The following is a 121,896-nucleotide window of genomic DNA, read 5'->3' on the forward strand; positions in this document are numbered from 1 at the left end:
TGAAGAGATATGAACACTGTTAGCTAAGATAAACTTCTTGCCATTTAGTAGTCAACGGCGATTCTCCAGATCGTTTACAGTCATGATCGAAAAAAAATTTTAGAACAGCGTACTTTTCTAAATAATATTTCTGTGTCAGATTCTAAATATAACTTATGAAACGGATTGAAAAAAACTTGAAACGAAACGTTAGGCCATACTTATACTTTTTAAAGCGAAAAATATGGATACTGTGGTGCAAATGAGTGATAAGTTATTATTTCATTACAATACCTTTAGACCGACGCATCGACGAGCAGAAACCTCTGTATTGCTCTCGAGTCGCACGATAACCGAAAGCTGAACACAGGTAATCAAGAGGTACGAGGCCTCCCAGGTGTAGCTACCCAGAATCTTCGGCACTGTACTTATGATACAATGTCATTTCACAAAACTGTCAGCAGTATAATCGATCGTAATTTCAAAAAACAAAAGCATGGTAAGGTATGTTGTATTTATTTTCATTTTATGTACGTCAAAGTCTTTATATGATGTCTAAAAATGTATGATTATCGCATAAAGCTGAAACATATAGGATGAAGCATAGACACAATTTTGCCAGTAAAAGAGACTAGATTTCACAACGATATTGACAATTATTTTCTTCATTACCAAACCACAAATAAGTTTTGGAAGAGTTGTGAATGTATTTCAATTATATTAATGTGATATGAAAAAATTTTCTTTACTATTTTATAAGAACAAGATGTTTAATTCCTTAAAATTATCCTAATCTGGATCATTAGTTCATAATTACTTATAATATATATGTGTGTGTGTGTCTTGTAGTAAATGGTAATTAAAGTAATGTAGTGTGACATATTTGTTTTCTTTTGTTTATTGTGGTAAGTATATCTATCTTTAAAACAAAAGTCATTTAATCGAGTTTTATTCCATAACATCTAAACTGTTTTCCTTGTTTTCATGAGGGAATCTAACGTTAAGCATAGCCATATAGACAGACAATGGCTTGTAAGTTATGAACATTTGAGCAATTATTTTTTGCTGCAATTTGACTTCTTCTTAACTCGCCTAGAACAAAATACACGTTCAAAATATGGATTATATGTGGACTCAGCAGTGATAAAATATAGTGACAATTAAAAGTGGTATCAAATATTTTGCAAAGAAAATGCTTATTTGAGGCACTAATGTCATCATACTATATATGTCAACCAAATTTGAATTATTTTCAAATGAAATTAAAAAGATGAAATAGAAAATCTATTAAGATAAGCTAAGTTTGACTTCTTCTTAAGCAAATTTGAATTATTTTCAAATGAAATTAAAAAGATGAAGTAGAAGATCTATTAAGATAAGCTAAAGTAAATGGACCACAAGATTGACCATTTTAACCAAGCATATATGTAATTCAGCTGCAGACAGTTTCGCCTATGGAGGTGATTTTTTCAACTGCTTAAGGTCTTAGGAAAATATTGTACAATGTAATTTCAGCCCTCAGTGGGCTTATGATTTACAATCTCTGTTTATCACAGGCAAGGAGAACCCCGTATTTAATTCGAGGGGTTGAGATAAGAAGTGTCTGTTGTTTACGGACCGACGACGAACAAAGACCAAGTATGAATTGTCACCAAAAGGAGGTTTGATAAACTGCATATATATATGATTATGAATAAAAATAAATACATAAACACGCACAGCATTAGCACATCTTTAATGATCTTCAATAATAATAATAATATCACATAACTTTTATAAATGTATATATCCACATGTTTAGTTTCAATTGTACCTCGACTTATTTCATTTCAAAATTTTTGCTTGCTTACCCACTGAATATAATCGTCCATTTGCATATATAAATACTTACTTTACATTAGCTCGATACATCGCTGTTTAAAACCATAATATTCTTGTTCAAATTGTGGTTCGAAATAAGCTTCTATTCTTTGTTTGAGTTAGCTTAACTTGCTTAATCATCACAGTAACCTTTCGTCGCTTAACATTTAAATGTATATTATATCACATCGTTCATGGTGATCTCGCACAGTCTCCAGGCATCACTGTTAGTACTCTGCATGATTATATGGACATCCGAACACTTTGATTGTGTTTCACATTCACAGAGTACGTTACATTGCGTTATGGTAGCAGCTGTGCTGCTTGACAGAAGCTTACAAAACGCAATATTTGAATCAATACTGCATTGGCCATTGGTAGCAGATCCAGAAGTCCCAACCTTAATGAAAATAAGAAAAAATATCCATCATGCGAACAAAATCTAAAAATATAATTTCAACACTCAAAAAGAGGAAAAGAGAGAAAATATTAATAAAAGAACGATTTACATTTGAAAATGTGAAATGTGAAAAAAAATCAGTGTCGTTTTCTGTTTCATCGGTGACAACATCCACCATGATATTCTTGGTCAGCTCGGAAAAGACAACAATTCAATAAACTTACAGAAATTACCAACATGGTAAAATAATCATAATTCAAACCCAAATTCCATAAAATGAGGACAAAATATTAACAAAAGAAAGATTTACACGGAGACATCTGAAAAAGTACAAGAAGTATAAGGAATGAGACCATATGTTCCGGAAGAGTAAACATATTCTGCTTTATCGACGACACTCGCCATGTCAACTTTTATCAATCAAAGTAGCTAATGCCATATTTTCAAATGAGAACATGGTATACAACAACGGAACCAATTGTCAAATAATTTTACTTAGATATATATCAAATACAAGAAAAAGGTTATCAAGATATGTATCGGCAGCAGATATGTAAGGATTCGTTCAAGTATTGTAATCGAGTTGTCAAATGGTTCAGTAAGGTGTCTGCTAGTCATGTTTATATGAAGTGTTGACCTGTTCATGAAATTACCATTGAAATATTTATAAATCAATTGACTGGAATACATTAGTCTTGTTTCAGAGGTAAACCTACTATCTAACAAAAACACGATAAATATTTTATTGGCATGAGAGAGAACAATAATATTTATGTTAGAAATATATGCTTATTTCCACAGTAGTATATATCAATAAAATTCCCTGAATAAAAAAAGGTCACTGGAAATTCGAGAGCAGAACGGAAACTTCAACACAATCGTATTCAATAAGGGAAGAAGTGTTTTATTGAAATTAAGCAAATGTTCCTATATGGGTTAAGTGAGAGAGAACAATAATATTTATGTTAGAAATATATGCTTATTTCCACAGTAGTATATATCAATAAAATTCCCTGAATAAAAAAAGGTCACTGGAAATTCGAGAGCAGAACGGAAACTTCAAGTTTTGTTTTCAACACAATCGTATTCAATAAGGGAAGAAGTGTTTTATTGAAATTAAGCAAATGTTCCTATATGGGTTAAGTAAGTGATATGTGTTTTAAGTCAGACAAAGAGTGAGTTATTTGATATCATATGTGTAATCTGCGTAGGTAAAGTGAGGAGTCATTATTATTACGATGTACATAGTAATAGTTTTAATTGTGCGTTCTTCCATACATTCGTCCTTCAGTACGTCCGTTCATTTATCTAAGGATTTATAAGATTTATAACTAAGTGAGCTGCCTAGTTTGCATTAACAGTGTTAAGGATACATTCACTATGTGAGAGACAATTGATGGAGTGTTAATGCAGCAAATTTCTCAGCTATCCATTTAGAGGTTTCGTTATTTGAAATATTTAAGACATACCATAACAAATGAGCGTGTGCATATGAAGTTAGTGCAACTGTTCCCATAATATTCATGTACATTTTTTTTTCAAATGAAATAAAAAATAATATATAAATAAATGAAAATAGATAAAGAACTAGATAAAGATATAAAATAGATACCTGAAGGCTCTTCAGGCCAACGCGTGCACATTCTATGCCTTCGCCTTTGATGTGAATTTCATATTTCTTTGACGTCACGTCAAAAAGACTCAGCTGTATAAACCTTATCCACAACTTGGAAGGGGAATCCCCCGGCAATGGCATATCAAAGCACGTGTCTAAATCCTGGTCCAAGGCATATGGCAACATCCTCAACAGAATGTTTTTATAGTCTTTTATAATAGTGACATAGTCCGTAACTGAAACAGCAAAATAACCATTGAAGTAAATACACTGTTAAACTATTATGTACTATTTTACATATGCGTTAAAACAAGAAATACAGAGGAGAGAGAAAAACTATCAACATGACAACAGAATCTTAATTCAAACCCTGAATCGATGAAACATAGATTAAACATGAACATAAGATTTAAAGGGATACCTCCAAGATAACATTGGGGGAATAAAACAAGGTGTTTTCAAAGGGTAAGCGTCTTTGGTTTATCGATGACACCTGCCATGTAAACCTTGGTCATTCAGGTTAATGTCACATTCTCTGACTTCTCAGCGTCTGTACATTTGCTGTATAAATATATATAATGTCAAGTTCTCAATATTTCAACATTTTGCACCCAGGGCCGTGGTTGATCTGCTTACAATATCTTGCGCGAACATGAATTACATGACGTCTGTGTACGTTACTATCTTTAAAATAATGTTAAGTAATTCATTTAGCGTTACCATAGATCATCATTAATCAAGTACTTATTAAAGATACTTACATGGTGTCCACACCGTTGTAACGTTACAAATAATTTTACATGGAGTAGTTGTGGCGATATAGAAGTAAGCAATGACTTTAGGGATTTCAAACGAGTACACATTACTACCAGCTCTCCACTGAATGAAAAATAATAAATAACTATTAATATAGATAAACATCAAATAAAAAACGACAATAATCTAGTACTTATCTTACAGCAATATTCCGTTACTCTGTCCTCTACATAAAACAACTTTATATCACTTATATATAATACTTCTTGAAGCAATTTCAACATTTTCAAGTCTAATGCACTTTTTTTTATTCTTCTTTTACACCAATTGATATGCAATTATAACATTTGATCAACATAATTGTTTTATGTCTTTCAAAGTGTCTTAAGATATAATAAATTTCTTTACACTAAAAACTCACATTAATTTCCTCATTGAAATAGTAGGTGCCATTTAGACTGTAGTGGTACCAGAGGTTTGTTGCTGTGACGCCAGATATTTTTTCAATTGCTGTCATAACTATGAAATTAGGATAATATTCCTGAAAATGAAATAAACAATCTATACTTATTTTATTTGTCCTTCATTGATCTTATTTCATTTTAACCGACAATATCTTTAAAAACCTGAATGAGAAATAAGGAAATAAACGTAGGTGAACGTAATGCATAATGTACAATTACAATGAGAAGCCGACCCATCGCTACACTATATTTCGAATTCGAATACAATAGTATTTTTACATGGGGATACTGATTTTTGTAAAAAATATTTGAGGTGTGACTATGAAAATGATGATAATAAAAAAGATTTTCATCGATATCGGATGAAAGAAATATGATGTGCGAAGACGGGTTTAAATCATTGAAATAAAATAGTGTGTAAATATTAGCGTTATTGATGTTAAGAGAGAAAACTTGAAATAAATGTAGGGTGTGACCACGGGCACAATACGTATTAATCTTACGATCGATGGCTTGGTTATCGGTAGGTCTCCCATCCAGATAGTTTTATTGTTGCTAATGAGCCTAGGTTTAAACGATATCGTAGAGGAATCCATTAGAATACTTTGGTTGATAAACGTTATATCCATGTTCATCGTGACGTAGTTAACTGTCAGTCCATCAAACGTAGCAAAAACAATATTGGTCAACGGTGCAATATCTAAAAGTACTTTCTCAATCATACCATGTTCGTCTCTGAATCCAGAAAGAAAAACATATAAGAAAATAAAGTATGACTTCAAAATAACATTAATTGAAATCTACTATTCACTTGAGCGTCTTTTATATAATCTTCAAAATATATGTACATAATGAAATGAATATATACCATCGATCCTTGTTATCTAGAAGACCCCGTTTTATTCGAGGCATTTTACACAACATTCTACCTCACTTAAGTCGAATACTCAGTTATCTCGACGTTTTCCCTAGGTCTTGGTCGCGTCGACTATGAGATAAAGAAGTTCGACTGACGATTCTCAATGGCGCGATAATGTACATTAATAGTGTTTTTCTTACCTTGTGAAAGTTGTAAAGAATCGGCCGTTAATGTTACGTCCTTTTTGTTTTATTCTAAAGTTACATAAGGTAAACGACTGTCCCATAGCACCAGTTGGCATTGGTAATTCCACAAACAGTCGCCCATATCGGGCATGATATGAGGTATGTAGAATAAGGTCTACGTTGCTGCTGTGGGTAATTGATCGACATGTATCATATAGGTACACATTCAGTGGCAAAGGTAGATTCTGTAAATATGAAGTATATTTCATGGTAAAGATTTGTTTCTATTAAGGATAAACATGATGTATACAGACATTACGATATTCGTAGTATGGATACCATGCAACACGTGGTCAAACTTTGCTAGACGTTAAACATAGTTATGAAAATAATAGAAATAGTGAAAATATTTACCTCCTTGTAAGTGTTATTAGAAAAAATTAACACATTGCCAAATACTGAAAAAGATAAATACCTTTCCATTGATATTCGAAGGACATTCATATATTTTGCATATCCGTTGACGTATAACAAGAGGAGATAACCCGTTCTAACACAAAATTGAGCACTTATAGATGACTAGTCTTTAGCTTATGACAAATAACTCTCTCTACACTGCTACAGAGTACATGCATCATTTCATATGTAAGATAACCAAGGTTACTTACTATAAATATTTCTCCATTTGTGATGTTGAAATAAAATTTAATGGACTGGGGTGATCCAACGCCTGGATAGATTATATTCGTTGTTAGCTCATGGGATGAACCCGCTTCTGCAATGTCGGGCAGCACCATGACATGTACTCTAAAACCAAATATGTTTGCTTCATAGTTTTCAATGTTGCCTGTATTACGAACCGTCATTTTGCCAAAGTAAGATTTCCAATGTGTTGATGGAGCAACACATTTATTATTATCTCCAGTTTTAGCAATCTGAACTCCAGCTATGTACAGCCCATCTCCTCCTGCTCCAGAATGTCGCTTTGAAGAGGATGTGATTTCGTAAAGCCCATTTCTGAGCGGAGGTACGTTCCACGTGAGGGTAACCTGTCCTGTGTCACCTTTTGGTAGTACTGCTTTATACTGTTTTGGGGTAATATCTATGCTCGCTATCTGTAATGGAAAAATATTGTTAAGTTATATTCATTTTAATAATTACTGACAATAACCACAATAAGGACTAAATCTTTCCCTGCCTTCCCCCCTCCTCCATCATTATGTTTTCATACGGCACACTAATAAGAGAAGTGGAGTTAAACCTGAATATATACTGACCACTTAATTTAACAAATACCTTGTAGTGTCTGACCAACATATTCAGAACATGCAATTATATCTTTTATTCATTTTTACAAAACTGCCTTGTTGTGGTGACGTTCTTCTGAATTGGTAACGTTATCTGAAGACACGTCTCAAACAATTCGCTTTTAACCTAGACGGACACTCCGGTTTCCTCCTACCCATTGAGTTCCCATGTCAACAAATGATCAAATAATTAATCAACTGCGACAAAATCTGATTTTTGGCTATGAAAAGGTATTGAATAGAAATGCATATATTTCAAAGCTCACAAAGCAAACTTACTCCTTCCCTGGAAATAGGACAATATGACACATATGACACATATGGTTCGTGCCTATACAAAGAACTTATGTATCTAAACTATTAGACAACTAGGACTAATGTTTGAAATATTCTGGTATATCAGAGTATAATCATGGTTTCAATTCGATTGAATAATGTAGAAAATGCACCTTCACATTCAAATGTATCAAAACATTTCATTTATCCAATTCTTGTTTTGCAGCTTATTCGACATTCAAGAACTTTTTACCAATATCACGATATTTGTTCAAGATGTCTACTGTAGGCCAACATTTTTCGAACGATGCCGGTTGGTGAAAAATTTGGGAAAATGTTATGGTAGTCACAATAATTTTGATACGAAATATTATATTCCCTTGCGCGATATGACTGTGTTTGGTGCACGTGAGTGGCAGCTCTGTTGTAATTAACATCATTCTCATTTGAGAACGTGACATTACTTTTATTGAATTTTACAAGATTTACATGTCATCGCTGAAGCAGAAGATACACCCGCTGCCGGAATACCTGATCTTGTCCTTTTCCATGGGTAATGATTCTTGTTCATGTTTTGCCTCTGCTTCATCGTATTGTTTCTGTTCGATTTTGTTGCTATTATACCGCAGCTGATTCGATTTTCAAAAGCTTGTTCCTAATATGGAAGGTGTCGATAGCTGACGAATACATTTTCAGCAAAGGGTTTCGAGGGATGCAGGTTCATGAAGATTAATGGGACATCTTGTAGTCGTCATTACAATGATTTTATTGAGGTCTAATCTACTATATGAAGATGGACGTGTCTAATGTTACACTACTTGTTAATGTCATTCATGACATTTGGCATTATTCTTCTGGTATTTTTGGGTTTTTTTTTTCATATTTTACGGACGTTTCATCGAATTTCAGTGTGACTTACCATTCAGGTGACGTTTCAGTATTTTCTGTACTGTTTAAGGCAATTGCCTAAGACATATAACATGCGTGTTGATTATCTAACGATAGGTAATAGGAATATAATATAAATAACGATAAATGGAAGTTGAACTTATTCAAACCACAGTCAAAAAGGATCAAACAAGGCATTACTTGTGCAAATATTAAAATCATAGGAAAAAAACCCCACAAAATAAATATGTGATATAACATAGTTTCATTGTCGTACTTACCGGAATTTCATCACTAACGTTGAAATATATTGTAGAATTTCTTATTACTATAGAGTCTACTTCCAGTTTTATATCAAAGGGATATATCTGCCCAACCGTGGCTTCAGAAATCATTGCAAGAGTAACTTCTACTTCGGCGGTATAGTCCAGATATGAATAGGTGGAATTGTAAGCTCCTAAAAGATGGAGAAACAAGATGATTAAACTTACTGAGAAAAAAAGATCTGACAAAGGTGATTGTGGGTGTCAGTGGATGTGGGAGGGTTTGTGCGTGTGTGAGAGATATATACCGTATACATACTTAATTAAGAAAACTGTTACACTTTTCAGTTACGGTTGATGTATATAAAACAATATATAGAAGTCACAGTTGGTGCAATCGAATTTTATAGAAGGCACTAAAACATTATAAGCGCTGAAATATGTACTTCAACATGAAATGTTGTAACAATAAAATAAACATGATAAAGAGAATAACCTTTGTTTGGCATATAACCGAAGTCAAATACATGCGTTTCTTCACCTCCAGAACACGTCCAATCTTCTTGTATTGGTTCCAACAAGTCTTCGTAGATTTTTCCAACGTTTTTTATCATTAGAGTAGCAATTAATGGGTATGTCTCCCCTGCTAGTAACGTCAATTTATATGAAGATAAGGGATTTTGAAAAGCCACTATTATTTGTACTTTTTTATAAGTATTATATTGGAATTCCTCACGGTCTGGAATATCTATAGAGTAGTTTGACGTCGTTGAGGCGTTCTGTAATAAATAATGATCACATAAAAATTTAATTTATGCTAAAGATTTCTTTTAAAGATCAACGATTATTTTATAAGACAAAAAATATAAAAAAAATATGTCATCATAATCATAATCTCAACTCGAAGTCAATAAACCTAGGGTAAAATATGAACAAAGGAAAAATGAACACGAAAACTCCTGAAAAGTACTTGGAGAATAAGACCAGGTGTTCCGGAAGAGTGAGTATCTTATGCTTCATCGACATCCGCCATGCAACCTTGGGCAACCAAGTAAGTAATGCCAGGTTCTTAAATGAGAACAAGTATACAACAACGGAACCAAAAGATAAACTAAAGAGGCAAACTGTCAAGGTAATTCATTTGGTGTTTTCTAATTTTGGTAAAATCAATTTTTCAATGAGGCGAATTGCTAAATGTGTACGCTTACTGAACATAAAATACATATTTAAATTATCAACATTATAGATATATTTGCATTTTCCACATAAATGTGTTAATAAACAGGTTCTTAAATAGAAATTGTATTTTTAACATGGGCCTGTTATCTACAAATCTACAAACCAGCCGCAGAAACGAAGAAGTAAACACAAACACCATATATCCATAAAACAGTCAACCGACAGTATTCTCATGATGTTATTCTTAGACTTACGACGAAAATGATTGGGGTTGGTATACTGAAATCATCCTACCTGTTTGTCTGTCTGGTTGTCGCTCTCGTCAGTAAATGTTCGAAAAATTTCTAATATTTTGTTTAAATGAAACTACATAGGAATGTTAGAGACCATGTGTAGATGTGTATACATGATAGTTGAAACAGGGCCACCAGGTCATTATAAACAGGCTTTTTGTATAAAGACCCATAGCTAATCAGGCATTGGATCTATTTGGATAAAACAAGTGGTGCTAATTAAATTCATCAATTTTATACAGAAGTTCTTTTTTAAACCCTTACTTTGTGTTTGTTCTGAAATAGCACGTAATGCGCATTCGCGATGTTATTAGTTATCAGATTGGCAGTTCTTTCGTTTTGGCATAACACCATATTGACTGTTATCAAAGGTCCTTTATTTCGCTTCATGACATATATACTTGCAACTGCACTGTATATATTTGAAAATTGGACCTTCAGACAAAAACATCATTTTTTTCTGAACAAAATGCAAAAATTCTAAAACCATTAAAACATTTAAAAAACTGAATTAGAATATCATCAAAGATATGTATATCAAATTCTGGGGTCAATGTGGTCCGACTGTTCTAAACTTAGAAACAAGGAGTTCTTTTATATATCGATCTCTACGCTTATTCATTCAGATTAACAGGGAATTTTTACATGTGTACTGTTTCGTAGTATTTGACCGTTGTTTAGAGTTTAGTACGAATTGTACTAAAGTCGGAGAGTCAGCGTTCTTAACGTGGTGTGGTATTTGTATTGTATATGTAAATGGTCTGTCACACCTACACGTCCTAGCATGGCGTTTGTACCACGACAGAGAAAAAAAGAAATATGGTGAGAACGCGTGAGGATTTATTAGTACTTGTTATGAACGTGATAAGGAGCAAAAAAACTTCCATGAACGCCAAGCCGCGACTACTGCTTTTAACTGTTCCAAGCAGCTGTCGTGCGAACGCGCACTCACCAGAACGGGATAAGAACGACTTCTGAACTTAGTACGAACGTAGCTCGAACATCCATGACGTAGTGGCAACGCGAAGGACGGCACAAATGTACATCTATTGGAACTGCGAAAAATGAACTTGGATAATATCATCGTCTGATTCCTGAACTACGAGCAAAAGATCATACATAGTTTGTTAATTCAGTACCATCAGAAATGTTTGACGAGACTTTTTAGCCAAGAATCATAAAACATTTTACAGGAAATTTCCAGACATTTGTTAAGGAGTATACCAAGTAGGTAAGCTATCCAACAACTAACGTTTTGGGTGCTTTAGATGGCACGCATGTTTCTTGCAGATGTCCAAATAACAGTGGCACCATGTATTTAAACTACAAAGTGTTCTATTCTATTGTCTTGATGGCACTGATTGATGGGGATATCAAGTTCGTTTGGGTGGATGAAGAGCCGATAAATCATCCTCTGATGCACAGATATTCAACCATTCTGAACTAAAAGAGACAATAGAGGATGGCAACATTGGTGTCCCCGCACCAGAATCTATTCCTTATGATGATAAGGACATGCCATATTACCTTCTCGGTGATTCTCCTGACGAACTTACACAATGAAACCCTACAGCCTTCAAAACATAACAGTAGAAGAGAGAATCTTTAACTATAGACTCTCCAAAGGTTGTCGCATTGTGGAAAATGCATTTGGCATACTTGCCACCGTTTCCAGATCATGTTGACAACTACACAAGATAATCCTGATAGTCAGACTCATTCTACAGGAATGTGTATATTTCCACAACCTGATGCAAATACGCTACCCTGGTCATCAAAATGCAACACTCGATGTAGAGGATGACATCTAACAAACGATGGATAGTACTTGGATAACTGCACAGGACCTAACTGTGATACCAAGGCAGCCAAGTCTCAGAGCGAGTATCTTATACACTATCTCAACTTACCAGCAGGATCCTTACCATGGCAAAATAACATGATTTCACATTTGAAGTTGTAGCGTGTATACAATGTTCTCGGAAAGACACAAGAAACATTTTAATCATTTGACTTTGATATGTAATAAATATATATTGTTAACTTCACATTAGGATTTATTTTCCGAAACTCGCAACTAGTGCATCGAAAATCGGTATCATTCGACCATCAAAATCACAAAAACAAAACCAATTAAAATCAAATAAACTTATTTATCATACAAATCTTTCCACAACTGCAAATGGAACATATTAATGTTTCGGTTTGTAGAACATACAGTCCAACTCCATTTCCCGAGCCTTAGTTTTCCAGAGAGCAGTCTTAGATTTGGTGTCCTTGTACTGACTCAGTTTTATTGTAGACTGCTGAGTCTCTTGTTGGGATGGTGTTGAAAGTGTTTGAGGGTGAACCATCCCTGGTTTTTCCTCTCCCTTTCCCTTGCCTCTAGTTCCTTGGTTTTTCCTAGCCATACCTATGCTTCTGAAGAAAGTGTGAACACTGAATGTATACAACGCTACGTATTGGGCTATTACGTCACACAGACGTGTTAATGTCGTATTAGAAACGCGATAAGAACTTCAACGTCACGCGAAAGATATCGTGAGGATGTCGAAGAGGTCGAGAGGACGTCGAAGACAGACGTCCTACGGGCTTATTTTTTGACGTAACAGGATCACTCAGAGAACGAGTTAATGGCGATATATATTGTTTGTGAACTGCTTACGAACAGGATAGAACTTCACAAGGACGCAGTATGGGTTACCGGCACCCCAGTTTCCGTATGAAATTCAGCGCTCTTTCCACGTCGTAGTCAATTTTTGAGAACTTCAAGAACGTCGCATGAACGCCATGCGAGGGCGTGTATGTGTGACAGGACCTTAATATGTGTAAATGCATAATAGGAATGTTGATTCGGTGTAATGATAAACATCAGCAATATTATGAACAAGTCTTTATGTAACATAACTACAGATTAAAATATGAAACAAGGAACATACTTACATCTTCCAGTTTAATTACAAACGTTGTCGTCACGTCCATTGTAACGTTTTGTGAAGTTAAGGCCGTATTCACTTCTCGTGTGGAGTTATGGGAGACTCCATCAATATTAGCCATCAGGTACTCAACGGCAAGCTTTAATAAACAATAGGTACAAGGCTCTGTTGTACTTGTATAAGTAGATGTTAAATACGAGGTAGCATTGATGGAGTCGGCAGGGTTTAAAGATTCTGTCGAAGTACTGACATCAGCTGGATCCGTTGGTAAAGAGGTAACAGTATCTGTTGAACTTTCAAAGATGGTTGAATTTGGAGTGACGGACTCGGAAACATCAATAGGCGTGGTGACTGGTTCTGTTACAATATTTATCAATGCACGTGTGCCTTGGCAATTGATATCGCCAAAGTGAAATTTGCCGTGACTGCTCAAACGCATAAGCTAAAATGAGAGAAAAAAAACATCGGATCAGCTGTATATGATAACACTCTTAATTGTGTCCTTGACGAATAGGTTCGTTCAACAATCTGTTGATAGTTTTGCTTCGTTTCAATATATTATGACGGTATTGCCTTAGTTAATAGATAGTATCATGCAGTATAAAAATGCATGACTTTTAAAAATGAATGTTGGGTATACAATCAAGTAATGACCACTATGGTCCACAGGTTTGCAAAATTAATATTAACATTTGACAGGGTTGAAAGGGGACGGGAAATGATCATACTTTAGATGCAAAGCTGATAGGAGAAAGAAAATCATTATTAAGGCGTGATTTTGGCGGACAAAAGATGATCATAACTTGCACGAGAGTTTTACAGGTGATGGCTAATCATAAGTTATGCATGTATACTGATGTTGCTCCCTGAACCCTTTTTCATTGACGTATTCATGCAAAATATACGCGGGAGTTTTCGTAAACGGGTTGACGAGAGTCGCATACCAATATGTCAAATCTTAGTTTCCGCAATTATGGTTTGACTTCAGAATGACAAAAATGAACAAAACTTTCGCATAAATACATATATGCGTTGTGTGTTTAACTTATAACAACAGTAAAACCGTCAGTGATGTGATATCTTACCCGGAACCCCATCGACTCGTCTGCAGTAACGTTCTATTTATGGAAATAGCTATTTTGAGAATAATATTGAGAAACCGTACAACAGATTGTTGTCGTTAACTTTAATTAAGAGTATATGTCTAGTTTCCACACAGCATTTACGTTCTTGGAACGAATTTTGAAGGATTTCTTTAACTGATAGCAACTTTTTATGTGTTGCTACGACCGTTGTCATAGACGCAAGCAAGAATAATACGAGATAGTTCCAATGCGTTTTAATAACATTAATATCGATGGGGTTTTTTTATCAAAAGAGCGACTTTGAAATTTATATGGAAATGAAGCAAAGGTGTTATCAATATACAGAAAACATCCAAGAAATTAAATTTAAGTGTCTAAATGAATAATTTCAAAACTAAAATTACATAATACCTCACTTATTTTTTTACGATGAATTAAGTCGTAATAACGAAATTACTTATTTCGTAATAACGAGATCATTGAAGTTTTAATGATTAGAGAACGTAACTCCTGATAACGAACTAATCGGCTTTCATACCGTTCCTAACCTCATTGCTTTGTAAATTGTTCTTTTTAAATCATATTATGAAAGGTACTCAGTATCACATCAATGTCGTTTAGATATTGCATGTTGCGAAATGCGATGTCGATGTTAACGTTGCATCATATCCCTGTCACGTGACTTAAAGGTACGAAGGAACGCTTAGTGCTAAACTGGCAAGATGTTTTGGATACTGTAAACAGTTTTGTCAGCGTTTGAAGTTACTATTATTCAATGGCAAAAAAAAGGAAAAAGAAAAAAAAAATTAAAATAACCTCTTTCTTTTAAAATAAAATAATGTCCCATTTTCAATTAGTCTGGTTTTGCTACCAACTGGCGGCATTTGTGGTGTCAAGACCAACCCGTAAAACGGCATATGGAGATTTAATAAAATTAACGAATAACGTTAATACATTTTCTCAATTTACATTCTGTATTCAAATTGCACCAATACTTACATCTCCTGGCATAACAGTCATATGTGGTACATAAGTTCCATTCTCCACTATTAGGCCATTGTCTTGATGAGCCAGATATGCATTCGATATGATAACCGACATATCTGAAGGCGCATCAATATGTATAGTCGCCTGCAGTGTCAATCCACTAGGAATATAAAAATCCTGAATCACGGTTTTTATTCTTCCCGGAAAAACATTTTTGTCTTCTTCTTTTTCAGAGCACATTATGTATTGCGAACAATCCGATACTCCTTCTATCAAGCAGCCAGCAGAGCTAAATTCCTCATACCCTGAAAATGTTATTATGATTGTAAGCAAGCAAACAAACAGATATATGAGCTCTAAACATAAAAAGGAAACAGTACAACATGATGCAATCTTCAGCTTATAGGCAATATGAAAAATAATAATTTTGGAACGCTTTATAATATAAGATTCATAATGAAAATAAACGCATATAGCATATATCATATGGTCTTGTGAGTGAGGGAATGAATCAACGTAGGAGATATATATATCAATTTGCATGAGCAGTTTCTATCATTCATTTGCTCGCATAAGTCGGTCAGGAGTGGTTTGCATTCTTGCACATTACATCACTCATTGTCATGCGATATAACCCCAATTCTTACACATTACATCACTCATTGTCCAATGATATAACCCCTATTCTTACACATTACATCACTCATTGTCCAATGATATAACCCCAATTCTTACACATTACATCACTCATTGTCCAATGATATAACCCCTATTCTTACACATTACATCACTCATTGTCCAATGATATAACCCCAATTCTTACACATTACATCACTCATTGTCCAATGATATAACCCCAATTCTTACACATTACATCACTCATTGTCCAATGATATAACCCTGCTCTTTACATATTATTGAAGTACCAGAACTAGAAACATATAACACAATTCATTCTCACACGATATAGCTTAGCTCATTGAATATCATTTCACTTCACTTCACCTTATATGTTTCATTACTCATCTTCTCATGATATATTCAAACATATTACGCCATTGATGTACCAAAACTAGAAACATCATCTAAGGATATCACCACAATGTATATACAACACCTTAGAAACAAGTAAGTACTTGTAAGTATTGACATCACTCCCAGTACTGTTTACCAGTGTTTGATACAACTCACTTCGGATTTGGTAAACCAGCCTGATAAAGAACTAACATGCATGAAATTCAGCTTTGTTTCTAATATACATGTTTTGTTTTGATACTAACGCGATACGCACGCTCTGGTATATTTTATGTGGATAAGTTCTGTTCCTGATATACAACGGTTTTGTTTTGATACTAATGCGACATATACGCCCTCATATATTATATATAGATAAAACAGAGAAAGCTCCTTGCTTTATAAACTGCAACTACCTAGTAGTTTAGCTTTGCTCTCGATATAAAACGGTTTTGTTTTGATACTAATGCGACATATACGCCCTCATATATATAGATAAAACAGAGAAAGCTCCTTGCTTTATAAATTGCAACTACCTAGTAGTTTAGCTTTGCTCTCGATATAAAACGGTCTTGTTTTGATACTAATGCGACATATACGCCCTCATATATTATATATCGATAAAACAGAGAACGCTCCTTGCTTTATAAACTGCAACTACCTAGTAGTTTAGCTTTGCTCTCGATATAAAACGGTTTTGTTTTGATACTAATGCGACATATACGCCCTCATATATTATATATAGATAAAACAGAGAAAGCTCCTTGCTTTATAAACTGCAACTACCTAGTAGTTTAGCTTTGCTCTCGATATAAAACGGTTTTGTTTTGATACTGATGCGACATATACGCTCTCATATATTATATATAGATAAAACAGAGAAAGCTCCTTGCTTTATAAACTGCAACTACCTAGTAGTTTAGCTTTGCTCTCGATATAAAACGGTTTTGTTTGATACTGATGCGAAATATACGCCCTCATATATTATATATAGATAAAACAGAGAAAGCTCCTCGCTTTATAAACTGCAACTACCTAGCAGTTTAGCTTTGCTCTCGATATAAAACGGTTTTGTTTTGATACTGATGCGAAATATACGCTCTCATATATTATATATAATATATCGATAAAACAGAGAACGCTCCTTGCTTTATAAATTGCAATTATCTATAAAGTGCAGCTTTGTTCCTGATACACAACAGTTTTGTTTTGAACCTGATGCGAAATATACATGATTAAATGCACTTCCGTCATATATTCAATTCTTCATTATTTCCACATTTGAGCTTATCTATTACAGTTCGATCCCCTTGCAATTTAACTTTTCACTTTCATCCTTATACATAATCTCCTTCAGGATATCATAGCCTTTACTCTCCAAATCATATAATCTAACGCCTCATAAACTTGATCCCCATACTCCACGAAAACCTCTCTTATACAGTTAACACCGAGATAAAGGCCACCTTTATACAAAGGTCACTTGTTTATAGAACACGTTTTTGGTCCCTGTGTAATTTAATTCATAGTAATTATGTATAAAGACCACTTTTCCTACTCCCTTTAACGATTTCTGAAGATAGGTTTAACTAAATATAATTCTGATACCATTGAATTCAAATGAACTCACAAAATACAGCTTTTTTCTGCATGATGTAGCTTAATCTACTAAGAATGTTATTGACCCAGTTGTAGATGTATAGAATCTGTACACGTGAATAGTTCCAACACATTAAAGAATAATTAGATTACCTTACACAACACGTCCCAAAACACCCTTCAGTTTTACTTTCTCTGACATAATTATAAGTGACAGTTAACTAACCTTTCACACAAAGAATATATCCAAATAGAAACAAATGCACAGTATGTGAATACATGTTGACGATAACACTGGCAACTGCAGAGTCTTGACGTGTTCTGTATATCTCGATTGTGAAGCCTACTGCTTTACTGTCTCAATATTCCACAATTGAATATTTACATGGCAGGGAAAGTATAAAACGTTCACGTGGATTTTCCTAATGTATGCTGTTGATTACTCAAATACCACTTATCCCAAAGATCATTCGTCAACTAGGAGACTGCTGATAGTAATTACTATCAGAATGAAGAGTCTTTCCGTATCAATGACAAAGGGATGAATAATGTATTGACTACGATGTCATCAAAACAAGTTCCTTTATGTACAGATACTAATTCCAATACATTGTCAAATGAACAAGACATTGTAATTACATCCTCCCATTATATATTAAAATACAATTAAGTCAAATGTACACATTATTTATTTTATTTATACCTAAAAGATATTGATGAAAGACGATAACAATGACATACGAAGTAATCATTTCTAAGTATTGGAATTACTGTACTGCTGGTAATATTCACAGGTCAAAATCTTCGCGGTTTTCCTTTTCACCATCGAATTATATTACAACGATGTAAAATGACATCATATGTATTCGTGTATTACTATTTAACAAATTGAATTTTTTTCGACAACACAGCTGTATAATGTAGTTGTATTCATCGTTTGGCACTACAAGCTGCGCTTGATTGTGATTTTTGTACAATCGTTAAGATATCATGTGGTAGACATTGCTGGGGAACTTTTAATGCATGCTACTTTTAATTATTTATTTGAATATCAAGACAGCTCTAAATATATATATGTTGAAAAACTGGATAGAAAATATCATAATTCTAAATATGCAGCACTACATTTATTGTCAAAAGTGTTTGTGCAAATATCTATACCTGCCAAATATAATCAATAAACTTAAAACACCATATAATGTTGAAAATACATTGTTAGAAAATATGACAGGGAAGCTTCATTTACCATAGATTTCAGAGCCTATCATATAGCTTTTAGATAGTTACATATACCTGTACGTTTATTTTAAGTAAGAACAATAAAGGAAAGCAACATCTACTGGTATGCAGATTTTATATAAAATTAATTATAAATACAAGCAAATATGCATAGAAGGGCGGCAATTAAACTATTTTTTTTTCCACTTTCTCTACCGTTTTATATATGATTGAAATTTGTTGTTATAGTGTTTTTTCAACAACTGATATAGTTATACCATCATCCTTTCATAAGAATTCATAGCTTTGGCCGGAAAAGTGTTTTCTCTTTCCTCATTGTTTTCTTTCTTGCACTTTTTCCTTTTGCTCTCTTATCTTTCACTTTCCCAATCAATTTCTGCTTTATAACCAAACTATCCTCCCAATCCCCTTTTCAATTAGTTTCAGTCAATCTAATGTACATTGATTTTTCCATGTATATGTAATACAAGATCTCTTAAACTATTGAATGTTAATTATGACGTTTTATCAAAATTGGAATACATTTTGAACAATTACGTCTTGAGCGTATGCTTGATAAAGAGAGTGTAGATGTAAATGATCGTATCTGACACGTTCCATCCTCAGACGGTTTCTCATTCACCGATTGTCTGGAATTAATAAAACGTCTAAACTGAATATATATACATATGTAATTGAAGTTCTTCTAAACCTACAGACAGATGAAGCTTATAGTTTTATTGGTATTGAATTGTGGAACAAGTGCTCCACCAAGTCTACATTTTCACATTTCTTTCGATCACTTGGGATTATTTATTCGCCTCCTAGACCTTAAAATTGAGGTCTTTGGCATCACTGACTGATTTCTTCATTGCTTGACTCTACTGTATCTAACTCTATATGTGTATATAAAAAATGTCATTTACTTGTGTTACTTTGTACAATAATCAAACAATATATTTTCATTTTAATTTAATGAATTACCATAAATTGATTTTTGGTGTATTTTCTTGTTTTTATAGTAAATACTGGGCAACTCCGTTAAAAAAATAAAGAAAATACCAACATGCAACGTATTCATAATCCAAACTCAACTTCTAGAAAACTAGGGCAAAATATGAACAAAAGAATAAATGAGTCAAGGTAAACGACAACGGAACCAACAGACAAACTAACGAGGACCAAACAAGTCCAGCTTCATATCACACAAAGAAAATAAAACACAGTGCTTACATTAACTACAATTCAAAAACGATTATCGGAAGAGTGTCTTGTAACTCGATGTAATATTTGATTAGTACATTAAGAAAACAAATTAATCTTTAACTTCAGCGTTACGAGTCATTTGATGAAATAATGGTGTTAAAGAAGAAATGAAACGACAAAATACAGTGCTTGAAAAATCATCACATAGACATCATGGGTTACCCTTGAAAATATGCATTTGCTTAAATCCGGACTTAAGTATAATTAATATGAACTAAATATGTATTTATATTAATTAAACAAATTTATAATTTCTAGTTTTGCATTTTGCCTTTTATTGATTTTTTTTATGAAATATGAACTTTGGCGTCGTGTTTTTGCGTAGATGATGTGATATATCATTGATGATCCTGAAACTGATGGATTTGCGATAGGATGAATATTTAATTTTTTCTGATCATGTTTAAGTCGATAACAATGTTTTCGTCTAACGCCACAAACAGTAAAAGGAAAATTGCTAACAGAGTGTATATGCAAGTTTCGAACACTAGGGTTAATACATACAGATCAAGGTCCAAAGTTTGAATCTTAGTTCATAACTTAGTTAAAAACTGGTGAAAAAAAAATGTATTTAAGATGGTACATAAGACACACACATGAATAGTACCTTTTCATAGCTAAGAGTGAGATACAGTAGAGCCAAACAATGAATCAAACTGCATCATACAGCTGTTTCGACTTTCTAGGACTCCTCAGTGATGCTACATCATACAGCTGTTTCGTCCTTGTAGGACTCCTCAGTGATGCTACATCATACAGCTGTTTCGACCTTGTAGGACTCCTCAGTGATGCTACATCATACAGCTGTTTCGACCTTGTAGGACTCCTCAGTGATGCTACATCATACAGCTGTTTCGACCTTCTAGGACTCCTCAGTGATGCTACATCATACAGCTGTTTCGACCTTCTAGGACTCTTCAGTGATGCTATGGACCTACATTTTGAAGCTTAGGAGGCGAATGAGGAAATTCCAAAGTAATAAAAAAAAAAATCAAAATATAAACAGGGAGGTGCAGCAGTCCCATTATAAAACAAATTTCGTAATTTTCTTATATATTAATCAATACTGACAGCAAATGTTGTCATTACTTTCAGACTGCAGTATTCTTAAATGTCAGGAAGACCGAAATTTTAAGCACATCATCAAGAATATGAGGGATCTGTGTCATTTTTGAAAAGTGACATAGAATCCTCTGCCTACACAGAAAGTCTGCCATTCAAATGACCAACACATTCATTTGTCAGGTTAATGTTCAGCACGGTTCACAAGTATTTAATATGACTCAGCAATATATGCTGATACAAAAGCAAAATCTGCTACGTTACTCATTACCTCAGGAGATAAACCATTTGCTAAAGTTTTGTCCTGTAACAGCCATTTTCCTTTGAACTTGATCATAATATGCATGATTTCATTTAATAAAAGTTGACTATTTATATATTCTTGGTACTTATGCTGATCAAAACAGGAACATACTCCTTTTCACCAGACCCAGCCAATCATTTTCAAATGTTTAAGTGTGAGACCCTTTACCATATCGTCACGGTGTGCTTCTTTTGTTCTGAATTGAAACATCAGTCATGCGTGTGAAAATACCAGTACAGATAGACACACAGAGTGCTCGGTTAAAAATGTGTTTGTGGCTATTTTTGTCTTCTTTAAATAATAACGACAAAAAAAAAAAAAAAAAAAAGATTTTTATTAACTTCGTTGATGATGAAATACAAAGTAGAAAGTAGATACGATATCCCGATCTTGACCTCAACTACATCTCTGTCTCCGAAGTAAACGACATCAATGTATGATTCATGTTTGTATGAAAGAAGCATTTTATTTGTATAGGAACTTTTTATTAATTCATGTTTCAGGAAATTGTTGACGCATGTAACGCTTGACAATAGAATATTATTTTTTGATCGCAGACAAAGGTTAATAGGTGCATTTCTATAAAAAAAAATATGTTTTCATATTCTCGAGACCGGCGATTGCTTTCTGTTCGAGTTATGCACAGCATTCGAGGTTTAAAAATGACAGCGAGATAAAGTGGGCTTTGGATACGAAGTTGCCTGGGAAAGTAAATTTACTAAATAAAACACTTTTCAAATCCCTACATATATCACATGCGTGAGGATGCTCTGCATCTGTTTATCGTTTTTACTTGTAAACGCTAATTGAAATTTATATAAACTCACAATAATTAAAAGCAAATTTAACCAATGTATATAAATATATATCATTTTAACCTCATTGTATCGCGTAACCAGTTAGATCACCCTGATATTATCGTTACAGGACAAAAGATATAAAGTATAACGGAATACAATAGGAAACAACAACATGATTACACAACATGCAACTATAAATAAAAAAAACATATCAAAGGGAAAGGTCAGATAAAGATATAAGATATTAAAAAAGAAGATAAAAATTTTGGTTTGAATTTGCAAAAATATATCGATAGGTTTGAATATTCGCTCAGCTGTGCGGGAGTAGTAGACACATTTGATGGATTCACATGTCTTCTCATTACAAACCTAAACGCCTTGATGCGTGTTCTGTGATCGAAAAAGTAATTACATATTGGGAATATAAAACGAAAACGACCTCCATCGCCCTTTATCAGTATTTGTATCATTTATTGTAACAGGAAAATTTTTGGTGATATGACTATATGTATATAGATGGTCAGTGGCACACTCCTTCCATCTCTCCTAACCATCCAGAACTAACATTAAGCAGGTATCGTTTCTTTACCAATAATCAACATGTCCTCGTATGCTTTAGTATGCTGCAACTACTTGTTTATCTGTTAGTTTCACTGACAGCAAAACAAAAAGCAGCTAAGTATGTTTTAGGCCCTCTTTCGAACATCCCACTTAAAAAAAAAAGTTTCAATGAATCGACTTTTCTCATAGAACATAACTCCTTAGGCATAATCACGAATTGTATCACAAAAAATACACTACTAATAACTTGAATATTGACATAACACATACACTGCTATGCCATCACAGTTCTACACCAAAATCCAATATGGTGACAGTTCTAGACGCAAATTCAAAATGGTGTCAGTTCTAGATCCAAATTCAATACGTTGTCAATTCTAGGCGCATATTCTCAATGGTGTCAGTTCTAGGCGCATATTCTAAATGGTGTCAGGTCTAGACGCAAATTCAATATATAGTCAGTTCTAGATGCAAATTCAATATGGTGTCAGTTCTAAACGCAAATTCAAAATGGTGTCAGTTCTAGACCCAAATTCAATATATTGTCAGTTCTAGACGCAAATTCAATATGGTTTCAGTTCTAGACCCAAATCCAATATGGTATTATTTCTAGACGGAAATCCGCTATGTTATCATTAGACGCAAATTCAATATGGTGTCAGTTCTAGATCCATATTCAATATGGTTTTATTTTGTAGTGCTAGATATCGATTAAGCCTCATTGTTGAGTTTTAAATTTCTGCCTTAATGTTGTTTGTAGTTGGATGGCCATCCGCATATGCAAATGACATAATTCGGCGTCCAAGACGTGTAAGAGCATTTGTGTCGTTGACATCGGCATTGACAATACTTATGTCATAAGTTTCACTTCGTGGGTTGGAGGATGACAATTGTTTCAAGTAGCGAAGGACTGTATAAGAACTTTATTGAAGCAGGTTTTGATCAATCTGATGAGTTGCTCCCAAAAGCCTCTTGATCATGGGACTCTTTTCGACACATATTCCATGAATTATTTGGATTAACTCGGGTTCTTTCAGGTGCATCGAATTTATTTGATGAATCGATATTAAATTTTGTCATGGAGATAGAAAATTCAATGTCTTAACAAGAGTTATACTAAATCTGTGAATGAATTATTTTTCATCTCTCTGTTGTCGCTTTGTCCAAACTCTGTTCGTCTCAATCGTTTCCTTTTTCTGTATAACATTATACTATAGTATCTGTATAGTTTCCTTGACACTGTCTGTGTTGTTAAAATATTCTGTATGCGACTTTTCAGCACGAGCAATCGCTGATATATTCCGCTGTATCCGCAGCTACTGGTCCACAGGTACCATGCTTGTTTCTAGGTGATCCTAAGGAAGTTTACTGTTTATTTCTGTATGCGACTTTTCAGCACGAGCAATCGCTGATATATTCCGCTGTATCCGCAGCTACTGGTCCACAGGTACCATGCTTGTTTCTAGGTGATCCTACGGAAGTTTACTGTTTATTTCTGACCATTTGGTTAATCTTCATTGCATCTTGTGGAAGCTCGCAACAATCAAAAGTTTGCAAAGACACTATTCACAACACACCAATAGCGCAGATAAGGTGAAGTCTGGTAGATAAACGTCGACAGTTGACTAATGCATTTTAAGTGCACGGTTCCAAGAGTCGCAGCTTGATAAATACTACAAGGCTGGGATATATTTCCATAATCGTTCGTTACTGTACCTAGTGTTTTCGATGATATAAACCAGGTTCTTTAAAGAATAAGTTACAATACCTATTGACCATTATCTAAAATGCAAGTGACCTTTCCTTTACATATGGTCATATTCTACTTGTAGTGGTTTTGTCATCGTTTGTCCTCAATAAATTGTTGTCTGGAAGAGCTTTTGTTCGCGCGTTATTTATGTACAAATTATAGGTAAGGCAGAAAGATTTATTTTTAATGTTGCTGTACGTCCTTTTAACAGGCATGGTCGTTTAAGGACTTGCCAAGTTTGGTTTGTGGAGGAAAGCCGGAGATGCCGGAAAAAAAACACTGTCTTTTGGCCAGTACCTTACGACTCCCCAACGAAGGTCTCGAACCTACGACCCAGAGGAGGTGGAGGACAAGTGATAAGACGGTCAGACGTCTTAACCACTAAACAGCCGCCGCGCCTAAGTAAAGAGACTGTGGCTAAACATGTAGTGTTTCTGATGTATGGTACTGCTTAATCTAACCAATGTTGCTTCCGTTGAACTATTGGTAAAAATTGAGAAGGCAATTATGTGACTAGAAATTGATCAGTACTACGCAAAATACACTCAATTGAAATATCCTACCTTTTATCAGCAGACCATAGATATTATGATAACTAAATGTATGTTGGATCCCCATCATGTTGGAATAGATTGGTACGTTTCACTTCATGTAAAACATTTCCCCTGAAGCAAGAAGTTGTTATTCGCGTTCAAAGTTTTCGATACCAACGTTTTTAAAAAAAAGGAAATCAAGAGAAGTAATACGCTAGACATAATGATAATATATCTTTAGGTTTGAGCACAACCGTATTTAGTTGGCACACAATTGAATTCCAATAACATCTAGTTGTTCACGCGCAATAACATTTGGTTCCCACGCAATGCTATTTCGTTCCCAAACATTTCATTTGAAAGAAATCATATTTTCATGTTTAAATGTTCGTTCTCAGTCATAGTCCAAATAATTATTGGTACATTGACTTATGTGTCTTCAAAACATAGAACAATCTCCCTAGAGGAAGTTGGTCTCTCGTGATAGCGTGGGGTGTTTCTAATGTATTGGTTTTTTTTGTCATCTAGCCACTGATCTCCGGATATGAAAACAAAAGTGAGAATGTAATTATTAGGAGTATAAGCGTTATTAAGTGTTTTTGTGTTGACCCAGTTATTCGGCCAATATGATTGACCCAGTTTCCGTTATCAATTTGCAAAATTCATTGAATAGAGAAATGGATTTCAGTGACATTTGAATGAATATAAAGACTTTTATGCAATCGAAATATGGCTTAATAGACAAATTTAATAGCAATTTGAAAATACCAATACGTGAACGTAATCATAATCCAAACTCATCTTGGATTAAACGAGGGCAAAATATGAACAAAAGAAAGTTGTACAATGAAATTACAACACGTGTTTCGGAGGACTCTTCTGGTACATCGACAACACCCGCTATGTATGTCTTGTCAATCAGTCGTTTTCTCAAATGAGAACAAGGTATACAAAAACAGAACAAACAGGCAAACTAACGAGCATCAAACACGTCAGCCTTCACATCCGGGGCACAAAAAGATAGAACATCACATCCGGGGCACAAAAAAATAGAACATCACATCCGGGGCACAAAAAAATAGAACATCACATCCGGAGCACAAAAAATAGAACATTTCTTTATGAGAGCTATATGACGTCAAACTTCCCAATAATTTTCATCAACCTGCATCTTTTGATCTCAACTATGTCATCTTTATTATTAAAACAATATGCCGGAAGCGAGACAAATATTTTGACATTAAATGATTTATATATGAAAAAACACCCACAAAAAAAAAAAACATCAAACAGATCTTACAAAAAGTTTTATGATAATGACACTTTTATGAACACATGACAAATACGTTCAACATGATATATCACATATACATAAATGTGTGTTCTTTTCATTACGACAAAAAAGTCATTTATGAAAGTCAACATCCATTTATCGGCTTCGCTTGATGAAAGAAATGATAAAGTGGATAAGTACAGCGGAATCAATGGCTTTGAATGCTTAATTGAGAGTACTATGTCCCCAAGTTTTCTGTATAGGAAATCACATAAGGGCTCCGCTACTTCACGCAATAAATATATTTTCAGTTCAGCCCATCTCTTGAGTTCTTAGAATTTTAAGACATAAGGAATATTTTATGTGTTTCAATTTGACGTAAAATTAATGAAACATGTCGACCTATTCTGTTTTTTTTTTTAATTTAACCGCGCCTCTGGCGTGAAAAAATATTAGTCGCAAACAAAATGGAAATGAATATGAATTCTGTTTATCATTCTTCTACTGAGAGGTATTATGAAATGAAAAAACAAAATCTATTATATCCCAATGGTCGATAGGCCTTCTGCATAATGTAAAATAATTCATTTTCGTTTTTTAACCTTATGGGTTAACTCGGTGTTCGAATTCATCTATCAAAGAAAGGATAACAGTTTCAAAATAACACTATTTCAGTTCATATCGAAAATACTAACAATTTTTCATATTTTGTCAAAAATCAATAGTCTGCCTTTTCGTATGTCTGAAATTGTCCATGTTTAAGTCTATATTGTAAATACTTGATGGTGTGACTTTGGGATTTGCAGGTTGATGGTAACATGTGTTAACGTTTTGTTGTCAGTACTATGATATGTATCTTTTTAACCACATTTGCTAAGGAACAACACCAGGAAATATGGAGCTCTGATTATTTTTTAATTTCTGGAACTACGCCTCTATGGAGCTGAGGAACAGGACCCAGTTGATCAAAATGGGCCATCTTTTAAAATCTTCTGTACTTTACATGTAGCAAAGAGTAATAGTATATCTAAAATACAATTAATTTTAGGCCTCTTTTGAATTGATGATATTTTTTGCTCTGGGATCACGTGGAAAGGCGGGGTCAACATTGTATGTTGTGTACATCATTATATCTTAGAAACAGTTGCGATCCCCACCCAGTCAACATACAGACACTTCAAGGCATCATGAGGTTAATATTATCACGAAGAAATATTTGAATCAGTAGTCTTGAATTTATTATATCTGTGGGAATGTGTCAACAGGAACCTGAGTACTGGGACCAAATAGGTAAAAATGGCGTCATATCTAAAATCCTTCTTCTCTACGCCTACGAGAAACTGATTTTTTTCAACAGTTTTATTTCTTTAATTTAAATTTGAAATTTTCAACTTGCACTGTCAGTTTTGAACCAGATAAAGAAGATTTTTGTATGTTGATGAATTATTGTACAAAGAGAGGTAACTTGTACTAACAGCACATCGGTCGATTCCTAATAAATCAATCGATTCAGATAGTTTGAACAATTCATTTGTATGATGAATGTACGTCATAAACAAGAAGGTGACCAAAAAATTAATTTCTGAAATATAAAAATGTTATTGACAGTATTCCTGCTTAGAAATTTGAAAATCAAATTTAAACAAATACGATGGCCAGTCAGCAGGGTAGCTTATGACTGCTGAAAGTTCATGTGGCGAATCATGTGGCGAATAGGTTTCCAGCAAATCAGGCAGCACAAGGACGAGTATTCTAAAACCAGAATTGCCATAACCTGTCTGAATTCAGATTGTGTAGAAAATTATTCTCATATCCATGTGACCAGAGATTGATTTCTTCTATAAAAATATTTGATTTTTCCGCTCTGTACACTACCATACCCCATTCTAAAGTTGAGAGAATCACTTTGATCTCTTTCTGTGAGAGCTTTCCTTCCCAGAAATGTGAACTTGGTGCAACAAATGATTTTGAACGATATCAAAATGCATTTCGTGAAATATGCGTCTAAAGCAAGAAAAAATATATATACTGGAACGAAATCATGTTTGTGGTTGACAAACTCTTCGTCGAGTTAGATCGTTATATCTTCAAACAGACTATCGGCTTACCTATGGGAACTAACTACTAATGATGTCTTGTTTTTTGCAAGTAACAAGAATACGCCATTTACTAAATATAATATAGCCAAACTTCTATAAGAAAACATTATTCACTTAATTTGATATGACCAAACTTTTGTAAGAATACATTATTTGCTAAATTAAATATAGCCAAACAAAAATATCATGCTAAACTTTTATCAAAATTCTTTTCACCAAACATCTAACTACAAATTATGCTATACACATCGAAAGAACAGCATGGTGTTCAACTCTGCGACCCGCTGATGACATGATGATAAATTAGTTCCCAGAGAAAATGATTAAATTGAGACCTATAATTACTTTTTACAAAGACATTAATTATATGTTTCATGTCTCCTAACATTTAAACCACATTTCTGTAAAAATTTATGACTGTATGAAGACAACTGGCATTGACAATCAATATGGGTAATGACAGGTCTCGAGGAAGTACGATAAACTCATGAAGCGTAAATGCATACGATTGTTACGAAGATAATTCAGAAAAAATGGTCCAAATATTGCTGTTATTTAACATTGATTATAATCAACATTTCTTTGTCTTTTATGGTATGTTTTCACAAAATGAAATCGACATAACGCTAATTATATTTTAATATATAATGAAGGAGTACTATTGTACTGCTCGTTTCGATAACACTCAAACCTTTTATAGCTTATATACGGTGAATGTATATCATATTTTTGTCTAATACATCATTTATCACGTTAATGGGTCTACCTTGATAAGCGAGCGGAAAAATATAACCAATAGAATGTGTTCTTAGTTTTCACTCAATATAATTTTAAGTATGTATGAGGATATATTGATATTCCAAGTCTAATTTTCGATAAGCTTTGCGACCAATATCATAGATGTCGTGGAACAGTTTCTAGGATCAGTGCGCCATGTATTCGCTATTTTTTCAGCTGTTAGTGGGATGTAATTTCTATATAAGAGGTATGTAATTATCATAGTACTGTTATAAGGAGAACACATTTCAATGGTGTTTTATAAGTATTTTTTGTCCATGCCTGGTGTGTGCTTACATTGGGATGACTAATTTTTTTTTTCGGTGCGAGTATCCTTATCCGAAAGTCAAAAAAAGTCATTGCACGTATAGAAAATAAGTTACAATACTTTCATTTTCCACTCGATATCCACATAATTTTATTTAAAAGCTAATTTCCTTCAATATATTAACAGTCACCTTAAGTTACCGAAAGTGTAAACCATTACAGCAAAAAATGATTCGTTGAACACATTATTAAATCAATCTATTAATTTTACTGGGTTTTTTTTAAATAAATATATTATGTAAGACTATAACTAGATGTCTAACATGTCTCTTCACATCTTAACCACGTCACAAATCAAACCATATCACAAGATGACAGCAAAGATCCCACTTTTACACCTGCAGTGACAAGATCATAAACTAATGCGTAAGTTTAATTGCCAGGCATCAGTATTGATAAATCCACGCGTTGCGGTTGGCAAACTTCGTTTGGAGACTTCAATATGATAATGCAACACCCATGTAAATATGTATGTATATAGAAGGGAACATGTTAGTAATTGTTAGGTGTGTGTCATGAAACATCACTCGTAATTGTTCACGTTTAGCATCTAAACGAATAGTGACACGGTCAAAAATATATGCATGTTATTGACGTTCTGCTAAGATTTTCAGATGCATAAAAATTATGAAACAAATGGGACTTCAATGGATTTTGATTTCCCTTAGTCTCTCTGTAGAATTCAAAATTTAGGCTTTTAACATCACTACAATCATCTCGGCAGTTCTGCACTGTCACAAATAAGGACTTACTTGTTCATATCGCAGCCTCCAAAAACACATAAACGAAAACGCATGGAATGAAGCAAGCCGTACATTGAACTGTGAACAATAAAAACCAAACAGTGAAAAAAAGGTCTCGTAAGAATCGAACGGATGTATTCCTCAAGTTGAGAATGGAGAATGGTACTTTACATAGTGGAAAAATCAATAGTTTTTAGAAAAGAAACGTTTTCACAAAAGAGCTTCAAAATTTCTCATAAGCAGTTTGAGTATCACACTAAGACCTTAACTCTGATTTTATAAATGCTAGAATGGCAGTAAGATGTTTGATAAAGGTTTGGTTGAATTACTAGAGGAGGCAGCATTTTTATATGGATTTTATTGAAGGTATAATAATCAATGTAAACGGAGGGGAGGGGTGGGGTACTCGGTATTTTTATCATTCATATGCAAATTGAATGGTGTCATAGTAGATCAAAATTAGCCAATATTTCTTCTCTTGAAGGATTAGATTATGTGCTGGTATTGTTCTTTTCTTTTCTCTGTTATCCACACAAGCATCCCATCTGTTCTTATCCTACCATTCCAGTTGCTATTAAAATAAACCAAAACAAACGATTGAACTTATTTGTTATATCTGATGGTACATCTTTGATTGATTTCTCCTTAGAATACTCCCGAACAATTCCGTAAGTGTCAGTTGTTATATACTATTACACAAATTTGTAAAAGACACAGGATCTATATATCAATATTATCATAAATATTTGACATTAACTTTATTGAGCGTTAACTTAAATACTTTATGTTTGATATTAATATTGTATTAAGGTAGTAGTACAAAGTTTCTTTGTGTGGTCATGGGTGATATTTTTGTTCAGTAGATTACCCTATTATAAAGGTTTTAATAAAAATTTAATAAATAAATTCTTGCTAGAATTGGTCTTGTCATATTGAAGTGGACGATGTGGATTATTTTTCAGCATAATATTTCTGCATTATGTTGGAGATTACTATGTGGGAAGTTTCAAATCTGTATCTACACAGCAAAAAGCTAGCTTTACAGGAAGTGAAATTTTCGTAGTGTTTACACGTGGTCATGTTGTGAAGCCGTTCCGAATTGGAATTTGCAGAAATGTATGTCATTTGTTTCCATGACAGTGTTGTTACATTTAAGACATATAAATTGCTCACATAAAGATGTATTGTTTAAGCTGAAATTAGTAGTATTTCTTAATTTTCCACATTTTGTTTTAAAAATTGGTAACCATGCCAACCACATGCCAGAAATCAGGGAATCTTTTTCTATTAATACAATTTTTTATTTCTTTACTATTAATGTAAATGTTATGTTGTTTATAGATATTTACATTTACATGTAAGGTTATATTTTTTTCATAACTGATCTGTTACACTTGTTTATTTATAACATGACCTATATTTTCAGGGAAAATGCAAAATAACTGTTTGATGTTACCTAAGTAAGAAGACGTTTAAGTAACAAACGAGACAACTTTTATTTAAGATTCCTGACAGACAGGAGATATCATCATGTACAATACAACTATGTCAGTCTCTCGTTGCTAACAATTTTTCATATTTTGTCAAAAATCAATAGTCTGCCTTTTCGTGTGTCTGAAATTGTCCATGTTTAAGACTATATTGTAAATACTTGATGGTGTGACTTTGGGATTTGCAGGTTGATGGTAACATGTGTTAACGTTTTGTTGTCAATACTATGATATGTATCTTTTTTAACCACATTTGCTAAAGAACAACACCAGGAAATATGGAGCTCTGATTATTTTTTTTAATTTCTGGAACTACGCCTCTATGGAGCTGAGGGACAGGACCCAGTTGATCAAAATGGGCCATCTTTTAAAATCTTCTGTATTTCTACATGTAGCAAAGAGTAATAGTATATCTAAAATACAATTAGTTTTAGCCCTCTTTTGAACTGATATTTTTTGCTCTGGGATCACGTGGAAAGGCGGGGTCAACATTGTATGTTGTGTACATCATTATATCTTAGAAACAGTTGCGATCCCCACCCAGTCAACATACAGACACTTCAAGGCATCATGAGGTTAATATTATCACGAAGAAATATTTGAATCAGTAGTCTTGAATTTATTATATCTGTGGGAATGTGTCAACAGGAACCTGAGTACTGGGACCAAATAGGTAAAAATGGCGTCATATCTAAAATCCTTCTTCTCTACGCCTACGAGAAACTGATTTTTTTCAACAGTTTTATTTCTTTAATTTAAATTTGAAATTTTCAACTTGCACTGTCAGTTTTGAACCAGATAAAGAAGATTTTTGTATGTTGATGAATTATTGTACAAAGAGAGGTAACTTGTACTAACAGCACATCGGTCGATTCCTAATAAATCAATCGATTCAGATAGTTTGAACAATTCATTTGTATGATGAATGTACGTCATAAACAAGAAGGTGACCAAAAAATTAATTTCTGAAATATAAAAATGTTATTGACAGTGAATATTTCCTGCTTAGAAATTTGAAAATCAAATTTAAACAAATACGATGGCCAGTCAGCAGGGTAGCTTATGACTGCTGAAAGTTCATGTGGCGAATCATGTGGCGAATAGGTTTCCAGCAAATCAGGCAGCGCAAGGACGAGTATTCTAAAACCAGAATTGTCATAACCTGTCTGAATTCAGATTGTGTAGAAAATTATTTTCATATCCATGTGACCAGAGATTGATTTCTTCTATAAAAATATTTGATTTTTCCGCTCTGTACACTACCATACCCCATTCTAAAGTTGATAGAATCACTTTGATCTCTTTCTGTGAGAGCTTTCCTTCCCAGAAATGTGAACTTGGTGCAACAAATGATTTTGAACGATATCAAAATGCGTTTCGTGAAATATGCGTCTAAATCCAAGAAAAAATATATACTGGAACGAAATCAAGTTTGTGGTTGACAAACTCTTCGTCGAGTTAGATCGTCATATCTTTAAACAGACTATCGGTATACCTATGAAAACTAACTACTAATGATGTCTTGTTTTTCGCAAGTAACAAGAATACATTATTTACTAAATTTAATGTAGCCAAACTTCTGTAAGAAAACTTTATTTACTAAATTTAATAAAGCCAAACATCAGTCAGAATACATTATTTACTTAATTAAATATAGCGAAATTTAAATCTAATGCTAAACTTTTGTCAAAATTCTTTTCACCAAACATCTAACTACAAATTACGCTATACACATCGTAAGAACAGCATGGTGTTCGAATGTGCGACCCGCTGATGACATGATGACAAATTAGTTCCCAGAGAAAATGATTAAATTGAGACCTATAATTACTATTTACAAAAACATTAATTATGTGTTTCATGTCCATAACATTTAAACCACATTTCTGTAAAATTTATGGCATTGACAATCAATACGGGTAATAACAAGTCTCGAGGAAGTACGATAAATGATAGAGTTCTGAGCTTTTCAACGCAAGCGTAAATGCATGCTATTGACATGAAGATAATTCAGAAAGAATAATCCAAATGTTGCTGTTATTTAACATTGAATATAATCAACATTTCTTTGTCTTTTATGGTATGTTTTCACAAAATGAAATCGACAATTACGCTAATTATGTTTTAATATATAATGATGGAGTACCATAACACTGCTCGTTTCGATAACACTTAAACCATTTATAGCTTAAGTACGGTGAAAGTATATTACTTTTTTGTCTAATACACCATTTATCACGTTAATGAGTCTACCTTGATAAGCGACCGGAAAAAATATAATCAATAGAATGTGTTCTTAGTTTTCACTCAATATAATTTTAAGTATGTATGAGGATATAATGATATTCCAAGTCTAATTTTCGATAAGGTTTGCGACCAATATCATAGATGTCGTGGGACAGTTTCTAGGATCAGTGCGCCATGTATTCGCTATTTTTTCAGCTGTTAGTGGGATGCCATTTCTATATAAGAGGTATGTAATTATCATAGTACTGTTATAAGGTGAACACATTTCAATGGTGTTTTATAAGTATTTTTTGTCCATGCCTGGTGTGTGCTTACATTGGTATAACTAATATTTTTCGGTGCGAGTATCCTTATCCGAAAGTCATTGCACGTACAGAAAATAAGTTACAATACTTTCATTTTCCACTCGATATCCACATAATTTTATTCAAAAGCTAATTTCCTTCAACATATTAACAGTCACCTTAAGTTACCGAAAGTGTAAACCATTACAGCAAAAAATGATTCGTTGAACACATTATTAAATCAATCTATTAATTTTACTGGGGTTTTTTTTCAAATAAATATATTATGTAAGACTATAACTAGATGTCTAACATGTCTCTTCACATCTTAACCACGTCACAAATCAAACCATATCACAAGATGACAGCAAAGATCCCACTTTTACAGCCGCAGTGACAAGATCATAAACTAATGCGTAAGTTTAATTGCCAGGAATTAGTTTTGATAAATCCACGCGTTGCGGTTGGCAAACTTCGTTTGGAGACTCCAATATGATAATGCAACACCCATGTAAATATGTATGTATATAGAAGGGAATATGTTAGTAATTGTTAGGTGTGTGTCATGAAACATCACCCGTAATTGTTCACGTTTAGCATCTAAACGAATAGTGAAACGGTCAAAAATATATGCATGTTATTGACGTTCTGCTAAGATTTTCAGATACATAAAAATTATGAAACAAATGGGACTTCAATGGATTTTGATTTCCCTTAGTCTCTTTGTAGAATTCAAAATTTAGGCTTTTAACATCACTACAATCATCTCGGCAGTTCTGCACTGTCACAAATAAGGACGTACTTGTTCATATCGCAGCCTCCAAAAACACATAAACGAAAACGCATGGAATGAAGCAAGCCGTACATTGAACTGTGAACAATAAAAACCAAACATTGAAAAAAAGCTCTCGTAAGACTGGAACGGATGTATTCCTCAAGTTGAGAATGGAGAATGGTACTTTACATAGTGGAAAAATCAATAGTTTTTAGAAAAGAAACGTTTTCACAAAAGAGCTTCAAAATTTCTCATAAGCAGTTTGAGTATCACACTAAGACCTTAACTCTGATTTTATAAATGCTAGAATGGCAGTAAGATGTTTGATAAAGGTTTGGTTGAATTACTAGAGGAGGCAGCATTTTTATATGGATTTTATTGAAGGTATAATAATCAATGTAAACGGAGGGGAGGGGTGGGGTACTCGGTATTTTTTATCATTCATATACAAATTGAATGGTGTAATAGTAGATCAAAATTAGCCAATATTTCTTCTCTTGAAGGATTAGATTATGTGCTGGTATTGTTCTTTTCTTTTCTCTGTTATCCACACAAGCATCCCATCTGTTCTTATCCTACCATTCCAGTTGCTATTAAATGAACCAAAACAAACGATTGAACTTATTTGTTATATCTGATGGTACATCTTTGATTGATTTCTCCTTAGAATACTCCCGAACAATTCCGTAAGTGTCAGTTGTTATATACTATTACACAAATTTGTAAAAGACACAGGATCTATATATCAATATTATCATAAATATTTGACATTAACTTTATTGAGCGTTAACTTAAATACTTTATGTTTGATATTAATATTGTATTAAGGTAGTAGTACAAAGTTTCTTTGTGGTCATGGGTGATATTTTTGTTCAGTAGATTACCCTATTATAAAGGTTTTAATAAAAATTTAATAAATAAATTCTTGCTAGAATTGGTCTTGTCATATTGAAGTGGACGATGTGGAGTTTCATATTTTTCAGCATAATATTTCTGCATTATGTTGGAGATTACTATGTGAGAAGTTTCAAATCTGTATCTACACAACAAAAAGCTAGCTTTACAGGAAGTGACATTTTCGTAGTGTTTACACGTGGTCATGTTGTGAAGCCGTTCCGAATTGGAATTTGCAGAAATGTATGTCATTTGTTTCCATGACAGTGTTGTTACATTTAAGACATATAAATTGCTCACATAAAGATGTATTGTTTAAGCTGAAATTAGTAGTATTTCTTAATTTTCCACATTTTGTTTTAAAAATTGGTAACCATGCAAACCACATGCCAGAAATCAGGGAATCTTTTTCTATTAATACAATTTTTTATTTCTTTACTATTAATGTAAATGTTATGTTGTTTATAGATATTTACATTTACATGTAAGGTTATATTTTTTTCATAACTGATCTGTTACACTTGTTTATTTATAACATGACCTATATTTTCAGGGAAAATGCAAAATAACTGTTTGATGTTACCTAAGTAAGAAGACGTTTAAGTAACAAACGAGACAACTTTTATTTAAGATTCCTGACAGAAAGGAGATATCATCATGTACAATACAACTATGTCAGTCTCTCGCTGCTAACAATTTTTCATATTTTGTCAAAAATCAATAGTCTGCCTTTTCGTATGTCTGAAATTGTCCATGTTTAAGACTATATTGTAAATATTTGATGGTGTGACTTTGGGATTTGCAGGTTGATGGTAACATGTGTTAACGTTTTGTTGTCAATACTATGATATGTATCTTTTTAACCACATTTGCTAAGGAACAACACCAGGAAATATGGAGCTCTGATTATTTTTTAATTTCTGGAACTACGCCTCTATGGAGCTGAGGGACAGGACCCAGTTGATCAAAATGGGCCATCTTTTAAAATCTTCTGTACTTCTACATGTAGCAAAGAGTAATAGTATATCTAAAATACAATTAGTTTTTGCCCTCTTTTGAATTGATGATATTTTTTGCTCTGGGATCACGTGGAAAGCCGGGGTCAACATTGTGTGTTGTGTACATCATTATATCTTAGAAACAGTTGCGATCCACACCCAGTCAACATACAGACACTTCAAGGCATCATGAGGTTAATATTATCACGAAGAAATATTTGAATCATTAGTCTTGAATTTATTATATCTGTGGGAATGTGTCAACAGGAACCTGAGTACTGGGACCAAATAGGTAAAAATGGCGTCATATCTAAAATCCTTCTTCTCTACGCCTACGAGAAACTGATTTTTTTCAACAGTTTTATTTCTTTAATTTAAATTTGAAATTTTCAACTTGCACTGTCAGTTTTGAACCAAATAAAGAAGATTTTTGTATGTTGATGAATTATTGTACAAAGAGAGGTAACTTGTACTAACAGCACATCGGTCGATTGCTAATAAATCAATCGATTCAGATAGTTTGAACAATTCATTTGTATGATGAATGTACGTCATAAACAAGAAGGTGACCAAAAAATTAATTTCTGAAATATAAAAATGTTATTGACAGTGAATATTTCCTGCTTAGAAATTTGAAAATCAAATTTAAACAAATACGATGGCCAGTCAGCAGGGTAGCTTATGCCTGCTGAAAGTTCATGTAGCGAATCATGTGGCGAATAGGTTTCCAGCAAATCAGGCAGCACAAGGACGAGTATTCTAAAACCAGAATTGCCATAACCTGTCTGAATTCAGATTGTGTAGAAAATTATTCTTATATCCATGTGACCAGAGATTGATTTCTTCTATAAAAATATTTGATTTTTCCGCTCTGTACACTACCATACCCCATTCTAAAGTTGAGAGAATCACTTTGATCTCTTTCTGTGAGAGCTTTCCTTCCCAGAAATGTGAACTTGGTGCAACAAATGATTTTGAACGATATCAAAATGCGTTTCGTGAAATATGCGTCTAAATCCAAGAAAAAATATATACTGGAACGAAATCATGTTTGTGGTTGACAAACTCTTCGTCGAGTTAGATCGTCATATCTTTAAACAGACTATCGGTATACCTATGAAAACTAACTACTAATGATGTCTTGTTTTTTGCAAGTAACAAGAATACATTATTTACTAAATTTAATGTAGCCAAACTTCTGTAAGAAAACTTTATTTACTAGATTTAATAAAGCCAAACATCAGTCAGAATACATTATTTACTTAATTAAATATAGCGAAATTTAAATCTAATGCTAAACTTTTATCAAAATTCTTTTCACCAAACATCTAACTACAAATTACGCTATACACATCGTAAGAACAGCAGGGTGTTCAACTCTGCGACCCGCTGATGACATGATGATAAATTAGTTCCCAGAGAAAATGATTAAATTGAGACCTATAATTACTATTTACAAAAACATTAATTATGTGTTTCATGTCCATAACATTTAAACCACATTTCTGTAAAATTTATGGCATTGACAATTAATACGGGTAATAACAGGTCTCGAGGAAGTACGATAAATGATAGAGTTCTGAGCTTTTCATCGCAAGCGTAAATGCATGCTATTGTCATGAAGATAATTCAGAAAGAATAATCCAAATGTTGCTGTTATTTAACATTGAATATAATCAACATTTCTTTGTCTTTTATGGTATGTTTTCACAAAATGAAATCGACAATTACGCTAATTATGTTTTAATATATAATGATGGAGTACCATTACACTGCTCGTTTCGATAACACTTAAACCATTTATAGCTTAAGTACGGTGAAAGTATATTACTTTTTTGTCTAATACACCATTTATCACGTTAATGAGTCTACCTTGATAAGCGACCGGAAAAAATATAACCAATAGAATGTGTTCTTAGTTTTCACTCAATATAATTTTAAGTATGTATGAGGATATATTGATATTCCAAGTCTAATTTTCGATAAGGTTTGCGACCAATATCATAGATGTCGTGGAACAGTTTCTAGGATCAGTGCGCCATGTATTCGCTATTTTTTCAGCTGTTAGTGGGATGTAATTTCTATATAAGAGGTATGTAATTATCATAGTGCTGTTATAAGGAGAACACATTTCAATGGTGTTTTATAAGTATTTTTTGTCCATGCCTGGTGTGTGCTTACATTGGGATGACCATTTTTTTCGGTGCGAGTATCCTTATCCGAAAGTCAAAAAAAGTCATTGCACGTACAGAAAATAAGTTACAATACTTTCATTTTCCACTCGATATCCATATAATTTTATTTAAAAGCTAATTTCCTTCACCATATTAACAGTCACCTTAAGTTACCGAAAGTGTAAACCATTACAGCAAAAAATGATTCGTTGAACACATTATTAAATCAATCTATTAATTTTACTGGGGTTTTTTTTCAAATAAATATATTATGTAAGACTATAACTAGATGTCTAACATGTCTCTTCACATCTTAACCACGTCACAAATCAAACCATATCACAAGATGACAGCAAAGATCCCACTTTTACAGCTGCAGTGACAAGATCATAAACTAATGCGTAAGTTTAATTGCCAGGAATTAGTATTGATAAATCCACGCGTTGCGGTTGGCAAACTTCGTTTGGAGACTTCAATATGATAATGCAACACCCATGTAAATATGTATGTATATAGAAGGGAATATGTTAGTAATTGTTTGGTGTGTGTCATGAAACATCACCCGTAATTGTTCACGTTTAGCATCTAAACGAATAGTGAAACGATCAAAAATATATGCATATTATTGACGTTCTGCTAAGATTTTCAGATACATAAAAATTATGAAACAAATGGGACTTCAATGGATTTTGATTTCCCTTAGTCTCTTTGTAGAATTCAAAATTTAGGCTTTTAACATCACTACAATCATCTCGGCAGTTCTGCACTGTCACAAATAAGGACTTACTTGTTCATATCGCAGCCTCCAAAAACACATAAACGAAAACGCATGGAATGAAGCAAGCCGTACATTGAACTGTGAACAATAAAAACCAAACAGTGAAAAAAGCTCTCGTAAGAATCGAACGGATGTATTCCTCAAGTTGAGAATGGAGAATGGTACTTTACATAGTGGAAAAATCAATAGTTTTTAGAAAAGAAATGTTTTTAGAAGAGAGTTTCAAAATTTCTCATAAGCAGTTTGAGTATCACACTAAGACGTTAACTCTGATTTTATAAATGCTAGAATGGCAGTAAGATGTTTGATAAAGGTTTGGTTGAATTACTAGAGGAGGCAGCAATGTTTATATGGATTTTAGTGAAGGTTTAAAAATCAATATAAACGAAGGGGAGGGGTGGGGTACTCCATATCTTTATCATTTATATGCAAATTGAATGGTGTAATAGTAGATCAAAATTAGCCAATATTTCTTCTTTTGAGGGATTGGATTATATGTAGGTATTGTTCTTGAATGGTATAGTCGGATGTGGATGAAAATAACCAACAGCGAGTATGAAATGATGCGATGTCCATCGCTAGACACTTATGAAATCTCGCTATTTTTTGTTTGATAATAGGGTATCTTGGCTTTGAGTCTGGAAGCTGTGTAACTAGTGATGAAAAGTCTACGTCACAATACATAAGTTGTACAGGCAACGGAGATAGAATTATATATCCAGGAAGAATAACAACCCTAGCTCTAGATTTCTACATCCCGAATGGCCTAACACTGAATGCGACTACATACCTTGACACCGATTTGTCTCTTTTAATATCGGGCATCTCCCTGGATCATCAAGCTGATCTATCATTGGAAAATTCAACTGGTGAAAGAGCTGAGTATATGCCTTATAAAGAGGTAAGGTATTCTGAATTACTGGCAATTTTTTTCTTCTTTTCCCCTTGAAATGAATTAGGAACATCTACATAAATACAAAAACACGTGACAATCCACATACAAATTTAACGATATGTGATATCTGTCATATCCTACTCAGTTACTTCTACGCTTCTGCAAACAAAAGGTAAACAAAGAACAAGTCCTTTAGGAGGACAAGTCGACTTGACACAGTCGAGTGAATCATCGAAATATTAATCAAATTGAAATGTAAATTTTGTGACGTTCTCATGTTGGTTCAGACTTCCTAGTTATCAATTCCGAATGGAACTGGGAACCCGACCTTAAGTTCTGCTTTAAAGATATCTGAACTAGGAACCATATTCCACTTTCGTTAAAAGACATATCCCCAACTATGAAACGTACATCGTTGCCTTATAACGTTATCTAGTGTTTCATTTTTGGTATTTTAATTTGTAAACGTTACTTGGTTTTTATTCCTAGTTCCGTATTTTATTCATTGGTTCCCAGTTCCCAGTAATGTTTTTCCTGGCCGAAACTGATGTCTGGTTCCGAATTCCTGTTTTCATTTTCTTAAACTGTACTGGTAACCAACTCCAGGCTCCTTTTTTGTGATGGCTTACAACGTCAGTAAGTTCTACGTTCAACAAATACAAGAGTCATGAGTTACTAGACAACTATCCCTGTTTTAAGGATAAGGATAATGATAATATTCAGCTGGATTCTTATTATTGATCTTCAAAACACAAATTATATTTAGATGAAAATTGCCCTGACTAATGCCCTGAAATATATCGATTTCAAAGCATAAATTCTTAAAGTTAAGTCTTGTAAAATGGCCCGGAAATAAATTTAAGTTTCAAAATTTTCTCTTTTATTTTCAACACCAATTAAATGAAAATTTAGCTTTGTCACATTTTTGGCTGAATATCCACTAGGGTACCTATTAAATTGCAATGAAGCTTGGTCGCCGTCTAGGACTCATCAATAATACTAGGACATATATTTAGAATCCAATTAGGCAACTTAAGAAAATACAAGACAAGTCGAAATCATTTTTGAAACAAGGATGTAAGAAATGTTTCGACTCGTCCATTTCATTAGAATTGGTGTATTAATGAAATGTCTTGATTTATTGAAACAGTGATGTGACAAATGTTTTCACTTGTCTATTGGTACAAGTAAGTGAATTCATGAAAAAAGGATCAGTCACATTTTTTCTCTCTATTATTTTAGTTTGTGCACTTTAGCACTAGGCGTTCGTATAATTTCGGCAACATGTCTTGCAACGGTTCAACTGTGTATAGCGGATCCGAATCTGTTGACGATGGCTCCACTTTATCACCAACATCTACCAATGCTTCTGACAACTACTGTTTAGTAAAACTAACTGTAGATTATCTGATGGCTAATCCTGCTGGCGTCTCTGATAATTCCACACGGATTGTGACAATGACATTTAATTCAACAAACGCAACAATAACAGCAACAACAGCATTTGTGTTGAGAACTATAACCGTATGTATACATTGAGTTTTATGATAAATTCAAAATATCTGTATTCAATAGTGAAGAAATTGACAATGCATTGTTTAGACGAAGCATTCTTCGTGTTAAGTGGAGATTTGCCTTGATTGAAATCAAGTAAACAAAATTTCTAACAAGTGTGAAATTAGTATTAGGTATACAAAATTTAACCACCAAAGGATTATAATTCGTTTAATACCAACCCAGACTTTGAAATACTGAACAATTGTAAAAAAGACACGCATATGGATAGAAACGGTAACATGTTTATAGATGGTCTTTATCAATGTAACTTAATGAAGACACTTTCATAAATATAAATGGTACCTGTCTAACATCCAGTAAAATCTTCAGTCAGTTTTGCAAATGCCACTACTTTAAAGTGTTTTCATTGACTGCGCCAGCTACAAATCAATTACACAATAACGTTACGTCATAAATTGGAAATGGCGAATCAAAATTGTTGCCTTACTTTGATTATGTCTTTCATATTTTGACTTAAAACCTGTAAGAATTTCAATTTTTTGAGCTATGTGACAAAAATTGTTTTAAAAGTTCGCCAAAATTAAGAAATTCCCAGACTTGCTTCACAAAACCTCATATGAAATAAAAGGCTCTATATACACGATTTTACATTCAATTGTTCTAATTGACGAAAAGCAATATTTTCTGTTTATTGTTAACAAAAGGTCATTTCTACATTAATGATGTTGTGTATACCATTGATATATATACGGTTGCGGCGGTGTAAATTGTAAATTTGTCATATCATCGATTTTTAAAGAAACACAAATCAAAGAAATCGATCGTAAGAAATTCATTTAGTTCATACATGTTACTTTATGTAAGTTCCTTATAATGAACAGTCCATGTAGTATCAAAATATTATCGTTTCCTTATATTGTACATGCCGTCATCCATTTTAGAAGAACGTCTCAGAGATGTCAAGCTTTACGACGAATTTTCCTGAAGGAGGAGAATTTTCGGCAAGAAGTTTTAAAACACTTCAGATCAAAGCTTTGTTTCCAAATCCCTTATCACTCTACATGATGAAGTTAGTCAGCTTTAATGAAACTCTCCGGGTTGCTTCGGTGCGCATTCCAGCTGCTGGAGACCATTACAGGGACATTTTAATTACAACGATCTCTCCCACTATTGCGCTGTGTTATGGGGGCTTTCAGACGAAAGACATCGACTTCGGTTTCCTCCCAAACAAAGGTTTTTATCAGTTTTATCTGCCTTAAAGTTATATATATGTAAACAGACGACAACAAGCGGGCTTTATATATGGTATTTCTTTTATTCAAATAAGTTTCCATGAACTTTATATCAACAGTTTATCCTACAAGTAAAGAGGTATTCAGACCAAGAATTGACCAGCTCTGTACCCACTGTGTATCAGATGGGTTGAAATGATATGACTTGTAATGAAATGCCGCTGATAAATATCCAAAATCGACAAGGAAAAGTACATATGATGAAGTAATCTGATTAATTACCAAGTAGAACTAGCGATCAACTGGTTGATTATTTCTAAAACGATAACTTAATAGAAATCAAGCAAAAATTCTTGTTGTGCGTTTTAATTTTCGCGAGTACTCGGAACACCCCTTCGGCTTCTGTGTCAGCCATTTAAAATGCTTCCGCGGATTATTCCATGTATGGTATAAATGTTTGTGTATATAACAGTTGTAATAATTATCTGACGCCTTAGGCTTTCAATTACTTCCTCTCATCGTGATAGAAAAGAATTCTAATAACGTGTGTAGTTACAATTTCCTTGTCCTACTGTAAAAACTTGATGATTCATGTAAATTATTTTCGAAAGGGAGTTTCAAGGATGAATATATCGAAGTTATGGATTATAGAATGTAGTTTGAAACTTCTGTTATTTTGAAGTTAATGCACCTCTAAATGCAGATATTCAATTATTTATTCTAATTCCCTCTGTCGACTCCACACTTTGGAATGTACATAATGCAGTTTAATTAATCATATAAGGCTGTCTTACACTTACATTGTGTTCATGTTAAGATATGGTTTTCTATTCTATTCTAAAATGTCTTCACTCTCCGGTAGGAGCTTATGACGACGACGCGTCCTCAGATGCTGACGTCATCGATATTGAAGTCAAATTGTTATTGACCGAAAAAGCCGTTCCTGGGGAGATACACATTCTTCAAATAAACTTGGAAGTAGATTTCGTTTCAATTATGACGACTACAAAATATTTCAATGTAACTGGTATAATACCTGTAAGTATATCATGAACATCAATTGTAAGTAATTTAAAGAGTCGATCGATAATCTGCAATATTGATTCTTCTAATGTATTTCGCCTCTTTGCAGTTTAACCATTACAGTGTAATTGGACCAATGACGTCCTGCATATTTTTTTTAATTTTTAGTAAAACATATCTCATAAGGCATTTTTGCAATACATAGTTTGGTCTTTATGTATAAACGTGTTTTACTCAATCTTTGCACTTAATTTCCAATACATTGATACGGAGCAAATCGTTATTTTGCGAAGCTCCTTGTCGTTGTTGTTTTTTTTCAATATGACACTTGGCTCAAAAATTGATCTTACACGGGTGTCACTATGGCCGAGTGTTTTTGCATACACGACTTACTTTCCGTGTAAGGTGTTTCAGTCAATAAATATCACTCCCGTAATCGCGTGGAAAGAAAGCAAAAAGCCCGTGTGTGCCTCCTACCTTATCTGCCATGTAAACGCAATTTCTAAATGATACCACATGTTCATGTTCCAGGTAGCAGACCTCAATGTCAAAACTTCTCAGAGTGATCCGTTGATATCCAAAAGCGGAACTGGTCAAGCATACCTTACTTTAAACATACCGCAATTCTCTTTTGCATCATACCATCTCGATACTTCAACTGAGTTATATCCGAAAGAGGGCCAGGAGGGATTGCCCATAGTCGTATCATCGGTGCACATAGTATCGGTCGGGTCTAACCTTCCCTGTATTGGTAAAAAAGAAAGTTTGAAATCAAACTCATTACTCATGGATATCGGGAACGTTGTCTACACAAGCGGCACAGGAGGAAGTGATGACACCATGGGTTTTATAATATATGTTGTTGCGGAGCCTGATATAGTGGCAGCCAATTCATCACACGAGCTTTCAGTGAAAATAAGCTACCCTGGCGATGGATCACCGGAGTTACTTAAATTCTATTTCAATGTTTCCGATGAGGAGATATTCACGGTAAGTAGTGTTTTCTTTTTCGAAAATCTCACTTATATTGTTTCGTCCGATTAGGTACTATTTACTATTTTGTATGTTTTTTTTTTACATAGAACAATACAAACTGGATATATCTTAATATCAACAATTCATGCCTTGCGCTTTTGTCGCTACTTACTTTTATTTATCAAGGTAATTGTCTTCAGTTCTCATTTGTTCTTAAGATAATTAGTGTTCACGGTGGGGACTATAGTTTTGTTCTGTCCGTCCGTGTACTCGTCCGTCCTTCCTCTCTACCAGATCTATGAATTAATGAATTTCATTTTCATGAAAACTTTCAAATGCATCTCAAGATATATCACATATACACTGTACTTTGTATTCAGTTGATCACCGCTGACAGCATGAACCTGTATAACAATTGAAGTTGTAAACGTAAACACAATATGAATTAGGCAAGAAGATCAATAATTCAGACATTTTTGCCAGAGATTTATCAAGAAGTAACTTGACAATGACAGCCAGCAGCCCCAAAGTTACGTTAACAATTTGAAGCCTTCCACAGGAAGTGACGTGTCGTAGCTCTAATAGATATCACACTCGTTGCCATATCAAATCGTAGTGTCATGGTACCTGTTGTTGTATTCCTCGGTTGGTCACTTTTACAATGAGAACAAGACATGCTTACAAAATCTCAACTCAAACTCAAAACCGATATGAAGACAAATTTATATGGAAACCCTTAAACATACATGGAAAGCAAGACTAAATATTTCGAAATGGTAAGCCTCTCATGCTTCATGGGAGAGACAGACAGAGGGAGATGGAGGGATAGAGAGAAAGAGGAAGGAAGCTTCAGCATATTGATCTCATACGGATACAGTATTAGAGCTATAAATTCACCCGAAAAGTTAAGAGGTCTATTTAAAAAAATGACATGCCTAGAATTTTTGTATGATTTTAACGCTGTATGTTTTAGGTGAACGTGGTAGACGGTTTCCTGCCACCTCTGCATATCGGCTTTTACACGGTATGTCAATCCCTAACACATAGCACTCTTGTAAACATTGAACTTGAAACAGAATCCGCAACAGAATATGGTCAGCTCCTCGCAGAATTTCCAACACCGTCATCGGTTGGGGAATCATTTACTCTGTGTGCCGTTCCCACAGCTGGGACAGATCTTAATGTTATCAGCAAATTGATCAACAATATTACTAAGTAAGTAAAACTGTAATCTAGGAATATTCTAAATATACAATTTCATGGTAAAGATAGCTCATGGAAGTGTTTTATTGTACACACATTTAGACCGACACGTGGAGGAATTACAAATCTGCCTAGATAAAAATAACTGCATGTGTATGGTGAGAGGTGCTGTTCATAGTTATTTTTAAGTAACTAAGGAAACTTCCTGTGTGCCTAATTTATTTATCAATGTATTAATTAGTTTTTAATACTTGATAATAAAGTATCAAAAACATTATTGCACATAAGTCGCTTTTTAAATATTCTTTTATCTTTCTTTCTAACACAGGAACGACAATGGGACAATAGAGCAAGCCTTCGTTCATATGTCACCATTGACAAATATATATGAAAGACCACTTAAAGCCGATTATGCTAATCGACTTTGGATATATATAGTAGTGACGTTCATCGACAAAAGCATTCAGATGACTACATCTAATAAGTCATTTACAGCTAGGATCATAAGCAACAACAAAACCATTTGGGAAAGAGCAGAGCCGATATACAAACCAACAATCGTAAGTATAGTCTATTTTTCAAAAGCAGCGTGATAATTGCTCTAGAAAATAAATATTATTATTTTTTATATAATTTCTTTTCTCTCTCTCTTTTCTGATTGGCCAATTCTAAACATTTTCATTTTTTTCAAAGATTATATCAACCCTAAATCATCTCTAAACCATCTCGTACACTACATACGTCAGTGTTAGTACTCTCCACACTGATCATTTGTCTGATGAAGGTGATCGTGTAGTCATCGTAATGTCACACTCAAATCTTCTACTGGTTGTGTTATAACAGCCTCTATTCTATTGCCATTACCAACCTGAAGAAAATGTTCCGAAATATATGTTCCGTGTTTGATGACTTTCGAATTCCCGCGTTGTATTTAGATAGTTATATCTATCCCGGAGAGACAACAACTGAGACGAAGTTGTCCTTGCCCGTCTTCGAATGGGTCATGCATATCTTACACATTCATATATGATGAAAGGCGAGGAGAATCTGCGGTGCATAGGATGTGATGAGCCATTTCACCGTTAAACACTTTTATTGGACTGCATTGACCTTCTGTCTACTCGAGAATGTTTTTTATCATAACATTACATGTCTTTTTGAAACTGTTGAGATTTGTAAAATTCTTCATTACCTGAAAGATGTTGGTCTATGTAATAGACTATGTCGTAGTATTTTAATCTTTTGTGTTAATATACCCATTTAAGATTTTTAGCATTCGCCTTTTACCATTTGGTTTGTTTAATGTTTTTTTCCCTTTCGGGTCGCTGTTTTACGGGTTGATGGCCGTAATGACCCTTTATGTGTTGACGGGCCGTTAAAAATGTCACAATAATGATGACACTATCCTAGAAGTTGGGGTGGGGATATTTAATTTATCTTTTATTCTACGTTAAAGAGTCAATTCTGAGGACTGGAGATCGAATTTGTATTTGTCTCTAATCGATCTTCAGTCCTCAGAATTGACGCATCACAAAATACAAACGACGAACATTGAATTACACTGAATAGTATTTGAATTTCAGACGTACCATGAAGATTTTATAGTTGTGACAGCGTTTACTAGAGACATTCCACGAACTCTTGTGTACCACTACAGTCTAAACGGCACCTACTACTACCAGCAGGAAATACCGGTATGCTCTGATTAGAAAGAACTACTATTTAAGACTTTATAACTAATCGATCAATTATAAAACGTGATGTTTGCACTAGTTTTCTATGTTTTTGATTCCCTTCATTTGATATCTTTTACGTATCTGTTGTCGCTGTTTGCAGTGTTTCAGGTTCAGGCTCATCATTTAATCCGTCTATATATTTTTAACTTGATTCCTTTTATGATCTATACTATTTTTTCTTTTGATACTTCCTTTTTTGTATTTTTGTTCGCACAGGTTTGAATTTCCTTACCCTTTCCCCGTTATGACATATCATTTCTTTTCTGTTATTGGTGTTGGTTTTCAGAACATCGAATGAAAGCATTATTTATTAAAGGCAAATATGGCATGTTCACAAAATTAATAGAAAGTAGCTCAGATGAAATAAATTGTTGGCAAAGTTAGAAAACCATTTATATAATTATTTTAATGGAAGCATTGTACCACTGTTAGAAAGACTCCGTATTGCTAATCCTAACTGCACTATAATTAATATGATAAATACCATTTCAAAGTAGTAATCAACAAGCTTATACATTTTAATAAATAAATAAATAATTGGTTCATCTTAATCGTGGTGGTATAATTCTAACGTGTGGTCCATATAATCTGTTTGTATCAATTATATTTTTTGTTTTTATTTTGTAATCAACATACAATTCATACATTTTATTAATGTAAATTGATCATGCTTAAGATGTATTCAGCGAGGTAGCGGTAACGTGTATTCAACGTGGTAGCAGTAACGAGTACCTGTTTAATTAAATGTATTCAACGTGGTAGCAGTAACGAGTACCTGTTTAATTAAATGTATTCAGCGAGGTAGCAGTAACGAGTACTTGTTTAATTAAATGTATTCAGCGAGGTAGCAGTAACGAGTAGCAGTAACGAGTACTTGTTTAATTAAATGTATTCAACGTGGTAGCAGTAACGAGTACCTGTTTAATTAAATGTATTCAGCGAGGTAGCAGTAACGAGTACTTGTTTAATTAAATGTATTCAGCGTGGTAGCAGTAACGAGTACTTGTTTAATTAAATGTATTCAGCGTGGTAGCAGTAACGGGTATTTGTTTAATAAAATGTATTCAGCGAGGTAGCAGTAACGAGTACTTGTTTAATTAAATGTATTCAGCGAGGTAGCAGTAACGAGTACTTGTTTAATTAAATGTATTCAGCGTGGTAGCAGTAACGGGTATTTGTTTAATGAAATGTATTCAGCGAGGTAGCAGTAACGAGTACTTGTTTAATTAAATGTATTCAGCGAGGTAGCAGTAACGAGTATTTGTTTAATTTAATGTATTCAGCGTGGTGGCGGTAACATGTATTTGTTTTATTATAGGATAGCGAAAACGGCTACTTGTTCAATATCCCGAAAGTCATCGCCTACTTTTACTACACGACCGACTGCATTGCAGTATGTGACATTCACCCATCATGGCTGCCATGTAAGTATTTTTTTTTAAATCACTCCATATTAAATCACATTCGGTGCCGTTCTCAGATTAAAAAACCCAGGCAAATTGATTATGAAACTGTACCGTTCTAGCTCTAGTACCTACTTTCTATTAAGTTACGTGGCTGTACTGGAGGTATATTCTCTTACCTGTACTTTACAGAACTACCAATACCTGATCATCTAGGATGTAAACGCGTGTTTTCACCGTATACATTTCTGTCGGTTAATCTTTATTGTATTTAAGACACCACCATAAATAAACGTTTATGTCCCGTCAGTCCTCTTAACCACGCCATCGCTTTTAAAGTGTATTGTGTATCACAATTCAAATTTATGTATTACTTCTCGTGATATACCTATCTGCAATATAAACAATACACACGTCTTATCTGTAAATAGCCCACCAAACAATACACACGTCTTATCTGTATATAGCCCACCAAACAATACACACGTCTTATCTGTGTATCACCCTCCAAACAATACACACGTCTTATCTGTGTATCACCCTCCAAACAATACACACGTCTTATCTGTGTATCACCCTACAAACAATACACACGTCTTATCTGTATATAGCCCTACAAACAATACACACCCACCCTAAAAAATACACACGTCTTATCTGTGTATAGCCCTACAAACAATACACACGTCTTGTCTGTATATAGCCCTACAAACAATACACACGTCTTATCTGTGTATAGCCCACCAAACAAAACACATGTCTTATCTGTGTATAGCCCTACAAACAATACACACGTCTTATCTGTGTATAGCCCCACCAAACAATACACACGTCTTATCTGTGTATAGCTCTACAAACAATACACACGTCTTATCTGTTTATAGTCCCACAAACAATACACACGTCTTATCTGTGTATTGCCTTACAAGCAATACACACGTCTTATCTGTGTATAGCTCTACTAACAATACACACGTCTTATCTGTTTATAGTCCCACAAACAATACACACGTCTTATCTGTGTATAGCTCTACTAACAATACACACGTCTTATCTGTGTATAGCCCTACAAACAATACACACGGATAACCCACAAACAATACACACGTCTTATCTGTGTATCACCCTCCAAACAATACACACGTCTTATCTGTGTATCACCCTACAAACAATACACACGTCTTATCTGTGTATCACCCTACAAACAATACACACGTCTTATCTGTGTATCACCCTACAAACAATACACACGTCTTATCTGTGTATCACCCACCAAACAATACACACGTCTTATCTGTGTATAGCCCTACAAACAATACACACGTCTTATCTGTGTATAGCCCTACAAACAATACACACGTCTTGTCTGCGTATAACCCACCAAACAATACACACGTCTTATCTGTATATAGCCCTACAAACAATACACACGTCTTATCTGTGTATAGCCCTACAAACAATACACACGTCTTATCTGTGTATAGCCCACCAAACAATACACACGTCTTATCTGTGTATCACCCTCCAAACAATACACACGTCTTATCTGTGTATAGCCCACCAAACAATACACACGTCTTATCTGTGTATCACCCTACAAACAATACACACGTCTTATCTGTGTATCACCATACAAACAATACACACGTCTTATCTGTGTATCACCATACAAACAATACACACGTCTTATCTGTGTATAGCCCTACAAACAATACACACGTCTTATCTGTGTATAGCCCACCAAACAATACACACGTCTTATCTGTGTATAGCCCACCAAACAATACACACGTCTTATCTGTGTATCACCCTACAAACAATACACACGTCTTATCTGTGTATAGCCCTACAAACAATACACACGTCTTATCTGTGTATAGCCCTACAAACAATACACACGTCTTATCTGTGTATAGCCCACCAAACAATACACACGTCTTATCTGTGTATAGCCCTACAAACAATACACACGTCTTATCTGTGTATAGCCCTACAAACAATACACACGTCTTATCTGTGTATAGCCCTACAAACAATACACACGTCTTATCTGTGTATAGCCCTACAAACAATACACACGTCTTGTCTGCGTATATCCCACCAAACAATACACACGTCTTATCTGTGTATCACCATACAAACAATACACACGTCTTATCTGTGTATAGCCCTACAAACAATACACACGTCATATCTGTGTATAGCCCTACAAACAATACACACGTCTTATCTGTGTATAGCCGCACCAAACAATACACACGTCATATCTGTGTATCACCCTACAAACAATACACACTTCTTATCTGTGTATCACCCTACAAACAATACACTCGTCTTATCTGTGTATCACCCTACAAACAATACACTCGTCATATCTGTGTATAGCTCTCCTAGTCATACACTATTCTTATATGTTGATATATATATATATATATATATATATATTCGAATTGTCAGCATGTAGTCCTCTTTATCTAAACACACTATTGTTTTCTCTGTGTGTAGTTGTCCGAACAGTTGCCATTTGTAAAACTTCGTTTCTACAATATATTGATGCTGTCTTTGCATAGTTCGCCAAAAGTCCTCACGTCCGTACTGTAACATTAAAAAGAACACCTGCCACTGTACACACACATTTTACTATATCGTTGTTTATTTATTTATATATGTATATTTATTTTATTTATTTATTTTTTTTTTTGCAGTAAGTGAGTACGTCACTTTTGCAAGAGACGACAGTAAGATATTATTAAGAAAGTTGCCATATGCTTTGGACCAGGACTTGAACACATGCTTTGATTTACCCGTCCCGGGGGATTCCCCTTCCAAACTATGGCTGAGGGTTACACGTCTAGATCTCTTCAATGTGACGTCAAAGAGATTTACAGTTCATTTCACTGGGGAAGGTATAGAATGCGCACGCATTGGACAAAAAAGCCTCCTTGTAAGTTCCTAATGTTATTTACATTTTCATTCGTGTGATTGTTTATTTGTGCGCAAAATTCCGCATCAAGACGAAGTCTCGTGGCGACCTAATGCGGACAATGCCTGTTCGGTGTCATGCGTCGTACGATGTACGTCTTGCGTCGTAAACATTTGGCTGCAATTTCTTCTCAATAGTCAGCTGTGTTGTAAGAAGATATTCTTCATTGATGGAAAGGTCTTGTATGGCGCTTTACCAAAATCGTCAGTTTCATGGCATAAAAGTCTGACATTTCTCTCATTGGGTGGAGTTTACCATAGTTTATTCAGAAAGTTATACTTATTATCAAAATTCGTTTGCTTTCTGTCGGAAATACATTTGGCAGCTCAAATTTGGTATGATGACAGTTTGATGATATCCGCATAATGAATCTCAAATGGTCACTTAAAGTATTGAGAACACAATAAATATTTCTCAATGAGATCACTTGAACGAAAATTGCGATATTGGGAAAAAAGGTCCTGGAACATCGAATCATCTGGGACATGAAAAACCATAGGTTGTGATTTAGGTGTTTGGCTATCCAGAAATGGAAAAATCACTAAAGGGAAATCGACATCATGATGCTTATGATACATATGGGTTGAAAGCTTTCCAAGTTGATTTCGTTGTAGGAAAAGATCAGCGTTTGATGTAGAAGAGTCTGTCGTGTTCTTGATTTCCAATTTTATTTGGTATATATGATGAATCATGACATGATATGAAATAATATTCACGTATCCACATGTATACCTCTGTCTTTTCAATATCGATCTTCCGAACGATATCGAACTATAGAGAAAAAAATTAAAGCTATATTGATTTCACTTTAGGTTGGAACTTCCAGTCCTGCTACCAATGGTGAATGCAGCATGGAATCGTCGGATTTTGTGTTCTGTAAGTTGTTATCTGAGAACTATAATTCTAGTTTGACTCGGTGTGACGTGCAATGTGAATGTGACACGCTACTGAAGTGTTCGAACGTCCATATTATCATGCAGAGTACCAACAGCGACAGCTGGAGGCTGTGTGAACTCACCATGAACGATGTATAGGTGCATTAAGCTATATAAGTAAACCAGGAGAAATTAAAGGTTTGTCAATTACGATGTAACTTGCTGTATATCAATCCATTATAGTTACATTTATTCTTAACTGGTGGTTCGCTTTTGTTATCAACAGATCACATAAATTAAAACACTATGTTTACAAGTGTCAATTATTTCCACATGTGTGCTTTAAAATCTTGAACTTGTTTTTCCAAGACGATGCACACGTTCGCTAAGTATTCCACCTCAATATCGACAAGCACGTGGGTCATAGATAGATGTAGGCACTTTAGTTTTATGAAACACAACGATATCTGAATATCATTTTATCATAAGGATCCCAAACATCGTCAATTTCAACTAAACATATTCAGCGTGTTATGCAGTTTCACGATTAAGTGCACAGGGATTACAATTATTCAGTATTAGGAAGGTGTACTATTTTGGTTGCGGGAACATAACGTCAAACACTTTCCGTTTGAGCGGTTAATCTTTATTATCATTTTTGAGGTAGCATGAACCTGTGTAAAATAGATTAATAGAAAATAAAATCTATACAAAGAGAAAAAAAATAACCCATCGAATCTATGCAAAATGCAACCCATTCAAATTTTGGTTAAGCCGCGAAAATTTTAACAATCAGATATAAGGTTGCATCTGTCAAAAGTAAGATTCCCGGCTGCCCTAACGATCACTCCATAATCCAAGCATACACATCGTAAATGTTTTGAATTGTCTGTTGTTGTCACTATATATACTATATATACTGTAAAACAAGCAATATTTGTGAGGGATTCTTTGTTAATGTCGCGGTTATTGTTATTAATCCAAGAATTTACATGTCCACGAACAAAGCATACCTCGAAAATATCGGACTTTACAGTATTACTTTACAAACTCATGTCCATGCATTATTCATCCTGTCTACATCCTTTTCCTACCACCAACATCGACTACTTTTATATTGTACTCATTTCGTTTGTTTTTCTTTGCAAAAAACAGGATATATGTACAGTGAAACCTCGCTATTAAGACCACTTTGGGGACTGGACAAAAGTGGTCTTAATAGCGAGGTGGTCTTAATAGTGAGGTGGATCAGATTGACCACAAAGAACCGTAACTCTGTTTAAAATAAAGAGTATATATATATCATTCAGTAATGTACATGTATATTATTCAACAATAATAACTAATAATAATAAACTAAAATGTTGAATTTTATGAAATACATGTAAAAAAGATAAAATTGCTAAATTGACAGAAGAATAATTATGTACATATTCCCTGGTTTATATCATAATATACATGTATATTTACTATTGTAAACATTGAATAAAAGGAAACAAACAATCCATTTTAAGTTCAATTGGAATTTAACGTTAATTTTGCACCTATTTATGTAATTGTATGTATTGTATGTACATTTGATATGTTCATCGACAAATCATGTATTGATGAAAAATATATATTATCGGAATTGATTTTTGCTATTATGTGTACTGAAATGTGTACCGTGTGTGTGGGGGGAGGAGGGTGAGGGTGTATGGGTGAGGGTGAGGGTGTATGGGTGAGGGTGAGGGTGTGTGAAGATGCGCGTGTGTGTGAGAGAGAGAGAGGTTGGGCGTGTGTGGGTGTGGGTGTGGTGTTGGTGTTGGTGGTGGTGTGTGGAAAAATTACTTAGGCGACCTTCATCAGGCAAAATTCAGCGTAACGTCAACATCAGTTAAAAAAATTAAAAATAGAGAATACATGGTCAGTGTCTTAAAATATGAGCTGTATTTTGGCGAGGGTGAAGAAAGACAAAAGTGGCTTGCCTTTTGTATTTGGCATGACTTCCACTTGCATCAAACATATGACGTCACACTGACATTTCGTGTTTTAATTGCAGATAATGGTTGATATATTTAACGAAATTGTCGGAATTTGGTATTGATGTTTTAAGCTTCCTATATCTCGGCCATATTTTCATTTATTTATTTCAGACTCAGATTGAAAATTTTGAGTTATGATATTGAATTTTGGCATGTTTTCATACTTCTGAAAGAGAGCATCAATTTATCAAAAATAATAATAAAAAGTTGAAATCTGACAAGTTACCTATCATTTTTGTATTGAAATATTGGTATTTCTTCTGAATGGAGTAAAGAAAAAAGGCTTTATCATCTTTGATTATATAAATAGCATATTATATACTATTTGTATATAAAAGAGCATATTATATACTATTTGTATAAATTACATCTCCATCGGAGACATGAATATCATTGATTTTGTTATTGTTATTTTCCTATTAAGTCACTTTCATCAATAATAGGCAAAATATTAATTGCCTCTAAAACTCAGAAAAAGAGCATCCCGATATAACAAATGTAATCCAATTCTTAATTCAATAAGAATCCTAAGTATATCCTAGTTTTAATGGTATACATATTGACCCTGATTGGCCCATCAAATTTACAAAATCACCTCAAAGCACAGACGTGAAAGAATCAAATACTCTTTGTGCATGGGAGAGTCTTAAGGTGTCCTAATACTTATATATAGAATTAACAATTTTATGCAACTTTACAATTTTATATATAATTCATAATTGTTAAGAATAATCAAAGTGTGATGGCACTTAAATTTGTAATACGCAATATTAAAAACAATCACAACAACAACAACAATATTAACAACAACAACAACAACAGTAACAACAACTACAATAATAACAATATTAACAACAATTACACCACCAACAATAACAATATTAACAACAACAATATTAACAACAACAATATTAACAACAATTACAACAACAACAACAATATTAACAACAACTACAACAACAATATTAACAATAACAATATTAACAACAACAACAACAATAATAACAAAAACTACAACAACAATTTTAACAACAACAACAATATTAGCAACTACAACAATATAACAACTATATTAACAACAATTACACCAACAACTACAACAATAACAATATTAACAACAATTACACCAACAACTACAACAATAACAATATTAACAACAACAACAACAACTAAAATATTAACAACTTCATTAACAACAACAATATTAACAACAACTTCATTAACAACAATAGTAATAACAACAACATCAACAGCAACAACAAAAACAAGTGTATAGTCCTCAGATAACTTCGTTAATACACGTAGGCTTCTTGTGTTTGTAGACATATTTGTAGAATAAATGTTATGCTCTCATCCAGTGACATTTGCTTTGACATTAATAATAATAAATGATAATATACAACATTTATATAGCGCACTATCTATTGTGACAAAATACTCTAATGCGCTTCACAATTACATAATAATCTTACTACAAAATTTACAGAACATGTATAACACAGTAATCAACATATGTAACACAGTAACCAAATCAAGTAAGTAGTGGTGAAAGTATGTATATACAGGACGTCTGCGTGAGAGTCTAAAATGCAGACGTAAACAGGTGGGTTTTAATATCCCTCTTGAATTTGGCCAGGGATTTTGACTTTCTAGTAGCAGATGGTAAGCTGTTCCACAAAGTGGCCGCTACCTTTCCAAAGCATCGGTTACCATAAGTCACAGTCCGAGAGTTCGGAACGCACAACAAGGATTCTGTCTCCGATCGTAGTGATCGTGACGGCCGATAAACGGTGACAAGTTCCTGCAAATATTCAGGAGCTGTTCCATTTATTGCCTTGTATGTATACATCAAAATCTTGTACTGTGACCGGAATCGCACGGGCAGCCAATGCAATAAGTAAAGGACTGGTGTAATGTGGTCCCTCTTTCGAGTACGGGTAACTAAGCGTGCTGCGGTGTTCTGTACCCTCTGCAGGCGGCTCATTAGTGTATCAGATACACCAACGAGTAACGCGTTACCATAGTCTAACCTAGAAGTAACAAGAGAATGTACCAATGTCTTGCATGCATCTGTGGTGATGAACTGACGGATACCCCCAATGTTTCTGATTTGGTGATAACAGGAACTGGCAATTGAGTTTATCTGTTTCTCCATGTTCAGAGAGCTATCAAAGTGTACACCAAGGTTTCTCACAGCTTGGACGGCCTCAAAAGTTTGGGCACCGACCTTTAACTGGAGACCTTTAGTGTGTTGATACTTGTGGGAAAAGACGATCAGTTCCGTCTTTTCCTGATTGAGCTTGAGCGTATTTGAGTTCATCCAAGCACTGATGTCATTAAGACAGGCTTCAAGACTTGCTACTATTATGTTCCAGTTGTCTTGAGGTCTGATAACCATGTAGATTTGTGTGTCGTCGGCATAACAATGGTACTGAAGGTTATGACGACGACAAATCTCCCCGATTGGTTTCGAATAAAGACACAAACTTAAATGAAAACAGATTATTATACTCAATGTTATTACCTTAGTGTATTAGTGGACGAAATGTCGTTTCCGGTGTAATATAATTGAATGACAAACTCGTCAATTAAAGAATAAATAGAGTTCTTCAATTATTACTTTTGAATATGATATTATGTCATCAAAGAATGTTACTAAAATGTCAAAATGGTCTAAATAATTGTATTATACCGTTTTAATTAGAAATTTACGTGTGACTCGTCGAGTGCTATATAACGAGAATGAGTCGTAGTACGTTTACAACGAAAGGGATGTTGTCCTGACTATCATAATTAAAATTAAAGTAAGTGAAATTGAATAAACTATGTTACAAAAGCTGATATCACCAATCTGTATGAAATAAAGTAGACTTCACAGAACAAGACAATGTGGAAACATATACACGACCTATTGGAAGCCTATGAAACAAAGATGGCGACCTACCCAAGCTATGCAGTATAACGATAAGATATTGCAAAGATCACCACATAGTCACAGGCACTCGAGGCCAGGATATTATTTTTTAAACATTGATTTTTGTTTTAGCACTCATGACTGACGTTATTTAAACGAAATATCAGCAGAATTCAAGTTTATGTGCCGGTTGACAAATCCGAGGTCCACGGTCATTAAAAATACACAAGGCAAGCAACTCCAGATTTTAAAAAATCGACCCCTCGCTTGGAAACTGGCTCAAAAAAAGTAGTTATGATAAGTTCCTTGTAAAACAATATGTATCCGTAGGTAGTGTGTATATTTACCTTTTATTTGGTGCATAACATTACAGGCAACGAGAAATTCACAATACGTACATGAGATTAACATCTCAATAATCGGAGATTTTATCGTCCATGTAATTATCTTTGACGGAAGTAACACGCCATTTCAAGGGCGGTCACTCCGACTTTTTGGGAGAGGAGTTCCGGATAGCACTATACCAGTGAACAGGTAAGAAAGGTTCCGATGTCATTACGCGCGTAACTTCAAAATAAAAAAAAATAGAAAAAAAATCATTTAATTTCCAATTTCTAAGTTAATATATTTCCCCCACGATATTTTTCATAAATTGCGCCCTTTTTTCATTATCTGCATGATTTTTTTTCTTTTTTTTTTTTTTTTGAAAAAAAATTCTCATTACCGCCAGCTTGATTGAAAGTTGATGCATTCTGTATAATCCCTTACCATGATATTGTATCCGAGTTGGCAACTGTGGACTTTCTTTGCCCAGCCATTATTTTTCCATCCCCGCAAATGTATTTGTAGAAATAAAAATATCTATTTTGAAGTTACGCGCGAAATGACATCGGAACCTTTCTTACCTGTTCACTGGTATAGTGCTATCTGGAACTCCTCTCCCAAAAAGTCGGAGTGACCGCCCTTGAAATGGCGTGTTACTTCCGTCAAAGATAATTACATGGACGATAAAATCTCCGATTATTGAGATGTTAATCTCATGTACGTATTGTGAATTTCTCGTTGCCTGTAATGTTATGCACCAAATAAAAGGTAAATATACACACTACCTACGGATACATATTGTTTTACAAGGAACTTATCATAACTACTTTTTTTGAGCCAGTTTCCAAGCGAGGGGTCGATTTTTTAAAATCTGGAGTTGCTTGCCTTGTGTATTTTTAATGACCGTGGACCTCGGATTTGTCAACCGGCACATAAACTTGAATTCTGCTGATATTTCGTTTAAATAACGTCAGTCATGAGTGCTAAAACAAAAATCAATGTTTGAAAAATAATATCCTGGCCTCGAGTGCCTGTGCACATAGTCATGTGATACAATAACAGATGTCCGTATCAACTTATAAGTTAACAGAACATGTTATTAGAACTAAGCAGAGAAAATAAATTCAGTCAAGATGTAATATTTATCTAGATGTTTTGTTAAGTGGGCGAGATGTCAAAAAGTGGCCGAAAAATCACAAAAAGCTATATGATCCATATACGTTAGAAATTTGAGTCTCTTCGTCCCACATCAACGGTAATGATCCCGTGTGTTGGAAATTAAATATCTAAAATGTGAAATGATTATACTATTCACCAAGTAAGTGGGAGCGTAAAAATAAACAAGAACTACTTAAACAATAATCTGACCAATATCAGCCAGGATAAATTCACCAATTCGTGAAAATTATAAAAATTGTCACGAGCTAACGGGAGCAAGCCTTATCAGGCGCTAACCGGAAGCTAATGTTTAATTAATGAAATAATTCAAATGGTCGCACCTGCCTTCCCCGGTCTCGTTGAATATGTATTGATCGTAACAACAGTACAAAGACGAGTTCCTATTACATTAATATAACGAAAAGTGTATTATTTATACATATGGCGCCATAGACAGGAATGGTTATGTCGCGGAAAGACGGGGAAACCATGTTCATTTAACATCAGTGGGTTATAATAATGGGTTATAGTTTCTCAAACAAGATACTTCATATGTAAAATCATATGATAAAAAAGATAGTTTACTAAACCTGGAGTATCCACTTGTAGACCTTGATGGTTCTTTGTTTCCTAAAAAAATTATCTTCATAAATGCATGCATGGTACCTAAGTGCCTTTGACTGAAAGAAAAAAAGAGTAACATATCGCTCCTCCCTCGATTACATTGGATTCCTAAACTTCACAAGAATACAAATAAAACGTATTAATGCTCGTTCGTGGAGCTGATTAACCAAACCTTTGTCTAAGCTGCTAACTACTATTATTAACAAAAATGCCTAGACTTATAATTTATAATTAAGCTGCAGTGGTTTTAACCCGAGCTAATCAGGAAGGATGTGACTTATTTTTGGACAGGATGACATTGCTGAAGCGACAAAACTGACATCGATAAAACTATCATATAAAACATTCATCGCCGTCTGCCACAACCGTGACATTTCTTCCTCTGAAGCTATTAACTATTCATCATCAATAAGTATATATGGTTGACGCTGAGGTGTTAGCAGCTGCTAGTGACCTTTTTGGAAATTACAGGACAGAACAAATACCAAGGAGATAACATTGAAACAGAAATCAGTTTCACAATGATATTCATGTGGATTTGGATTGTGTCCGTGTTATACCCTTTGAAAATTTCAGGTAAGGTTTTTTTTTTTGTTTTGTTTGTTTGTTTGTTTGGTTTTTTTTTTTTTTTTTGTTTTTTTTTTTTTTTTTTTTTTTGTTTTTTTTTTTTAAATTTTTTTTTTAATTTCATTTCATTTCAGGTATATTGATAACGTCTCCTTTTTCAATAAGAAATTTATTGACCACGTCCATCGTATATACCACCAAAGTTGGAAATCAAAAGGTACCACAGACTTTCCGGGTAGCAATATATCTGCATCCCCAGCCTATGGTGTTTACATGTTGCAGATGATTCGATATTCAAGGGCTTGTTCCAATTATCACGATTTTGGTGTCAGAAGTTGTCAAATGACGAACAAACATGTAACACGGGGTTTCAAATGATACGGGTTGGTGAAAATTATGGTGAAGTTTTACGGTCGTCCTAGTGATCAATGAAAATTATTCTATTTCTTTCTGCGAAATTGAGTTGGACGTATTTGATTGTTTGCCTGTTTGTTCCATTATTGCATACCTTGTTCTCACTTGAGAACGCGACATTACTTATTTGGATTGACCAAGACTTCATCGTGTGCCATCGAAGAAACAAAAGACGCTTATGCGTCCGGAAGACCTGATCTTATTCTCCTTGTAGCATTTTCAAGAGTCTCCGTGTAAATATTTTTGTTCATTTTTTTGCACTAGTTAATTGAATTAGAGTCCTAATTATGATTATGTTGACATGTTGGTGTAATGATGTTGTATTAGGGCACATGCGATAAGAGGTGAATGTATTGAATAGTGAAAGTGAAGTGACCTAAATAAAGTTCCTAATGATATACTAAACAAAAAAAGAAAGGTAACACTACTTTATTCTGTGATTAATTAATTAACCCCTTCATAAATCCTTACCAATCATGTACGAATAAAGTAATTGATCAATTCTGATAAAACTGCAGTCATGGTTCATTATAAAACTTTGAGTTCAGTTGATTTTATTCGACTGTAAATGACGTTGGGGTCAATTTCAAAGGTAACACCATTAGTAACGGGTATGGCCACCGTTTGCGAAGTAAACGGCATTGCAGCGTCGTCGCATGGAACTCGTAAACGGCGGATAATTCGAGGAGAGATGTTGTTCCATTCAGTGATCAAGGCTTGGGCCAGCTCCTGCAAGTTTGACGGCTGATTTTGACGTTATCTCACGTGTCGCCCAAGAACGTCCCAGACATGCTCAATTGGTGACAAATCAGGTGATTTAGATGGCCAATCTAACACCTGTACGTTATTCTGCTGCAAGAAAGTTCTGCTGACGCGACTGGTGTGCGCTGGTGCGTTATCCTGTTGAAAAATGGCGCCAACGCCATGGCGTCTTAAGAATGGCAGAACCACTGGTCTTAAAATTTCGTCCCGATATCGAATGCCGGTTAAATTGCCATTTAACACAACAAGTCTGGTACGAGTCCCCCCACAAATACCACCCAAAACCATTACACTTCCGCCGCCAAAGCGGTCCCGTTCTGCGCCGCAGCAGTTCGCAAAACGCTCCCCTCGTCGCCTCCACGATCTGCGCCTTCCGTTACGGTGTTGCAGAAAAAACCTGGACTCATCTGAAAACAGAACATTGTCCATTGTCGGGGTCGGCCGCTTCGGGGACGATCGGATGTTGACCCAGTTTGGTTTAAACGACTTACCAACTGGCAAATTGTCTTAACACTGCAACCAAAATGCCGTGCAACTCAACGGCGAGACTCCCCAGCCTGGATCATGCCTACAGCCCTTTCTCTCTGTACTTGTGACAGCCGGGGCATAATGATAAAGTTGATAGATAGCAGAATTCGGTAATTTCTAAGTCCTAAGGATCTTAGGATTAGTTGTCAGTTTGGATGTTTATGAAATGCAAGCGGAGATACAAGTTAGTCGCAGAAAACCTCATGCAGCTCTTTCGCTAATACAGACTTTCACGCTTGAATGATTTTGGTAACCCCCTTGGATTTCTAATAAGGAAACATATTAACCTTTCTTTTTTTGTTGAGTATATAGATATCCATTATTCCAAACCCTAGGTCAGGTATTTTTTTTACAGTCAAACATGTCGTAGAGGTCACTTTCATGCAAATGATAACTGTCTATAAAGTTTTAGATCCCAATATAATGGACTTCATAGTACTTGAACCTCCAGATAAAGATCACCTGTGTATAAAGACCTCTTTTCTCCACTCCCTTGAGTGGCTTCTATAAACATGACTGACTGTAATTGAGATGCTTTCAATACACTAATCCATTTTCATGCTTCAATGAATTGTTATTATCCGAATAAAACGGTAAAAGGGGTGTGTTTTTGTACATGTACTTAGACCAATATTAATCTTCTTCAGTCACCAGTATGAACAAACTGGATAATTAGCATCACTGACGAGTTCTAGAAAGACAAAAATCTGTGTTGTTCAATTAATCAAGTATTATTCTGTAATGTATGTTGTAAATTTATATCGAATGGTGCTATTCACTTCGGCCTATTTGTAAAACCCTTTGAAACCTATTTTTACACTACAATGAAATTGATTGAAGGTAATTTATCTTATGTATACAAGCTTTGTATTAAATGCACTAACAAAAGTGAAAAAGAGACATAATTTACTGTTTCTATGATGTGAAATTCTAATGAATTTGTTAAAGAAAAAAGAGCAGTATTTGCTATGTGTTTTTGAGAATGCCACTACGATATTCATATTAAATATTTTTTAGTGTATAACCTATATCTGGTACAATAATCCTCTACAGACATAGCTATTACATCTATTATAAATTTGACTCTCTTCATTGTTTGTGTAAATGTCTGGCATTGTTGAAGTACATGCTTTAAATATAGATGACGTTATTCGCGCATATCCAGTTCACAGAGTGCGAAATTAATGGAACACACTACGATGTCATCAGACACACAAAGATTTCGCGAAAAAGAACAGTAATTCGAGTAGGCGAGACCTAAAAGGACGAAAGAGATGTTTATATCAGATTAATTCGTCATTTGCAAATGTGTATAATTTTCCCTTCTGGGCCACGAATGTTTGAAATAATAGATATAGGTTCAATGATATTTTTTAAAGACTAAGAAATAATTAATTAGTTTTTTTATGTCGTTTCCTCTACTGGTGTTATTGTAATGAATAGAAATGACTTATTAAACATTGACAACAATATATCTCTTGGTTTATGTTACAAGCCTTTGATGATGACAATGTTTCAAGTCATAAATAAAGCAGAACCTCACGTTCAGCATTACACTAAAGGGTAAAAGAAAGAAAGAACTGATGGCAAAATATAATTAGCTCAAAACTCCTTATGTTTAAGTAAAATTCCATATCATAATGCTACTATTGGGACAAATCTTATAGATGTTAAGGTTTGAATTTCAAAATACACGGGATGCGGTTTCCTGTAAAATTGGTTTCGTTTGACCTAAAAGGTCTACCTCATTTCCTTGATTTTGACGGTTCTTTGGTTAGCATTTGGTATATACATGTGTTATCCTTTCTCCATTAGTTTCCATTTGATGATAGTTTCGATTGGAGCAACTATGAAGTTAGATAACAATACTATTTATAAAAAAGCGCAATGAGAATAAGAAAAGATGTTCCAGAGGAGTAACTGTCTTCTGCTTCATCGACGATACCAGCCATATAAATCTTGGTGGTTCTCAAATGAGGCCAAGGTCTACAACAACGGAACCAGCAGGCAAACTTACGAGCAGCAAACACGTTTAGCGTCATACCACATACACACACACACACACACACACACACACACACACACACACACACACAGTAAAAAGCTAAAAGAAGAGAACGCTATTGATAAAAGTATCCGCTTTCGGAAGAAATCACAAACGGATACTGTTCACGCCTTTACACGTTACTGCCGGGGAAAGTAATTAACAGAATAGTTAATGTTGGTTTTTTTTTCAACAATAGACCTATTTTGTGGGCGATAACGACTCGATGAACATTTGACGTCATTGGTGACCTCATGGCGATACTCGGCTTGCATAAACGTTCCCATTTCCAGGAGTGCGTAAAGAGTCAATCAGCTAATCACATCATGTTAAGTTGTTATATCGCATATGGTACAACATGTATGTTAATACAACAGTTGGAGTGATTGATTGATACCTTAGTAGTTAAATAACACCACCTATTGTGGTAGAAATATATATGTGTGTATCATGACAATGTATTTACATGAACCGTGAAGTGTGAAATATAAAGATAGCACAATGTCTTCCTTTGAAGAAAAGTTACATTGTATTTATCAAACTTTATTATACACATAAACGATTTTAAAGTTTTAGAAATGTATTTTGCTGTTGGGTTTCTGCTTGAAAATGTTGAAGTAACAGGCAAGTTATATATTGTTTAAAGGATTACAGTTTTTATATCAAAGTACATCTTAGGTTAATTTACTACAATCTAACTTCGATGTTTCAAAGTTCAAGGGACTACCTAAAAAAGCTTCGATACATCGAGACTTCGAATCAGGCGTGGTAGGTTATATCGACGTTTTCAAGTTCATGGCTATATATAGTTGATAACACGATATTTCTACATGAACAAACACAACAAATTACTAAAAAACAAGTTCAAAATATTCCCATTCATAAAAAACGAAATAACTTTGAATAGAAATCAACGAATCAAATTAACCCTTCATGTCACACAGTATATATATTTACGGATAGGTTTTAAATGAAACGACGCGCAGCATTAAAGTAGTATTCAAGTGTTACTGTAATTATTTTAAGCCTGATACATAAACGTTATAGGCATTAATGAATTTAAAAAAAATATATCATAATATATTCTTCTAGAAACGACAGCATTAACATTACACATCTTCAGTCGTAAAATTCACAAGTGTTTTTGTCAATGTTCTGATGACGTTTATTTACAAAATTTCGTAAATTAGACCAGAGACGTATATATCACATATATACGTCTCTGATTAAACCTAACTAAATGCCATTACCGCAATGGCGGTGGTGATCATCATACGATGACCCATTTTTTTGTTATTATTAAATATCATGGCTTGCAAGTAAGCAATTAAATCTTTAAATTTTAATCTGTGTCAAAGTTATTAATTAACCTCGTAACACAGAGCTAATGAGATCGGGTTATCGTAATCCCATTGTCAGGCTCTCTTTGCTAAAATGTGTAAATTTTTGTCTCGGGGCGAAAATATCTGTACAGTACAGGTAGACGTTTTTGTCGAATCATGAGGCGGCAATGACTATGTTTTCATAACTTATGGTCCGTGAAAAAACATCGAAGCATCGAAAAGTTCGATTTATAAACTTCGATTAATAAGGGGGTAAGTTAGTAGTAATACTAAGGAAAAAAATTGGGGCCGCACAAAATCATCGAGCAATTCGAATCATCGATGTCAAAATGATTCTTTTATGACTCACAACCACACTACACAGAATTACACAATAACAATAACAGTTTTCTAATTATCCTTTCCAATTTATTCATTCGTTTAATTTTCAAAAAATGATATTTATCTTTTCATATTTTTGCAATTATTCCATCTATGTTGAGTTTGAATTATGATTCCGTTTTTAAAAAAACAGCATGGGATTGGTGAAGCCCCCTGTAAGGGGTGTCTGGGTTTATCTAATATTGATCTTTGGGTTTTAATTTGTTGTTAAACATGTGCTGTCTTGTTATAGTGTAGTTAGTAAAAGACAATATTTTGCTCATGTTTAATTGTATCATGTCTAAGTTTCTAATTTATTGGCTTACACTATATACTTACAGGATACGAGATGTTCTCCTCCACAAATTGTTCAAATGGTGTAGGCGTATCGCAGTGCTCGGGATTCATAATCTGCACTGAAGATAGAGACAGAAATCTTTATCCTGGGAAAATAAAATCTCTGAATCATGATATTTACTTTCCAAACGGAACGTCAATGAATACGTCTGCTAGCTTTAGTTCTGAGAAAGGCTCAGTGATTATACGTCACGCGCACGTGCCCTATAACGATGCTTCCATACTAATGTCCGTTCCGAAATTTCACACAGAAATAATGGAAAAGGCAACGAAGGTAATAATTTAACACAATCTTCTATACAAAAATATAGTTATAATGATTAATAAGTGTTTGGATCAGTTTTAAAAAGGAAGACTTTTCATACATTCTTTTTTCTCGACCTATTATGTTTACTCGATAGTTAGTTGGATATGCAAGGACTTATTCGCAGTATCATGATTTTCGTTTTGGCAGTTGATAGATAAACGCACAATACACTGTTCATTGATAAAACAGGAAAATTATCACTATGTAATGAACATTGTCCCGGCAGTACGGTAGTAAGAAAATATCGATGAATACTCGATAGGTAGATAAAAAGACAGAAGTTGAAATATTGTTACAGAAGAATAACATCAGTCAAAAAAGGATGTCAGTTGATATTTAAAAAAAAAATGTAAATGATTGAAGAATATCTATGTTTTTTTTAATTTTTATCATTATAATTTCAAAAAGTCACAATATCAATATTTTCTTTTTGATTATTTTAGTACGCCTGCCTTCCCACAAAGGCTGAATATATCATTGGGAGCGCAATATGTGACGGTTCTCGTGTAGCTGACGATGTACATTCTGTGAATCCCTGTACTTACTGTTTAGTGACACTAACTGTGGAGTACCTGTTGGCTGACCTTCATGGGGTCTTCGATAACTCCGAGAGAAACGTAACATTGATACTATCTGCATTAAACGCACTTACAGAAGTGACAACAACTTTTGTTTTGAAACCAACACTCGTACGTATTAATTGAAAAAAAAAGTGTAATCATCTTTAATTATGTAGAGTTTTGAGTTTTATCCTTAATATTGCTATTTTTAACAATGATATTGAATTATGAATTTCGTCATGTTGATATTCGTCTTCAACAGAAAATAGAAAACATTATTTCTCCTTTTAACTATTTCAATTCCTTCTCGTCGAATCGAAATATCTTTGTGTTCATATAAAATCAAATAGAACCAAAACTAAATATGTTTGTTTCAGTATTCAATAAACTTTTTTAATTGTGTTATTTTTATTTGTTGATATATATGTCTAGAACTAGTGACACATTTATTTAAAAAACATACATTGATTGCAGAACACAACTGATAATTCGAAATTGTCCATAGAAGATCCCAGTATGATGGAAATACCGACTAACCATGGTGGAAAGCTAAAATTGCAGGCAGTGTTTCCAAACCCTTTATCTGCATATAAACTGAACTTCACCGTTTTTGAGCCACAACTAAGGTTTGGTGGAATGATTGCAACATCTGTTGGAAAACACTTCGATGGCATAGAATTTGGTTGCAAAATACCTAAAGAATGGAAATGCTTCTCACCTAAAACCATAACTGTGGACTTTGGATACTTGCCAAATATTGGTAATGTGTAATCTATCTCTATCTATTTCACTAAACTCGAATTATGTACTCTATTTATACTATTTTCATGTATAAACCACTAGGTTGCTACTGGGTCAAATTGTACTAGAAACAACAGATACGCTACACCTAAATCTCATCCTACCTAAGATGTTTCCCGGGTGGTTCACATTCCAGAATCAGGTGTCTCCGATTCGGTATCAATGTCTATTGTCGAATATCGCCTTCGGAATACGTACAGTGGTTACCAGACATGTAGCATGAGAAAAGCTATAAAAAACGTTTTCTTGTCGCAATCATGATCTCAAGCGGCGCGTATAACAAGTAAACTCTCTTGGTTTGGAGACTGAATGCGATTTGATGATAAAAAATAGAAGTAATAGAAAATAGTAAATAGCAGAACTGTACAAACAATCGAGTAATAATAAAATCACTGTAATTTCTACCAATCACATCTTCGCTGGATATGCATTGCATTTTCCACAACCTACCACTATCTTTTCTTCGTCCGCTGAAAGGAAGCAATAGTTTCTGTAAAACCCGTTAGATAAACAAGGATAAAAGATTTGATCAAAAGCAATACAAGAAAATAACTTTTTCAAAATATTAGCGAATCGCTGTTGTTCAATTACCCTTTTTAGTTTATTTGGTATTGAGTCAATTTATATAAAACCTATTTAGATTATTTAAGACTTGTCACTTGTTTGTTTGTTTGTTTGTTTGTTTTTTTTTAATTTTTTTTATTTTCCAAACATTAGCTAGACACGGGATTACAGGAAATTGCTTAACTCTATGTCGCATAGTACATAACCTACTTTTCCAAGATCAATTGTCAGTTAGTAACTTTCACGTTTAATGTACTAAACAGTTAAAATACATTCATTATATCATACTGCTTATGGTGCGATATATACGCATTCTCAAGCTTAAATGTATATTGTTTTGAATAAATAAATAAAATGAATTGGTTTTATTTTGTGGTCCAAAAATGTTCTACATAACCTACTTTTCCAAGATCAATTGTAAGTTAGTAACTTTCACGTTTAACGTACTAAACAGTTAAAATACATTCATTATATCATACTGCTTATGGTGTGATATATATGCATTCTCAAGTTTAAATGTATATTGTTTTTTTAATAAATAAATAAAATGAATTGGTTTTATTTTGTGGTCCAAAAATGTTCTACGGTTCACTCTGGACAATATGATGACTATGAGAAAAAATGTCAATGCAAATAAGTGATATGTGACAGGGTCGTAGAAGGAAATTTCAGATTGCAAATAAGGGTGTTCTTCGGTGATATATGCTGTATAGTTATTTAGTTTTTGCATATTTTCTCATTGTATAATCTCTATGGATTGTATTTAAGACTTTGTAAATGTGCTAATTTTCATTTATTATTATTTATGAAATACATTGTTATGTTTTACCCTATATTTTAGTCAATGTGCTACAATCCTTTGATTTTCTTGAAAATGGCTTATTTGAATTGTTTGTTAAGTAGGGACATGGATGTCAACAAAACACACAATATCATCTTCGAGTATTGTAACAAGCAGTTTCTATCATTTAAGGAGCATATGATTATGACTCTCCCTCAACTGCAAATACCATCGATTTTGACGTGTATTTAACAATGCGTGGAGATGGAACTGTTGGGAAAATATATCGTCTTGATATTGATTTGGAAGTAGACTCCCGGATAGTCGAGAATATGACAAAGCTAATCATCGCAACTGATGAAATTGCAGTAAGTACGCAAATCGCGCTCAAGAGATTACAAATTTATATTGCTTTTTAAAATAGTTTTCAAATCAACAAGACAAGGGCCAAGATATTTTGAAAACCTTTCCTTTAACTCGAATGTAACTTCAAGAACCTCATGAAACTACAGCCTCGAAATATCTTAACAAAATATATAAAATATTATGCAAACAAAAAAACAAAACAAAAATAAATAAATAGATAAAACACTTTTGGCATATATTGGGGAAGAAACTGTATCCTTCTGATTTGCTTTTTCTCGTAAAGGGCTGAATTTTTCTACAAACTTATCAAAACCTGTCACAAAGACCTTGCCAAGTCATTTAATTTCATGTTTGGATATACTTAGTCCAACTCATCTACATCAACCACTTACCTCTAACGATTCCATGCAACGAACCCAAGAGTTTTCCACAAAGCTGAATGAAAAGCGTGATAATTTCAATTTCGTTATTGTGAAGTTTTTATATCTAGGCAGCAACAAACCTTTCTCTACAACATAAAATTTTCTATATCCAAGTCTTGTTCTCAGTGACATGGATTTTCGAAGCTTAAAAATCAGCTTACAACACAGGTTTCGAAAGAAACAGATTGATGAATATTACGTGGAAGTTTTATGGTCGTCTTAACCGTCTCATTGGAAAATGCGAAGTAGGATTACTTTGATGAAATGTGGAGAAGACATAAAGACTTTTGCGGCTTTCTGTTCGTTTGTGCATTAAGAGGATCCGTGAATGCAAAATTTTTGTATAAGATCGAAACCGCCGATAGATTTTATTCATAATCTTACCATACACCCGCCTAGACTTTGCTTGTCATTTGTCAAAGCGAAACAGTTAAGATAAACCTTCACTACGTTTGAAATAAGATTTAAGTGTACAGAATATACTATGAACTGCTGAACAGACTTCGGTCATATTCGAGTCAAAATGCACATCATAAATACCAGTTTAAGACTAAAACATAATTATCTTATCCTGATAACAGTAACGGAAAAATGCCCAAGAACCTTCCTTCACCAAAATCTACATTCAATCATATTTTATTTTTTATAGAAATTACAACACTATTTTCTATCATGTTGGTTGTAAATCGCCTTTGATCGCCTTCCATTGCTTTGTAATATCACAGTATAAAGCATATTAGTCTATATTGAAATTAAAATCATAATATATGTATTGTTTGTTTTTATTTTGAATGTTACAGATTAATACGAATATTGTAATATCTCAGAGTTCTGCATCTTTACCAAAAAATGGAGGAGGATCTGTTACCTTGGAATGGAACGTTCCTCCATACTTAACTGGAATTTACGAAATCAAGGTTTCGTCCAAGCGCTATGCTGGACCAGGAGGGGACGGGTTGCTAGTGGCTGGTATTAAAGTTTCCAAACACGAATATAATGTCCAATGTATTTTTGGAGTTGACGTTGTGAAATTCGATGATTTTGTTAGAATAAAAGCGATTAATGTACCATTGTCAGCTCATCCAGAGAACGGTCTTGGTTTTAAAGTGTTCATTACAGCACAATCCAACACTGTTGAAGCACATTCCACTCATGAACTAACAGTAACGTTCCACTACCCAGGTGAAGGGTCTCCACAAATCTTTCAACTTTATTTCAACATCACGGATACGGAAATATTTACGGTGAGAAATATGTTTCAGTCGATTATGCAAATGGTCATTAGTGATACAGGATGAAATTAATACCAATGAAATGCCTTATCAACAAGTGATTTAGCACCAAACAACTCGAGAAAGTAAAACAAATATTTACAAAAACAAAATACAAGAAAATAATTTGGTTATGTGACGATTTTATCATTTTGGATTAATCTATGATGATATCATAGGAACACTTTCTTAATGCTTTTTAGTCTGCCTGCAGCTCTCCTTGTTATTAACGTGATATTGCGCAATTGGATTTACCGAGATATATATCTCGGGTGTCGTCGATGAAGCAGAAGTCGCTGTCTATTCTGTCACACCTGGTCTTATTCATATACTTTTTGACTAGTCCACGTGTAAATGTTTCTTTATGATTATAAAATTGATCCAGTTTCATCGATTATGTATTTGAATTAATGTTTTGTTGACACGTGAGTAATTCCTTCATCCTTTATATGGAGTATGGTCTTGATAACCTGATTATAGATATTTTCGCGTTATGTTTTTGGTCACATGACTACAGATTTAAAGAAGGTTCGACATCAAACTAATAATTTGTGCTTTTTTCAGGGTTGCAATTAAATAAAATATATAAATAGATAATTTATATTCATGACTCACTTCAAAATCGCATTCTTTTTTAATACATTACGGAAATATGAATCATCGAAAGCAAATTGTCATGAAAAAACTGTGTAATGCAGTTTAATTCTTTGTTCTGCTCTACTGTATATAACTCTAAATTTGTATTAAAAGGTGTTATTCACTTGGATGTTTTTTATACAATCTTTAAGATTGCAGATGGTTGTCACTGCTGGTGGACTTTAAGTCCCCAAGACTTTTAGTAATCTGCCACATTTGAATTATTAGAATAGTGCAAGGTTCACAAAATACATATGTACTTACGGTCTTCAAAAGTTATCTGGTATATGAATATGAAATTTAAGAAGTTTATGGAATTGTGTATCTGGTTTACTTTCCCACCTATATTTTGGTTTTTTTTTAATCACTTTGGATTCTCCTCCGCCGTCTAGGTTTAAAATTTAGGCCCTTAGCATCACTAACGAGTCCTAGAAGGACGAAACAGCTATATGATACAGTTTAATTAATTGTTTGAGTCTATTATATCATATCAAAATTATCTACATTCCTAATCAATACTCTAAAATTGTCTTTTTGTAATATTTCATGAAATGACACTTTGTTTATTTAAAGCGATTTCAACTTTTTTTTAAGGAGCCTGGCGGCCTTCCAATGTCAATGAGTGAAATATGCAAGTCCATAACGCCCACCACCAACGTGATTCTAACCCTCCATACCGATTTTACTACCCAATATGGCGATCTGCTCTTGGAACTGCCTGTGCCAAGCAATTTTACCGGACAGATATTTGTTTTGCGTGACTTTTTGAATCGGAATGGATTCAACGTTTTTGGCAATTTCTCTACAACAACTACAAAGTAAATACGCTATTTATAGTAACAGGCATTTCGTTTCTGAATCTCTAGAATTTAGAATAAATATTTGTCGAACAACATGCATTACATATGATGTCCATTTGTTGTAAAAGGCAATATAACAACAAAATTAGAATCCACTAATAATGCTTATGGTAATTTTCACGCAAATGAATGGCCGAATCATATAGTTTGCCTTTGCCATCAGTTGTAGTTTGATTTTCGTTCATTTAGAGTTAAACAGATGAAGATGCTGAATAGTAGTGCTATATGTTGTTGCATATGATAATCTGCAGGTCAGGTAATGATTTGGTTACAACAAATCATTTTTATTGCAAAGTTGAAAGTGGAAAACTTTAGGATTTTTTTAAACAGAAAGAGACATCGCCAAAAGTGGAAATATTTGTCTATATACAACTTTGATTTTAAAGAAATGTTTTATTTTATCATCTATTTTTATTTTGATTACTATTATTTTCATTTTTTTTCAGAAGAAAATGTAAAACTAAAGTTTTAGAACCTTATTTTAATACAAAAGAAATTATTTTTCGTTTCATTTGAGTGTTCATTTCGATTTTGGTTCGAAAATTGAGTCGTTATTCTCCCTATATTATTATCGTTTTTTATATCATATTTTATTTCAGATTCTGAACCATAAATTCTGCAGTCAGAAACACCCTTTGCATTTCAGATTATGGATGGGTTCCATCGGCAGAACTGCAGTTTTATTTCAGAATCCTAACCACAAATTCTTAACGTAGAAAAAGATTATTTGCTATAAATTCTGCTGGTGTTTTCTCAATTTTATTTCAGAATATATCACAACACCAAGAAGAAGTGGTTTTCATTGAATTAGCGAAATTCAGGTTTTAGGACAAAGACACTGCGGATTAATCTTTTCTATATCCAGGTTAAGAGCCTTGGTCATCCAGCCAAAAGGGTCATCAGCAACACATTGGCTTTGAAAACAAAACAATTATTGGAAATACTTAACACAATGACATATTTCTACTAGAGTTGGATATCAACGTGCATTTTCTAAAAATGATTATAGACCCCATTTGCATTCGCTGGTAGCGACATATAGTAGCATTTGTCTTGTAATTAATTTTGTTTGATTAATTACGTGTTGTGGACTGGGATTAAAAAGAATATTTGTAATTATTCTTGGCTAATATTAAACGTTAGAAATCAGTTTTTGCTAACTAATGAAAAGTATAAAATGTGATTAGGACAAATGTAAAAACGTCAGGAACCATAAAAACTTATAATTTTTTTTTTTCGATTTTTTGAAATTCTGATATATCCGTATATGCATTTAATATTTGCTTCTTTATTCAGGTTTTTGTCACACACACATTTTCAAAAAATGAAAATTAACAAATTTTAAAAATAACGACGCTGTAAATCTTCTTGTTTCTGTTATCCTATACTTTAAAACAAACACTTCTGTTCAAATATTGGTTGTGACATCAGATTTTTTTACCTTATGAATAAAAGAAAGGCGAAATTTACGATAATTCACAAGTATCATAAAATGAACAAGCATATAGAAGCAGTTTACTGTCCATGATGATATATCATCATGTAGTTTGTTCTCACATTCGATAGCTGATCAGCGTTAGAAATACGCAGAACACATAACGTGATTTGTATAATAGTTATTTTAATTTCAAATACAGGCGGGAAGACGGATTAACTGAGAAACTACTCCTGAAGATTTTTTCGTTCTCAAACATACAACTTCGATTGGGTGAATCCGCAGACGATCACGCTTCATTGGCCATGAACGTGACATTTATCGACGCTACCCCACGTTTGAATAGCACCACGATGCCGTTTACAGCCAGACTCATCAGCAACAACAAAGTTATCTGGACGGAAAATTTACCCATTACCACGCCATCAATCGTAAGCATCGTTCCCATCTAGAATTTGAATAGTTTTCGATCACTTTGAATTTTTCGCTGAATCTTCCTATCCTTCAAGCTTTAGGTCCTTGGCATCAATGACGAGTCCTAGAGGGTCGAAACAGCTCTAAATTTGTATTAAAACGTTCTATAAACTTGTGTGTTCTATGAACGGTCGTCAAAATGGAAGTATCCTTACCTTATTATAATGATAAAGTTTGAAAACATTTATGTTGTGATGGTATCGCCTATGTTTGTTGTGATGGGATGTGTACACAGAAATTTGTAAATATATTCTAATTTTGTCTGCATCCGTATGTATGTTTCTGCCATGTCGTGTTAATCCGATACCGTTCATTCAGTAAAAAAAAATAATTCGTGCGGTAAAAGAACCTGATATGATTCGATAATGCTCCGTTGCATTAGTCTGATATGGTTCGATAATCCGTTGCATTTGTCTAATGGGGTTCGATAATCCGTTGTATTCGTCTGATATGGTTCGATAATCCGTTGCATTTGTCTGAAGGGTTTGAAAATCCGTTGCTTTCGTCTGATATGGTTCGATAATCCGTTGCATTTGTCTGAAGGGTTTGAAAATCCGTTGCTTTCGTCTGATATGGTTCGATAAGCCATTGCATTCGTCTGATATGGTTCGATAATCCGTTGCATTCGTCTGATATGGTTCGATAATCCGTTGCATTCGTCTGATATGGTTCGATAATCCATTGCATTTGTTTGAAGGTGTGCGATAATCCATTGCATTTGTTTGAAGGGGTTCGATAATCCGTTGCGTTCGTCTGATATAGTTTGATAACCCATTGCATTTGTTGTCTTTTATTCAATCTTCGAGATTGCAGGTTGTAAACCCTGCAGACGGACTGATCTATTCGTTATATGTCGTATTCGCCTGATTTCATTATATTTGCACACTGTTTCGCTGTTTCGTTACCTAAGTTTTATTGATAAAAATGATTTCATATGCAATAATGATATCGATGTCTTATTTCAGGAATACCATCCGGATTTTATAGTTACGACAGCAATTGAAAAATCGACTGACGGTAATCTAACCAAATTATTGTACCACTTCAGTCGAAATGGCACCTACTACTCTCAGGAAGAAATAACGGTATGTTTTCTGTGTACTTTTTACATGTAACAGGGTTAGTAAATCAATGTCAACTTTCTATTATCTTATCCGAATACCTATGTATAGAATCTTACATTGTCCATTTGTCCATTTGATGTGTTATTTATTAATGTTTAATTCTACCGAGCCTTAGCTAAAGGTGTGTGATTAAGAACTTCCGGTCAAAATTCCGATGTTTACCGATGTTTCCGACCTCGGCAATCTTCGGCAAAATAAGTAGGCCTAGATATGAGTAAAGAAAGGATCAGTGAACTAGAGCTAAACAATGTGACGAAATATTACCGCAAACGAACTTTTCTACATCAGTTTTCACTTCTAAGTCATTTTGCTTCAATATCTATCTCTCTATTGTACAATCACATTACCATTTTTGAGTCTGTGACGTTTCAGTTGTAGTACACACGTGTCATACTCAAAATGTTATTTTGGTATATTCACTGAATAAGTAGACTATATGTGAAAGATAAAACTACACTCGGATCTCGTCATCTCGAAATTGTGTTATCCGAGCATTCGATTTAAGTGAGTTCCAATTTATGTATTGAAATGTGGCCGGGACCGACGAAATACTTCGAATTAAACGATGTTTCGAGTTATATGAATTCGAGATAATGAGGTTCGACTGGATTAACTCCCACTTCACCTCCGTGTTTCCCAACATTGACGTAATTCCATCAGGATTATTTGTAAATTGAAATAACACTAAAGGATAGTGCAGTTCCACTCCTTCAGGCATTTCATTATAAAATCAATATTTCTGTCTCGATTTTTTCATTGCCTTATACAGTGGGAATCCGGCAGCAAGGTGTATTTGTTTGATCTTCCGCTAGTTATCTCCCATTTTTACTTCACGGCTTCTACTGCAATTTGCCATGTAAATACGGTGTCGCTGCCATGTAAGTATGAACCGCTAAAATAACTCACGTACTTTCTTTCAATGTGGTGACATTCTTTTTATTATTGTTAAGAAATTCTTTCTTAAATTTTTCCGGGCTCCATATTTACGAAGGTATTCTACAGTTGTACTAACGACTACATATATATCTATGTGTTGTTACTTCGGGGTAATGTGTCTCCGTGTCAATAAGGTTCTTTATTATGAATAATGGAAACGTTATGAGGATATAGTTTGATCACGTTTTTTAAATGGCGTTCAAATACTCATGTTCATGTTACAGTCAAAAATTATGTCAAGATAGAAAAAGATGACAACAATGTGATGCTGAGGACGTTGCCATATACCTTGGACCAGGATTTAGACACGTGCATGGACTTGCCCGTGCCGGTGGATTCTCCTTCCATGCTATGGCTGAGGTTCATCCGACTTGGTCTCTTCGGTGTGACGTCAAAGAAATTTGCAGTTCATCTTACAGGGGAAGGTATTGAATGCACACAGGATGGACAGAAGAGTCTCCGTGTAAGTTTTTAGTGTGTCTTTTATAAAATGCCGTTTTTTTTTAAAAAAATATTTCCTTAATAAAATACTACAGAATACCTGGATATTTTTCGCCCCATGTTATTTTTGTCCTTGTACCTCTATACACAAATTTACCATGTTTCCATTAAACCCTTTAAGGTTATTTAAAAAGTTATGTAAATGTAACAAATATTAAAAAAATAAATAAAATCAACAGAAACAAAAACAAAACAAACAAAAGCAAGAAAATACCTACATGTCAATATTATCGTCATCTAAACTCAAATTGAATAAAACTAGGACAAATATGTTCAAAAGAAAGATTCATACAGTGGACTCCTGAAACAGTACAAGGATAATATGTGTTCCGGAAGAGTAAGTGTTTTCTACTTCATCGAAGTCATCCGCCATATAAACGTTGGTAAATCGAAGTAAGTAATGCCATAACTCAAATGAGAACAAGGTATACAACAATAGAATCAACAGCCAAATTCGCACTCCCTATTCATGGAAGAAAAGATCGAAAATTCATCGGCGGCGAAAATTTCCCGGTATACAGTATTTAAAAAAAAATACCATCTTCTCATTGTTGGGACGTTATACAACGTGTATTATTTTTGCGCTGAAGAACTTTCATAATTTTCACAAGATGACATATATATCACGCCTCTGTTTTTTTAGGTTGGAACTTCCGGTCCTGCTACCGATGGTGACTGTAGCATCAAATCGGATATTGTGTTCTGTAAGTTGTTATCAAAGAACTCTATTTCTGGTTTGACTCGGTGTGACCTGCAATGTGAATGTGATACGCTACAAAAGTGTTCTGATGTCCACATTGTGATGCAGAGTCCCACACATGATGTCTGGAGGCTGTGTGAGATTACCATGAACAATGTTGTGTAGGAGAACCGTCGAGGTGGTTCTGGTGTATATAAATAGGGATTGAACTCCAGGTATGGTCAGATATGAGACATTGGATATTCAATGGAGCGCGTTCGATAACGCTAAGGTCAAATCTGGAGATTTATTTTTTTCTTGAAATAAATGTGACAGTTTAGCATACAAGGTACATGTATTTGTTTTGTTTGTGTTTAGTTTTCATTTCATATAGTGCAGTAACAAATTACCAAGTTTAGTCAAAAATAAATCAAACACGTGAGTGAGATGCAAATTAACCAATAATAGCGCCTTGTACCATTCTACTGGAACGACACAAGACAGTAGGTGGAGAGTAAAAAATCAAAATCGAACGAAAGTTATTTCAAAATGAAAATGGAGCGAAAGCAACAACCCCATAATTCAATAGATTTAAGTAAAAATTTTGGCTTAAAGACGGTAAACTTCTCTTCCTTTTCGAGAGCAGACATTGACGGTATCGAACACTATACAGTGTAGTTGGTGTTAAGTTTCTTAATCTGTAAAATACATCCTGTGACGTAGTCTATGTTTGTTGATTTACAAATCAATGGCTACATATATCATCAATGTTGTACTTAAGTATATCAGATAGATTTGCGGGTTTTAGTATGTTTATTCGCAAGATGCTGCTTTGGCGGAGTATGTGAGTTGTGTTTTGGCATTCGAGCTGTATTTGTACAGGAACCACTCGGTACCAGAGTGGGTTATGACACAGACTGGTCACTGGTTTTTGTGTCATGGAACTCCCAGCTAATGAAGGGAGATAATTTGAGAGGTTAATTCGTAGTGGAATGACTGAACCAGCCAATTTGTGAGAACTCATATTCCGCCATGTTTTCTTGTATATTAGCACACATTCCCATACAACAATACAGTCATGGTTTAAAAAAGGTGTAGAGAACAGTACGCAATTTTCTTTGGCTGAAATAGGAAAACTTTGAGGTGTACTTGATATCGTTTTTATGCTGATAAAATATTCAACTTATTTCGACCTCCATTGTCCTTCTCACTTGTAGTCTACAATATCTGCAAACGAACGTGACAGTCGAACCCGGGTTTTAAGTTATGATAAATCCCTTAGCTACACCCAAATAAAAAATAAATAAAATACCAAAATGTCAACAGAATCTTGATTCGAACTCAATTCGATTAAACTACATGTAGACATAAAAAAGAAACACAAAGACTCCTAAAAATGTACACGGAGAATATGACCATATGTCCCGAAAGGATATGCGTCTTCTGCTTCATCGACGACACTCGCTATATGATCTTGGTAAATCCTTGTAATGTCACGTCTCTACCATTGGATTGAGGAGAAATTCCGCTTACCAAGTTTGTTAGGCGACGTGCGGGCCCTCTTTTCTTTTCTTATTTATCAAATAAGTTTAGCATATCCTATGAGTAACTAGTTTTGAGTAAAAGTTAGTCCTAAATTAACCTAATATTGGTCATTTCGAAAATATCTTAATGCCACAATAAGAAAAACGAAATGAAAAAAAACGCCGGCGTGTATGTAGTCACAACTTACTGCCATGAAATTTTTCATCATCTTAGTTCATCGGGGACAAAACAAGAGATTGTTTCCGAATGGATTTCATTTGGCGCATGCGCAAAGCTGTTTCGATGACTGCATCTTCACCAAAGTTGTCACCTTCATGATGGAAGCATGCTATGCGAAATCTTTGCCTTAATAAGTTTGATACTCGTCGCATTTGTACCAACCATCGGTAAGATCGATTAATTTTGCATGTTTATCGCTAGTTAACAATTTCAGGTTCACACAAACACAAGTTATCGAAACCGAACACATTACCACGGACTTAATGTGTACAACATTTGTAACTTTAGATAAACATTAGCACAATTCACATCCACCTCTTATTTTGTGACCTTAGTATCTATGTCAAACTCTAACTTTGAGGAAGGCCAAGTTGATAAATAATCTTACGGCCTAATCGATATTTGCAAAGAATCTGTATTTTCGCGGCAGTGAAACTATCAGTCGTAATGTTGTCACACAGCTAAATAGAGATTTGGTCAAGAGTGGGTACACTTTTACAACAAGCCCTAGGTTTTTAATGTATGAAACATTTTTTGGTCTTATATTCCAGGTCTTCACATTGTAATACTATAGTTTGAAGTATTGGTTATGAATATTTTAAAATGGATAATTGTAGACACTACAAATATATCTGAATGTATCGCAAAAATCATTCATTGTCTTTACGAACAGCAACATATTCTGCCACAACTAGGACTCTGATATAGCAACCTCTCTGTCTCTACACAACCACTTGTCTTAATGGAGATTCCCACCACTACCCACAAGCCGAGATTAGTAAACTTCTGGTGTACTTTCAATTTCGACACTTGAATTTTGAAATCAGTTTTCAATCTTTAATTATAAAGAGGAAATAGATGGCTTGTCTTTGTGCTTTCAGTCGGTGGTCTGCAGTGTTTTCAGTGTAGTACAGTAAAGGACAAGAATTGTGATGATCCATTCCATAACTATGACTTCTCCTCCATTGATTGTCCAACTGTGTGTGTCAAGATTAGGTTTGAAGGGACAGGTACAACACTCAGATAAAAAAAGATTTGTTAACATTTCCCCCATGTTGTCTCTATGATCAATTCTAATGAATGATTGGTTACCTGATCATTTCCAGTTAACTGATTATGATATTTCAAAATCTATTTTGGCTGATCTAGTAACAGGGATATATGTTTAAAGTTTAAAAGAAAAGTTTCTGTTAAAATATTATTTTACATTTTAAATTCCTGCTTATTGTCAAAATGAAAAAAGAAACCAGTTCAAAGTAAATGAATACAATACTTTAAATAGTGATTCTTGAACTCAATAAAAAACCTTATACCAAATAAACATGTGGTCATTCAAAAAAATCAGCAAGCAAAAAAACATATCAATTAATTTGATTGTTCTAGCATGTAAATTTATACTCGGAGTGTACTTTTTTATTAGATACTATATGCATAGATTATGAACAGAAACATCTACTGAGTAATTCTTTGATATTGCTCTATTTCTTTTTTAAATTTAAAGTTGAACAAGGCTGTTTTAACAACCAGTCTCCTCTACCAGTGAGTGGGCCAAGTGGGTCAGGATGTGTCTCCCAGTATATACCAATGAAAGGCATGAAAACCATTTGTAGGTCAGTATAGAGGTAATGGCATTGTGTCATTAAACATACCGGGTACTGGAAATCAGGGTTATTCCAGTAAAACATGCACCAGGGCTGTTTTGTTTAGAGGCAACCCCCCACCCTAAAATCTGATTAATAATTTTAATAATAGGCAGGAAACAGAATAATGAGAGGAAGTGATTTATTCTGGGGTCCAGGCCCCTGTTGCTCAAAGCTTGAATTGTTAGTGAAAACTGTTATCATTGAATTCTAAACAAAATTGAAGCTCAAAAATCATCAATATTTAAGCTGGTATTTGGAAATGACATATTTTCAGAACATAACATGTTGGTCTTGGATATTGTAATGTCACAAGAAAAAAATTCTTTAGTTTTACATCCAGATAAAAATACATGGTTTGTACTGGTATGTTTTATTGTATCCGACTTGCATGATTGTATTTATTTGCATAAATCCTATGACCTAAGATAACTCCTCTAAAATTATTTTATTTCTCTTCACAGCACCAAAATTTGGAGTTAAATCACTAAGGAAAACAAAAGCTTTTTGAAAAATATTTTTAAAGAGCCTTAACTACTCTTTTGAAAAAATAATATTAATTTTAATTGAATGTTTTTATAGCAGTTTTGTCTCCTAGATGCAGTACACCACGATGTAATGGTGGAATGGGAAGAAAAAGTCTGGTAGATTTAAACGTTCTCCTCACTGGGCCCCTCATGGTCTTCCTCTTGGTGAAATAAATGTACCAGAATAACATATATATTACCTGATTCCAACCTGCAAAGTATACATGACTTCCGTTAGATTTTTCAAGCCATGCTGGTCAGGTGTTCCAGTGCATAAGTGCACATGACCTACAAAACCCGTGTTGGCCTCCACAAATATACTGTACATGACTTGTCAATTTGTGCAAGTATATATGGCCTATGTTGACCTGCATAAGACTCCAACTTTACCCTTTAATTGTTAAAGCTGTACAAGAATATGTTGGGCCTGCATTGACCTTGTATCAGTCTATCTGACCTATGTTGACCTACACAGTAACACTGGACTTGTGTTGAACCTGCATAATTACACAGTGCCTATGCGTGTTGACTTGTGAGAGTAAACCAGATATGTATTCAACCTGCACAAGCCTACTTGACCTGTGTTCAACCTGCACAAGCCTACTGGACCTGTGTTCAACCTGCACTAGCCTACTGGACCCGTGTTCAACCTGCACAAGCCTACTGGATCTGTGTTCAACCTGCACAAGCTTACTGGACCTGTGTTCAACCTGCAATACCCTACTGGACCTGTGTTCAACCTGTACAAGCTTACTGGACTGGTGTTCAGCCTGCACAAGCCTACTGGACCTGTGTTCAACCTGCACAAGTATAAAAGGCCATTGTTCATCATGCATGCAAGATAACTGAACCTGATTTAACCTGCACAAAAGCACCGGATTCTGTCAAACCTCCAAAAGTATACTGGATTTCTGATGACTTGTGCTAGTACTCTGCTGCACAGTATGTACAAAACCTTTGTTCAACCTGAAAGTACAATTCTGCAAAATCCTGAAAAAGGACACTGGATTTTTGGAGACGGGAATGGCTAACCTGCCTAACATGTGTTGCAAAATGTATACTTGACCACTGATGACCTGTATAAGCATATCAAATCTGTGCTGACCTTTCTTGTGCTGTGAGCAAAGGGACAAAGAAAGGCTAACCACCTCCAAGCTGTTTTTAAACTTTGCACAATATTGACAGTTTTTCTGAAATATTAAGGAAGCAAAAAATATTTTTTGCTACATTTTTCCATTCATTGATAACATTTCTGTTTAATACTTATCAGAGAAAAGTAAAGAATATAATTGATATGTTTATGTTTATTTTGTTCTTTAACGGAATACAAAAATATAAAATTGTAACAAAATAACAGCTGTCAGGAAAATCCGGAAAACTGTTGTGAGGATTGCTGTGTTTCCCTAGAACAGGCACAGCCAGGACAGGAATGGAGAGTCTCGTGGATAAACAGGTCACAGTCCAAACAAAACATCTGCTGACATCTCCCACACTGGTACACCTGTGATATAGGTAAAACACAGGTAAAGCATATAGATAATACACATCGCAAATATACAACACATAGCTTATATCAGTCTGTAAAACAGATGGTTAACATGTAAACATAATCTAAATTAGAAATGAGAAAACACTCAAGTTTATTATACTTACCTCTCATTGAATTCCTAAAATATTTTCAAAACTACTTACGTTTGGGTCTTGAACAGCAATTTGGCATGCGTAACAGGACCTAAATACAAAATCAGATATCACAATGAAATCACCTATCCCTTTAGAATTGTTAACTGAATTCTGTACATGAAGAACACTAAATCGTTTAAGATAAACAGTAATTTTAAGATTTGAAACTTGTTTTCTAAAATCGGAAAAATCCATTATGATACCGACTGTACAGTACCTGTATAAACTTTTCATATAAATATTTAGATGTGAAATCCAGGAGATGGTGGGTCGGGATGGTAAGTTTGGAGTTTTATTATATTAAATGGTGTATGCTCCCTCTTTACATTCATTTTTCATAATTATATGAAAGATATGAAATACATACACAGGTGAATCTGTGAGAATACTGGACACTGGTGTCTCCAGAAAAGTGTCCAGCGGAAACAGATGGTGGTATGACCGTGCTAGATGTGGAGCTGATACTAATGTTAAACCTTCAATACAACGACAAAAATTAACAGATTAATTATGATCATCACTAGAAAATACACTATGAACTACTCATTACAAATGTATATAATCTGTTATAAAAAAGTGTACACTATCTATTAGGTCTTTTTTCATCTTTTGCAGGGTTTTCCATAAGAGTTGGTTGCCGGCCAATTTGACCGGCTACTTTGATCATTTAGCCGCCTACACCAATCCAGTTCCGTAATAATAACGACTACACGTACATGGCAGGCCAGCCTCCTACTTTCACTACACAGCCTACTACTAACAAAATTATGAAAAACCCTGTTTTGATTGACAACTTGGTATTTGTGAAAATATCCCTTCAGCACTTTCTGATAAATATCTATTGAACGTGGGTCAAATTGCAAAAATTGTTACTATGAATGCAATCTGGGTGCCAGTGTCATTCTAATTATCTGTTACCCATATTGCATTCATATAAACAAGAAGTACAATCTGACCGATGTACAATGCTTTACTGTTAATGGGCCCAGACTGACCTAGACCTTTAACTTCTAACACTGTAAACATTACATAGAGTGTTCATTCCTGCATCAAGAGAAACAAGAGCATCAGAGAAGGTACAGAGAGTTCAACAGCTATAATTCCACGATAACAAGTTGTTGGGAAGTGAATGCTGCATACTTACCGCATGATTTACACTCGATAGGCAGCTCACAATATTTACTCTTGCACTGGGGACAGAAATAGCCACTGCTGCTGAAGCCTTGATTCACCTTGCTGTCCAAGTGACTGAAACAGATGTCAATCACTTAAGATAACAAGTAAATTAATACATAAATAGCATTGTGTAAAGTGGCCTGATGATGACCTATATGTAAGGCAGATATATGTTGGCCACCAATGATCTGCAAGTGAAAGGAAAACCTGGCTTAAAAGTCGTCTTTCTTCTTCATTTTATTCTACACCTACAACAGTAATTCAGTTGATAAATCCTTGTAATTAGAACTTCTGCTGATTTTACTGTTAACAAACTGATTAAGTAACAAGCAAGCATTTGACGGTTTTTTTTATACATACCACATACACATAGAAGCCTTCTCGCCTTTGTTCTTGTCTCCACTCAAATTGTGGTGAGGAAACCCTGTAATAAAACCATCATGAGAGTGACACCATAATTGATATTAATAGTATTGAGTAAAGCAAAACTTCAAAAAAATATAAATGATCCAATTGCCCACTAACGTGGAGCAAAGGAACAAAAAAATTAATCAACCAGAATATAAAAGCAATTTTCTAAAACCCGCACAGAGACCCCTTCAAAAAGAGTGATAAGTACCATCAGTTTTATTAGAATTTGAAATTATGGACAACATGTATAAAAGAAAGAACAGAAATCACAACATAATAACATAATATGGAAAAGTAAGAGTAGTCCTGTGTGACTTGAGATGAGTAAGTGTAGTCCTGAGTGACTTGAGATGAGTTAGTGTAGTCCTGAGTGACTTGAGATGAGTAAGTGTAGTCCTGAGTGACTTGAGATGAGTTAGTGTAGTCCTGAGTGACTTGAGATGAGTAAGTGTAGTCCTGAGTGACTTGAGATGAGTTAGTGTAGTAATGAAGGACTTGAAATGAGTTAGTGTAGTCCTGAGTGACTTGAGATGAGTAAGTGTAGTCCTGAGTGACTTGAGATGAGTTAGTGTAGTAATGAAGGACTTGAGATGAGTTCGTGTAGTAATGAAGGACTTGAGATGAGTTAGTGTAGTCCTAAGTGACTTGAGATGTTAGTGGTTTTTTGAGTGACTTCAGATGGGTGAGTGAATTCCTGAGTGATTGGAGATGAGTTAGTGTAGTCCTGAGTGACTTAAACTCCGTCGAGTTATTGTAGACCTGAGCAGCACCAAAGTGACAATGACTAAAGTGATTTAGTGAACATTTGATAAAAAAGGCAGTGACTGATGCTTATTGTAAGACATTTAACTGTACAGGTGTTTTCAAAGGTCACTATTCAGGCACAGACACTGAATAGCTATAATTTTTTTCTGATATCATGTGCTTGACTAATCCCACAGGTAAGTAATATGTGACTTTCAATATAGTGAATTAATTTCACCACTCACAAATTTCACCCTTTGGTGCTTAGCCTGATCATATTTTCACTATTGAAAAACAAGACTAAAACTTCATACTGTAACGCTTTTAAATTACAATTCAGCAGTTATTTGCTATCTAATCTACCATGAAACTGGTAAAATATACATTGTATAATTACCAAAATATACATAATGATCTTTAACAAATATTATTTCAACTTACAAAAACTTATCAAATAGACCATTATACATACCCATCTTTATCAAGGAAGATTCTGTTGTACTCTGTAAAAATGAAGTATTGATTTTTGTTAAAGACTATTCCAATAAACATCTATCACATCCCATGACTTGATGTTACGTTAAAACCTGTTCCAGTAAAACACCTATCACACCCCATGACTCTAGGTCAAGTTAAAGCCTATTCCAATAAAATATCTATCACACCCTATGACTCCAGGTAAGGTTTTGTTAAAGGCTATCCCAGTAAAACACCTATCACACATCGTGACTTATGGTCATGTTAGAGCCTATTCCAATAAAACATCTATCAAACCCCATGACTTCAGGTTTTGTTAAAGCCTATTCCTGAAATTACTAGTTAACATTTGTGATATATACTCAGTGCCATATATATCATTTACTTTGCAAATACATTTCATCTGAAGATATTGATCATGTAGAGCAGAGGGAAAAAATGACATTTTTCTCACTTAAATCAGGATTGTTACCTAAGAACATTTAATTTTGTAATATTTTGAGTCCCTATAAACTTACTGTGGCTGGAGGAGGTGTTACATGAGATATGAGCAGATCTTTGAAGTGACCTTCATCCAGTATCACAAAGTATTTACCTGGAAAGTATCAGGAAATTGGTAAATCAAATTTGTAATCAATTCAGTATATCTATACATAATCTTTTTCTAATTTATTGTGTTCCAAAGCCTCTTCAAAATTGTTAATTTTTTTGCCTGACATATGATGTCTCTAAACTTGTAAAACTTTTGATTTTGTTGTTTTCAAACAATGGAAGTTTACATTAAATTTTGCGATTCAGTTTAAGGAAATTGCTTTAGAAAATTTGAGGAAACTAATTAAGTCATCATTTACCATTGGTATCCTGACAAATTCTCTTACATACACGGACCTCAGCAGCCAGGCCAATAATTGAACATCTCACATTGTTGTCTTTCATTGTCTGTAAAAAGAAGAAATAATTGTTTGTATCTAACCAATTTACACTCAGAGAAACAGTAAGAAATGTATTGTTTGTAATAGATTTAGCCTGTCACACATTATGACAAGATAGTTACTGTTTCTATTTTGTCTCCAACAACTGTATCGCCCAGGTCACACAACATGAGAAGACAGCCACTATAACAGTTTCTGTGTTCTCGGTTAACCTGTCTCTAAAGGCCACACAATGGAGCAGATGAAAGTGGCCTTTATACACAGGTTGTCTTCATATAGAGGTTGAATTACTACTAATTGTATTACATGGGGAACTGAAAGTGGCGTTAACCTACAGGTGATCTTTGTAAGAAGATGGCCTTAATAACAGGTTTGACTATCTATTAGGTTACACAGTGTGACAAGATAACTGCTGACTGTAGCTCTGATATATTTCACAAGTCACACAATGTGACAAGATAACTGCTGACTATAACTCTGATACACTTTGTATTTCTCACAAGTCACACAATGTGACAAGATGAAAACTATACCTGTATTGTCTCTGATATATCGGTCTCCTGGGTCACACAATGTGACAAGATGGTTACTATACCTGTATTGTCTCTGATATATCTCCTGGGTCACAGGATGTAAGACTTCCTAGGACAATTAACACTTCACGGCTTGCATGACTTGGCATATGCCTGAAAAAGAAATAATTGTGCTAAAATAAAAACAATTCAACATCAGTATCAATTTTTAAATATTACAAATGAATTTATTCAACAACACACAAGGTGACAATAAATATATACCATTGGCATATGAAGGAGATGGAAAAGACAGGATCTAAAAATGATTTTTTATAGACAATTGAATATGAAGGTCTTTGTGGAAAGAATGACAAAAGATTGTAAATTAGTGAATTTTTGCCATGCTTTACAGTTGATAACAAGCTTTTTTACAAATAAATCATTCATTGGTTTTAAAAAAAATCATAAATTTGTGTGTTAGATCAGGGAGAATCATAAACATGCATGTTTATCAAAAGGGTACACCTAGAAATGAAGAATCAAAACTGGCTAGAATGACTGATCTTAAAACTGATTGGCTGAGACAAAAAAAACACCTGAGTACCAGGTTTGTGAAACTAGGTACCCAGTTTACTAGATTGGCAGGAAAAATAAATATGACTATCTGACTGGATTGTGTAAAAAGAATTGAGTGTCTGGTTGTAGGCTAAAACTGCAAAAAGGAGTTTTTATGATAAATTGCATTCATTTATAAAAATACAATTTGCATTTAGCAAGAATCACAAACCTTAGGGTTTGATTGGCTAGATCTAGAGAGTTTTGAAGCGACGGCTCTCCTTGGCATGTTTTCTTGACAAGAGACTGGAGTGTGGTGATATGACGACGAGGGTTTCCTGTAAAAAATAAACAAATAATCCTACTGAAAGACAAAAGGAAAAAATTCTAAGAACTTTGATAATTGACAAAGATTTAATTCTATTGTATAATTTTTATCATCATATCTTTAACATTTTATTTTGCTGACCATAATATTTCCTCATCTAGCTTAAACATCTAAGTAATTTTTTAATTCTCCTACGTATAATTATCATGGGTTTCAAATTTAAGCTTTATTATTGGGTATAGTTCTGCATTGTTTTGGAATTGTACACCTGTTCAAAAAACTGCATTTTCTCCTACTAAATATATTTATGCAACACAGATATCAATTATTTATGTGAAATGCAATACTTGAAATAATTTTAAATGGGGTGGGCAGGTGGTGCAGTGGTAATGCACTCGCCTTTCACCTTGTCATCTAGGGTTTGATTCCCGGAACACATATGAAAAGGTATGGGTCATCTGCCCGACCATGTGGGTTTTCCCCCTGTTACTCCAGTTTCCTCCCACAGTAAGACCCCTTGTGTTCTTCAATCCAACAAGAGTGATTAATGTAAGTTGGTAAAACTTGTTTTAACATTGTTGTAAAATAACAAAGTTCAATTGAAAATAATTTCATATCAACTATTTATCAAACCATAATGGTGTGACAAGTTTTGACTGATGGATAAGGCATAGGGAGATGAACCCTGTTGCATCAGCAGAAGGGGAGGTAAGTAGTCTGTACTGATACTGGTGAAATAGAGCAAGGCATCTCCCAAACAATGTGAAAACACAAATATAATTATTCTTTATCAAGGTTTAAAGACCTAAACGTATGTCAAACAATTCATTATATTCATTTACTCAAATCTACTCAAGTGCAGGTTGACAGTGTCTGGTTAAAATTTACATGTTCAGAAACCGGATTCGAAAAACTGACCTCCAAGTTCCGCAACCTTTTCTGCCCTCTTATTGCGTGTTGTTATGATACCCAGCTGACTGATAGGGTTTTGGTCAAAATATTCCTCTACAAAATGTTCAAGTAGCTGGAACAGAAACAAAAGATATCTAAATAGGAGGTTTACAGTGGTAAAACATCTACCTATCACTTATCAATGTGGGACAAACAGTATCATCAAATCGGTAAGAGACAGAAATGATGGAACAATACTGATTTGTAATGATTTCATTTTGATAAAATTTTTACCATACGGTTGAACTTCATTATTTTAAAATCAGTGGGACTGTTGGAAAAACTTTGACTTATCTGAGTATTAAATTTTAGTGAGATCGAATGTTAAATGAAAAGTTTGACCAGGATAGACAAAATTCTTTAAATTAAATGAGGTCTTTAAGTTATAGGGATTCCAGATAACAAGGTTCAACTGTATCTACTTAAGATATATCAGTTTATTCAAATGATACACAAAATAATCACAATATATACATTGCTATGTTTATTGAAATGAAATATAAATTTATGATATACTGTACAAATGTCTATACCTTGAGTGTTGATGCCAAACGAGTAGGTTTGAGATCCTGATCTTTCATAGCCTCCGACATATCTATGACTAGGAATAAATGTCGCATCTGAAAAGAAGGCCAATAAATATATATACATTATTGCAAACAGAAAGTATGAAACTGAATATCCTTGATACTCGGGTGGTTACGATAATTATCACTCACTGCATCCCTTTGCAAAATTGAAGGCACAAGCAAAGTAATTTGATTGGTCTAGAGCGGGTTCCAAGAGCAAAAAATGTGATAAATCACAGACTGATATGCTCCTTTGAAGATTACAAAGGAGTGACACCAAAGTTCAAAGTCATTATGACATACTGCTATGTGACCTAGAGATTTGTTTGATGTACATCAAAGGAGCAAACTAGTCTTGTCCACAAGGAATCACATATGGGATCTTTTAATTTGCAAATATTTGTCTAATCTCTGTGTTTTACAACAGTAAAACTGTTCTGTATTACACATACCATGCCAAGTCTAATGTTGCCAAGTTTTTCCAGCAGGCGCCGTCTTTTCGCCTTGTGTATGATGTCATCCACACTTGACTGAATGGTACCATCATCGTCTTCTTCAATAACTTCCCTGTAGAAATGTAATACAATTTTAATTTCCAAGAGATTAAAAGGATCCTTGAATAACTCTTCCTAAATTTTGATCCAATACAAAAGTTTTCTTTAATTTCAGTCAGGCCAATCACATAATGTTTTATTTTGTTAGCACTCAGCCTTTGAGTCTACGAAGTCTATTGACTGAAGCGAGAGAATTTCAAGTGTCATTGTATTATTCTTCAGTGAACTGGTGCTGTAACAACATCTGACGTAAGTTTGTGATATTTCAACCATTATAATCAATCCAAAGGCTAAAAAGGACTGACTCAGATCTTTTTGTAAAATTAATGGTCCATCACCTCTGAGGTTTACCCGATCAAAATCCCATCCAACACTTTGTGACATGTTTTTAATGTGCAAGAATTATTTGATGATGATCATACAGAATAAACTGAAACTATGTCTGGAATTCACAATAAAAGTTGTAATTGTGATTTTAAATGAGTTTTACTGATCAAACACATGTTTACTGAAGACCAGTAGTAGGTAGGGCTAATAAAATTTCTGGAGGTAAAAAGTAATCTTGAAAATAACTGGTGCTTATGGCTAATTCGAAAGACAAATATGACATTTCAAAATACACTGGATACAGCTGAGTTAAAGCTACAAGATCAAACTGTAAAACATTTCTATGTCTCTGGGAAAATCCTGGAGGGGACCAATGGGCCCTTAGCTCATGAGAACTCAATCTCATGTTATGGTCCTCAAGCCTTTCAAAAAAAGTTGAAAACTGAAGAAGGAGATATTTGAAAATGATTTAAAAATTAAGAAAAAGAAAGAAAGAAAAACAAAAAATAATTTTAAAAAAATAACTCTTCCAAAAATTGTTCATTCACAATCTCATTAAAGAAAACAAATGTAATAGTTAAACAAGAAAATGCCAACATGTTAACATAATCAAGATGCAAACTCAAATTTATCGCAAAACTTGAACAAAAGAAAGGTCTACATGGAGACTACTGAAAAAGTATGAGTGTAGAAATTGAAAGTAAAGGTCACATTACTAGCATCTGCTAGTGGGAAATTCCCTTTAGTCGAGCTGTAGAGTGTCTGGCTAGAGACCGAGGATTGCAAGAGGCATGGTGATTTCACATCTTATCCATGTTACACAAGGAGACCATGTGTTCCGGAAGAGTAAGCACTTTCTGCTTCATTGACGTCACCCGCCAAGTAAGTAATGTCAGGTTCTCAAATTAGAATAGGTATTCAACAATGGAACCAACAGAAAAACAAACGAGCATCAATCACGAAGTTTCTGGGGGAAAATATGATACAAAAGGGTATTAGGTTCTTTTGTCGCTCATCTTGATCTTCAAGCTTTGCAATGGTACTGATGACGATTATCGTCCGCGACCAAGACAAAAACCGCGGAGAGAAAGTCAGAACACTTCGGATTAATGACGGCGATATCGGCATTAACTGTGCATTGACTGCCTGAGCATACCTCAATGGGTAACTCAGTCATGGCTGAGACATTAAATAACAATACGTCTCTGGTCATGGTGATCAATAAATCTGCATTTTTTTTTTAATCTCAAATCTACAGTGCCTCGACTTCTCGTTACACAAAATTAGAAGAAAACAATAACTGTGTATTACCAAGTCTTCTCATATTCTGTTTCCCATCTGTATCCCTTCTCGTCTTCTTCTGCCATCGTTAAATCTCTGCTTTAATTCACCGCTACAACTTCAGCATCCACAACAGCCTTTAAATTCAGAGTACATTAGAGTTATGTCCCTGCATCCTACTTCCGGTAAAATATATTTTGTGTTTTGTGTTGCAAACAAGCTGTAAAGAATTTTTGAATTAATAATAATTGTAATTTTTATTCCTGTGAAATGATTACATTGGTTCAAACGCTTACGCAGTGTTAAAAACATTTTGTGCGAAAATAAACCAATAACACAATTTGTCGACTTTAGATGTGAAGGTCATTTTGCAATTTTCGACAGGAACAGTGACATGCGGTGCCTAGGGTTATGGACCACGATTGAACTCTGAACGGAATATAATGGAGAAGCGAAAAAACATTGCTTTGTGACTGAAGGATTAAGCAAGAACCAAAATGTTGAAGGCGAGATTGGTACTCAGCGGACACTTCGGGTATATAGACACCCACCCTTCCGCCGATTTCAGTTTTTTCTCATGCGTTTCGTCACCTTATATACCATCCCAAATAATTTACCTTGGTTACAGCAGAGATATATACGTCTCTGGTTACGGTTACCACTTAAGTAAATTGATGATGGCTATTTTGCTAAATTCTGACCATTTTGCTCGTTGAACCAAGGCTTGTATGTGTATATTTTCCGTGTATGTTTAAATGAACTTCACATGTTTCTGTTTCAAAAGTACACTAGGCCTGCATTTGAGTAACTATCAGATGCTGTAACTAATCATCAATTGTAGGACTATTACCCATATGTAGAGTTGTTCCCAACCTGTTCAGGTTGCATTATATTGTTGGCATCATCGGTTGGAAAGCAACACAGGATGTGAAAAAAAACCCACTCCATTCAGGAGATATACACTGTTTGTAACACAATATCTTTAAATTTTCAATGTTGAATTATGAAGTCTGTGAAAAGATTTATCTGTAATCCCAAAATGATAGTATATTCTGATATTTAATGTAGCATGCATTGATTTGCTTCAACAGTGTTACATGTATGTCTGCTGACTGCCAATGTATAATGTAGGTATTATTCTCTGTGAACTTAACTTATTGGAGAACCGCACCTGAACTTCTGATAACTCAGTTACACACACTTGTCCACAGAGAAAAAACTGGGTTGTGTGTTTATGACAAAGGATCATATTAAAAACATAAACAATGATGTGTTATGTAGGTATTATCCTCTGTGAACTTAACTTATTGGAGAACCGCACCTGAGCTTCTGATAACTCAATAACACACACTTGTCCACAGAGAAAAAACTGGGTTGTGTGTTTATGATAAAGGATCATATTAAAAACATAAACAATGATGAATATTGATGGCAACTTGTCTATTAAAACATGCATATACAATGTCTTATATCTAACCCTAACCCCATATTGATATGACTACAAATTTTTTTATCATTATTTTCATGCTCTGTCTTTTTCACTATATACACATGTGCTCCGGTAAGTTCATGATCATACATTTAAAAATTTTGTTCTTTTTCTTCTTCTTTTTAGTCCAGTGTGTGAAGTATGCTTGAAAAAAGCCACAGAGAAAGCAGTATATGATGGAAGTGTCAGAAATGCTCAGCGAAGCTTGGCTGTTATACCACGATATTACACGATGGGTCATCACTCACAGCAGCAGCAGCTGGGAATGGAACTACAGCCTAACATTTTGAATATTTCTAGATACCCAATGACTGGGCTAACAATAAGACAGTTACATTCAAGGATTCCTTATTCCGGAAATATCAATTTTCTTATCCCCAGATCTGGGTTAGCTCAGATTGGAGCAGGGGCAAGTACTCGGAGTGCTGGAACTGTAGCACGAGTCATCACCAGTGTGGGTCGGTTCCTCAAGGTCCGATATCTCATGCTAGTTGGTGCTGTAGGAGGAGGGGCTTTGATTAGTCAGGTAAAACAAGATTGGAAACTTTTTGTGAGATATAATTAGTAATTAGAACATTTTGATTAATAGTTATTATTACAGTGGAACCCACTTATTATGATATTTTTATTTTTAAGAGAAAAACTATTATGATATCGAGGAAAGCAATTTTGAGACGTTATGTTCAGACCACAAATGGGATACCCTAAAATCGTTGGACAAACAACTCATTGTCTTTATGATTTTGGCATCTGTGAATTATATATAGTTCTTTTATAAATAAAAAGGAAGCAACATGGAAACTGTTATATATAAGTGTCAGTCAAAACACCATGTTTATTCTGTTGTCAGCACAGTAACAGATTTTAGATATATATCGTAATGGGAATCAATTTCACTGTCATTTCTGTTTTTTTTTCCTCAAAGGTAGCAGTAGATACCTAATGTAGGTGTTTCATGTGAATGAATGAAGTACCTTAGATCAGCTACATCATTTAGTAAAGTAATGTATGTGTTTCACACATTGTTTTGGTATAAGAAGGAACAAAACAAGTTATGAACAATTTGAGATTATAAATCCATGGAATTATGTCTGGAGATGTTACATTGTACAACACCCCTTTTGATAGGCTGTTAGCACAGTTATAGTGGGTCTATTACTGTTTACTGCCCTAACTGATCACTGTTGCCCTCGGTGTTTTGTGTCCGATGTATACACATGTGTGCGGGATGAACTCAAACAGTAATTAGTGTCATACTGGGGACACCTACCTGAGATTTTGGTCAAAAGAATTTTTATCTTGGAAAATATAAATATCGTAAGAGCTGATATCTCCTGTTGGACTATATCATGATTAATGAGAGGTAACCTTTGATTGGTATTATAATCATGCATTATTTACTAAAAAAGTATGTATTTTTTCTCTCTTTGTTTTCTATTATATTCTTTTATTCTTTTTATGTTTTTTGAAGTTCGTGCTAATTTCACTTGTATATTTCAGAAACTTGATTCTTATAAAGAAATGTTTCCTGATGTGGCCTGGACAAAAGATTATTTACCCGATTCGGAAAAAATTGACAAGTTTATGCAGTCTTTAAAAGAAAAAAGAAAATCTCTAGCTCTTCCAGAAAAGGTAAAATTTGTCTTCATATGTGGTATGTGCTTAGAATCAAATTTGATATTTCAAATATATATTAGTTTGTTTTAAAAGGGATACTTATTTGAACTTTATTGAATGAAAGTATCGTTTTCACATATTTTTGTTTTTGTCTCCTCCATTAGGGTTGGATGAAAAACAAAGTTGAAAACTTGAAGAAAAAACAAGAGCAATGGGTTAACAACAGGTCTAAAATGGATCTGTCGTCTGTACTTTCTGAGGGTAAGTATCACATATACTACAGGATGTTTTTACAGAAAAACAATATGTAGATAATCAAAACTATCATCATTTGATTTGATTGTTCCATTGAAAAGTTGACCAAGGAAAATGATGTATTACCAATGTTTGTACATAGAAATCTTTTCTTTTGAACATGTTTTCTTTAAGAATGGGAAAGTTTTCATTATACTTTTTTTCATTTTTGGAAAATAACTCATTGCTTACTAAAGGGTTAACATCCTATTTTGGTCTCTAATGGAATGCAGAGAAATTAATATAGGGTTTAATTCATTATTAATGAAAATAAAATTGATAAAGTTTCTTCAGAGACATTTCTATAGAAGCTTAGTCTCCTGAACAGTTTCTGTTAAAGTTATGATATCAATATCTCAGTATATATGATGGACATAAAAATTCCTTGAACAATTAAATTATGCTAAAAATGTATAAATTTTGTCATCTCATCCTTGTTCATAATAATTCAAAATATCCCTATTTTCAGTCAATTTATTTAAAACATTTTAAAATTTTCATTTTGAGGCTGATAAAAGGATAATATTCATAAAATCATTTCATTACAGAACAGTTGTAAAGAACCGTTTACAATTATATAGCTAAACCCTGTATCTGTATCAGCTTAAGTGTTTCCTTACTTTTGAAATCCAAGGGTTTCATCCTTGATATGTGTATCTCCTCTGAACATTTGAATTTTCACCAATAAGACACCCAAGATTGAAGGAATTCAGTAAAGAAACCACTTGGTTGGTCAATAATATGATTTATTTCCAACATGATTGGCTCCCTACAGTATGATTGCAATTATTGACTCCCAATAAGAAAACCTTATATGTACTTTGAAAAATGAAAAGGCATTTTATAAATAATACAGTAGAACCAAGTTGTCAGTTTTAGGGATGTACTTTCATGTTTTTTTTATTCATAATTCAAAAATAGTTCACAAACTAATCAATAGGTATCCTCCAGAAATGGTTGTGTTAGTGTTAGCCATGGAATGGTGTGTTCAATCATCCATAAGATGATTTGTTTAGTCTTTCATAAGATAGTGTGTTCAGTCATCTGTAAAATAGTATGTTCAGTGCTCCATGAAATAGTGTATTCAGTCATCCATAACATTTTTTATTCAGTCATACATAAATTGATGTATTCAGTCATCCATTACATAGCATACCTTGGTTTATCATGGAATTTCCCAAAATATTATATATATCTATATGTAAAGCTGAGTCTGGGATTGGGAAGATGTCTGCATGCTGTCATTACAAGAACGTTATTGATACTGAACAAATTAACTTGCAGAAAATATGATTGATCAAGGTTGGTTATAAGACTTAAAACACTCATTGGTATTGTAACATTATAAAAGTACTGTGAATTACTTCTATTTCACAAGAAACTCTTAATTATTTCATCCCAAGTTAGAGAAAAAAATTTCTAATTCAGATACATAATTTACATGGATAATACATTGTCAAATATTTCCCTTACTGATTTACACAGATAGTTAACTGCTGCAAAAATCTAGATGTTAATTCTGTCATTAAGTCTGTAAGGACCCACCAATATTGTTTTGCGAAATATTACTGGTATGAAGGAAACCTACATGCTGTATAAAACATTCCAGTCTTTAATCTATATGAACACCACTGATACAGAACAGTGATGTAACCTCTTTACTAATTGTCATACAGAAATTCAGTATTCAAGAGATATAAGTAATCTACAGTATGGTATTATCAACCCTTTTCTGTTTATCTTCTATTTTGAAAAAGAAATGTCGGCTGAATTTTACTTGTTTATGTAATGAATTACTCCGTCTGTTTTTTTGGTTATATGGTACTTAAAGGAATGCATATTGTATCACCCATTGTACTTCTGAACACATTGTGACAGCTTTGCGATGGAACCTTCTTTCCTTGGTCAACAGACACTGCAACATCCAATAAAATGTTGCTTGATATTAAAGTAATTTGGCAGTCCAGAGAGAAATCAGAGGCTTGGTCAAAATCCATAGCCTCCTTAATTGGCAAAGTAGGATAAAACAGATATTTATAAAAAACTATAACTGAAGTTATCAGGATGATCAGAGACCAGGTATAGAAGGTTTCACTGTTTAGGTGTTTAGAATTACATAAAGGAGCTAACTTTCATGTTGTGACTTCTTTCAGTAATATGTTTAGTTATCATGGTTTTTTTCCCTTTTGTTTTTTATTCTTTTTTCTTTGTTTTCTATTTGGCATCTCTATATATTTTTTCGGCCTCATCAGAACATGTTTTGTACATTTATAATAAGTTATCCTACAAAATATGTTTCCTGTTCTTGGTTGTATTGTTTCACTGACAGATGACAATAAGGGCTGCTTCAGGTATTTAGATGTTTCTCATCCCATCTAAACCGTGGCAAGAGTCAAATTCACAGTCAATAAAAAATTATAGAAATCCAAAACAAAGATTTTAAAAGAATTTTTATTACTGAAGTCACACGGAGAGGTGTCAAAAGCAGTATTTTCAATTTCAAATAAAATTTTGAGAAATTATATACTTTCTAATTGACACTTGATGATTGGTACAATGTATAAACAGAAAAATGAATTAAAACGAAGCAATCCTTTTGTTTAGCTTATAGCAGCCTTCATGGTTAGTGAGCCTAGTTGTCTGATGACTGTTTCAGTATAAATCTGTGTGGTTGTGTTCCTCACATTACTGGTATTGTATCTTTACCCATCCATGAGGTGTCATTGTGTCCTTTTGTCCTTTGTCAGGTGTACCACAAATGCAAACAGGTGCTTTCCACCTAATGGGATCGTCAGTGCCAGGTGTGTAGTCTGTATGTGTTTCTGATTGTATTTATCCCACTTTCTGTCTGTGTCTGGTGAAAAACCAACCTATATAAATCTGTAGCTGTTTGGTAAATTACCAAGAAGTGCTGCTTCATCTTTCTGTAATAAGCTTCAACTTGATCATCATGGTGAGTCAGATATTTTGTACCCCCCACCCCAACTCCTACCCTACCCCAATACCAACCCCTCTTACTCTCCCTGGGCTTAATGTAGGATAAATACAGATATTATATACATTAGTCATTATTCCGAAATGATACAAACACAAAACTTAGCAACTGGCAACATTTGGAAATTAACTTACATAGATTTTGAGTGGTCTGTCAAAAGAAAATTTGGGAAGTGGTGGGGGGCAGTTTTTCATTTTGAAAGTTTTGTATATGTCTGGTGCAGTTTTTATTAACAAATATATGATTTGATTTTATATATATATGATAAAAGCACAAATTTAAACTGCCTCTGGTCACCAAAACTCTCAGGCTGTTCTTGTGTTAAAGCCCTGTGTGAGAGATTTAACACCAAAGTTATCAATTAGCCTGTACATGTGTTAAAACCCTTTACATGAGGGAGTCAACGTTAAAGTTATCACTTACTGTGTACCTGTGTTAAAACCCTGTATAAGAGAGTAACTCGGGAACACACTTGGCAGGTAGCGAAACATTAGATGTGGAAGCATCTTTTTGTTGTCATTGGCCTGTGGTACATTCTCATCTGTGTACTCATAATGAAACATGTTGTACATCTGAAAAATCGAAAAGTGATATCCATATATAGATATACATACGAGAAAGTCTACATTGCCATTTATTATGCTTAAAGTAAATATGCATTTTACAGTATAAATCATATTTATGTACATTCCACACCATTATCTGCTAACGATGCACAATCTTCAGCTGATCAACATGACTTTAATGAATTTTAATATACACAAGCTGTCTTATTTCACCAGCACTATATACTGTCAAATCATATATTTTCGTTGGGCTCAAATTTCATGGTTTTGGAAAAATATGCAGTTTTATGGCACTTGATATCATAGATATATCTGATTGAGGAAATTAACTTGTTATAAAATCTGTTTTTATTCTATTTATCATTTCATGAACAAATAAATTTGTGGGTTCAGAGTATCCGCAAATCCAGCAAAATTAAATTACCCACGAAAATTACCAATTTTATGGTATATGCAGTTTTACTAACTATGATAATTTATAATGATAAGCTACCGTGGTAGCTGTTCAATGATTTTAGTCCGATTGGTAATGGAATTGGTCACATGACTGAATTAAGTTATAAATAGTTTTGTAACATTAGTCAATAGTATTGTTTGTAGATGCCTTAGATCTGTTTTCTGATTCCTTTCGTACTGAAGACTACCCTGGGTATACAAAAATACTTGTGATCTTATGGTGAATTGTTTATTCCAGATACATCCACAAAAAAGGGAGTACTGCCTTTAATTGGAATGAGTGATAAAGGTGGTGGTATAGAGGAGAAGAAACAGGTCTGTCATCTATGTGTATATGTGGATCTAAGCTACATGTTTTTAAAAAGGCTGTAAATGTGTTTGCTGCATTTAGTGATCAGGGAACAAACATACTATATATTGCTTTAAAAAATTATCATGGTAACTAAAGATTAAAACTGTTAAACTTTAATTTCTATCTTTCAGTCATTTCGGAATTGAATGATTTCTATTAAAGCATTTTGCTTTTGAATAGACTTTTAAAAAAGATGTAATGATATTATTTGTGTGCTTTATTTTGTAGTCAGGAGTCTGTACTAGATTTATCAGAAGTAATATTTGTACATGTTCTTGTCTATGGTAAAGTTCTAAACAAGGTATATATGGAGCTAATTATCATATGGCCCTAAGGCTCTTCAGGTACCATAACACTTTGTTATAGCTAACAGATGCTACTGTTCTCTTCCAGACTAAGGACCAGCAGAAGAGACTGGAGGAAACTCGAGATGAGATGATACAGATACAGGTATAGTGTAATTATAACCCCCACCCACATCCCCAGCAATAAAGTTAGGAAGGAGTGGGAGGGGAAATATTGCTTGGATTTTTTATGACAGGGCATGTTCTTGTTGTCTCTGATAATGCTGTTTAGTTCCTCCAATTTTTAAAGAAATACTGGCCCTTGACGTGTAATGATAATGTGAAGTACCAATGATGTACCACTTACTCCTCCCAACATGTCTATGGATTTTGACGAAACATGGCAAGCATGTTAAACATGTCACATTCTTGTGTCTCCGTTAACACCATTCAGTTTCGCCAATTCTTACTTGAGTTATGTCATGTGATGACTATTGATAGTATTAAGTGAATTAATATCTTTTCACTGGTACCTATTTTGTCATATTTGTTGACATCAGTTCATCAGTCCTTCGTACCTGAGTTATGTCCCTCAAGCATTCTAATATTTGATATATACTCATGTTTATAGCCCCTACGGTGAAGTCTGTCATCTCCGAATTTGGGGGAGTGGGGTTAAAAGTTATCCCCGAGGTGACAGTGTTCTGGTTAGTTTGCTTGTTATGAGAAAAATAAAAGAATCATATAAGGAAAATGTGTTTAAGGAAATTATTAATTAAAAATGGACATGCTTCATTTGATATGTGTTTAAAAGAATAAATTTTGACATCAGTTAATTTAAGTCTCGATTTTAGTTTCATGATAAATGTGATCTCAATTTCGATTTTTTCAAATTTTTTATTTACAGATTCGTTACCAAAAGGAAATTGATCGGCTAGAGAAGGAAAATAAGGACCTCAAGAGAAATCTACTGCTGAAGGAAAGCAAGGGTGGACGGAAGAGAGTGATGAAAGTAGGTGTTACAGCTATGTATGTATACTGTTCAGGGCTCTTCCTGACCATTGAAACACCCATCCCACCACAGGACAGGTTTACTGAGAGACATCAAATTGAAATTTAATTAATATTATGCTGATAATTAACAGGCAGGAAATTGAACCATGGATAGAAGTGATTCATTTTGTAATCCTTGGCCCAATGGTCAAATAAATGTTGTAATTGAATAGCCCTTTTACTGATTCTTGACAAGGAATTTTTTTTTTTTGATTGGTGAATTTCTCAAGAAGCTACTAGATATATGTTTTATGAATTTTGATATCAAAGGATTTTTTTAATGCATGCAAAAAATGTAAAATAATGAGACAATGTAAAAACTGTAAGATGCCTCTCAACCAACATGTTATAGGTCGTTCAATTTTGTTTAAACATTCCTTTAGGATTTTACAATGTATGAAATGGAAATATTTACATTACAGAAATCCCTTATAGATATGTATTCTGAAGTACTTGATGAACTGGCTGTGTATGACTCCAGCTATAACACACAGGACAACCTGCCCAGGGTATGTTACCATGTAGTGTGACTACAACAGAAAAGGAGATATGCAACTCCTGAAGCCAGGTTTCTTCTTTTGTACAACTGTGCTGATAGCTAACGTGTCTTGGCTTACCAGGCTTCAGGAGTTGTGCTTCTTCTTTTCTGCTTTATATTTAAATGGCTCTATCTAACCAGTGATCTTCCTGAAACCTAAAGTATGAATTCAAACTTAAGACCTGTGGTTCTTGAGAGCATTTTGTCTTCTTGAAGATTTTTCTGTGCTGGCTTCATATGTCCAATCATATGGAAATAAGAAGCTGTGTTTTCATGTGAAGCAACTTTGAGGATGGTCTGAATTTAAAAAAAAAGAAGGAAAATTGAAACCACACCAAGTTAAGTAACAAGAAGAAATTGAATTGCACTTGCTAGTCTATTATTTCTCTAAGTAGCCCCTTGCTAGTTGAACTGGTGGGACTATAGTTTTCCTCTTTGTCTGTCTCTGCATCTGTAAAAGTTTGTCAGTGCTCTAGTGGCTTCATTCCTTTAGGGATGCTCATCAAACTTCACACTCTTATATTACCAGTTTTACTGTGTGATTTTGTAAGCCTTTGAAAAATTATTGACATATGAATGTGCTGTTTACTGATATTAAGATTTAAATAGTGAGACACCTTTCACCTAGACATCCGGGGTTCAATTTCCAGACGTAAAAAGGTATGGGGCACCTGCTCAACCATATGGGTTTTTCCAGGTTACTTTGGTTTCCCATAGTTAGACCCCTTGCACATTTCCATTCGGGCCAACAAGAGTGATAAATATAAGTTGGAAAAAACTTGCAATGCAATTGTTGTAAAATAAATAATTAGTCTTTTATATAACGTAATAGGCTGAGATTGATATGTTTGTGATGGTTGACTCCTGTGTTTTGTAGGTGGTGGTTGTCGGTGACCAGAGCTCTGGTAAGACCAGTGTGTTGGAAATGATTGCCAGAGCCAGGATATTTCCAAGGTACTGTTTTGTAATGTTAATGACTCATTGTGTCAAAAAAGCTGACTCTAAAGACAGCATCCATAATTAGCACTTGATGGCTCTTATTTATACAGATATAAAAAAAGATTTTGGTAGGATTTCCATTTTATACAATTTCCTTTTTTCAATTACAAAAATATCAACTATGTATATGCCTTGTTAACACCAATGCACTGTGTAATAGATATTTTTATACCACTGTCTAACATTCACTATTCTTGCCATAAGATTTATGGATGAATATTGCAATGACGAATTTTAACTGAAAAAGAAGCATTTTTATTTATTGATTTTCATTGGCGAAAGTGAAACATGGCTGAAGTTAGATATTCCATCTTTGATCCCAAATTAGTGCTTGTTTGGGTAAACCTGTTGTGTGATATTAGGGAGATTGATGATTGAATGTATCATTGGTATATTTTGTGGTCTACAGGGGGTCTGGGGAGATGATGACAAGGTCACCGGTGAAGGTCACACTCAGTGAAGGTCCATACCATATAGCACAGTTCAAGGACAGCACCAGAGAGTTTGATCTCACTAAGGAATCTGAGGTATGAATAAAGCTAAAATGAAAACAATAAGAAAATGTACAGATAGAAAATACTATTTTCCTCAAACAATAATCTCCATTTTCAACAATATCTTCATAAAGACCCCTAGCATGCTTCTATCCAGGCCAACGACAGTGATTATTATAAGCTTAAAGCTAGTTTTGCAATTTCTGTGAAATATTAGAAATGTATAACATTTTGGAATACTTAATAATAAGATTTTAGTAAAGATACATGGATGACTTATGTAACTACTCTCACAGCTGGCAGCTCTGAGGAAGGAAGTGGAGCTGAGGATGAAGGCGAGTGTACAAGAGGGACAGACAGTCAGTCCTGAGGTAGGTAACCAAGGGTTGTGCTGGGACATCAATCTACTTTCAAATTTCATAACGAGGCAAGGTAATGTCTGCTATTAATGCTTGGTCAGTTTTCCATATAACACATTTTATTTCATCTTGCATGTTGAACATTTTTTCCATTTAAGAGCAAGACCTAAAAGAACATCATGCTCTTCTCCCTTAACTGAAGGTCACTAGGACAGTATTCCCCAAGCAGACTTAAAATGAAATAAATTATAAGTAGATACTGGCAAAAAAAGAAAACTGCGGAAGAAAACTTGTATGGTAAAAGCTTTGGAGTAAGGATAGGATGTTTATATTAAATGAAAATAACTACAGAAAATGTTACCCACAGTTACGATAGGTATTTCTCTCATGCAGATTGTGTGTAATTTACTGTATTACATCAGAAATGATAATATTCAGGTGAATACTGGTTATTTGATTGATGCTTATACTTATCAGATGTTTATTTCATTTTAGTGTATAGCCATGACAGTGAAGGGACCTGGTCTACCCAGGATGGTACTTGTGGATCTACCTGGTATCATTTCTGTAAGTCATCCTGTTTGCTTTTGACAAAAAGGAACACTGTTGACATATCTGAAGAGATCCATCTGAGAACATCTGTCAACACCACAACCTATTTTTCAGCTGAAATCTTCATCTAATTAATACATATATTATGTTAAGATTCTTTACATGAAACACTCTTAATAATATTTACCAAATTTGAAAATTTTAGAGGTGTAGAATAGATATTTTTGCAAAAGCTGTATGTGATAGAAGCAAAAAAGGTAAAACATACTATTTACATGTATATAGTACTGAAGAAACATTTAAAATTATCAGCATGTATTGTTACTTTTTAAGAATGTGTTTTGGCTTGCAGACTGTGACAACTCAGATGGCACCCGATACAAAAGATTCTATCAAACATCTAGTCAGAAGTTACATGGAAAACCCAAACTCAATTGTCCTCTGTATCCAAGGTATGTCCACAGACATAGACAATTTATCAGCATTGTACTGTTTCTGTTTGCCACTCTCATATGTTACTTCTAGGTAATTACTTGCATATGAAGTTCTGTGCTGAATATCTATCAACTGAAAGGCATTTTTACGCTCCCCACCACCAGCCATTTTATGTGGGGCAGGGACATATATAGTGTACCCACATCCATTGTTTCTGCCTGTTCTTGTTGCATCCCAGTATGTTGCAATCCATCCCGAATCATACTGTTATATCTTCAGAATCTGAAAACAGATTTGGTTCATATCTACCCTAAGTATCATACCATTAAGTGCTAAGAGTAGTGTGCAGTGGCAATTAATTTTTTCCATGATTTTTCCTTGGAGTTATGCCCCTTTTATGTTACTCTTGCATCAAGTTTAACTTTCATCTCTTATTTATTATTAATGATTTAGAAATTCCTTCTATCTGTAGATGGCTCTTTAGATGCTGAGAGAAGTAATGTGACTGACCTGGTCAGTCAGATGGACCCTAGTGGCCGGAGAACCATATTTGTACTGACCAAAGTTGATTTAGCAGAAAGTAACCTGTACAACCCTGATCGTGTGAGTAGCTGGAAATTTTGATAGAATTCCTTCAGATTCTAGAAGTCATATACATTTTACAAATGTCACACAATTGCTATGAATGGAAACACGCAGTTCTGTTAAAATATTTCTCTTTCAGCCTTATAATCTTAAATGGTATTTACAACTTTAATACTGATGTGTCAACATCATTAATTTTTTACAGACCTTAGAAGGAATGTATTTTTTTTTGGTTTCAGATCAAATCCATTTTAGAAGGCCGACTATTTCCAATGAAAGCCTTAGGGTACTTTGCTGTGGTTACTGGAAGAGGTAGATACCTTAAGATAATTTGATAAAATAATTTTCATACATTTGGTATATTGTTTTATCATATCTTACTTCACTTTTAATGTTGACCTAGTGTTGAATTTCAACCTTCACGGTAGAAATCCATGTTTACCTGGGGTCACATTCCACATAAGAATTACCACTACGAAGAGACTGCATTTTCTCTCATGATAAATTTAGTCTCATTTTAGATGGAAAAATAGAAGGACAATTATCTGTGGTAAATTTTTATTCTACTGCTATTTACAGGCAACCAAAATGACAGTATACAGACAATCAAAGACTACGAGGAAAACTTTTTTAGGAACTCCAGGTTATTCAAGTAAGTCTGTAAAACACTATTATAAAATGTGGATCCTTTATAGATGGTCTCTAACTGTGTAGATTTATCTGTCAGTTCTCTATGATGAAGACAGATTTCTAAAAACAAAAGCTATGCATATAATCCTCAGGTAGATTGAACTTCCATTTGTTGATTACATTTTATTGAGCTTTTTCTTGGGGTCAAATGTAGGTACATGTGTACCCCTGGGTACTCATTTTAGAAAAAAATTAGGGAACGGGCAGTTTTCTGCTTTGGCAGAAAAAAAAGTGTATATAGAATCCAGTGTAAGACTTTAAGAGACATGTTTCAGCCTTGTCTACTATGGTCATTGTACACCACTGTCTTTATACCACACCATTTACCACCTCACTGAATAATTGTCCATCGTTTGTCACACTACTTCCACTGTTTTTGCCAATTTTGCTGGTTAAATAGTGGAAGTGTATGGTGTAGTGTATCACATGATAATAATCTAAAGGTTGTAACCGATTGGTTGTCTTTCACGATTGCATCTGACAGCATTAATCTTATATGTAAAAGTATGAAATAATGAAAGAAATAAAAAAGACATTTTGCAGGGTTTTCCATAAGAGCCGGTCGCCGGCCAATTTGACCAGTTACTTTGATCATTTGGCCGCCTACACCAATCCAGTTCCGTAATAATGTTCCGTACACGACTACACGTACACGGCAAGCCACCCCTACCTCGCCGCGCTGTGGCTCGGGTCGGCTGGCTTTGCCAGCCTCCCACTTTCACTACACAGTCTTCTACTAACATAATTATGGAAAACCCTGATTATGGAAGAAAAGCATGATGTGGTATGATTCTGATATCATTGTATTGTTTGAGGGATGCTTGTTCTGTCACTGATAATGACGTAGAAGGAATGTCATGAAACTTAAGGTGTTGTGTGATCCTTGAGAATTTCTGTTATATTTTAACAGGGAGGGTGTGTTAAAACCAACACAGATGAATACTCAGAACATGAGTATGGCTGTGTCAGAACTCTTCTGGAAAATGGTGAAGGAATCTGTGGAGCAACAGGCTGATGCCTTCAAAGGTTAGTATGGTGAAGGTTCAAAGTTTGGGTCCTAGTGCAAAGGTCAATCAGGTCATGGTTCAAAGGTGAACTTATCCCATGCTGTAGTGCCATGATAATTGATCACACTTTATTTTGGTTTTTCTATTCATTTACCTTGAATAACAGTATCACTTAGAGTGAGCAATAATGAATGTTTCTAGTACTTTTATCATTATAATAAAAGTTTTCTTACTTTTATTACAAAAATGACATAATAATATTGATCAACTTTAACATTAATCAGTTGTTTGTTGATCTTCGACATAAATCAGTTGTTGATTTAACTAAGATTAAATGAGTTGTCAGCAGAGATTTGAATGTCAGTGAAAACACGTTGAATAAAACCTCATGTCTTGATAAATATTTGTTTATTGTTTAAAACCTGTGTTTGACATATTTCAGCTACAAGATTTAATCTTGAAACAGAATGGAAAAATACATTCCCACGCATTAGGGAGCTTGACAGAGTAAGTTTATAAATTAGATGGTATTACACTGGAATTTAATTAACATTCAATTATCATCTTCATGTTTCTAAATTAAATCTGCATTTTACAATAGTTTTGTTGAGTAAATTTGTCTGTAAATCTGTGGTTTCTGTTGTGGCCTACAGGATGAACTGTTTGATAAAGCACGAGGTGAGATCCTGGACGAAATCATCAATCTCAGTCAGGTCACACCCAAGGAATGGTAAGTGGTTTCACATCAACTTACATTGTGTCATGATTTCATATTAATTTACTTCTCTGATATCTGCAGTTTAAGATCATGGATTATATATACTGAAATACACATCATTTTCAAGAGCTTCTATTTTTCAGTTTTTTTTTTGTTTTTTTTTTTTTGGTGAACAATAGAAAATCTAAAAACAAAATTTATTGAGATCAATGGGCGCTTCTTGTCTCCTTCAGTAAATAAAACCATTTTTGCATCAATCCTTTGGTAAAGGTAAACCTGTGAAAAATTCAAACCATCAGATTTTTTTTTTAATCTGTTAAGAAAACCAAAGTTAAAAAGGAAAATCTGTCATGTCAGTTGATATATATTTATTACAAGTGAATAGTTTTAGAAATGAAAACAAATTTAATGAATGAGATGCAAGTCAATATTAATGTAGTAAGTCAACAGTCTTTATTATTGTATTTATAGATGTGTAAATAGTAATGGGTATGAATGAAATATTAATGTTTTCACTGTGTTTTTACTTACAGGGAGGATGCATTCGCTCAACGTCTGTGGGAAAAGGCATCAACACACTTCTTTGAGAATATCTACCTTCCTGCTGCACAGTCACAAAACTCTGGGTATGTGTTCAACCTATCACGGAAAAACAGCCACAAAATATCTTACAGAAATTTTAATTCCAAACTCCATCGATAAGTCTGATCAGTCTGGATATAATTGATTAAAAATTATTAAACCTGCTTGAATTATACAAAACCATGCTTGTGAAAGTAAGCTTGAATTTAAACGATCAAAGTCATTGTTGGCCAATATTATGGTGAAATGTTTTAAAATGTATTGGTAAGGAGTGGAGAACTATTAGTTAAGACAATTTGCCTGTTTGAAATGTTGATATAGATATTGCTACAATGTGTGACATACTCATTGATACAGGTTTAAATGTTATTGGGGTGTTGATTTGTGTTAAGCAATCAGGTATTTGTAGTACATAATAAGGTATATCTACTTCCATTGTAATATCTTTGTTATAATGTAGAAAGTTTTCATTTACAGGACTTTCAATACAACTGTAGACATTCGACTTAAACAATGGGCGGACTCCGTACTGCCACGTAAATGTGTAGAGGTAAGTGATTAACAGTCGGTATTAATCATCTTACATTGATCTCTAAAAATTTCAGCGATAGTTCAGTCAGTGAAAGTGTCTTTAGACTACATTACTTATGATGTAACTTGTGATGTTATGTGACATGCTTTGATCCCTACCAGTAGCGGTTTGTGTTTCTCAGGAAGTAGAGAAGCAAACTGTTGTGTGCAGACATAGTTGTGTCCTTTAGGAATAAACTTTATCCAAATTGCTGAGCAGGCCTCCCCTATGTTCTTCAGTGAGGTAGCCACTAAACTACACAAGGGAATCCCTGTATTAAACCCAGCAAATGATCTCTACAAAACATAGAAGAAATTGACAGTCAAATTTGACAAATCATGCTCTGGGGCATTGATTCTCCTTGATCAACTAATTTCACAATTACCATCTATCTTTTTTTTGCCCCAGGGAGATTCTAATTTACTTTGTGTTTTTCGTTTTTTTGTTGTTTTTTTTTCGCCCAAGTTCTGGAGGTGCTAACTATGTTATTGCATTACAGGTAGGTTGGGACACATTACATGACGAGTTCCTGAAGTTTGTGGAGCGGGATAAGAAAAGTAAGTCCCATGAAGAGCTGTTTGACAAGCTGAAGCAGACAGTGATAGAGACAAGCAAGTCCAAACACATGTGGGACAGCAAGGCAGAGGATAGTCTGGTAAGATATTGTAGGGCAATAAGGCACAGGATAGTCTGGTAAGGCATTGTGGGATAGCAAGGTAGAGGATAGTCTGGTAAGACATTGTAGGACAGCAAGGCACAGGATAGTCTGGTAAGGCATTGTGGGATAGCAAGGTAGAGGATAGTCTGGTAAGGCATTGTGGGATAGCAAGGTAGAGGATAGTCTGGTAAGGCATTGTGGGATAGCAAGGTAGAGGAGTCTGGGAAACCATTGTGGGGCAGCAAGCAATATGGTGGTGTTGACTACATTTTCTGTATATCAATTGTTTTATATAACAAATTGATCATTGTGTTATTTCGCCAAAATGTGATATTACACTCAGATTTGATTGTGCTTAAATAAGATGTCACCATGGTTACAGTAGTCTGGTAAGACATGTAATCCCCAGATATAGTGCTCCAGATCACTGATCGGTAGAAATTAAATTGACAGACACAGTCCTATTAAACAGTTAACAGGTGTCATACAGAGGGCATTGATACACCCAATTTTTAATATATATTCATTGCATCAGTGATCTTGTCCCAGTGTGTGCTTATTTTGATGTTGTATTTTAACAGCGTGTGATCCAGGTAAACACTTTAGAGGATAGGTCTGTGTCAGACAAACAGCAGTGGGACAATGCTATACGCTTCATGGAGGAATCCATACGTTCTCGCCTGGACCAAAGTGAGTGATACAACCACCACACACACTTTGATGCATTTAACATAATTATCTGTAAACTATTTTCTGTTTTATTAAATCTGTATTGATGTTAGAACTCATTTTCTACTGATTGTACCAGTAATAGTTACAAGTTACACAACTGATGACCACATGGGTAATTATTTGTAGCTGAGGCTAAACTCAAAGAGATGACTGGTCCAGGCAAGCGGGAACAATGGCTCCATTGGAAACACCGAACTGCAGATCATAAAAACCGAGTAGCAACTAAGGAGGAACTACAGAAAATTCTCATCTCTGACAAGGTAGTCTTTTTATATAGGTCAAACCAAACAGGGAAGGCTGTTTATGTAGGTCAAACCAGACAGGGAAGGCTGTTTATATAGGTCAAACCAGACAGGAAAGGTTGTTTATATAGGTCAAATCAGACAGGGAAGACTGTTTATATAGGTCAAATCAGACAGGGAAGGCTGTTTATATAGGTCAAACCAGACAGGAAAGGTTGTTTATATAGGTCAAATCAGACAGGGAAGGCTGTTTATATAGGTCAAACCAGACAGTGAAGGCTGTTTATATAGGTCAAACCAGACAGGGAAGGTTATTTATATAGGTCAAACCAGACACAGAAGGCTGTTTATATAGGTTATATCAGGCAGGGTAGGCTGTTTATGTAGGTCACTTCTGACATGGTAGGCTGTTTATGTAAGTCAATTCTGAAAGTGTAGGCTATTTATTAATGGTATACAGTGGAATTTTTACCCTCTGTCTAAAAGATCATGTTTTCAGTCAATCTGAACTTGCTGTTAATATATACATATAACACTTTCAGAGTAAAGAGTAGTGAAACTTTTCCTGCATTGTTGAATTTGGTGAAATGTGTTTTACAAACAATCTTTCTGACTTCTTACTTAATATGAAAAGATAGACTGCATTCAATCAGCTAGGAAAGTATTGGTTTTCAAATGGAGACAACATGAAAGGACAGTAGATAAAATTCAGGCTATTTGAAGTAAAGGACATTTCATGTGAACAGTTTATTTAATACTTCAAAATTAAATCAAGAAAGATTTTTAGGTCATCAGAAGTAAACAATTAATAGTAGGATTGAGCTCAAACTTGCATGAAATAACCCTGATATGGTTCTGACCAAGTGTTGTTATATTTCGGGTCTGTCTGAAATCCAAGATGGCCGCCATATTTTAAACTTTTAAACATTGATTTAAAGTAGAAAAAAATTAGCCTTCTCCTTGCTGAAAGTTTTTTTAGTCAGATGACCATTTAGGCCCGTGGGCTTCTTGTTAAATTTAAAATGAGTTGATTAGGGGAAGACGATTTCTGACTTTTGTATTGGCATTTTTTTTAGATCATCAGGCCTGTTAACACAACAATGAATCAATTTAGACTCTTTCAGAGTGAGTGCATGCATTTAAATAGCACTGTTAATAGGATAGTGCATCAGGAATAATGTGATAAGAAGACAGACGTCTGATGTATTTTCGTTTAATTTCAGACTCATAAATCTGTAATAGCCCCAGATGAGCTGACGACTGTGAGGAGAAATCTTCAGACACAAGGTGTTGATGTGGACAATGAATTTGTAAGTAACATTTTTTACTAATCTAGGTTATATTGTCCTTGATACTCAAGGTGTTACAATTACTTTTGCTCTCGGCACCCCCTGGAAGGTTCCTGAATGTGTGACACCTGGTGGAGAAGATGAAAAAATTTATCCTTTGATAAACATGATGTTGCTCCTTTGTAATCTTCAAAAGGAGCCTGTGATTGGTCAGTGTTTTTCTACTGGAAGCAATCAAATTACTTTGCTTGTGCAGTCAATATTGCTATGACATGTTCCAGGGGCACAGAAAGCAAAAGTGATCGTAACCATCAGGGTATTGAGAATACTATTATATAGAATTAATAAATGGAATCAATTATCCAACAACTTGGAGATGTGTATGCAATATTTGTTGGATGCAATTCGGTAAAGAAGCTTGGGGCTGATAATTCTTAGTGATTAATTTCTATATCTGACATTACAGCCTTTTAATCCATTACTCGTCCTACACAGGACATTATAATAGTAACAGAGGTTTTTTATCAGACACAAGAACATTGTTGACATTACAGATGTGATGTTTATGTTAACAGATCAAGGAGACTTGGTACCATGTATATAGAGAATCTTTTATGAGGAAGGCTCTATCCCAGGCCCAGGACTGTCGTAAAGGATTCTACCACTACCAGAAGGGATTCCAAGATTCAGGGGTAACATTTCTTCTACATATACAATATGTATTGTCATACAGGCAATACCAGTGTTACATATATTTTATCATACTATCTGAAGAGAGAGCATATAGTCGCCGCTTTGTCCATCCATACATCATAATTTTGTTCGGAGCGTAACACAAAAACTATAAGAGATATCAACATAAAACTTCATAGGTAGATAGATCTCAACAAGGAAATGTGCAGTGCACAAGAAACATCACTCTATTTTGTATAATGTAGGAATTATTGCCCGTTGTTATTTACAATACTTAGATTTTAAAACTATAAGAGGTATCAACATGAAACTTCCTAAGTAGATAGATCTCAATGAGTAGGAGGGCAGTGCACAAGAATCATAACTCTCCTTATTGCCCTTTTTTGTTTTATTTTTCATGCATCTTGTTCCGAAACATTGTCATATCTTGAGAACCTCTAAACAGATTTCATTCTTATTTTTTGACCCCATAGTATCCTAACATCAAGTTCTACACCTGATTGTATTAAGGTGAACAAAGGTCAAAGTTTGAGAGTCAAAGGTCATGCCACATCATACGTCAGCTTCTTACTAATTTTAATTGTAATAAATGAGGAGTCCTGTTACTGACTTTGACTTGGAAAAACAGGATTCCTGAATACAGTATACATCTAGAATATAAAAACATAAATTGTTTGGTTACAGTTGGAATGCCATGATGTAGTGTTATTCTGGAGACTACAGAGGATGTTACAGGTTACTAGTAATGCTCTACGCCAACAGGTCATGAACAATGAAGGTAATTCATATAATCATTTCAGTCACTAGTGAATATTGTGATATTTGTCCTACAATAAGCTCGATAATCAGCCCATCTATTTATATGGATGTTACTTATATATTTCTCCTCCTCCCCCTACCTGTTAGGGGTTACGATAGCACATTCGGTCAGAGTATTGGCCTTTGTTCAACACAATGTACTCACTATCCTTGGCAGTTTGTGTTTTTTCAAGAAACTGAAAAACAGACCAGTCTGTGCTGAAGTGGTTGTGACTTTGGGTAACACTCGCTTTAATTATAATTATGTTGTACAGTGAGGTAGCCACCAGCTACTTCAAGGGGACTCTGACCCCAACTAACAGAAACAAATCCCCCTACTTTGAGTGATTCAGAGATGATGTGTTGATGTCCTGAGCTTGGTGTAGGATCAATACAATAAAGTGTTTCTTATCAGTATTCTCCAGTTTATTGAAAATTTGATTTTCATGCTGATATTTCGAATATTGTTCAAAAGACAATTGTTACTTTTTATAAAAATAATTTTTTTTAAATAAAGTTTAGAGAATTTTGTTGTACTGAATGAAAACTCACATTCAAGATGTTTCTACACAGTACATACATTGTAAATTGTTCAAAGTCACACACCATGTATGTGTTACATACATAATGAATTGTCTAGTGTTGTCCCACCGTCCCCTCTTTAAGTATTATATTCTTGATATGTTGCATTTACAATTACTTCTGTGTTGTTGACAGCACGACGACTAGAAAGGATCATTAAAGACGTCCTCGACGACTTTGTAGACAACAAGGAAGTACTGAGCAAGTTGTTGACAGGTCGACGGGTCCAGCTGGCTGAGGAGCTAAGTAAGTTTAGAGCAGGAAATGATGTGTTTTTCGTTATATAATGCATCAAAAATTCATTCTTAATTGTTATTACAAAATATTATGGAGATTTCATTTCAACAAAGGTTAATTTCTTCATGTGGTGTCTTACTGTATTATCTAATTTTAGCCATATCATAATTCCAATTTCGAAGAACAAGGAGAAATATAACAATGTAACTTTTCCTCAATTAAAATTTGCCAGTTCAAACTTAAATGAGATATAGTTGAGAAATCTGTTTTGAAAAGTTATCCGGATTAAAAAGGATTTGGTTTTCAGTGGGTGTAAGGACAGAAATCTCTTCTTTCTTGTTTCATATTATGTTGTATTCTGTAGAGAGACTTCAGATTTAGTCATGAATTCTTTAGTGTGAAGATGAAATAGAAACAATATGTTTGAGACAGGAATCCTACATGAATAAATAGTTTTGATATTTTTGTCTGTCAACTAGTTGTCATCTCATCTTTACAGAAAGGAATTAAGATTGAATAAAAAATGTTTTTAAAAAATATACATGTACTTCAAATTTTAACAATATTTTGTTTTTGTTACAGAAAAAGTTCGACAGATTCAAGAAAAATTAGAAGAATTTATTAATGCTCTCAACAAGGAGAAATGATGAATCAGGATGCTTTGTTTAGCATATGTATGATGTATCTCAGCTATAAGTGTTGTGAACTCATCAGACTGTGTGCATGGTATAATTTGGTGCAGGTCCAGGACGCAAGCTTAACATGGATTTTGTGAAAGTTTCTTATTATCTTAAATAACAACACTCGACAGATTCCAGTTATTTGTGGCTTATGTGAATGTTTATGTAAGAAATGGTGGTCGTCTATAGGAGCTGTTGGCAATAAGTTTATTTACTGATCGTCAACAATCTGATGTATTTTCAACAACAACCAATAGGTGTAGTGTATTGGAGTGTTTAAGTAGTGGCATAATATTCTTGTCATTTTAATCCAAATATTGCAACAAATTACTGGTTAAACGACTGTTTACAATATACAAATCAAAATTCTTTATACTGGGATTTCTTCTTTATTCATAAATAATCTAGTTAAACAATTATAACCAAGTTATTAATTAATTTATCAAATCCGTACCCAATACATTGAAGTGCTTCTTTTCCATTACAAAATATATCAAGATGCAGTTAAAGAATCTGTCTTCCCTTCCCAGCAAGTCAATATATAAAAAGACAGACTTCGTTTCTCTATACAAAATTGATGTAGAGATATTCACTGTTATAGTAATTTCATGGTTATTCTTTGTTTAAATTTGCTTTATGTATCATCAAGTGTAAACAAAGGGAGGTAAATCTTCCGTTATTTGAATTTTATCTTGAGAATGGTTTAACTGCTATGTCTGGGAATACACTTAATCATTCTTTTTGTCCATGGAGTTGACATAAGTCATTTTAGTTGCAGAATTTTAACTCTTTGTTGGTTATATATTTTGTTATTCCATTTTAATTTATACCATATAAGAAATAATATAATTTTCATTTATTACTATGGTTACTAAATCTATTGATATATTTTCCATTCAACAATCCAAATACAGAAATGAAATTATCAGTATGGATGGTGTATTTCATGTTGAATAAATCTGAACATATGAAGTCAATTATAAAATGCGTCAAAATATTCTTTGTTTGATAATCATACATTGAATTTGGTTTTTGTAGTTTTTACAAGAATACTTAACCTCATATGCATTTTCTTACATAATTACAAAACTGTATGATATACCATGGAATTGTTTGGTGTTTCAATATTGGTAAATCATCTTGCTTGTTTGCTGTTTGTCCTTTATTGGCAATCGTTTTTAGTGAAACGTTTGGATTCAGTGACCAACATGGTCTATCGGCTTCAGTGATAAGAAATTGAAGATAATTTTGTCACAACTTGTTCAATTCTCTTGGGTGTTTGTGAATTTCACGTACTTTATAGCTTACAATTGAAGTTTAGAATATAATATTGGAATACATGTACCTTGTATTAAATCAGTTCATTATTTACATGGAATATGAAATTCAACTGAATCAGTGTCTGAATGTCTGTGATTGTGAGAAGTATGAAATTGAAACTGGTATTATACTATGTGTGATGGTAGAATCTACACTCTCAACAACTTTTCTTAATGTGATGTATTTCAGTGACTATCTGATGTAAAACTACGATAAAATATCATTTGATAAATCGGAAAAAGTTATATTGCATTAGTTTTTTGTTTTTGACGGGATGACGAGTTTTGTAGGCATACACAGCATAGCTTCTGGTTGAACTTCCTTCAACCATCTCATGCCTTCGGGCGACACAGTTAATTCTCTGTTGACAATTTAAAATACACTGCTATCATGATGCTTTCTATATAAAGGCTTTTTCAGTATATCATCTACCCGACATCAAGAGTTAAAATTATATAGCTTCTATATGTGGTATGGTTTCCTGTCTATTTACCAGAAAATTCTATGGGTGGGACCTCTAAACAAAAGCTGGAGCCCTGATTGCCTACTGCTATAATCGGCAAGTTTAAGTTGTTTCTTGGTGTGTTGCAAGTGATCTGTTACCCTAATATAAAATTAAAGCTCCTTTAAAGTTAAAATATCTTTACACACAGTGCTTTGTTATCTGTGTCTGGAAATAAGCCCACCGATGTCCATTACTGGTCAGTGAAAAAAAAAATAATGATTTTTATGAAACAACAAGTCAAACAAAGTTTTATCTTTTATGACATTTTAATCATTGCATTCATCCAGTGTACAATTTCCCAATATAAGCCAATTACAAACTATGTAGGAGGGAATTTTATATTCTTAACCAGAAAGGAAAAAGAAAATTGTAGTTTATATCCAACTTAATTTTTCCCTTCATCCCACAACTTTATATACATACAAACATTTATTATTCAATAAAGATGGAAAATTTCTGCAGAAATGATATAAAAAGAGAAAAATCACTGTTAGTAGTGCTTTAACCACTACCTTCTCTATGGATATGTTGAACAAGTTTTCAGAAAACTGATATAAAGGTTAAGGTTTTGCAAAATGTATATATATATTATACTATCAGTACTTATCAATTACTGCTGGTATGCAGTGATCCAAAAGTTCATAAATCTAAAGTTGGATATTGTGAAACAGTCTAATCCGACTCCTTCAGGATGTACTATGGTGACACCAGTCTGATTGTACCCCTTCAGGATGTACTACGGTGACACAAGTCTAATCAAACCCCTTCAGGATGTACTACGGTGACATAAGTCTAATTGAACCCCTTCAGGATGTACTACGGTGACAAAAGTCTGATTGTACCCCTTCAGGATGTACTATTGTGACACAAGTCTGATTGCAACCCTTTGCGGTGAACTATGGTGACGAAAGTCTAATTAAACCCCTTGGGGGTGTACTATGGTGACACAAGTCTATTTAAACCCCTTTCGGATGTACTTTGGTGACACAAGTCTGATTGTACCCCTTAAGGATTTACAACGGTGACACAAGTTTGACTGTACCCCTTCGGTATGTGCTATGGTGACAGGTCTAATCGAACCCCTTTGCGATGTACTTTGGTGACACAAGTTTGACTGTACCCCTTCTGTGTGTGCTATGGTGACAAGTCTAATCGAACCCCTTTGGGATGTACTTTGGTGACACAAGTTTGATTGTAGCCCTTCGGGATGTACTATGGTGACACAAGTCTGTGAGTAGATTGGCGTATGTGGTTTGTATTTAACTGTTTTAAAGAAATGGGGTTCCCCTTCCAGCAGGATACTATATTGATCTGCAGTGGCTGGAATACACAGGGATCAGACTTTGCAAATCAACACTTCTTCTTAAGCTTCAAACAATGTATATGATTGTGAAAAACATGTATTAAATGTACACAAGACATACGGCTATCTACAATGAGGACTTCCAAAGTTGTGAGAAGACAACAGAGACAATAAGGATCGTTCTATCTATAAAATTCAGCATTAGTCTATTCCCTACTCCTCTAATTTTATAAATTTCAAGTGATCCCGTCAAAATTGAAAAAATCAAAATACAAAGTAAATATTTCCCCATATCTATTGTCTATACAAGTCGAGTCATAAGATTGCATGTAAGTATGTTATAGAAAAAATCTATTTATAGCCTACTATATCAACTAGTACTGGCATCAACTTCAAACTTTTAACCATGAGCACTATTGAAAATAAAGATCTGTATTTCATATGTATGTTAAAGTCTAACCTAGCTACTGTTGGTCTCAACAGAGTAAAATGTAAAATAAAACCTGAACAGATGACATGCCACATCACAGAGCATGACAGAGCATGTAGCTTAAAAGACGATAATGTGGACAATTTTAAAACAGACCTGGACTTGACCGCATTGAATCGGATCTGGGCTAAATGCATTATCAATGAATTTGAAAAAAGAGATCATTGCTTTGCCTTTTTTTAGTGACCTGGTAGGTAGATTAATTATTTATAGAATTATGAATGTTAAAATTCAAAAGAACTTGGCAACTGAATACTACATGTGCATTTAAAAAATTTCTTAAGAATAACAGAATATACATTGTACAGTACTACGAGTTCCAATTCAGTATACAACTAAGGATCTTATTAATGTTTCAGAAAAAAACGAACAATATATATATACATCAATTTCTTATTTCTGAAACTTGATACTTAAAGAGCATTCCTTTTCAAGGATGAGATTCTTTACAATGAATAACTGTATGAAGTATGAACATAAAATCCATACATGTAATGAAATTGGAGTCATGAAAAAAAGAAATGTTCTCCATACAATGCCAAATTAAATGCACAGAAAAAATAATATATCCATTTACCTTTAGTGAAGGCAATTTTTGTTTTACATACACAAACATTTTCCAAAGATGTTTGTATAGTAATATGTCAATTAATATTGTTCTTGGTACATTACTATTGTATATAATACATTTTCCGTCCAACATTCAGACCATAACTGTGTCTTTACTTTGTATCTCTTTCACTATCTTAAAATTACCAGTATATGAAAATATATAAAACAGCCTTATTTTGACTACAGAAGACACAATATTATGCAAGGAACTTTTTTCTTGGACAGAATAAAAAAAAAGAGAGATTAAAAAAAAAACAAAAACAAAAACGTAATGCGATCAGATAAAAAAAAATCAACATTTAAATTCAGCTGTTTAAAGTGTAATGGAAACATTTATCAAACTTACATTGTAATATTTGTTAAAAATCTAAAACAAAAACTAGCAAAGTTTCCGAATTAAATTTTCATGGTTTTGTGCCAGTATTTTGGACATGTTTTAATAAATGCCATATTGAGCTGTCTCGTTAATCATGTAGCAGGCAAATTATACAGTAATATTACATTGTACAAAACGTAACCTATCAAATGTTACATAATACAACATGGAATTGCAGACATGTTAAAAAGAACAGTCAGTTATTCATCATTCACTAATGCTTGCTCAACAGTTTCAGCTAAAAAGACTCTGAATATTTAAAATCTATTATCAACTAAGGAAAAATCTTGTTTCCTTGATCTTTGAGGACATAAATATCCTGTTTAACACTGCTTCACTATATACAGAAATAAGCAGATACAGTTTACAATTAGACTTACAGGCCAGTGCTATCTCACTGTCCTGCAATCAGCCCATCCACTTTCACAACTTGTATGTCAGTTCCATGAACTTATCGCAGAACAAGATGGAACCATTTTATCAATCCCCAGTTTCATCAACATTCATAGACTCACATTTGTCCTTGGGAAAATATAAATATCGGAAGTAATATGTAGATGACTTAATTAAGGACATCTTTGAATTTTACAGATATTTTATTGACTTTAGGAATTAATAATGTGTCAAGGATCATTGATGCTTGAAATTAGAGCTAGTATCTGTTAGACTTATATCCCACTGTGTCAGTTTATATTGATCACTTTACCCAGAAACTCCAGTTAATAAGATATCTTAATATAACATATACATTGTATAAAAGCACATTGTTTTTGTGACCTTAATTTCCCTCTTAAAATTCTATTTAATTTTTTTCCCCCTTTCTGTCATAACAATATTTCAACTCCTTTGTCAACAAGTCAGTTTTAAGTTGTTACAGTTCAGTTTATTGTTGCTTTATGTCCCATTAACAGCCAGGATCATTTAAGACATGCCAGGTTTGGGTTCAGGTGGTGAAATGCTAGCCTTCCCGGAGAAAACGACTAGACCACAACTGCCCCTTTAATTTTTATAACATCAGATACGAACAATGAT

The 121,896-nt window shown here is 34.1% G+C and overlaps 4 protein-coding genes across 5 annotated transcripts; 2 read left to right on the top strand and 2 right to left on the bottom strand.

Moving 5' to 3' along the window:
* Nucleotides 1-57,247: 57,247 nt before the first annotated feature.
* Nucleotides 57,248-58,563, bottom strand: LOC132562405 (uncharacterized). The gene is made up of 2 exons (XM_060227146.1): nucleotides 57,856-58,563; nucleotides 57,248-57,259 (listed from the first exon to the last, which is right to left on the bottom strand). Exons 1-2 carry the CDS (start codon nucleotides 58,561-58,563, stop codon nucleotides 57,248-57,250), a joined length of 720 nt encoding a protein of 239 aa, XP_060083129.1.
* Nucleotides 58,564-81,147: 22,584 nt separating this feature from the next.
* Nucleotides 81,148-83,382, top strand: LOC132562406 (uncharacterized). Its single transcript, XM_060227147.1, has 4 exons — nucleotides 81,148-81,208; nucleotides 81,923-82,051; nucleotides 82,543-82,651; nucleotides 83,280-83,382. The coding sequence occupies exons 1-4, from the start codon at nucleotides 81,148-81,150 to the stop codon at nucleotides 83,380-83,382; spliced, it is 402 nt and encodes a 133-aa protein (XP_060083130.1).
* A 1,115-nt stretch (nucleotides 83,383-84,497) lies between these two features.
* LOC132562416 (general transcription factor IIH subunit 2-like) lies at nucleotides 84,498-93,832 on the bottom strand. The gene is made up of 14 exons (XM_060227158.1): nucleotides 93,742-93,832; nucleotides 92,002-92,116; nucleotides 91,514-91,600; nucleotides 90,948-91,053; nucleotides 89,934-90,039; nucleotides 89,227-89,317; nucleotides 88,551-88,638; nucleotides 88,218-88,294; nucleotides 87,695-87,725; nucleotides 86,428-86,491; nucleotides 86,036-86,139; nucleotides 85,259-85,367; nucleotides 84,901-84,940; nucleotides 84,498-84,709 (listed from the first exon to the last, which is right to left on the bottom strand). The coding sequence occupies exons 1-14, from the start codon at nucleotides 93,795-93,797 to the stop codon at nucleotides 84,569-84,571; spliced, it is 1,215 nt and encodes a 404-aa protein (XP_060083141.1). The 5' UTR covers nucleotides 93,798-93,832; the 3' UTR covers nucleotides 84,498-84,568.
* A 263-nt stretch (nucleotides 93,833-94,095) lies between these two features.
* LOC132562414 (dynamin-like 120 kDa protein, mitochondrial) lies at nucleotides 94,096-117,823 on the top strand. 2 transcript variants are annotated; one of them, XM_060227154.1, is made up of 30 exons: nucleotides 94,096-94,246; nucleotides 95,327-95,726; nucleotides 96,701-96,832; nucleotides 96,982-97,078; nucleotides 99,859-99,912; nucleotides 101,367-101,443; nucleotides 101,874-101,930; nucleotides 102,672-102,776; nucleotides 103,240-103,326; nucleotides 104,233-104,309; nucleotides 104,764-104,881; nucleotides 105,145-105,219; nucleotides 105,703-105,774; nucleotides 106,112-106,211; nucleotides 106,667-106,797; nucleotides 107,019-107,091; nucleotides 107,359-107,431; nucleotides 108,380-108,495; nucleotides 108,919-108,983; nucleotides 109,130-109,206; nucleotides 109,728-109,820; nucleotides 110,254-110,326; nucleotides 110,847-111,002; nucleotides 111,587-111,695; nucleotides 111,864-111,997; nucleotides 113,203-113,289; nucleotides 113,844-113,960; nucleotides 114,646-114,739; nucleotides 115,477-115,587; nucleotides 116,161-117,823. In XM_060227154.1, exons 1-30 carry the CDS (start codon nucleotides 94,209-94,211, stop codon nucleotides 116,223-116,225), a joined length of 3,063 nt encoding a protein of 1,020 aa, XP_060083137.1. In that variant the 5' UTR covers nucleotides 94,096-94,208; the 3' UTR covers nucleotides 116,226-117,823. The 2 variants fall into 2 exon arrangements, with proteins under 2 accessions (XP_060083137.1, XP_060083138.1); XM_060227155.1 differs by lacking the exon at nucleotides 99,859-99,912.
* The last annotated feature ends 4,073 nt before the right edge of the window (nucleotides 117,824-121,896 follow it).

This window comes from Ylistrum balloti, unplaced genomic scaffold (genome assembly GCF_031769215.1).
Source record: "Ylistrum balloti isolate Yb309-2 unplaced genomic scaffold, AGI_CSIRO_Ybal_v1 Utg371412, whole genome shotgun sequence".
NCBI classification, from domain to species: Eukaryota; Metazoa; Mollusca; class Bivalvia; order Pectinida; family Pectinidae; genus Ylistrum; species Ylistrum balloti.

Excerpts from the sequence above, each read along its gene's own strand:
- LOC132562405 (XM_060227146.1), bottom strand. The coding sequence starts at position 58,563 with ATGGTTATCAGACCTCAAGACAACTGGAACATAATAGTAGCAAGTCTT.
- LOC132562406 (XM_060227147.1), top strand. The coding sequence starts at position 81,148 with ATGCTATGCGAAATCTTTGCCTTAATAAGTTTGATACTCGTCGCATTT. Across the intron at positions 82,052-82,542 it reads GATTAGGTTTGAAGGGACAG|TTGAACAAGGCTGTTTTAAC; the intron begins GTACAACACTCA and ends TTAAATTTAAAG. Across the intron at positions 82,652-83,279 it reads GGCATGAAAACCATTTGTAG|ATGCAGTACACCACGATGTA; the intron begins GTCAGTATAGAG and ends TTTGTCTCCTAG.
- LOC132562416 (XM_060227158.1), bottom strand. The coding sequence starts at position 93,797 with ATGGCAGAAGAAGACGAGAAGGGATACAGATGGGAAACAGAATATGAG. Across the intron at positions 91,601-92,001 it reads GCAACATTAGACTTGGCATG|ATGCGACATTTATTCCTAGT; the intron begins GTATGTGTAATA and ends CCTTCTTTTCAG. Across the intron at positions 86,492-87,694 it reads ATCTTCCTTGATAAAGATGG|GGTTTCCTCACCACAATTTG; the intron begins GTATGTATAATG and ends GTTTTATTACAG.
- LOC132562414 (XM_060227154.1), top strand. The coding sequence starts at position 94,209 with ATGTTGAAGGCGAGATTGGTACTCAGCGGACACTTCGG. Across the intron at positions 102,777-103,239 it reads GACGGAAGAGAGTGATGAAA|AAATCCCTTATAGATATGTA; the intron begins GTAGGTGTTACA and ends TTTACATTACAG. Across the intron at positions 113,961-114,645 it reads AGGGATTCCAAGATTCAGGG|TTGGAATGCCATGATGTAGT; the intron begins GTAACATTTCTT and ends GTTTGGTTACAG.